The sequence below is a fragment of the Doryrhamphus excisus genome, linkage group LG5 (genome assembly GCF_037039965.1).
Source record: "Doryrhamphus excisus strain RoL-2023G ecotype Guam linkage group LG5, RoL_Dexc_Guam_v1.1, whole genome shotgun sequence".
In the NCBI taxonomy this organism is placed as follows: Eukaryota; Metazoa; Chordata; class Actinopteri; order Syngnathiformes; family Syngnathidae; genus Doryrhamphus; species Doryrhamphus excisus.
Genome location: NC_136361.1, coordinates 6971601 through 7115779, shown reverse-complemented (window position 1 = coordinate 7115779; position 144179 = coordinate 6971601). Strand labels below are relative to the sequence as shown.

General features: G+C 40.1%; 1 protein-coding gene across 1 annotated transcript; it reads right to left on the bottom strand.

Annotated features, from left to right (window-relative positions):
* Nucleotides 1-25090: 25090 nt before the first annotated feature.
* vstm2a (V-set and transmembrane domain containing 2A) lies at nucleotides 25091-100537 on the bottom strand. The gene is made up of 5 exons (XM_058060047.2): nucleotides 100215-100537; nucleotides 99320-99486; nucleotides 51344-51388; nucleotides 43472-43808; nucleotides 25091-25976 (listed from the first exon to the last, which is right to left on the bottom strand). Exons 1-5 carry the CDS (start codon nucleotides 100288-100290, stop codon nucleotides 25900-25902), a joined length of 702 nt encoding a protein of 233 aa, XP_057916030.2. The 5' UTR covers nucleotides 100291-100537; the 3' UTR covers nucleotides 25091-25899.
* Nucleotides 100538-144179: the final 43642 nt, after the last annotated feature.

The window sequence follows — 144179 nt, the reverse complement described above, 5'->3', positions numbered from 1 at the left end:
AATGCCGTGAGTTTGACTGTATTGTGGTTTATTTTGATATATTTGGATATTGTTTTTTGTGATTGATTGGGCTTGGGGCATTTGATAATGTAGCAGCCGCTTAAGATGTTGAGATGCACCTTTTCTGTTGCAGTTTTCACCACACACACATACATATCTGTGAAGGAAGACAATTAAACTTTGCAGTGGAACTCCAGGGTCTTCGTTTGTGGTTTAGCTTGGTGTCACCAACATCCCTGTTGAAAACACTACAGGCACGTATTTCTCAGACGTTTTAACATGTTGTACAATGTAAAATTGTTGTTTACAGCCACCTTGACAAGCTAATTGCCGATGCTCTATCCACATATCCACAGGAGATGTTATGTTATGTTACACATATCGGGATTGGAAACTGAGAGTTGGACAATATTGGCATATTGGTTACCGGCAAAAAAAAGCCAATATCAAACATTGTATGTTTCATTCTTCTCGCTGTCATTTTGCCCTACAGATGAAGGTTGTATGACTAAGATGGGTCAGACCAGAGGTAGGGAACCTATGGCTTGGGAGCCAGGTAGGGCTCTTTTGATGACTGTATCTGGCTCTCAAGCATTTCTTACCACAATAAAAATGTATTTTTGCTAACATTTTAAAGTAAACATCACAGAAATAATATTAAATTAAATAATATTAAAAATCAACAACTTTTTTATGCATTTTAATTCGTCCATCTATTTTCTACTGCAATATGGCCGACCATATCCATCTTTCTTGAAGATACAGTGCATCCGGAAAGTATTCACAGCGCTTCACTTTTTCTACATTTTGTCATGTTACAGCCTCATTCCAAACTCATTTCCGGATGCACTGTATTTTCCAGGTCAAACACCAAAACTTGATTATTACTGGGTAATGCGGTAGTCTACCTCGGTCATTGAGATGTCAACATGTAAATGTAGACTTTCCTCCTTTAGTCAAATAGCTAAAGCTGCAGAACCAAGCCTTCTGACGAAGATGGCCAAAAGAATGAAATACGTCTACGGAGTATGGTGCAAAACTATGCAGCAGCAGAAGTTGTATTAATGGCAACAAGTATTTGATTTATTATTAGACAGTGTGCTGTGTGTGCTGGCCACACCCCATTGGCGTGCGGTAGTGTGCCTGGTCTACACAATTAGAGCCCATTATATCTAAAACTGTTGGTCTTACATAAAAATGCACACATTTTATTGCATTCAATGTTTAAAAAAATGTATATGGCTCTCACAGATACACATTTTAAAATATCTGGCCTTCATGGCTCCCGTAGCCAAAAAGGTTCCCGACCCCTGGGTCAGACCCATTAAAAAGGCAGCAGGAGTACAACTGAAGATTTTCATCTGCAATGTTGGTCATGAAAGTCAAAGGAGGAGGAGAGTGGAAATGGTCTGATTTGGTGTCATAGTGTGTTTCCTGGAGGACGCCGCCATCAGCAATGAAAAGAATTTAGTTGCAATCAATGCAAGATTGGCACCATCTCCGATAGCTCAGGGGAAGCACTTAGTATTATTATCATAGCCTAGGGTGATGTCAGCTTTTCATAATGTGATCTCTACACTTTTTTACCGGAGGGAGCAGGGGGTTATTCTGCCTGTGTTGCAGCTCCTTTCCAGACATTCTTCACATCCATGCTGCAAGCACAGTTAGAGGCCTTGTCTTGCTTTGGGAGGCTGCCACTGCACTGTGCAGCAGCCTGAGCAGGATTTTATTCTCACTTGGCATGAGTGAAAGACACTTTTCATCCAGCTGCAGTTCATCTTCTGCTGGCAAGTTTCACCATATCTTATCTTTAAATCTGGCAAAGACCTCATACTGAGTCATCTTTGTCATAAGGTGAAGTCAGTAAGGCAACACAAATATAAAACTGCTTAGATTTTGTGTAAACAGCTTTATTATTTTTTGTAGGGCCATGACTGTAACATCTAATCATATAACTCATTAATAATTAATTCTGTTTTTAGAATATGCAGAGGAGCCATAACATGCTAGGAAACACACTGAATAGGTAAGGCATTTTCCAGTCTTGTATATAGTTCTAAACGCCCCTCATGAATGCTAATCAAACCTTTGATTTAAATGGGAACAGGAGATGGTGTACTCAAACAGCTAGTGACTGAGCAGTCTACCAACATAGGATGTAAATCCAACAGCATAGCAGGAGTCTAATCTAGAGGGATTTAGCAGCATAGTTCTCTGTTATTTTCAGACATAGCAGAACTCCTCCTTAAAGGAACTCAATAATGAGAGAAAGGATGCGTATCTAAACCAAGAGTTGATGAGGTGGTCTTGACAGCGATTGCTACCACCTATTGACATACCTATACTGCATGTACTCTTTTTTTAAGATCTCTTTAACGACTTTTTTATAGGTCTGCCATCGGTTACAGTTTGAGTTGATTCCAAGCTCCATTTTGGCATGGCCACATAGAGGATGTAAACTTGCCCCAACGGGAATTCAAACCCCCAATCTCCTGACTGTGATGACGCCAACATGATAACCACGAGCACACCTTGCAGCCCAGCTTCAGCATAGCAGAATACAATTTCATATGCTAAATCAGGGGTCACTAACCCAACCAGTCGATTGGTGGGACTTTCCCAGCCGATCCCGGAAAGTAAACATTTTTTAGTAAAAATAAATTCATTGTCACATCAGTGCTCACCCCTCACATAGAGTGGCCAACATACATGCTAACATGCATTCATTCTGACCCTTCTATGCCACCCCGCAAGCAACAAGTGTTGTGTGATGTACTACACCTCCAAAATACCTCGAGCTGTGGCAACATGGAAATTAAGCCGGACAGTTGTGGTTTCCTCTCAGAGCTGATTCCATGCTCCAAACCCCAACACAGCCACAAAAGTCAGGGTGGCTAAGCGGGTAAGGGACCCAGAATGTACATAAATATGAATGATAAATAAAACACGATAAATATTTTGGAAGCAATTGGTGGACCTGATTCAAATGTTTGGTTGGCCGGATGTGGTCCCTGGGCCATAGTTTACCCATCTGTTTATCACTTCTTGATGGTGAGTACCTATACATTTCATAATTTTAAAATGCATGTTGCGGTATATTGAAGAGAGTACGGAAGGGTTATTGCTTATTGCAAATGTTGATCCAAAATCTGACAAGAATGTCAGCATCAAGCTACAAGAGGGTTTGGAGGGAGAGAATAGACATTATAATGGGCGTCAGAGCTATTTCCAAATAAGGAATGCATTTACTTTGAGAGGAAAGGCTTCTTATTTCTGGGATGTTTGTTTAACAGAAGCACAAGTGATTTTGTGCCAACAGTTTTGACGGGAAAGCCAACTGTTTCCTCCGTTTGCCAGAACATTCCTGGTGATAACGTGACTCACTACAGTTATTTTACCTATCCATAGCGAGGGTTTACATTTGAATTAGCACATAGCATTATTCAGTCTGAACGCCATGTCTGGAACAGATGCACTCTAAAGGGCTACCTGCAAAAATGTCACTCTCCAGCGAGTAATAAGAACAACCACAGGTGACAAATGTGAACAGTTCTCAATTTCACAGATAATTTTTCAACTGAGACCTTGTTGCATCTTGTTTGTTTTTTGGAATATAGTAGCTCAATCACTGCTGCTTTAGAACTACTTCCTGAAAAACCAGAAACCTAATTTGCGCCCTGTTTGTGTTCTGTTTACATGTAAGACATACAATTTCTGAATGAAACTGGTGTGCATTGCCTCAAAATGCCACGCCCCAACACAACTTACACCGAAGTCAAGTACAGTTGTCCCTCATATAATTGGTTCAAGACCTGACTGGGATAAGAGAATTTCCACAAAGTAGGATTCAAAGTAAATAAACTGAATCCTTACATAGTTATTTGCATAGAAAACCTGTTCATTACTTTGTAAATATGATTTTTACCATTATTAGGCTACTGTAGACATTAAATAACACCCCTATAGTCACCTATGGGTGCTGCAAGTATCGGTAGGAGGGTCCTCGACAATAAAAATGCACTGCCAATTGATGGATTAAATCTGAGGATACAATGACCTAGATCAGGGGTCAGCAACCTACGGCTCCAGAGCCGCATGTGGCTCTTCAGCCTCTTTGTTGTGGCTCTCTTTGCAATGCTCAAATATTTGTTTTAACAGCCAAATGAGGAAAATATGCATCTTTTGAACAAAATCTGACTTTCTGTGAGGCCGTATACTAGCAAGAGTACTTGATCAACTCCGCTTTTTCTCTACTTTGATATCCCAAAATTCCCTCAATCAAAATCTTGGGAGACTAGCAAATTGCTCTGGATGTGAGCATGTTGCTACACATTTCTTAAGGCGTGCATGGGGAGAACATGCAAACTCCACACAGAGATAGCCGAGGGTGGGATTGAACTCAGGTCTCCTAGCTGTGAGGTCTGCGCGCTACCCACTCGACCGCTATGCAGCCCCTATATTCTGCTGTTAAATTATGTTTCGCGGCTCCATTCTATTTTTCTTCAGTGAGTGAGGGGGTAAAATGGCTCTTTTGATAGTAAAGGTTGCCGACCCCTGACCTAGATGAATGAGACTAGTCACAGGCATAATAGATAGATATGTACTTTATCTATGTGATAATAGCTTCAAGATACAGCTGTAAGTGATGATGATGGTGGCTGGGTTTGCTTGAGAGATCAGACATTTTGATGACCTTGTTGGGTATTGTGGAGACAGGGATCTGACAAATTCTGAACCTGAGCCTGATGTCATAATATTCAAATTAGATGAGTGAATTTACTCATATGACCAACTTTGAGACATACTGATGATTTTAATTTTTCTCATCTACAGTATGCCCTTATCTCTAACAATTTTGGAGGTACAACCTTTTGAAATAGTAACATCATTGTCAAAAGAGTTAAAGTTGGGAAAACTTACCACTTCCACACAGAATGAGATCTCCTGCATCCGTAAAGCAGCCATGGTATTATTTGGCCCCGCCTTCTCTCATGTGACGCCACACTATAGCAGCCATCCTCTATTTGCAAGGTACCTACAAATATTGAACTCCAGAGAAGAAGCTCTTATTGCACAAATACAATGAGAAAATTAAAACTGCAAGCAGTGATGAGCGGGCTCGAGCACCCCGACGCGCTCGGGGGTACGCGTGGGTCGGGGGTACGCGCGGGTCGGGGGCGCGCGGACGCGCCGTACGAAAAACCGCGGCGAGCAGATAAGCGGTAAGGGAGTCACGGCACTTGCAATTTTCCGCCAGGAGGGGGCGACAGCGGCGGCGAGGCGGGTGCGCGGTCACGTCCCGTCCGACACCGCGAACCGCCATAAAAAAATTCACGACGATCGGACCACGCGGTAGGTCCTTGCGGCGGATATACGTTTCCGCCTGTGGGTGGCGCTATAGAGTGGTTGGCCCACACGGTAACGGACCGGAGGGTACCCCGAACCAACAGAAAAAATTAGGGGCCGATCCGACCGTGCGTAAGGAAGTTACGGCAGATATACATTTCCACCAGTTGGTGGCGCTATAGCGTATGTACACACACAGTCATAGACCAGAGGGTACCCCAGACCACCAGAAAAAATTTGGGCCTGATCCGACCATGTGGAAGGAAGTTACGGCTATATACATTTCCACCAGTTGGTGGCGCTATACAGTCGATGTACACACACAGTCATAGACCAGAGGGTACCCCAGACCACCAGAAAAAATTTGGGCCTGATCCGACCATGTGGAAGGAAGTTACGGCTATATACATTTCCACCAGTTGGTGGCGCTATACAGTCTATGTACACACACAGTCATAGACCAGAGGGTACCCCAAACCACCAGAAAAAATTTGGGCTTGATCCGACCATGTGGATGGAAGTTACGGCTATATACATTTCCACCAGTTGGTGGCGCTATACAGTGTATGTACACACACAGTCATAGACCAGAGGGTACCCCAGACCACCAGAAAAAATTTGGGCCTGATCCGACCATGTGGAAGGAAGTTACGGCTATATACATTTCCACCAGTTGGTGGCGCTATACAGTCTATGTACACACACAGTCATAGACCAGAGGGTACCCCAAACCACCAGAAAAAATTTGGGCTTGATCCGACCATGTGGAAGGAAGTTACGGCTATATACATTTCCACCAGTTGGTGGCGCTATAGAGTCTATGTACACACAGTATAACAGACCAGAGATTGACCCAACACACCAAAAAAAATTTCAAGACAATCTGACCATGAATCAGGAAGTTACGGCAGATATACATTTCCACCAGTTGGTGGCGCTGTGTTTAGAACATGGCTTCTGGAGCATTAGGTGCGTCCTGTCATGATAGACGTCTCCACCGAAAATCATAGTGATACGTGTAACGGGTGGCGAGGGATAATGAATTGAAACTTCTAGGTGGCGCTAGTGTGTCAATTTAGATTGGTGTCACATGGGAGCACCACCAGGGCGCTCAGGCCTGGATTAAGGCCTCACGTTTAAGATTTCAGCAGCCTGTGACCTTCTGCAGGCAAATGATGACCTTTTGATGGTCAATGGCGAAGGCTGACCATTCGCCGTGGCCACGCCCCCCACATGTGCTTTACACACATCATAGTCCATCAACTGACATCATCAGTCTGTCAGTCAAACTGTGTATTGACTTTGATGTACATTGCTTCAAGGCAAGGCCAGACACCAGGCAGGGCCAGATATGAAATGGTCAAAGTTTGGTGGCGTGCCACGCCCACATCCTATGGAGCGGCCCAAAATCCTTCGCAATTTAACGTGGGCCATCCGTCTAGTGTCCGTTGATGCAACAACGGACTCATTCGGTCAAACCCCCTAGGAGGAGTTCATCAAGATACGACCCATACATCCGCCCCCAAATGGCCGCCGCCACCTAAAATGGCCGACTTCCTGTTGGTTTTAGAACATGGGTTATTGAGACTTTTTTGTGCGTCCTGTCACGAGTGATGTCTCCTCCGAAAATCATGCCGATACGTGCAACGGGAGGCGAGGGATAATTATTTTAAAACTTCTAGGTGGCGCTAGTGAGTCAATTTGGCTTGGTTTCATATGGGGGCCACACCAGGCCGCTCAGGCCTGGATTCTGACCCCCCCTATGAGTTTTCAAGCCCATGCGACCTTTTGCGGGCGAATGATGACCTTTTCTATGTAAATGGCGAGGCCTGAGCATTCGCCGCCAGGCCACGCCCACCATGTGCGCTTTTCCTGCATCATGGTCCATCAACAGGCTTCACCAGGCTGTCAGGCAGTGACATTGTGACCCTGATGTTCATCTGATGAATCTTCTGGCAGAAAAGGCCTCATGTAGATGACACACCTTTAGCCTGTCGCCAATAGGTGGCGCTGCGACGAAATCAGGAAGTGACCTACGGGGACCTTCGGGGCGGGGCCATGATCACATGTACCAAGTATGATGAAGATCTGACCACGTGGAGCCAAGTTATTCACGTCTACAGTTACGCTCAGCGTGCAAGGCCCGGACATATGAAAATGGGCAAAATTTGGGGGCGTGCCACGCCCACATCGTATGGAATATCCCAAAATCCTTCGCAATTTAACGTGGGCCATCCGTCTAGTGTCCGTTGATGCAACAACGGACTCATTTGGTCAAACCCCCTAGGAGGAGTTCGTCGAGATACGACCCCAACTTCTGGCACGAAAAAGGCCGCCGCCATCCAAAATGGCCGACTTCCTGTTCGTTTTCCAATATGGGTTCTTGAGACTTTTTGGTCCGTCCTGTCACGATAGACGTCTCCACCAAGTTTCGTGACGATAGGTGAAACTGGTGGCGGGGGCCAATTTTTTCAAAAATTAAAGGTGGCGCTAGAGAGTCAATTTTGGAACATTGTTTTCGGGACCCCCACCAGATCGAAATTTTCGCCAGACCTGACGCGCTTGCAAAATTTGGTGAGTTTTCGGGCATGTTAAGGCCCTCAAAATGGCCGTCCTTTCGTCAGAATAAAAAACGGAACGATTACAATAGGGCTTTCGCACTGGTCAGTGCTCGAGCCCTAATTATGAATGCCAGAACATATTTCAAAAATGTCTTTTGCACAGTGGCATGCAGCCCTGCACAGTTTACCCATGCTTCATACCTGTTTAGGACAAATTTACTCATTGACTCACAAAATTGCATACTACTGACGGAACCAAAATTCAAGGCGTCGGGGTGGCTTTACGGGCTGACACCATCTGGTAAAATGGATAACATAGCTTTTAACAGCTCTAACGTGTGGTCTGTAATGTTTAATGTGTGTTTAAATGTCATCTGCTTTGACTCTAGTGGTTAGAGTGCTCCACAGAGACATGGAAAAAAATGTGTGTGTATTTTGCTTAAACTAAGAAGTAAAGGGTACTCTCTTAGAGTCCATTAAATATATTGGGATGACTTTCTTTGAAAACACGTCTCACTACACTGGCAATTCTTTTTAATGGCATTGTCTAAAATGCCTGATATTGTACTGTATAGTATACAGGCTATATAGAGAGAGTGTTCATGCAGGCATATAGACCTTGTTAATAATCCATAGTCCAGATCCCAAAAGACAGTGGCAGATATACCACTAGGGATGTGTCCTGTAATTCACTTCCGTTATGTTACATAACAGAAGGGCCAAAAAGCTTTCAGATCCACCGAGACTGCTCTTGTTTTAGAACATGGAATGGAGAGTCAAACAGCTTAAACCACAGGGTATTCTCCAGGTAGAACAGACAGGGCTGACTAAAAGGTGGAAATTGTCTTCATCTTTGAATTGGTACTCTCTTGCCTAATTTTCTGGAGTTTATACAAGCACATTCACAGTGTACTATATTTGTTTCAGCCTAAATATATAATATAAAGCTGTATTATATTGTTTTCATGCTGTTATAATGCGAGTGTTTTTTATGCTACATTTTTAATTGAATGACATAGTAGTGTATAACTAGGTCGGGAGGTGCATCTTTTAGCTTACTTTGCTTGCCTAAAGGGGGGGGGGCAATCACAGTAACACTCAGATTATGCAAAAACAACTATTTCCCAATAATATTTTTTTAGCACATTGATTAAATTTGAATGTGTTATGTTTCAGCCACAATGGAAGTCCATCCATCCGTCCATCCTTTTTCTAGGCCGCTTATCCTCACTAAAGCCTATCCAAATGGAAGTCAATAATATTAGTATTCAGTCAGCTAATTCAATGTTCACCATCCAAAGGTTTGTGTTATTGTGGTGGACTTGTTGTTGTTACTTGTTGTTTTTCATTTCAAGATTTTGTGTTCCCATTTGTATTGTAGGTCACTAGACTGTCCTCAATTTAAACTAAAGACAAAACACACAAAAAATCAATTACTCAACGATTCACTAGGATAGCTAGGACAGAGTAATAAAGCACTGCAGAGGACAGGTAAGTAACAATAACCTATGAGGGCTCATGGATCTTGACAAAGTGACCCATAATCCCAACCAATCCCAACCCCAACCGCTAATCCCTAACCCTGACGCTAACTTTAATCCTACCCCCCTAAACCCAACCATAACCCTCTCTTTTGAACCTTAACCTCTACCCGCTGCAGTAGCCTTTGCTTCAGAGATCGCCTCGCACTATCGATGCAATCAGCAACACAAAAAGCATCTGCCTCCTCTCCTCCTCCACTTTATTTTCTTTTCTTTTCTTTTATTTTATCTTGAATTTTTACTTTTGGGGTACCTTTTTTAGGTTTGCACATGAAACAAAACATTTTAAAGACCTGGTCTAATACTCCTCTGTAATAGGTAATTTATACTACTTTTCTCCCAATTCAATATTGGAGTAAGATTCAAAGTAAAAGTTAAAATGTATATTTCTATCCTACATAATTGAGGGGGAGGATGTCCAGGTTGGAGCTCTCCCTGGTGCTGAACTGGATCAATGATAGAATATAACAATTTTTACAGTAACTTTTCTTTGTAATATAGTTTAGAACAGTGGCTCCCAAAGTGGGGTACATCAATTGTCTTATGGGTTAAAATGAAAAACAATTGAAGGGGTACGTGACTGTAAAGTTAAGGAACCATGTCTACAAATGACTCTGATCTGAAATCACACACTGCTCCTTCTATACACCAGAATTCGTGTACAGGAGGGTGACAAGTTGACAATAAGCTGACATTTGACACAGGCCAGTGTCCAAAACACCGGGGGGCTTCACACAACTGACCAATCCAATGCACCCATCTGCCTGTCGATCTTGCGTCCATCCTTCCCTTACTCGTAAACAAGACCCTGAGGTACTCCTCCACTTGGGGGCAAGATCACATCCCTGACCCAGTGATGGTAACCCATCCCTTTCTGGGTGAGAATGCCATCCTATAGAGCTCTGATCAACCTGGGCTAGATGCAGGATGTATGAATGATGCTAGTTTCCATTTGCATCCACCTACCTTGTCGCTCCTACCCAGTCACCAGATCCAGTTGCCTCCAGATCCAGAGGAGAAGAACGAAAACAACAAATAAAAAAACTACCAATTTAAGATTTTGTTAGGATGCAACTGCAACAACTTTTCTCTCACAGGGAGCTAACTACCTGTGCTTCAGTTTGATGGATAGCCATTTTATAAATATTTTATTGAGACTTGTTTTACCTTTCACATTTATGTGCAGCTTTGCAGATTTTATTGGCAGAAAAAGTGTGTGTACTCAGCAAAAACATTTAGAAAGGGAAAAGAATAGCTTTCACCCCTTGCACTCGGAATCACTGCCCTCTGGAAACGGCTTCAGACAAGCACTGGTCAAAACAAACAAATGCCACTTCCTATCTACTAGGCATTATTTTAACCATTTTGGGTGAAGGTTTGCTTTGTGTATTGTTGTTGTTATTGATTGATGTTTTATTGCTAATGCAGCAATGCGGTGATTGTTCAATTTACTTCCTGGGATTAAAATAATATAATGAAAAAGATAACTAAATAAATAGTGAAAGTGAAAACACAGAACATCTAAATTAATCCGGCTTGACATTTTGTTAACTCTCAGACACCTTGCTGCTGCACATTGTGTTCCTAATGCTGGGGAAACACACAACTCTGTATTCACGCATTGGCATATCATGCACGGCCCCATGACAGTCAACTGTATTTTTGGCTGATGAGCCAATACAGTTTTCTTCCAATGCATTTGGGGTTCCTAAATCCCCAAGCACTGAGGGATACTTAGCATTGATGTGTCCACACAAACACAATCCCTTTCCTTTGGGCCTTCTGTGGAACAAAACAATCAAGCCGGGCGAGAAAGTCACCAAGTACATTACAGTGATGGATTCTGGAAAGGCCAATAAAGACCCTTTTATCAATGCCAGTTCCAATTGATTACTTTTAATGAGTGCAAATGAATAATGCAGCATGTGCAGGCACACACACACACACACAAATACACACTTAACTCCATTCCAATTTAGACTTTGGTGTATGTTGCAAACTCCTTTGAGGTTAAAGCCTAAAAGATGAACATATTGTTCATATTGAGTAACTGCGTATTGGATTTTCATGTTTCATGAATGGGAATATTCTTGTCTTTTGTGTTTCAAACTCCCTTTTGAGATGAACGCCTTGGAAGATTCCCTTCTGTTTTTGTTTTGTTTTTTCCTTAACTCATTAAGACCCTATGTGACGTTTCGCAAAACGTTTTGGAGTGGTGTGAATGTCCCAGTCTATGGAACACATGGAGGGGCTCTCTAATTTCCATCCATTCATTTTCTATGCTTGCACGGCGTATGAGTGGTTAGCGCGCAGACCTCACAGCTAGGAGACCAGGGTTCAATTCCACCCTCGGCCATCTCTGTGCGGAGTTTGCATGTTCTCCCCGTGCATGCGTGGGTTTTCTCCGGGTACTCCGGTTTCCTCCCACATTCCAAAAACATGCTAGGTTAATTGGTGACTCCAAATTGTTCATACGTATGAATGTGAGTGTGAATGGTTGTTTGTCTATATGTGCCCTGTGATTGGCTGGCCACCAGTCCAGGGTGTACCCCACCTCTCACGCCAAGACAGCTGGCATAGGCTCCAGCACCCCCGCGACCCTGGTGAGGAATAATTTTCTATGCCACTTATCCTCATTAGCGTTGCGGGGGGTATGCTGGAGTCTATCCCAGCTGACTTCGGGTGAGAGGTGGGGTACACCCTGGACTGGTCGCCAGCTTAGGCAAACAAATTACATAAAGTTTGCTTAGGTATGCATGTTTTTTGACAAAGTGGCTGCTTGCAACCATAAAACAATGATCGATTAATTAATACATTTTCAAAAGCTGCAAAATCTGTGTGCAGCGGCGAGGTATTCCTGTATCACAAACTCACCTAAATGTCATAAATACTACTGAAGGTCCCAGAATGTTTTTACCTTGATAATACCAAGGCCCATTAACTTCTCATTTGTGATCATGATTGATTGCAGCTGATTTCTCTTTGTCAGCATAATATACAGTCATTGGTTCAACAGCACTCATTGGACCCACCCATATGCAGAAATCCTAAGGAACTCTGAAGTCTTTTGCAGCCTCTCAGTTGTAAAGTTTTTTGGATGTGTCAGAACTTGTCCTGTGTCCTGTCCTGGTCGTCCTTTTTTTGAAAAGTGATGAAAATGTCCTGCTTTTCATTGTTTTTCACTGGGCCATTAAATTGAGCGGCACTCTGTTGCATGTGATGTAATCCTTGAAAGGCTGCCGTGTGGGCGGCTTTGTGAACGATTGGTGCCAAAAAGCTGAAGGAAAATCAAAACATATGCTCAGAGTTAATCTTCTGATGCTTGCTGAGTTGAATTAGATTGATTGATTACACTCCAAAAGTAACAAAGTGTTTTTGGAATCATTTCCATGCCGGTTTTTGAACATTCTTCCTTTGGAATTTGGGTTTAGTTATAGGAGGTAATACAATGAAAGCTTGTATTTTGTCATTAATTCATTCTTAAAGGTCCGACGACCAAAATATATTAAATGTTTTTTCCCTTAAGAAATTATGTAAATCCAATTCCAGACACCAACAAAACATTTTATAGAGAATAAATATAGTTTTATGACCAGTCCAGGGTGTACCCCTCTTCTCGCCCAAAGACAGCTGGGATAGGCTCCAGCATGGAAGTTATTGTTGATGCAGACTTCCTGTAGATGCAGGTTCAAAATAAGTACAACGTTAATGTTGTTATTGGTTCATGTAGTTCCTTTTTGCACCTTTTTTTTGGACATCTTTTGTTTCTGTCTATCCTCAGATTCTCCAGCTGGCTTCCAGCGACTGTTGATGCTATTCTTAATGATATTGTCTGTCTATTTCCCTTGTGTGTCTCCTCTCAAACGATATACTGTCCGGTGGTATTACGAATAAATCCAATAAAATACAACACAATAACAACAGAACAGGGTCCCAGACACACGTTATGTACAGTAAATTAGTTCTGCTGCAACAAGACAGAAAGATCACTTGTACTTCATATCAAGGACGGGTTACAACAAATACAAATAACAAATTATTATTACAATATGCTGTGATACTCGATATAATGTAGAAAGACTCAAAGCAATTCATGTAAGCACAATAATTTAATGATCTCATATGATTTTTATCGTGAAAAAAATGTCACCAAGCGGCTGTCAATTCCAGATTCACTGTTTTAAATTTATTTTACAGTGTGATTGAAGTGTGAAAGCTATTTCTTTTCTTTCACTTTTCCTCCTGGTGCTTGGGATGACACTGCTACCTGAGTGGCAGTCATGGATCACACAATTTGTAAGGTTTTCATATTATATTAACTCATTCAATCCCAGCCATTTTTCAGCACACATCCCCTCACAGTTCTGGCCATTTTGGGCGATTTTGACTGATGTTGCAAAGCACACAGAATACTGTGTTCTCAGGCTACATAGACATGGAACCAAAGAAAGATCAGAAAGGTCACCATGACCACAACCACATAACTGCAGGCTCCTCCACCTGAGGGCAGGACCTCATTTCCAACCCAGAAGTACCACTCCACCCTTTTCTGACTGAGAATCATGGCCTCTGATTTGGAGCTGCTGAGTCTCATCCGAGAAGCTTCAAAATCAGATGCAAACTGTCACAGCCTGAAGAGGGCATCAAGACCACATGGTCCCCAAATAGCAGAGATGAGATCCTGAGGCCCCCAAACTGGACTCCCTCCACGCCTTGACTGCACCTAGAAACACCGATCCCGTACTCCCAGAGCACCCACTAAAGGATGCCAAAAAATAAATAAATAAATATAAAAAAGAAATGAAAGGAATGGACTAGTAGTACATATTGTACTGAGCAGCCAGGACAGTGGCATTTGTACCGCTTTCCAACGTCGTAATCAGTTCAACTGTCAAACATGGTGGTAGCATCAAGGTCTGGGTCTGCACGAGTGCTCCCAACCCTGGAAAGCTGTGGCTCATTGAGAAACATTTACTGTGTAGAACATGAAAAAAAAAAATAAATAAATAAAAAGGATGCCACGAGGGACCCGGTTGAATTCCTTTTCCAACTTCACAAAGCACATGTAAAGCACCCTGGAATATACTTTCCCAGGGAGGCTGAGTGGTGTAACCCCCCTATACTTGGAACTCACCCTCCAGTCACCCTCTTAAAATGGGGACCACGATCTGCTAATCCAAAGGTACTGTTCCTGACTTCCAAGAGACGTGTCAGCCAAGACAGTCCCTCAACATCCAGAGCCTTGAGGAATTCAGGGCGAACTAGTCCACCCCCAGAGCTTTGCTGAGGAGCATTTTGACCACTCCAAGATGCCTCAACCACGGTGATAGAACAGTCCGCATATGTAACCTCTTTCCTGCCTCCCAGGGCAGATGTAGAATAAGTCCTGCCCTTCTCAGAGCAAGAAGGAGGGTCCTTTGAGGCCCATTGGCAGGGGATTTCCACTTTACCTCTTAACCTCCAGATGTGATGCTGTACTGTGTGTCATACATGATCTTACCATTTACAAATGTATCCTATGGTATAATTCAAGTTAAAGAGTGCTTAACAAAAATATGCATCAACATATTACGCACGGTCGAGTAGTTAGCGCGCAGACCTCACAGCTAGGAGACCAGGGTTCAATTCCACCCTCAGCCAGCTCTGTGTGGCGTTTGCATGTTCTCCCCGTGCATTCGTGGGTTTTCTCCGGGTACTCCGGTTTCCTCCCACATTCCAAAAACATGCTAGGTTAATTGGCGACTCCAAATTGTCCATAGGTATGAATGTGAGTGTGAATGGTTGTTTGTCTATATGTGCCCTGTGATTGGCTGGCGACCAGTCCAGGGTGTACCCCGCCTCTCGCCCAAAGACAGCTGGGATAGGCTCCAGCACCCCCACGGCCCTCATGATGAAAAAGCAGTAGAAAAAGAATGAATAAATGAATGAATGAATATTCATTTTACCAAGTGGGTAAAAATGTGTGCTAGGAAGTTATTGGTGAACAGATTTTACCTGTGGAAATGGTTTATTGAAATATTTCAGATCTCATTATGAACAAAATGTTGCAAAATCCCAGAACAGATGTCTTACACAACACCAAATTAAAGAGAATAATTAGAACTTTAACTTCAGACAAGACCACACAGATGGTAGAACACATTAGAAGAAACAACACATCTACTGTTGATAAGCAGTGTGGCCTTTTAAACAGTTACAAGTCTTTATCTGTTATTGCCTACTCCTCCCATCTTTGGTAATGAAGACCCTGCTGCTTGAGGTCATCAAAACCCATATCTGTCTTTTTGTCGCACTAACATTCATATTTCCTTATTTACATCCATAGGTTACAAAAAAAAACCTCCACAAAAGTTATTATAGATCAGTAAACAATGCAATCTTATATTTGCAATACATTTTAGCCCGATTTGAACCCACTTTTAATTTTTAACACATGGAGGTCCATGACACAATCGTTTCAAGTACACAAAACCAGTGGTAGCTGTTTTTTCAAACGGAAAATAACATGTAAAAACATACTAATAATTTCATTTCAAGCTGTACAGATGTTATTCTTCAAATCCCAATCAAATCTGAAACATGTTTTCCCAAACCTCAAATTGCGCTGTACCGGGTATCGGTTGCATCAATGCCAGGGGTTGTATCAGTATCTGAACAGCGTGAAGAAATCAATATTTTATTTTGTGTTGTGTTGATAGAGTTACGCAGTAGACTTTTTGCAAGGATTAAGTTCCAAGTCTCGAGAAGCGGCTAAAATCCGTGAGTGGGATATGCCCATAAGATTAACTATTTTAACACATGCTCAATGCCTACCGATTGATGTTCTCCTCAGATTTACATTGGCAAAAAAAGATGACTGTTGTAATTAACCAACTCTCTTCAATTGCCATTGTTCAACAAGCTAAATGCATCACACACAGTCTTAAAAATTTTGATATGATATGATTGATATGATTTTGATTTTTTTGGAGTTTTGTGGTTGAATTTCATCTATTAGCGCCAAAAAATTCATATTTAAGCAAACTGTACGTATTCATGGCCAAAATTAAGCCTTTTCATTTTTAAGAAGCATGGGAAGTGATGTGTGTGACATCAGTTAGTAGAGTTGACTGTTAGCTGAGTGCTAGGAGCAGGTTAGCATTGTAGGGAATGGCTGACAGCAGCTCCTGTGTGAATGTTCACTGCATGAGTTCTCTGCTTGTTGATGAAGCGATTGAAGTGCAAAGTCTCTCCTCAACCATAAAGAGTGACAGTAGAGTAGTATTCTATACTGGTCTCAATCAATTCAATTAATTACATTAATTATTAATTAATTAATTATGGTTAATTTAGTGTAATTAACGCATGATGCGCATGCGCTCAGTGGTGACCACGGTTAATGCGGTATTTTTGACAGCCTTAAATAAAATTGAATAATGGTATTTTGTTTATACTGTTACAGTGTCTAAATTGATGTATTCATACAGTATATTCTCAAATTGTCCATTAAATTTTTGATTAAAAAAAAAGTCGAGCCATGTTTTTTTTTCGGATTATTAATAGAACCAACAAATACAGTATAAAAAAGCCAAAATCAGTTGAAGAAAAAATCAGTTGAGGTTGAAAAATTTCATGTAAAAAGTAGTCAGTATTCGTACTAGCAACACTTGCCCTGTATTTCCTTTGGTACCAGGTTGTTGCCAATATTTGTTTACCAACATTTACCCCTAATATTTTACCATGTTTGCAATTTTTTCACAGCGTCATATACTGTAGTTGGTCCTGGACTTACAATATTCTGTGATTAGAACCTATAAATTAATGAAAAAAGTAATTTCGGTCCCTAGACATGATTTAGTTTAATAAGTAGTTACAGTGTACTTGCCGGAAGAATACACACCGCATGCAGCAAGAATACAGTGTGTGCCTGCTCAGCGACAACATTGCATCATCAGTTGACACTTCTTTATGCATCCCGAGCTGCAGTGCTCCAAACAAAAGGACATTCCTCACCATGGAATAAAAATTAACATCATAAAAAGCTCAGCAATAGAAGGCACGCCCATGAATAATGGCCCAAATTGTTCTGTGTACTGTGAGTGACTTAGGAGTTGATATGGATATAAGTTCTCTTGTGTTCTACCACCTGTGCAATAATGCTAAAAGTCACAAATAAGGTTTACAATTTCATATTAAAAGGAGGAGACATAACATTTATAATGCCTTCACTGGAGAGAACAGTCAGCCCCCAGCCAAGGTCTCTAAAGTGAAACTGATTTATATTGACAAGTCTGTGTGTGTGTGTTTGAGAGAGAGAGACGAAATAGAAATATCAGTTTTTTGTTCCAAGTGAAAGCTCTTGTGAGTGTGTTATGTCTCGTGTTGGGCACGTTACTTACAGTTACTAGTTACTTCTCAAAAAAGTAACTGTGTTACTCCACTACAAAAGTAACTAGTTACCAGTAAAAGTAACTGTTGCCCCCCTCCCCAGCAAAGACGGGTACCATTACAGAGGTTTGCATTTATTGCAGTCGACAGGTGTTTCTGTGGGTTTGAGTTGCTCACACAAGACGTGGACAAAGTTTTTTTTTTCGGGGACTGTGAGGGAGCTGCCAATCCTCCCTCACTGATCAGGTGTATGCCCACCTACACTGACATGTTTCTATTTGTGTATATAGTTGGCTTTTGTTATTTACATGTATTCTGGTTGGTACTTTGATTATATTTGGTTGCCATTTAAGTTGTTTAATTGCCACTTTAGTTAGTTAGTTTTTCATTTAGAAGTCATTGGTTTTGTTCCTAATTTCTCATCAGTTTCTCCTTTTTTTGAGGTGATTGGTCGGGGCACAAACATGGAGGCGCGCCCATGTGAGTGCAGGCCAGAGGCTGATCGCCTTGATTGGACTCTCCCAAGTGTCACCTGAGGGAGGGGGGGGGGGGGGGATTAACTGGGTGGTAGTTCGGTAATCTAAGTTATGTGTAATTGAGTGCTTAAATGTATACAGGAAGTGAAACCGCAGTGTGTGACTATTGAAATACTATTTTAACCTAAAAGAAGGGTGTTATAAATGTAAATAGGGTACCTTTTAGACATCTTGCCTCACCCTCTCATTGGGAACTATGGTTGGCCCTTCACAGGTAAAACTTGGGGGAAATGCTGTTGCACGGTCTGGCGAAATAAACTTGAAAAGCTCTCAAGCCCATGGTCTGGTGTGCATTTCAGCTGCTATGGCTATCCCGGCCATTTTCTTCCAACTTAAAATCTTACAGGGACATAATATATATTTTACCTTTGACCTCAACAAGGTTAAAGTAGTGTCTGTACGTACTTCCATTTGGCAAACACTATCTTCTCACTAGAGTCCTCCTCACTAGCCATCTCTTGCTACGCTGTATCACACTTTGGACATGCTCTAAACACCCGCCCACCCAAGTTCTCTGATTGGCCGAAGACGCAATTTTACTAAACCTTAGCCAATCCTCATTGCTTATGTGCTCTAAATACCTGCCCACTCAAGTTCTCTAATTGGCCGAAGACACAATTTTACTAAAACCTGAGCTAATCCTCATGGCTTATGTGGTTATCTCACCCCCTTCCTTGTCACTCTGCAACACTCTCACTGCGCTGCAAATTAGTTTTGATTTTAGTTTTTATATTTTTAGGAGGCTTCAGTAACGTGCAGTAACGGGGTGTCGAAAATGGCAACGGCGTTATGCTGACAGTGTAATTAGTTAGATTACCCGTTACTGAAAAAAGTAACAGCGTTTGTAACGCCGTTATTTTAAACGCCGTTATTCCATCACTGGTTATGTGTCTTTTGTAGATAAGCACATACGTCTTACGGTACTCGATCTCAATTTACAAAAAGGTACACAAAAATACAGTAGTTACTGAGGAACTCATGAAAAACAAATGAGGAACTCACATATAGGGGTTAGGTTCGTTCCTCATTAACTACCGTAAATTTCTGTACCTTATTATAAAGTGTTACGTAGTACTCATACAAAATGTTGTAGAAAATATTCCATTCCTAACAGTAACAGGGACTATGTTCATAACCCAAGGACCACCTGTGTATTTCGACAGTAACTGTACAAATACTCCCTGAAGCTGTTTGGAATTTGAGGAATGAAACGTGTTTGCCCTTCAGTCCCCACACATTATGCTCCCAGGCTTTCCGGGGATCTCGGTGAAAAGTCATGTCTGATGTTATCTTCAAGCATGACACACTGCCAGCCTTTGAACCACAGTGCTGAAACAAGTTCATGTCCCGCTCCTCTTCTCCAAGAGTGCAATTCAAACGTTTGCTTTGTGAGTCCAAGTGGAGAAAAACTCAGTGAAGTGTTTTCAGTCAATATCAGTTCTCGTATGCTGAGTGTGGATGTTAACCACACTCCGAAAGAGGAGTTGAGCACCCATATGGGCTTATCTGACAATGTTGTGTACATCTAAATAAGGTGTTGGTTTCAGAAATGAATAACAAAATAATTGAATTCATAACACATTTTTAGACATCTATAACCAGGCCACATCTGCCTCTTTCTGGGCAAAAGTAATTTGAATTGAACAAAACAACATTCTGTACATTCCTTAAAAAATAACCAAAATAACCTGCTGTGACAAATACAGTATATCACGTAGCAATTTTCATGAATTATTGTTATTAATTCAGGGAATATAATTTAAACAGTTAAATTATAATATTTAACACTCTTTTAAAGCATTAAGGTTTTTAAATGGGTTTAAAATTACTTTAAAAAGGCAAAAAAAAAAGCATTTGGAAACTAGCTAGTGTTTACCTGACAGGCAGCCATTTTGGGATAGCCATATCCTGGGATAGTCACATGACTGTAGCATGACAAGCGTTCCAAAATGTTTCTTTTATGTCACTCAGGGACTTAATGAGTTCAAGCTGTATCGGAAACATTTTAGGACATTTCGAGTGTTGGTCACTCGTCATTTTCACCATGTTGCCAGTTTCTCAGGTCTTGATAGCGAGCGTTGTACTCATTTGTTTCCTAAACAAATGTGAAATGTGGTGAAATATAACTCTCCCAACTGAGATATCCAATAAATACAATTTGCTCGAAACTCAATGCCGCAGTACAATTGAGAGCTAGCAGAATGCTAACAAAGAGTTGGTTTGCTAACCAGGCTCAGTTTGTGTACAGTCATCCTGTACTGTGATTCCTGATACGTGATACCCTGACATAGTGAAGTAACAATCCTATAAATATAACAGTAGTAAGTAGTAAGTCAGTTAATGTGACAAAAAGGTGCAGACATGTGGTAATGGAGCTCCATGACAACAGCTTTGGTAGCATTAGCACTCAGGATCACAATAATAGTGGTTTATTTACCATCTATTGTCAGATTTTTTTTGGTTGTTGCACATAGCCGAGCTTTCAGACTCTCAGAAAGCAAGTTTTCCAGCTCTTGTTTGCTCTCGTCAATCTGACAAGCTTTGTTCGAATCAGTGATGCCAGATGGCTCCATTGTAAGAAGTAGGCTCAACTCATTCTGCCATATTTATTTAGGAGAAAGAAATGAACAACACACTTGCCAAAGACTTGCCTGACAAACTGATGTAGTTATGCACGCCTTCATGCTTATTTAGGACGGATAAGGAAAATTCTAGTGACTACATATCCCTATTGTGTTATTTTGCTTCCAGGTCATAATGCGCTTCACACAAACAATGTGTCCAGACAGATGACTGTACTTGTATGTTTCTGCTTAGTGCACTATGATGCATGAATGGATTTATTGTCCAGAGTGGTGGTGTATGGTGTCAGGTTGCATGTATGGCAAATCCATACGGCCACCAGTGGTCAAACAAAATATAGGTCACCACAATAAACCTCAAAACAAACCAGATAAACAAAATCCAAATCAAGCATCTTCTTTCTCTTTCGGTTTTTCCCTTCAGGGGTCGCCACAGCAAATCAACCGCCTCCATCCAACCCTGTATCTGTCTCTCTCACACCAATTACCCTCATGTCCTCTTTCATCTTCCTCTACAGCTCCTACCTGGCAACTCTGAACGCAGCATCCTTCACCAATATATTCACTATTTCTCCTCTGGACATGTCCAAACCATCTCAGTCTGGCCTTTTTGACTTTAACTTTGAGGTCTCTAACATCTAATGTCTCTCTGATGGACCCGTTCTTGATCCTATCCATCCTGGTCACTCTCAATGAGAATCTCAGCATCCTCATTTCTGCTCCTTCTAGTTCTAGGCCAAACAACATGGCTGGTCTCACCACTATTTTGTATACCTAACTATTATACATGTATTTTCTGTTTAACCCCTATCGTTTTTAACATTTTCTTTAATACAAATAGATCAATTTAAACAATTTAAATCAATTTAAGGCTGCAGAGATCATCTCTTGGCTTAGTGTGCAAGCCCTAGCTACCGTCTGAGTTGGATCATGGCGTGTGCCAGTTTGTGTTTGTCAACTTGCCACCAATAATGTGATGTTTCAGAAACTTATTATTATTGTACTTGACTTTGTATGTACAACCCGTGTAATGTCTTCAACGTAAACGGAACACAATTTTTATTGCTGATCAGACAATATAAGAAATGGCATACGGAAGACGCTGCAGTACTTGCCTCATCCTTGTCACTTGTCACTGCTGTCCTTCCATAGAGAGGAAAAACCCAGCATTTTGTTTATTTTTTTGACCGCAGAATCGCCAGCTGGAGAGCAGCAAGTTAGTTGACAACAAATACGACCTCCAGTTAACACAAAAATGCTTGTGTTTGAAAACAGTTTTTTGTTATTCTTTTAACAAGTAATCTCAATTATTAAAAATAAACTCCATCACAGTCTTTGTCTCACTAGCCATAAACCTCACCCGCATGTCATTGGAGAATGTGGAGGGTTCTGGTCACATTTATTGAAAATGTTGATCCAAAATCATTGGAGCACGAGCACGCGTGCAAGACGTTTTGGAGGTAGATGAGCCATGTGTCAAAAATATAAATTTTTATAGGCTTCTCAATTACTCGCGGCTCCTTGGTGATGATCCCAGATCATAACCCCGTGGAAAGCCAGCATCTATTGTACACATAGTGGAAGTAAACATATCTAAGCCCTAAGACTTTGTCAAGAGACAGAGCAAAAGTGGAGTGCAAAGGGTCTACACTCGGGATGCACCAATTGATCGGCCACCGATCAGTGTTGGACATTGTCCGTAAAGATCATGAGATTCATAAACGCCTTTCAAACCCGACCTCAAAAAGGGCAAATCACAAATGTCTGTTGGGTTGCCAACAGAGCTTGACACAGGTTCCATGAATCGATGCCAGCATGTTTGATCACTACCTTAACAAACTATTGCAGTTAGACTATTCTTGCATTTTTGTTTACACATTTTTGTCTGTCACTGGCTGTACTTTGCCTATTCACCTAGCTTCTGGTCTTCAGAGTCCAAATGGGACTTTTACCACAGTGCCATTTTGTTTTTTAAACAAAGAAGCAATGTGGTTAGTTCGAGGCTTGCTTTTTTTTTTTTTTGGTTTTTGGGATGCCACATTCATGGCGTATGTACAGTATACTAGTTTTATCTTTACTATCTTGTTGTCATTATGCTAATTATGTCTTGTCCTCCCAACTATTTGTGTGTATTTTTTTAATGAACATAAACACATAGTGTGTCCATCCTTATGATGGCAGTACTAGGACAAAGGTCTCCTATCTCATCAGCTGATTCTGTGTAGCTCAAATTGTCAATATGGTCATAAACAAAATACAAATCGTTGACAGCTCAAATATTGATGAAGGTCGGAGACCCCTGCAACCTGGACACTGAATTTATATAACAAGTTTGCATTATTTCATTATGTTTATTTTATTGTCTTGAGCTAAAAAATAATTTTGGAACAGTTCCCATGTATTTGTATTACTCTAAAACATGCATCAAATGAAATCCAGGTTTGTGACCTGACCAATACCAGTTTTCATAAATAAATTGCAAAATGTCACATCATTATGACAAGCAACATTTTAGCAAGCCATTTCTGCAAATATGGTGTCATATGTAGTTAATACTTAACACGATGAGATGGCAAACATACAGTACTCACAAAAAGTTAGGGATATTCAGCTTTTCGGTGAAATTTCAGGACGAGCCTAAAATGCATTCAAACCTTTACAGGTGAACTTAATATGACTTTTTCTAAGCTTGTGAATGTCCAACTGTTAAATGTTTCAGGTTACTGTTCTCTAACAGAGACTAGTTGGAGACTAGTGTACCAGGATCCTATTGAAAACTTGTAGGATCAGCTTGAGTCGCCGTGTAAAGGCTCGAAATCCTGCACCCCAGAACCTCAAAGACCTGAGCGCTGCCCTTCAAGAAGAGTGGGATGCCATGCCTCAGCAGACAATACTTTGCCTTGTGAACAGCATGAGACGTTGTTGTCAACCTGTAATTGATGCTCAAGGTCACATGACAAGATATGGAGACCTTGGAATTTATTGTTGCAGTCTAACTACCATTGTTGTTACCTTTTGTTTCAATAAATTTTTTGAGATGAGGAAATCACTAGTGCATCCTTCTACTTAAATGTCTTGCTTTCATGATATGGTATCACTGTAGCATGATTATTACCATAAATCTCACCTGAAAGCCAAATATCCCTAACTTTTTGTGAGTAGTGTATATAACTCTAATCTGAGCAACGTCCTGCAAAGTGTTGGCGTTTATAAACTTTCAACCACTGTTTACAAGCGACAACGAGTCCGCCCGTGACAGTCCACAAGCAGCATATACTTTTGCTGATGTTTTGCTTAACCATGTTTGGAGTGGCAGGAAGGGACATGGTGGGTGGATGAAACAGCCGATTGTGAGCGGGGTAGGTCATGTAAAAAAAAACAAAAAACCCGCGGGAATAGCAGCATTCAGTAGTACCAATGGGAGAGTCCTCTGCTATAATGCCAGTATGTCATATCAGTTGAGGCAACAGTGGTGTTCAAGATTCCACTGTAACTAATGATGATGATGGCTGGGTTTGCTTGACAGATGAGGACGAGTATCACAAGTTGATCAGACATTTTGATGAGCTGGTACCGTGGAGATGACAGGAATCTGACAAATTTTGAGCCTGGTGATATCACAATATCCACGTTAGACGATGATTATTAGATTATTTCTAACCATGTTCGAGCTACAACCTTTTGAAAGTGAAACATAAAAAATGAAAAAAACTCCAGCACCTAAAGGGTTAATCCAGGTGATCGGTATCAGCTGATCTCACTGATGGATGATTGGTATCGAAAACCTGATCAAATCCCTGATCAGAGCATCCTTTGTCAAGGATCTTACTACATCATGAATTTTTTGTCTTAATTATTTCTTACAGATTGTCAAAGTCTTTTCCAGTTTGTGAATGCTATTTGTAGAACCATGTCTCGTCGGAAAATAAAGTTCAGTCTAATAGTATGAGATGGCCAATTAAAAAGTTGCTTCCCAAAATGAAAATGTCGACATTATGCAATATGTGTGTCAGCATAATATAAATATAGCAGCTCTTTTATTCCTTCTGGTTAAATAACCAAATGATTCTTAATGAGAGAAGACAAAACAGCAAAGGCATACAAACAGAATGATTAAATGGATTCTCCAGTTGTCACATATTGGAATTATTCATGAATTGTGACATCCATTTTATTCATTAAGAGGGTGCAATACAAATTAAAATGACACGGACATTTTTTTTTTTCTCCACATCAAAACTAGCACATTGAAAATAAAGCTAAATCGGAAATACTGAAAACACTGAACTCCAAGTGGTGACTCGTGTTGTTCAAATATCGTAGTACACTCCGCTCCTTTAAGCCTTGATCATTAAGCATGCACATTTGTATCACAAACGAGATGTAAAAGTATGCACACTGGATCATTTGAACAGCTTCAAGACAAATGAAAACAAAAAGAAGTCTCATGTTAACAGTCAAAAATGAAATGATCTCTTTTTAGTCTTGACCTATTCACAATAAAATGGTGTTAGCTATGTATACAGCACATACATTAAATCTAGGTGTTTAAAATAAAACAGATAATTTAATATATATTTATATATTTATAACACAAATATAGATTCTTCTTTTTTCTTGTCCATTTTGACAAATGAACACGTGACCTTGAACAGCAAAACTATAAGAAAGTGATTCCTCCATGTGAGTTATCTAACAACAGAGTCCATTTTCACATCGGAGCATTGCACCTTGGACTTTTTTTATTTATTTTTTTACAAAAGCTGTTTCCATCTGATTTTAAGGTGACTTTGCTAATGTGCTGGGTGCAAGAGCGGTAGTATTGGCAGGGGAATGAAGCTTATACTGTGCAGTCTGCATGGTCGTGGTTGGGGAGGGGGGACATAAAACAAGCAAATCTCGTGTTCACTTTAAGAGCAAACAGAGACAAACCAAGTCAGTTCTTCAGCCGTATCCCCTCTGCTTATTATAACAAGGCCTCCCTCACCAGACCACAAGCCAGCAGGACGATAGCGAATCGATAGCAGGTTGATATTCTTGTACCTGGAAAGAAGAAAGGGGAAAGTAAGTTACATTGCCCACACTTTCACACATTCTGAATGTTTTCAGGTTAAGACAGAGTAGCTCAAGTAGTATTTGGAGAAGCCCCAGTCCATTAAACCCTTCTAATTCCAGGATTTTTGAGGGGCTACAATGCCTAAAAAAGTCATACACGTAGTAAATGTCATTTAACCATTTTCTCCTGAGGCATGAATTTATGCCCTTTTGAAAGCTGACAAGCCGTATTTTGTCCCCAACAACTAGAGCCAGTTTAAGTGATACTGACACCGACAATAGGAGTTTGAATACACAAGAAGTTTGTGTTATTATTTTTTATATTAGACAAATGTTCCCCCCACAAACATTCATTCATTCATTTTCTACCACTTATCCTCACGGTGGTCGCGGGGGTGCTGGAGCCTATCCCAGCTGTCCTCGAACGAGAATCAAGGTACACCCTGGACTGGTCGTCAGCCAATCACAGGGCACATATAGACAAACAACCATTCACACTCACATTCATACCTATGGACAATTTGGAGTCGCCAATTAACCTAGCATGTTTTTGGAATGTGGGAGGAAACCGGAGTACCCGGAGAAAACCCACGCATGCACGAGGAGAATATGCAAACTCCACACAGAGATGGCCGAGGGTGGAATCAAACTCGGGTCTCCTAGCTGTGCGGCCTGGGCGCTAACCACTCTTGAATACATTTATGTTACTCAATTTATTTGTAAAAATGTCGGCACTTGAAATTATTTTTGGCTCCATTTTGGGTTATGGAGGTGAGAAACACTATTGAATTCAGTAAATAACACATCAAGCAAAACATCAAGGTTGTGTCCATGTTGATCTCACTGCCAACAACACGTCTTCAGTAAAGGTGAAAGTAACCTTAAATATTAATTCATCCTTTTCATTCAAATCTTATGTATTTAAACGCATTTAGATTTTTTTCCCTGCAAAACCATAATTGTAAAAGTATAAAAACACATTTTGTCTTTCTGAAACAGATGAATTTGAATCCGAACAGATGGATTTTCATTATTTTGTATTGAAAAAATGTTTTTGGTTAGAGTCAAATCTTTTTTGGAAGGGATTAAGAACGCTAACCAAGGTTCCACTTTAGCCTGGAGGCATAAACTGAAAAAAAAAGATTAAAATTGATATACACAGGTTTTTATAAAGTTAACATCAAGCATGCCAGTTGGACCAAGGTTCCATTTTAAGGTGGAGGCATAAACTGTAAAAAAGATTAAAATTGATAACACAGGTTTTTATAAAATTAACAGGCATGCCATTTGGAAACCTTGGTCACACAAGGTCAGGGTCTTCACTAACTAGTTTTGTGGACATGTCTTGGAATACAGTTGCTCCATTAAGCAGGAGTTCCTTGCTTATATGATAAGGCCACCCATCAACCAGCATTCTGCCAATCAGTATTAGAAGTGGATGTCAATTGGGCTACGACCTATATTTATGTTATTAGTTGGTTAGTACTTTTTTACTCACAGAATATCAGTCAAAACTTGGTGTTACTTGGGTTACCTGACATTTAAGCTTAATAATTTCAAGGTATGACTGAAATCAGACACTGGGTAATCACGTAACAGGTTTCTGATGTTATCAGTTGACACACTGATAATCTACACTAAAATGTCTAAAATGTGTCTGTGGAGCTACTTTAAAAAATGGCCCTTGACATATTCTACAGTACAGATCAAATTAAACCTGGCCTATATCAGACCAGTACACTAAATAGTGTAAAATTAGTTTTAAAATTGTCGACCTAAACAAGCCATCACCATGATGGCCAGATTAGAAGGCGCATGTGTAACCTGAACTGGTTCAGCCAGCTTGACGAATCAAGGTCCACAGAATGTGGAGCTAAAAGCCAGCACATAGAAATGTGACAATAGATAGACTAATTACTCAGGACTGCAGCTGTTTTAGTGTATGTAAACCTACACACATGTACACACACACACACACACACACACTACTTTTCGATTTGCTTCAGGTGATCTGTGAACCAGGAGTGCCACTGAGGAGCTACAAACAGACACAAAAAAAACATCCTTCCCACGGAGAATAATTAATTTGCCTTCAGCAAGGAGGCAGAGTCTAACACAGATGTAATGAGACGTCAAACATTGGCTGCAAAACTGTACTCTAATTCAATTCTTTTTACAAGAATTAAAGCACAGTTCATCCATCCATTTTCTTTCTGGAAAATAAGTCTATAGGATCAGCAGTATGGATTTAAATCAGGGCTTATTGAAGACCACTTCAGTAGTTCAATGTACGCTCCTCGTCATTCTTGAGTGTTTTTGGCTGTGGGTTTGGGGTCAGTGTCCTGTTGGAGGACCCTTGGCTTGGGCCTGAAACCAAGCTTTCAGACACATTTTGCTCCAGACTGCCTTGATAGTCTTGAGACTAGTGGTGTGTGATACCAAGTACCCTCCGAGTTAGGAGATCGGGAAGACCTGGGTTCGAATTTCTGTTGAGCATCTCTGCTTTTAGTTCTCCCCAAGCATGTTAGGTTAATTGGCGGGAGCCCTCTCTGTGCTGTATTTTGTGCATTGGTATTGATCAACATTGATATGAACGTTGGAATCAATGATATCGATATTTGGCTCAATCTGCCCACAACTACTTGAGACTTGATTGCACTCTGCACAGATTAAAGACTACCTTGTCTCGGTTGCAGCCTTCAAACATTTTCAAGTGTGACATTTTCAACTGGTAGACAGCCACCCCACGTATTTTAATAATTGTGGTTTTGCACCACAAAGACTGAAACTGTTCTTTGTTTGGGTGTTCCTCTACCATACTTTGGATGCTGCACCATACCCCTCAGACCAGACTTCTCCTATCTAGTTTTTTGGCATAAACGAATTAAGCCCTCTCAGACAACCTGAAGAGTCCAGTTGTGATCGTTTCAATGCCCTGAGAATACAAAGAGTGAGAATATTCACAAGCAGCCTTGGAACATAATCAAGTCTCCTCCATGTTTTTTTGCAGCAGTGTCCGTTTCTCTGTATGTTTCATTTTTGCTTCTGTAAACAGTAAGCTGATGTTACTTGCCAAAAAGCTTGTCTCCCAGAAGCTTTCTATCTTGTCAATAGGAATTTGGACAAATTATGTTTTTTACCTTTGTCAATATGGAGGTCTTTCAGTAAGTGGTTGAAAAAGGCCATCAGAACCACTGATGTAAGGCCAAAAAAGAGTTGAACAAGCATTTCTTTATCTTCATTTTCTATCGCTTATCCTGTTCAGGGTCACGGGTGAGCTGGAGCCCAGCCCAGCAGACAGCAGATTACTGTACAAAGTCGGCAGTCAATCACAGGACACATATGCTGTAGGCGGCCATTAACTCACTACCATTCACACCCCTGACCAATTTAGAGTGGAACATTAACCTAACATGAATGTTTTGGACACTGAGAGAAAAAAAAAAGTGTGGCGATAACATGCAAACTCCATACAGAACGTTCCAAGGCCAGTTTGAGCCCACAACGTCCTTGCTGTTACCTGGCTACCTCTTGAAGCCCTACCTACATACATGGGCAAGATTCTTACCCTTTACACTAATTTCAGTAATGGTGAGCCATCAAGTCAAGTTGACAGCCACCTACTTGTACTTGTACTTGTTAACAGGTTGTTTCGGAAGATGTGTCACCTCACCACATGGTGTTCTGTGTGCCCTGAAACAGTATTTTGTGCTTCTTCTAATAAAGCCACTTTGTGGTTGTCATATAGACAAGAAAACCACTACTTTCTACAAATTATGATGTCACCTCACCATCACCGTCACTTGGGCAGAAGTGACCAGTTGTATACTGCTGCCAAAAAGCCAACATAACATCTGAATATTTCCACTTTCTTGACTTCCAGTCGACATTCTCCTGATATCCTCCAAAGTAATTGCACATCCAGACAAGGACAAGTACTTCTACTTCTGCAAGATCTTGTGCCTGTGTATTCTTTCTTCTGTGTTTGTATTACATAGTTTTCGCCCAGTGATCCGTTCCAGTGTGGACGTGTTCTGTGGGTGTGTTCTACGTACATCTCGACAACCACAGGTTACTGCATTTGTGTTACTGGTAACTAGTATGTGACACTTGTATCAATATACATATGCTATACTTCGTAAGAACGTCCAGTCAAAGCTCAGCCAAACCAATTTTAGAAATTAAATCCCATAAAACCAACACTTAAATGGCCAAAACTTCCAATGTCCTGTATAATTTCACAAAATATAATCGTAATGTGACAACAGAGCACTATTTGAAAGCTAACAAAGCTACAATGGTAGTGGTATCACCCCGCTACCGCTTACTTAGTCTTAGTCTTTTCCAGTAGCAAACATATGTGATTTTACAAAAAACAAATCTGCTCCTTGACCAGGTCAACATGATCTGAAAAGCATTCATCAGCATTCTCAGGGGATTGGATGACAAAGGTATGGCGAGGGCTTCTATCCAGAAGAACAACCTGGCAAATCCTGCAAAATTCAACGTACTGCAACAGGACCAACAGTTTGTTCCGCCTTCTCAGCAAGGCCATTAAAGCTGCAGTCATTAGTGATAACACCACACTGTTGTTATTCTTGTCAAAGTTTGGACAAACGAGCAACGAGGCCCTGGACTTGGCAGCGTTGCTGAACATGGACCACATTGTCTCCTGCTCTGTGCACACGGCCTGCACACTTGTGCCGACACAGAGCAATTTGGAGGTGACATGGTCCAGACAAGGACTTGAAAATATAATTAGGGCCAGGGGGTCCCTCGACACTGCCCTAAGTGTAGGCGAGTCTGCAAATTTCCAGACCAATCTTGATGGACAACCACTGGATGTAAGAGGGCAATTGCTTGATGTGCTGTTCAAGGGTGAGGAGGACCATGGGACACTAAACTTTCTTCAGTTCTACACCGACTCACCCCACACATATTTCAGCTTGGCACATCCAGTGAGCGGGGTTATGACAACCTGTGGCCTTCTCCATCATGAACCTAAAAAGACCATGCATGCCAGGGCTCTGGAATACATCAACCATATGGTCGATTTGGAAGTTAAAGTCTTGAAACCCCTGCACTGCCACCTGGAACAAGTGAGGTTGTTCTGTAATTATGACTGCCCATCCGTGCTCGACCCACAGGAGTTTTTAGTTACGAGTGCCTCAAGGACCTTCTGAAAAAGGAGCCCATGCTCGTTCCATTTGTTGCCACCGAAGACGGCATGACTCTTCGGACCGTGATCCAAGAGGTGCAGTTCTTTCCGATGAGCCATGTACTTATACCTTGTTGATGCAGATGATACTTCTTACTCTTTTGGCTTTTCCCTTCAGGGGTCGCCACAGCAAATCAATCTCCTCCATCCAACCCTGTCTTCTGCATCTGTCTCTCTCACACCAACTACCCTCATGTCCTCCTTCACTACATCCATAAACCTCCTCTTTGGCCTTCCATTACTCCTCCTACCTGGCAGCTCTAAACATGACATCCTTCTACCAACGTAGTCACTATCTCTCCTCTGGACATGTCTGAACTAAATCAGTCTGGCCTCTCTGACTTTATTTCCAAGGCCTCTAACATGTAATGTCCCTCTGATGTACTTGTTCCTGATCCTATCCATCCTGGTCACTCCTAATGAGAACCTCAGCATCCTCATCTCTGCTACCTCCAGTTCTGCTTCCTGTCTTTTCCTCAGTGGCACTGTCTCTAGACCAAACAAAATGGCTGGTCTCACTACAGTTTTGTATACCTTTCCTTTCATTTTAGCTGAAACTCTTCCATCACACATCACACCTGACACTTTCTCCACCTGTTCCATCCAGCCTGCACATGCTTCTTCACCTCCTTTTCATAATCCCCATTGGTCTGGACTGTTGACCACAGGTAATTAAAATCCTCCACCTTCTGTATCTCTTCTCCCTGAAACTTCACTCTTCCACTTAGGTTCCTCTCATTCATTCACACACATATACTCTGTCTTGCTGCGGCTAATCTTCCTTCCTCTCCTTGTTGCAGATGACATTTGTATTTATTTTAGATATGTCTGTCTCAAGCAAGTCTCTTACGTCCTCTTAAGAGAAGCAACGGTAAAAGTTTTATGAACTAAAATCGAACCTTTGCAGGAAAGGATTTGGGTTTAGATGTGGGCAAATGGTGGGAATCATGCCAAGCCTGATTATCTAAACCACTTGTTCCTAACCTTTTCACATTATTTAATTTGATTTATTTTAGAGGCCAATGAAGTTCAGCTCTCCTGCATCCAGGGGCTAACATTTTCTCCTCTTCATTCTGACCTGCTTATCAACCGACATAACCGTCTAATTTTTATAATGATAGAATTAATTGGTGAAGCACTTTTGCTGTCCATTAGCATGCATCTGGTGTTTTAAAGTACAGTGCTACTGGCAGGGAAACTGCAACCAAGCCATCCATCCTTTTATACATTTTCTTCCACTTATCCAGGTTGCAGAGGCATCACTCTCAGTAGGGAAGCCCAGACTTCCTAGTCTCCGGCCACCACCTCTAGAGACGCTCCCAGGCCAGCTGCTGGAAATATACAACCGCATTACTGCAGACACTGCACTGATTCGCCTGTTGATCTCATGTCCCAGGCTTCTCTCACTCCCCAGCCCAGAACAAGACCCCACGATTGTTGTCAATGAAATAAGCCTCCTGGGCACCGCCCTGAAAAACATGTTGTCTGGTTTGTTTGACGTCTGTCTCGTTGGCTGGGTCATTTCATCATTTTGTGCTGCTTAGAAAAAGTTGAAGGTAAACTGCACAAACCCATTTCATGTCTGAGGAAATTGGTGTGTCTACTGAGACTGAGGCAAGTGCATGTTTTGTAAGATAATTAGGCCAGTTGCCTCAATGAAATCGTTCCATTTTGTTGTTGTAATATAATTAGACAGAACTGGTTTATTACTTTGGACAGGAGATAGGCACGGGCACTTGTAGATGGTTATGATTTGACAATGTTATGCATTTCCCACTGAAAAAAAATAAGCAATGTCACAATCAGACATTTCACTGATTACGTGTTTGGAATCAGATTTTTAGCACAGATCTTTTCGATATAGATGTCTACCGATTTCCCACACAGAACACATTGTGTGAAAAAAAGGAAGCGTGCAGGTCACGGTACCCACTGAAAAGCTAGAAGTCAAGATGCTGTCAGAAAGAACAACGTAGTGACGACACTGAAGCATAATTCAGGCTTTACAGTTTCAGTTGTCCGCATTGTTACACTTTCTCAAAAAGAAACGTTGTAAACCAGGGGCATTTTTGGCCTGTAGCTAACATTGTAATACATTTTCACTCCATTATGTAATAACGCCACATTTTATCACAATGCACCTTGCTATGGATGTCATTGGTGTATAAGGAGGAAGTGTTGTTGCTGTAAGTGTGGAATGCTCATATATTGTTTTTAAGTTGGCAAGTCTGCAAGCATAATTAAGGCTAAAAATGTCTGCACTAGATCAAGCATGGGCAAGCTATTGCCATATATTGACAAGTTTTGGGCTGCACGGCGGTGGAGTGGTTAGCGTGCAGGCTACACAGCTAGGCGACCCGAGTTCAATTCCACCCTCAACCATCTCTGTGTGGAGTTTGTGTCCCCATGCATGTGTGCTTTTTCTCCGGGGGGACTCCGGTTTCCTCCCACATTCCAAAAACATGCTAGGGTAATTGGCGACTCCAAATTGTCCATCGGTATGAATGTGAGTGTGAATGGTTGTTTGTCTATATGTGCCCTGTGATTGGCTGGCGACCAGTCCACGGTGTACCCCGCCTCTCGACCGAAGACAGCTGGGATAGGCACCAGCACCCCCCGTGAGGATAAGCGGTAGAAAATGAATGAATGAAAAGTTTTGATCCATTGTGCCCGATCTTTCCAAATAATTTTATTAAAACCCTTTGATATCAAAACTGTCACCAACAACAGGAGTGGGGGTTTGTTTACAATGCAGAGCGATGGAGAAGCATAATTCTGCAAAAGAATAGTATTTTATCTTTACTTGAAAGAGGATAGGTGCTCTTTCTCTAGACATGCTGTTAAAAACCAGTCTTTATTTTTCAAAATAATTTTCCCCATTACACTTTGTTCTTGTTACATTTTTTCAGATTGAATGTATGCAAAACCTTTTTTCATTTCTTGTTGAAACATAGCTGTCACCATGAATTGTTATTTGTCTCATTATCTCCAACACTGCAGTTTTGGGATTGATTGAGATTTTTTTCCTCTCCTCATTCCGTAATAGTACCTGTCCGTGTTTTGCTTCGGGTACAGGTGATCCAAGCCCAGAGCAGGACTGACATAATGTTTGAACTGTCTGACCGCTATGAAAATGATTGGCATTTATAGGTGGGCCAGCGAAATTATGATTGAAATTACTTTGGAAGGGAGATGAAGGAAAAATACTGACGTAATGACAATTTAATCACCTGCGGGTAAAATGCAGACTATTATGGTACACTCTACGGGTACAAGCTGAACAAGACATTTCTACGGCAAGCATGATAAGTCAAAAGTCAATTATATCATTAAAATTTGGAAATAACTGCAATTAATAGCTACAATATGGTCGTAGGTTTGTGTTTCCACCACCATTGCCGCATATACTGTCCAAACAAAATAGTAGGACAGTGTAAAACTTGCCAATCAATTACACAAACTATATAATCCACACTAATCGAAATGCCATTTTTACATGATTTTTTTCCGATTTACACTGACATGTTCAGGTGTTGATCAGAGTGACGGCCTGGGAAGAAACTGCCCTCTGTGCCCGGAAGTTTTGGCATTCAGTGCTCTGTTGTGCCCACAAGGAGTTTGAACAATTTTTGTCTGAGATGTCAGGGGCCTGCACTGATGTTACCTGCCCACTTCCTGGTCCTGGACCGATACAGGTCACATATGCAGGGATGGTCAGCTCCATTTTTCTTTTCTGATGGTCCTTGGGGTGTGTTTGCAGTGATTGCAGTGTAGAACTGGATCAGCAGTTCCTGGGGCAGATTGAACTTCCCGAGTTGTCATAAGAAGTACAACCTCTGCCGGGCCTTTTTACGTACAATAACTATTTGGGAGGATCACTTCAGGTCCTGAGAAATTGCGGTTTCCTCAACCTGACGGTGTCCACATTAGTCACTGTGCTGTTGAAGATTATTGGGTGGGGGGTGGGGGTGGGGTGGTGATTGTTGTGTCGTCTGCAAACTTCAGGAGGGTCCCCTGAGGTGCAGTCAGAACACCCCTTTGGGGGAACGCCAGTGCTGGTGGTCCAGGTGCTGAATGTGATGCCCCAGAGCCTCATTCATCTGCTGGCTCTTGTCAAGTGACGGGTTGGAGACTGGCACAGTAATCTAGTGAGCTTCTGGTGGAGGATCTCAAGGATGGTGGTATCAAATGGCAAGCTGAAGTCCACAAACAGGATCCTTGCATAGCTCCCGGGGGGAGTCGAGGTGTTGCAGGATGTAGTGCAGTCAATTGACGATTGCATCATCCATCAACCTGTTTGCAGTGTAGGCAAACTGCAGGAGGTCCAACAGGGGGGCCTGTGATGTCCTTCAGGCGGTTCAACAGCGGTCGCTCAAAGGATTTCATGAGCACAGATGTCAGGGTCACAGGTCTTTCTCTGGGATTCACAGTTCTAGTGAATGGTTGAAGATCTGGGTGAAGATGGGGGTCAGTTGGCCAGCGCAGACTCTCAGGCAGGAGGGGCACACACAATCGATAAAAAATACCTCTACCAAAATGTGATATTTTCCTGCAAGCTTTACATCATAAACTGCAACAGAACAAGTAATACAAAATAACTGAAATCTTTGCTTGCCATGTCACACTTTTGGTACCCCTTTCAGGAAAATGGCCCGTACACAAAAGAATTCAACATCTTTTCAATTCTCGTATACCATCACAAGTTTCTCACTTACAACAGATTGCCTTTGCTCTCAACTCTCAATTCAGAGCTCTCTCCTTTAGCATATCACATTGATGCAAATAGATTTTACGTAAGTGTGAATTAAAAGCTCACCACATCTCATTCAGACACACAAGGGCACCTTTTTCATTGGTGTTTGAAGGCTGGGGGTGAGGCTTTTCACGCCCCCAACGACTACAGTGAAAAAAAGAAGAAATTTCTTTAAAGTAACAAGGGCAGCACAGTCGATGAGTGGTTGGCTTTTGTGCTTCACAGCTTTCAGAAAGTTTCTGGGCTTGAACTGATGTGAATCTAATGACATTTAAAGACGTTCAATTTGTGGTAAACATTGGTGGGAACACATATAAAATATATACACTGGTGTGAAAAAGGATTAGGTGTGGATGTTCACTGAATACTGTATGTGTTCTCTTGTTAATAAAGTGAGTAAAGTGCATAGTGAGTCTCTCCTTAACGACAAACGGCCATTATAGTAGTAGTCCAAACTGGTTACTTGCTATCGTTACATTGATCAGTGCTGTCAATGGCGTCTAGTACACTCTGGTTTGTGTACTATATTGGGTAATATGCGTGTGTAGGTGATTACAGTGGTAGCTATGGATGATGTGTGATGCGCGTGCCCACTGCAATGACTTCCAACTCCGTGAGCACAGTTGTGTTGGGTGTACATCAGATTCAGCACTTGCCCAGTTCGGCTGTCCAATGGCCGAGTACAGCTCACATTGACTGTGACAAGTGAGCGTTTGCGCCACACTTGGAACATGTGATTTCAGAAGTGGTGCCAAGCTGACGGTCGAGTGCCGTCTCCTCTCCGGGATGCAGAGGGCACAAAACAGGGAGTCAGACAAGGGTAAAAAATCAGGCAAGGCAATAAAAAGGAATGCTAGAACGAGACATGGGAGTACAACGAACTTGCAGCTAGCAGGAGGAACCAGAAAATCAGGAAATCAGGTGATGAAGAACACCTGAGCGCAATCAGGCAGGAGGCGGGAGCTCCAAGGTGAAGGCAGGGTAGAAAGTGACAGGCATGACAGAACCCCCCAATGGCCGGCTCCAGACAGCCCAGGAATCTCAGGGTGATCTAAGTGAAAGTCTTTGATGAGGGAAGGATCCAGGGAGGGCGTTCTTCAGGTCTATACCCCTCCCAGTCGACTAGATACTGCCAACCTCGGCCCCAGCATCGAGCAGCCAACAATTTCCTGACCGTGTAAACAGGACCCCCATCAAGGATTTGGCCGGGTGGCGGGTGCCTGGCTGGTGGGACCAGGGTGCTGGTTTTTGTAGGCTTGATCTGACTTACATGAAAAGATGTATAGGCTTGCATGGACTTAGGTAATTTCAGACGAATTGAGACAGGATTAATAACTTTGGAAATATGAAATAGGCCCACGAACCTGGGGGCAAGCTTCTTAGAGTCCACTCTCTGAGGAATGTTCTTGGAGGATAACCAAACTCTCTCGCCCATCTTATAGGCAGGAGCAGGAATTCTTTTACGGCCTGCTGCCACCTTGTAGATATCCGACTGCCATTGAAGAGTCTTACGAGTCTCGCAAACTCTCTTAATATGCCCCACCAAGGCCAAGGTGGAGGGAACCGCGGAATCCTTGACTAGTGAAGGGAACAAGGAGGGTTGGTGACCAAATACCACGTGATGCGGAGACATACCCGTAGGTGCACTTGGCAAGGTATTGTGGGCTAACTCCACCCACAAAAGCTGTTTAACCCAAGAAGATGGGTTTTGATAGGCACCGTAACTTTGTCTCTAGCACTTGGTTGATCCTCTCTGCTTGTCCATTAGACTGGGGGTGAAATCCAGACGAGAGACTGACGGTGGATCCCAGCAAGTGGATTCCACAAAATTACTTCCAAAACAAGGAGACAAATTGAGGACCACGATCGGACACTATGTCCTGAGGGAAACAAAAAATGCAAAATACATTCTTGAGCGTTGCCTCGGACGTTTCTTTGGCAGAGGGAATTTTAATGAAGGAATGAACCTTGACCTCTTTGAAAATCTGTCCACTCTGAGTACGACCCCTTCTCCAACGGGGGGAGTCCACAAACAAAATCCAATGAGATAAGGGACCAGGGCCGGTGGCAATTAGACATGATTCTCCCACGGGTCTCTGTGAGGAACATTTGTTAGCAGCACAAACAGGAAAGGCAGCAACATATTCAGAATCATCCTTAGTCATGTTGGGCCACCAAAAGTGTTGCAGGGTCTTTTTCACCCCAGGGTGACATGAGGTCTTATTCGTGCGAACCCAATGAATGACCGGACCCCTCATGGCTTCCACAACAAACAACTTAACTGGAGGGCAGTTAGGGGGTCGAGGCACCTAAAGTCCTGCCTCTCTGTCAGGTCCACGACTGCGCTATTGACCTGTTACCAGGAACTACACCCCCACGGGGAAAACTCTTTTCCTTATCCCCCCCGAATGTCGTGCAATGAATGAGTACATCCAGGAGTCGCTCACAGCAGGGATTCAGGCCTTCCTCATCTCCTGTTGGAGCTGGTTTCTTTTTTGCAAAGAAAAAGGGCAAGTTCGTTCTGTTGTGGCTGGACGTGGAAAGGAGGACCCAAAGACAGAATTGGCGGGCACCACACAAGGTAAGGTTCAACACAAAATTTAGGGTCGGTACACGAGAAGTCAGTCTAATAAGGCAAAAGTATCCAAGAACGGCAGGCAAAAGAAGGGGTCGAAAAACAGACGAGGATCAAAAACCAGGCGAGGCAATCACGAGGAATGCTAGAACGAGACATGGGAGTACAACGAACTTGCAGCTAGCAGAAGGAACCAGACGGAATAAATAGGGAGCAAGAAATCAGGTGATGAAGAACACCTGAGGGCAATCAGGCAGGGGGCGGGAGCTTCAAGGTAAAGGCAAGGTAGAAGGTGACAGGCATGACCCTATTAGACATATTTATAGGTGTAATAATATCTAACTTTTTGTACTCTTGTGTTTTTGTCGCGTTCCAAAACCTAGTTGGCCATCATAGTATAAACCATTGCATAAAATGTTTGGGCTTTTACATGAGCAAAGTATAAATATTCAAGGATTATTGTGTAAATTTATTTAATGCATCTTTATTCTACCATAGAAAGAAAATAAATATGTTGTATTTTTAATAAGAATAAGAAATAATAAACGGATGTCAACCCCATGATTAAGCTCCAATGCAGCCATTTGTATTCCTTAGGAACTATACAGTCAAAGAAAAGAACAACCAGATTTTTCTTTCACTTTGTCCTGTTTTTTTTTTTTTTTAGCAGTTCAATATTTTTCCCAGTTTGATCCATCCAGTTCTCTAAGTTTGCTTTGTTTTTTCAATGACAGCAGACAGACGGTAATACAAGTCCTCTTTCTGTGTTTTTCCTTTCAGAGACTCCAGGAGTCAAAAAGTCCTCTGTTCTCTCAAAACTGCTGTTGATCCCCCTGACAAAAAAAAATAAGAGCGGAGCAGTTTCTTTTATGTTGTCTAGTGAACAAAACTGAAAGGACTTCCCTTGGCTATATCTTCATCAATCAGCTCCACTGTTCTGTATGACAAACGCAACTAAGCTTACATGCATTCTTTCAAAAACTGGCCTTCGGTGAAAGGCTTGCTAACCTTTTTGCTAATTTAAATGCCAGCATAAAACCCGCCTGCTGACTATGTGACTTGATGAAAACTATTTTGCTGAATCTGAATGTTACCGTTTCTTGTGTTGGTTCTTTCTGTTGCCGGAATCCTGAATAAGAAACGCTAACGTTTTCATATCAGACTGTTGCTCTCTAATTGTGAGAAAGCTTATCTTGCCCCAAGTCTACACAGGTTGTTTGCCCGTTTTCAACCTCCTCTTCACAGTTTACATGAGTCACACCATTTAAAAGCTGCAATATAATATAATCTACAGCATACAGAAAAGAAGATATAGAATATTAAATAATTATAATGTATATAAATAATTAAAGAATAAAGTCTCAAGGATCACTTACACACATACACGGTACACATACGTATAGATGAATAATAAACAATACACATAGCAACTACTGATCAATCCAAATCAATTGCAGACTTAAAATAGCTTTAAGCCCCGCCCATGTCTGGTTAAACCACACCCATTTCCGTGTATGCACCGCCCAGTCCGAGTATGGATACAGATAATTTAGATGGGCAGATACAGATACAGATACAGATAGTGGTGTACTCGCTCATCCCTCGTTTCTAATCTTTTGGGTCTTTGTGAATCGGCAGTAGAACATATGGTGGTTTCAGCACCTGATTTGACCATAAAAACCATAGAAAATTAGCTTTTTCTGCAGAGAAGCAAACACAAGCAGAACGGTGACTGACGTCCATAATTTTTGTTTTAGTGACAGATCATACATGTGAACAGTTGTTTACTTCTATGAAAAAACAAAAATGACTCAGGAAAAAAACATATTTTGATGGCAAAATAACTCCATTAATCACTGATTTAGAGCATACCACAAAATTTAACACAGAGTAATCGTCTATTTAGTAGTGGTGTGTGGATCGATCCAAATATCAATAATAGCAATCCCAATGTTGGTATCAATTCCAAAATCAAAGGTTCAATACTTGGGCTTCAGTTGATTTCCTGTCTGACTGCAAGATGCAACGTGGCAGTGTGTCTCTGCTGTCTGTCACAACATCGAGAAAGCTCCCTTTGCTCCCCACTTCCCCTTTTGTGTTTGATTTACCGTCAAGTGACTCTGTAGCGACAGGCCCGGTTGGCAGGCAGGGAAGCCCAGACATACCACGGAGAGAGCAGGAAGATGGCAGAAAGGAAAGAGGAGCAATACCAAATCCAGCGGTATCACACACCACAACTATTTACAGATGTTTGCATGTGTTTGAACTATTTACTATTTATGTGTGTGTGTGCCAACTATAGACAGACAACAACAACGGCATCACGAACGTAACCCCTATCCTTCGCTATCGCGACGGATCCCCAGCCAGACAAATTCTAGCCACCATTTCCCTCTGTCAGCACCAAATTCACCAACTTTTCTATTTTCTTCATGTCCTAGCTGCCGACCAGAGGAAAATATAACTGTTGCCCCCTACTGGGACAGAATTACATTGCCTTGTCTGAAATTCACACACAATATGCATAATACTTTGATTTGTAGCTCTCTTGGGAAAAAACAAAAGATGTCGCTTGACATCTTTGGTGTTTTGTCAACATTACTTTTTGAAAATAAGTCTTTCGACGTATTTGGCAGTGAAAAAGTTAAAAGCAAAGGTAAAAGCAAAGGCAAAGCTATTAACAGTCATTTTAAATATATATTAGCATTACTTTTTGTTTTTATGTTTTATTTTTTATATTCAATTCATATTTTTGTTTTTGTTTTAGATGTTTTTTCTATGCATGCACATCAGCAAATGAGGCAGGTGTAGCTGCACCAGATCGATTGAATTTAATTTTAGAACTGTACTCTTGAGTTGAAATTAATGTTTGTAATTTTAATAAAATACAAGTTTAAAAAAGACATGAACATTTCATTTTGGTATTGAAAAAAATATTGAATCGGATCTTGAATTTTCTGTATTGTTGCACTGCTAGTTCTTGTTTGTTTACAATGCACCGATCAGAATCAGTTTTATTGCCATTGCCAAGAATTGATTCTTGTGTCTTTACCCTAAACAAAGATGGCCCAAAGTGGAGAATCTCTGGGTGGTTTTATTGGTGTTTCAGTTCATTTTTATTCTTGTACTGTATATACACAACAATATTGTGCAATACTCTTGAGTTTATTTGAAACACTGAAGTGTGAAATCTCTCAGCAGTTACACATTATCATTTTGCAAATGTATCCATCCCCACACACTCAAGCGTGAGACCTGCATTAATCAGATCACACAGAGCTGCCCTTGTTCGTATTTTCAGCACCTACGTATGCAAACTATCCCTTCAGCCCGATGAAGAATCTCAGTGTCGCTTTGAGGTCGTACCGCCAGATCCCCGCCCCACTTTTTTTCCCACCGAGCGCATCAAATTTAAGGATGTGGGTGCCACTTTTATATAGTTTGTACATTAACGATTCTCAACCCAATCCACTGTCTATCTAAACATACACATTTTAGCTTTGTGTTATCAGCGACAGAGCAAATGTATGTAATAATACAATATGTCCAATGCCAATGAAAAACCAGCTGCAGACACATCTGAAGTAGAAGTAGTATTCTTTCAAACAGACAGCACTACATAATCGGCCTCACAGGCACTGCTTTACAGGAAAGCTACACTTTTTTGGAATTTTGGTCATCATCTACAATGAGACAAAAACACATGTTGTTCTCCTTTCTGTGGGTTCTAAACATATGACAATAGCTAAAAAGAGGCAGGTAATAAATTCATGTAAAGGGACACACTTATTCCAACTACAAAGCGATTATATATGTATATATATATATATATATATATATAATCCCTGTAATATTTTGCCCTATTTTGCATTACCAGAAAAAATGTCTACACTGCCCAACCCCACAAGTCGGTGTGGTGTTGCGAGGTGTCACTATGCCAGTAACGTAGTTCTTTGGCATAACAATGTTAATAGCAACAATAATAACAAAGTGGTTAATATGCAGGTCACAAAATACAGTCTAAATGTAGCGTTGCTGGTGGTTTTTGGAATGTTCTTTATAGACGAAATAGGTGTGTCCCATTACGTGAATTCTTAGTTGCCTCTTTTTATCTGTTTTTGTGCCTTTTGAATGCACAGAGAAGAGGACGATGTGTGTTCTTGTCTCACTAGGAGAAAATATAAAAAAAAAAAAATTGCAGCTTTCCTTTAAGTGGTTTCAATCTTATCTTACCAACCAGGTTGATAATGTTATTTTACCCTGCGTGGAATCCCCATCAAGCGATTGCGGTGTTCCGCAAGGTTTTGTTTTAGGTCCAGCACTTTTTAATGTGTAATGTATATGCTGCCACTTGGGCAAGGCCATCAGCAAACATTTCATACATTTTCACTGTTATGCTGATAATACTCTACTCCTGGTGGAAAAAAAGGGCAATTCATATTTTTAATTGTAGTTTAGACAATTTTTTAAGCATATTTCACAGCTCAACTCAGTCCTGATTTTTACTTGATCAGCCCTGAACCTCAGAGAGATACACTTACCAAAATTAGAAGCCTTACAGTTCCAGCCAATATCCTACAAGTGGCGGTCATGACACTTTGACCCTGTGCACATTTATTTGAGTGGCCTTTTATTGTGGCCAGCCTATGGCAAACCTGTGCAATAATGGTGGATTATCTCAGCACAGGAGAAGTACTCCCTAAGACAGATTTAGAACGATTTGTGAACAATATTTGATTGTTCCGGTTGTCTGTGTTCAGTTAATGAAAGATGGGATTGTCGGTAATAATGGGACAAAAAAAATACTGTAATAAAAATACTTCAAGCCTTAGTTTACCTTTATGTATGAATTATCTTTCATGTTAAGTACATTCATATTCAGATGTCTACAATGTGTACAATAACTAATCATGAATGGTTGTATTTATATACAGTACCTGAGCTGGTGTTGTGTTTGGCTGTATTTGATGATGTGTGAGAAGTAGACGAAGAATCCACCCTTTGGTCTGAACTCATGTTGTCTTGGCCCAAAGACGAGGTGGACTTTCTTGGCTTCTTGTCCGTCAGGTGTAATGGAGAACTCTTCTTGGGAGGCTGCAGTGGACGTCGTGCTCTAGCGGTGGCGTTAACCCTCAACCAAGCTTGGGCTTTGTAATCCACAATCTCCCCGTAGTTAGCTTGTGTCACGCGGCACTCGTACAAACCCTCATCACTCTTGCTGACTCTGGAGATTTGTAGCTTGTGGGAGATGTCGTTGCCCTGGACTTTAACTGTCTGTAAGAAGAATAACAAGAGACCACAGTGTCATAAAATTGCCATCACAAGGTCCAGGTCAGGAATCTTATTTTTGTCCTGTACAACCATTGGGGCGGATAGTGTTATTGTTCTAAATGCCCTTACATGCTAAATAGACGGGAAAAACTGGAAGCTACACCTTCCCTGTTACAGTATGTAGATTATTATTTGACTTTATTTTACGTTTGGGCGACCAGACCGGAGCAAGAGGGGATAGAAAAGAAGAAAAAAGAAAACGTTCTAATGCTTAGATTTTTTTTTAAATCAGATTTGACCCATACTTAGAATTTTATCTTCGATAACCGATGCTTAGAGTTCCACAAACAATGTCAATATACAATCATTACACAGTATACAGTTGAAGTGGCATGTAGTCTGGATGTCCGGAAATGTCTCACCAGGGTGGCACTTTAAAAAGCTTTAGATTGGTGCTTCTGATCAGAACATCCCTACATTTTTGTATTTTGGTTCACTCCTTAACTGCACGATGGGCGAGTAACTATAACTACTGTATTTTTGTGTATCTTACTGTAACTGAGACCTGGTCTGGTATATTTTATCACCAACAGCAGCTGGATGGCTTAAGTGTGCCATTGGTCCCAAGAAGAAACCGTAGCTGCCCTGCATAAAAAAGTCCGCCCTGAACAGTGCTTCCACTAAATATAATATATAATTAGGACAATTACAACAGTGATTGACCAAACAATTGAAAAAATTGACTGGTTGATTGCGATTGACGGGTTGGTGACAACTGATATTCATCTACAGTACTGTACATCTGTACCTATACACGGAATACCGTATCTCCTGCACATGCTGTAGACATTTGACTATATTTAGCCTCCAATATGTCCATTCTTCGGAGGACTGTGTGACACAGTCGTCTTTACTAGAAAAAAGGTTGTTAGTTAGTAAGAAACGGATGAACGAATGGAGGCCCTTTGATGCAAATAATACCCTGCCTCTGTATTGCTGATTAGCTTCTCAGGAGGAAGGCATCAAGAAATCAGCTGCTATTGTGTCTTCGCGGCATGCATGAAAGACATCTTGCGGTACTTATACTCCTACATACTCCTATAGTATTTCCTGCACAGATGCATAGAACACCGAATCCGTTGAATGAATGTTGGCGAGAAGAACGGTTAATAGGTTAGCTATTTCACTAAATCTCATTGAAATTCAAAACCATGTGGATTTCCATTGTGTATTTTCCATTCTGTTCACTATTAAAGATGGTTGGATTACATTACAGCTTACATTTTTTTTTTTTACTTTCTTGTTTGAAGGATGGAGATGGACTGTCAGATTTAAAAGAAAAAAAAATGACGGCGCTCTCATGGCCGTCTCACTTCCCCTGGTGATTAAGGACCACATACCGTGCTTTTCTTGAATGCTTTCAGGATTGTGAAAGACCATGGTCAAAGTGACAATTCCCCAGGGAAATGGGAAATCATTTTGAGGCAGCAAAGGTAAATTACAACCTCCAATAGGGCATTGAGGACAAGATTAAAATCCTCTGTTCAAGGGTAAGAACCAAATATAACTATAACTACAACAACAGCCTTGGGTTTCTGTGATTCTCACACCAATGAAAAGTACCACACAAATTCCCAGTTTATTTTAGATAAACCGTTATGATGGTTATTATTCAAGGTTATTATTTTAAAGTACACGTACATTTTCACTGCACTATTCGTACAACAAATGTTATTCTGTTAGTTTTCTTGAATATACTCCCTTCACCTGTCATTACGTGTCATCTCATTTGTGTTAATAAAAGCTGAAGATGCCCATTTCCTGTCTTTTCTCCTTTCCTTCGCCTCGGCATCAGACTGCCATGAGGGATTGTCCTCATCGCATCATTACACCGCCCGGTCCCCACACGCTCCGGCTGTGCATGAAAGTAACTCCTGCAGTTAATTCTCCACAAGACGGAAATGTTTGTCTACTGTATATACACACCATAGATTCACCATCCAATGGCGTCCCGGCACTAACGTACTGTAAATACTTTATTTTGATTTGTCTTCACTTCCGTCATCATTTCTGTTTTCCGGTTGTGCCATGTTGATCCCACCTCCTGAGTATTTCATTGGTTTGACATGACTATGATTCCTTCCTGTCTTGTGTTGGTATCGGTATTTCAACCACACTTCTGGTTCCCAAACACCACACACCAAATTCTTGGCATCAGTAAACCACGTTTTAGATTGAGACAGACTTTATTTGTCAGTCAAATTTGCATCTGCAATAGAACACAATTATATTACTTGGGCTCAAAAAAGCAGCAAATGAATAGATAAAATAACAGAATAGTGCAAAACAAAATATTTGTATTAATTGAATATATTAAATGAGCACTCTGCTTTCATATTTGTTCATTTACTCAGGTGAAGTGTTCAAAATCAGGTGCACCGCACCTCGACTTTGGGGCCAGGAAACAGGGGGCCTGGTACATGGAAATGTAAATCTTTTTCTTCCTTCTCTTTCGGCTTCGCCACAGCATATCAGTCTCCTCCATCCAACCCTGTCTTCTGCATCTGTCTCTCTCAAACCAACTACCCTCATGTCCTCCTTCAATACCACACCATTCCATAAACCTTCTCTTTGGTCTTCCCCCTTTGGCCTTCCACCGCCTACCTGGCAGCTCTAAATGCAGCATCCTTCTACCAATATATTCACTATCTCTCCTCTGGACATGTCCCAACCATCTTTGTCTGACCTCTCTGACTTCATCTCCAAGGCCTCTAACATGTAATGTCCCTCTGATGGACTCGCTCCTGATCCTATCCATCCTGGTCACTCCCAATGTGAACCTCAGCATCCTCATCTCTGCTATCTCCAGTTCTGCTTCCTGTCTTTTCCAGCAATTTTTCAAGTTGTTTATTGACATTCAAGTCAACTCAAGTTCAATGAATTTGCTTGAAATGGCACAAAGGTAAAGTCGTAAAGTGCCAGATGTTGAAAAAAGTAAGGTTACCCAAGAGTGAAAAATAATGTGTATTTCTGAATTACACAAGGCCTGTTTCAGGGACCAAAAAATCAGTCAACAATTTTAAGCTGTTCTGTTGATCAAACCTTGGCAGTTGGTGATACTAATTCCTACAGGTGTTCCAATTTCTGAAGTACTTACTACTTCCTCTGTCTGCAAAAAAATAGTGTTCAGAACCCATTGTGGTACGATACCCTTATGAACATCAGTTGAACAGCATAATTCATTCATTCATTTTTTACCGCTTATCCTCACGAGGGTTGCAGGCGGGGTACACCCTAGACTGCTGGCACATATAGACAAACAACCATTCACACTCACATTCATACCTATGGACAATCTGGAGTTGCCAATGAACCCAACATGCATGTTTTTGGAATGTGGGAGGAAGCCGGACTCCCCACACATGCACGAGGAGAACATACAAACTCCACACAGAGATATCAGAGGATGGAATCCAACTCGGGTCTCCTAGCTGTGTGGCCTGCGCGCTAACCACTCGTCCGCCGTGCAGTCCTGAACAGCATTATATTGAAGAAATTAATTTGTTGCTACAAAAACGGCAAGAAAAAAGGGAATTAACAATAGAAGAGAGACAAAGGTAGGTTTTTCCTCCAGGGAAATTGGAACTATCCCCCTCTGCTTTAATTTGACTTCTGCGTTCCTCTTCCTGTCAGTGAAACGCTGTTTTGCCTCCTATTATCTCTTGAGATCGCAAGTTGCAAGTTGTTTTTTTTTTTGTTGTTTTTTTTTTTACTTCTAACATTCATCTTGAGTCTTCTTGCCCGCCGTGATTCATCCTGTGGTGATTGGGACTTAGCCTCAGGCATTTTGGTTTGTTTGCCTTGCTGATTGCCTTTTTGTGTAATGGACCCTGAGTTAAAGGATTAAACAAACTGGCTTTCTTAACCTGCAAGAAAGTTTCAGGTTTACCATTAGCAGTTTGGTGACCAGCTGCAGCAAATGTCTCTGCATTCTTTTTGAAATTTTGCCCATCATCCACAATCGTTATGTGAGACATAACCACATATGTATTTATCTTTTCTGTGAGTTCTAAAGATATACAAACAGATAAAAAGCCTTCTAAAAAACAACTCAAAAAAGCAGCAAGAACCCTCCATTTGCATGTAATGCTGTCACAAAAGCAGACAATGTATGTCGAAGTGAAAGTTATACTTGAAATGTATATTTTTACAAAAGGCTGTTTTTCTCCTATTTTTTTTTAAGATGAAAACAAATATTTTCCTGAAACTTACCTATTTTCTACTGAATAATGGCTCGGACTAAATGAGCTAAAATTACCAAATATGATAAAATACTGCATAAAATACTGTACTGTATGTAACAAGTTTTACTTGTTATCATGAATGTACCTGTGCATACTGTATATATTAGGCCTGTCCAATTACGTGCAGTAATGAGCTGTGTCTTTGTTTATTGTTTATTGTTTTTTTTACATCTTTAAAACACACAGAAAAGAGAAAGACGTGTGTTCATGTCCCACACGAGGACTGTGGATGTTGGGTAAAATAAAAAAGTGCAGCTTTCTTAAAAAGTGCCATGCCATTGTCGAGTGTGGGGTGCAGTGTTGTGGTGGCATTGAATAATGGATTTTTGTGTTAGGGAAGGCACCATATCAGTGCAATTCATGATTCAAATTCTTCATGTATATTTTGTCAAAATATAGCACTAACTGGTGAATCTAAACTTCCACGGCCTCCCCACCTTCTGCTGAGGCACTAATGCAAGTAGGTTATGCCTGCTTAACTCCAGAACATTGACACATGCAAGACGGGGACTCTATGTGCTCTGACCATTTGAGATATATTATGGCTCATTGCCTAGCAAGGAATTAGTGTAGGGATAAGATTCTGGTAAGCCTTACAAATTCATCCTTGCACATCACACATCCATTGACTGATATTCTGTACAGTAAGTTTATGTAATAGGACTCTCTTTGCACATAGATGTTGGTGGACTCTGGAGTTGATGCATGCTGGGTCGTGTGGTAAATAATGTTGAGGCTTAATCTTTTTTTAGCGGGAAGACATCTCAGAGGGCTGTTCTGATCAAGATCAAAATGGTAATGGGTGATGGTGCAGGCATGGAAAGTTCTGTAAAATAAAACAAACTTGAATGTGCTGGATTGTGGCTTCAAACTACCGCCAAGTCTTTAGATGGGGAAAATTGGTCAGGTAAAATTAGATTTATGATCAACAATGTTCACCATGATGTCATCATTGTCAAGCGCTTTCGGCACAAAGCTTTCAAAGCAAAAGTAAACAAGCAAAGCGAAAGTGACAAAGGTTGTCATCAGTCAATCAAAGCATGAACCGAAGTTCGGTTCCAAAGGTCAGCTGACACACAGATACACATCATGACTTTGAAAGGTCTGGCTTTTCCCTATAGTTTGGGGGTTTGGGTTGATAATGTACACTCTGCACAGTCATGAGATAAAGGGGTAAGCACAAAAGTATGTAAAACGCTAAAATTTATCCTGGACTCCAAAGGGTTATCAAAATGATATGTTATTAAAGGGGACCTATTATGTGCATTTTTCAACTCTTTGTATGGAGTTGTGGACTCCTATAGAGCAGCTACACACAATGACCCACACAGAAAACATTTTAGATCTTCCAGAATCTGCACCTATTCCAGCCGCATTTCCTACAATCTGTGCTTCCCGCCAAAATGGTCTGTTTTAATTTCTTCCACACACACCCGCCTCCAGCCATGACCACTCCACTGGTGGTCACACACCCAAAGTGCTTCCTAACTCCAAACAATCCTTAATTTCTAATATAGTGGGTATAAGAGTTGATAATAAATAAATAAAGTCTTTGGAGAGCTAATTGAAGTGTTTAGGAGCTACTGTCTGGAGCCTCCTGGCACCGCTGGTGCTCTTCCAACCTTGCCTGCCTGAGGAGGGGCACTCATTGTCACACACATTTTGTCTGAACCACCACTGGTGTCGTGGAGCTCAGGAGAACCGGGATGGGATGTCACTGCGTCCACTTCGCCTGCTCGAGGAGGAGCACACATTGTCGCACACACTTTGTCAGAGGCACTGCTGGTTCCACGTAAGCCTCGTAAACCTGAGCTTGCCTTGCAAACAGAGTGTGTGTGGGGGGAGGCAGAGAGTGTATGTGGTCAACAGCGATGTCCATAAGGAAGCTTGCTTCTCTGTGACATCAGAAAAGAATGGTTTTGCAACGCCCTCGGAAACCGAGCATTTTGAGCCTTGCCAAAATACTTTCAGGGCTCACTTCCACATGTGAAAACCTCATTATCTGCACCTTTGCCATCGTTTAACACAAAAATAAAACTTTCTATCTATATTTACAGGTCAGAAAAGTGGAAAAAGGACAATAGGTTCCAAGTTTATTAAACCGTATAACAAGTCAGTGAATTTTAATAGTCCCCATTCAGGGCGGTGCCTCGAGGTGATTTACTGAATATTAAATTTGTTTTTTTTTCATAACAAGAAGAATTATTTTCAATATATATTATATTACATTTGGTTGACTATTTCTATCCACTTTGATTCTCTACCATTCTACCTCATTGGGTCTATGCTCTTGGTAAATTGGGCGCTTCACCTCAGGACTGGAGTCATTGGAACGCCGTCACACAAGCTGCTTCCCAGGTTTATTGGTCTCAGCAAAGTTGTGCCATTAACGCAATTGCTGCATGTTTTACAGTTCCCCGATGGTGGAGTCATCCCATTCATCCATGCCAAATGTTAACTGAAATGTCAGTACATTCAAGTACATGGAACCTGCTGGTATGGTATTTGTTTCCGATTAGGGAACATCATGTGGTTCAAATTTGCACAAATAACACAGCGTTGTTTACTACTTTGTCTAATATTGTTGAGCCTTTTCATTAAATGAAAAAAATATATAGTTATTATAAAAATCATTAATAATTGGCAGCACGGTGGCCTCGTGGTTAGCATGTTGGCCACACCAAAATACACCAAATACTACCAATTATTGGTACTGTCTGTTGCAGTACAAACTATAGTGGTGCAGGAAGCAGGCATCAATCCGTTGTTTGGTCACCAGAGAACTGTTAATTCTCAGCAACAATGCCAATGGCAGAACACAATGTGCCTTTCCCGAAACAACATTCTGCTTCTAATAACTACATGCCAGCAACAAAACACTGCCTTTAGTTAACTGCGTTGCATTCCTCTGTGCTCTATTAATTGGCACTTTACACTGTTGTGCTGGTATCATGTCATGGCGTTCTGTTAGCTGACATGTAACCATCCTGCCTACGCAACCTCAGCTTACCACAGTAGCGTCAAGTCATGCCACAACACCACTAAATGAACTGCACTGCTTCTTGAAAAAGCAGTTATCCCATCTTAGCCATAAAAACAAATACATTTATGGCTAGTAAAATGGTGATAAAAATTTCACAACCATTTAACGCCAAGTGTTTCTAAATTACTCTCCAACTTTCTGTCAATTGCCACTCTGAAAGAAATTATAATCTTGACATGAAATGGACTTACACTTATTTTTGTCCCCTCATCATCGGGCTCTGGCGTTATCTCCATCTGGAAAAACAGAAAGACAAATTATCAGTTATTGTCGTGCTGTGCATGACGGCCATGCTGTGTGTCTGCCTCCTTTTCCTGTTTATGCTTTGTTTTGCAGACAGTGTTGTCTGGGGGCGGAGCAATGAGGCTGGTGGACGCAATTGGCAATTAGCCTGATGCATGAGCCCATGTCCACAAATTATACCTCATGGTTTGACTGCGTTGACCATCTACTTCCGTGTTGTCATGTTGCTTGTTTTTGTGTGTTTATTTGTTCACTTGAAAGCACTTCAATGTTGAAAGTATATTTCGTCTACAACTAAAACCAGCTTCAACTAGCAACTAGCAGCTTCATTTGCTCTTTTCCGGTTGCAAAGACGGGATGCTCCGCTAGTTCGGCCACTAACCAGATTTTTTGGGCCCCCTAGCAGTCCAGGGACCTTGGAATTATCCTGAATTTTCCCCTTTGTTTATAATGAGTGCTTTTAGTCAGGAAAGTTATTTATTCTTAATAAAATTTGTAATTCACATTTTCAGTCCTGGATAATTCAATTCAATAATGCAATTCCTGTATCAGAATTGACCGCATCCTTAGCATTTTGATATCACAATAATCTTTTTTGTTGCAGTTAAAATTTGATGTTTTTTATTGTCAAACGCCATTTAAAATGAATCATAAACAACTGTATGGCACCTTGACTTCTAGTTTCAATGTAGGTTTGTTGTAAACAATACAAACAAAATAAAAATTCTAATAATCAAATGTGTAATCTTTTCCGGTTGCAAGGACACTGTATTTTTTTCGGGATGCTCCGCTAGTTCGGCCACTAACCAGATTTTTTGGGCCCCCTGGCAGTCCAGGGACCTTGGAATTGTCCTGAATTTTCCTCTTTGTTTATAATGAGTGCTTTTGGTCAGGGTACCGTATAAAGAGGAAAAGAACATCTGTAATTCTTAATAAAATTAGTAATTCATTACAATCAATTGATAAATGGATAATTACGCTATGTGAATAGTATCTGTAACTGACATTTTCAGTCCTGGATGATCGGTATCAGAATTGACCGCATCCGTAGCATTTTGATATCACAATAATCTTTTTGGTTGCAGTTGAAATTTCATATTTTTTATAGTCAAACTCAATTTAAAATGATTCACAAACAACTGTATGACACCTTGACTTCCAGTTTCAATGTAAGTTTGTTGGTAAAACAATACAAAAAAAAATAGAAATTCTAATAATCAAATGTGTAATGTCATGAGTTGATACATTCATATGGTTTCCAGGTTCCAGGGGCAACCATAAGTGTGATACAGCCCACAAAGAAAAGGAGTTTGACGACCCTGATACAGACCTTTCTATATGGAAATATGTCGTTTCAGTCAAATTATTCCAACAGATTTAAGACAAGCGTAATATAAACACTGCAGAAACGTCAAAAGGAAGAGCTGCTTCAAAGCAGGATCTTAGCCCATAAGAAACTTCTAGACAAAAAAAACAAAAAAACACCCCTTCTACCATTATAGATTATGACATAGTAAAATAGAAGGAAGGTGGAAAACACCACATACAAAAGCATAAATATGGCACCTTAAAGCCATAGGCCCATATCATTGACTCAGCATTGATTTTAGAAGCTACAATTTCCTATTTGTGTGACACTGGATACCAAATGGATGTCTTCCGAGCTATGAAAAAGCAAACAAGGAGGCAGAACAAACTTGGGAGGAGGACATGAGGACAAGCTAATGGCTTCCATAACTGAGATAAAAAGAGAAGGGCAATAGAAGGATAAGATGGCTACTTATGAGCATTTCCTGCAGAGAGCACTCCTTCAAGAGATCTAATTAACATGGAGAAACCAGTGCTTTTCTCTGGAGGATACTCTGCAGACAGGTGATTAATGAGCAGAATTACTGCTGGACCCGTTGCTGTCTCTGTCCACATGTATGCGTGACTCTTACATCTTGATCTTGCAGATGGACCTGACATACTCTATTGTGCTGAAGAGCCGTCTGCAATGATAAGGCAGAATTAACTGCTGGTTTCATGTCATTAATTTCGGGATCCCCTTTTACAAACTTCACAGCAGTTTTATTGGCTCGCTCTGCAGCATATATTTGTCACCTGATGAAGGCTAATATGAGAGATTTTCACTGGTTCTACTTTCCAAAACATGAGGATGCTGCATGACTGGAAATCTTTCATAACACCATTTCTAAGTGAAGTGCTGTACATTCTGCTACTTAAAAAAACAAAAAACAAAAACCAAAAACATTTTTCACCCTCTGTATTATACAGCAGTGTGACTGATTTATGGCTAAATTCTAATCTTGCGATCTCCTTTAGTTCAGAACTACTACTAATTATTTAAATACTGTGCTGCTTGCAAGTCAGTGAGGAAATGATAGTTCTTTCTTTGGCAGGAGCCAATTACGAGCTATCAGTGCACTCAGAACGGGCTCGTCAACCTATTGCAAACCACAGGTAATTGTATGTTACAACAAAACAGACTGACTCACTGTCTCATCTTTCAAAAAACACTACATAAAACACACAGCAGCTGAACACTTCTAAGGTATAGCTCATAAATATATAAACTTGTCCCAGTGTGTTTTTACTTTAAAAGAAAACATTTTTTTTTAAAGTTTTCCCATAAGGCATTGTGTCTGAACAATGCAATCATTGGGATGCTGCGGTGACGTCAGCTTCCCTCTGGGCTCCCTCTGGTGGACTGAGACACCTTCCACCAATTTCTATGCTGTCTATGGTCCTCTGATGAAATGTTTTTTTCCAAACAAAATGAATTATAGGAAAACATTATAATTTGTTAAATTCATATTGGTACGTTGTGAGTGGTTAGCGCACAGGCCACACAGCTAGGAGACCCGATTTCGATTCCACCCTTGGATATTTCTGTGTGGAGTTTGCATGTTCTCCCTGTGCATGTGTGGGTCTTCTCCGGGTACTCCGGTTTCCTCCCACATTCCAAAAACATGCTAGGTTAATTGGCGACTCCAAATTGTCCATAGGTCTATATGTGCCCTGTGATTGGCTGGCGACCAGTCCAGGTTGTACCCCGCCTCTCGCCCGAAGGCAGCTGGGATAGGCTCCAGCACCCCTGCAACCCTCATGAGGAAAAGCGGTAGAAAATTCATTAATGAATATTGGTACTTTTTATGTTTCTGAGGTTATAGCTTTTGAGTGTTAAGTTGCTGTGTAATGAGTTTAATGTTGCTTGTGACATGACCACAAGTGCCTTATACAGAACCAGACTGAAAAACTCAGTGGCAATCCGTGCCTAATTTCGGTGTTAAATGAATGCAGATTCAGCCACCTGCAACAAGAGTTTGAAGGTTTTTTTTCTTTGTTTCTTCTTGCTTTTTTCCTTAAGGAGTCGTTTTGATCTGCAAACTGATTTTTGGCTTGAGCCGTTTATATTCCGGATTCCCTTCCTGACGAATACCGATGGTGCTTACTAGTGGAGATTTGAACCTGAGGTGTCCAGTCCAAAATCCAGAAAGCTAACCACTACATCGCAGCGGGCCCCAACAAGTGCTTGAAGGTGATATTGTGCAATTAAAGACTTGTAAGTAATGCAACGTGAAGACAAAGGACCATGTCTGATGCTTTTTAAAAACTTATTTGCCGACCATAACATGCCAACGGCAGTGCTCAAGTCCAACACGTCAACTTGCACGCATTTTTTTGCATTTCATTCATTCATTCATACGTTTCATTATCCATCAATCACACTGGTCGTGAGCGAGGCGCATTCACAAACACTAGAGTTCTGAACATCCAACACAAGTAAGTGACCGGGATGGTGTATCATTTATCAATGTCTTCTTCATTTGGTAAAACGGGTTGTTTTTTTTTAATACATTTTGCACTTTGTGTGTCCAGCTTGACGAAAAGCTCTGTCCGCAATGTAATGTCTCATTTCACAAACTGTACATATTTTAAGTGTGAGACAGTTGGCCTAAAAAAGGTACAAAAGACGAGGAATTTGGTGACAATATTGGTATAATATATATATATAATATATATATAGTATATATATACTATATATAGTATATATATATAGGCAACAACAACAGCTTGCTCTTGCCGTCTCTGTCAGCGATGCATGAGAACTATTTCCACCTCGTAGAATATCCTCAGCTATGTGGCCCCGATGTTGAGGTGCGGTGCTCCTGTTTTTTGAACACTTAACCTCCGTAAACCAACAAAGATGAATGCTTAGTGTGAAAGCAGTGTGCTGTACACAGCAAGTGCAGTCATGGAAAACATTATTAGACCACTTTGTTTCTACAGTTTCTTGTTCATTTTAATGCCTGGTGCAACTAAAGTTACATTTGTTTGGACAAAGATAATAATGACAAAAATGGCTCATGAAAGTTTGGAAGTGATATCTAACCATTCCTGTGGCAATCTTTACAATAACCAAATCAATTAACTTAATCAATTGACTTTTGGACCGATGTTTTTGTTGTTATAATTAGATTTCATGAAATATAGTTGTATCATTACTGATTATAATTTGAGATTTCTCTGTATTTCTTGGAAATTTGTCAGATTGCAATTTCATTTTCCATGCTTCATAACTAAATAAAAGGCAGAAAGGAAGAAAATGTTGCTCTCTTTAATAAATAAAAATAGGCTAGCGGACCTGGATCAAAACCGTAGCCCAAACGGTACGTGACAAAAATAATAATAATAAAAAAAAAAAGAACTTAAACTATATTGGGAAAGCAGAAAGTGAACAAATGTAACAGTTACTGATAGTAAAAGTACCAGATGGAGGGGTAGGATTTAATAAGCTTTGCTTCTTCCTACTCCTTTTGGACATGTGGAACTGTGAACTGATTATGTGATGCATTCAATTGAAATCTGATGCATGTTCAAATGAAATTAAACCATTACCATTACCAAACCATGGGTCACCTGTACCACTGTACACCTAATGAATCCGAACGCAACATTGGTACAAGATTATCACGTCATTGTTTGATGTGTGGGGAATGAACGTGACACCAAATGCAAACATTAGCACTCAGACACACTAAGTCATCAAAACTCACTTTTATGCGTTCACACACAGCATCAGAATTTGGGAACACTGAAGAGGTAACAAGAACTGGAAAATACGTCTATTTGTGGCAGCATTGGAGCAACTTTCACTTTGTCTTGGAGAACACAATTATGGTGCATTTATGGACGGCTGTGAACAAAGTAAGAACAAACCCTCTGTGAAATAAAAGTAATGTAAAAACTATGGTCTTTTCAAAAAGTAGTAAATAAAGGGCGGTTTTCTATTCCGCTGCCGTGTCAGCAAATATACTTTTTCCTAACTTGTAATGCAGGCACACAAAAAAAACACAGCCCTTTTCATAACAATGGGCGTTTGAGTAAGTGTGATGTTCTAACGAACATAAATCACAGTTGTAGTGAACTGTAAAGACATTCCTAATTACAGTGCTCGCTGACTTTTGCGTGAAGATGTTTTGGGGTCTAAACTACAGTTGTTAACCCTAATTACATCCCACAGATGACATGGGTTCCTTTCACACGCAAACACTAATCCCCTTCACAGCCCATTGGGTTATGACAAGGGCTATGTTAATTACATGTAAAGCCTTCAATTGTGCATGTAAAACATGAAAGAGCTCCATTGCTTTATCCAGTGAAGAGAAAATGTTCCCCTGACAAGTAAAATGTTAGGGGAAGACTAAATCAAGGCTTGGAATGAACTGCATGATGGTTCAAAGTCTCGTAGGACGTGACTACACATATTGACACTTAAATATTACTTTCTAAGTCAAATGTGTAATCATGCATAATCCTGGCAATTCTGCATTTGGACCAGCAGTATAAAGCAGATCACGCCCAGAGCATTCCATCCTGCCTACTATACAATACCATTACATAATTCAAGATGGAGTCCTGCAATGGGTTAGGCGCCTGCAGACACCTGATGGATTTTCAAAAATTGTATTCTGCAGGATTCTGCAGAGTCTGTTAATTCATTCAATACCACAGACATATCTATACGTTTTTATAAACACGAATGCCCGATCCCAAAGACTTATCTATAAGCCTCTTACAAGACAAAAAGAGCTGATGGCGCAACTTAGATCAGTTTTAAAACGTCCTGACTCTGATTGAATGAGTTGAAAGCAAAAATATATTTCATTATTTGGGAGACAGAATGAAGTTCATTTCATTTTACGATAGTATCAAGCACACGTAGTGTCTGACGAGAAAACTTCTGGACCTTGGTCAAAAATGTTGAGTGGTTCATTGTGGCTTGCAAATTGAGTGGAGCACTTCATATCTCAACATTTTCTTCCAGATATGGATGCTATTGTCTTTTTTCCATCTTTTACCTTTCTTTTCCTTCGATTTGTACATTTTTTTTTCAACCGCGACTGCTTGCTCCCAAGGATGTATTGACACGTTTTTGTTCGTGAGAGGTACAAAAAAAGGGATGCTGCGACTCCACAATGGAAGAGAGCATGTTCGATGCAGTTTTAAGCCAGAAAACACATCTCGCAGTGTTGTGCAAAGGAGGTCACACATTGAAGGGAAATTGTCAGGGCCGGGCGTGAGAGGCTTTCATTTCAATGCAGACCTGCCAACATGTACAAATTTATAGTACTCAACATGCAGTTTGACTCTTGAATATACTGGTTTGCCCTCCATTTTGTTACATCTTCTTGGTTCAGTCTGTACAGTACAGATAAATGAATAAATATTATCAGTTTCTTTTATATTTCAAATCGTTGGGAAGCATTGAGAAGCTGAGAAGAACATAGCCTGAGATCATAATACTCCATGTGCCTTGAAAAATCTGTCAAAATCTTGCAAAATGTCTGGTACCAAGAGGAATGGCTGAAAAAAAGCTGGGATTGAGTGAATTAATAATAATATAATAATTCATGCCATTTCGCAGTTGAGCCTATTATTAGTCCAAAAACATGCATATTGAAGTAAATGTTACATATTTGTTACCTAAATTAAGCATTTTCAAGCACAACGATGGCATAAGAGTGAACTACAATAAAAAAACAAACACAAAAAATTCAAATAGTGAATCTAGTATTTTGCATTGGTCAGTAGGTTTCAGTAATTGTTCGGTGAGAAAGGAATCAAACTTGATCACCGGAACAACACACTTTTATTGCAATGTTTGAATGAACAGTCACAATAACTGCATTACTATAATCATCAGAATAATTGCTTATACTTTCGGATTGGGTAGGACCGATTTGGCCTGTGTATACTACATTTAGAGGTGAAAACATGAAAATCAGATGGCTGATTCACATTCACAATCACATTTGAATCTGAGAGAAGATGGGAATCAATCAGTCACAGCATTGGCCATCACCAGTTCAACCAGTTGGAATGTCCTGAAGACCAAATGAACACTGGAGTAGAATCCCTGGTTTATCGTGGTTAATTGGTTCTAGATTGAATGAAGAGTGACTTTCCACAAAGTAGGAGTCCTTATTCATGAATGGAATATTGTAAAAAATTACATAAAATAACACCTGATAGTGAACTTTATACTCATATTCCCCAACATAGTACACATATACTGTAGTGTACAATATTACAATATATCTGACATTCTTGATTGCGTCATCTGAATGCCTTGTATTTGTATTTTGGTTTATTTATCCAATTTTTGCGTAATTACGGCCAACATTCACTTAAATGTGCATGTTTTTGCCAAATAATACACTTTAGACCGATTTGTTAACTATATTTGAGCGTGATTGGCTTTTTGTGTACATCGAAGTAGTAAAGTGTAGAGTGGAGTAGATACCTAGCTTTCAATTTCGCTATGAAGACTCAAAAAGATGCTTGTTTGCGGTCAGCGGTTTTGCCTGAAAACTGGACCACACGTCTCATGCTTGAGTGCTTAATTAAGTGTTACATTTTATCATCAATGTACTTGTTCTTGCATGATCACAGCATGTATATAAAATGATAAAACACTGTTATAGTTTGTTTTTAGAGGGCTCTGTAGTCAAAATAGGTGTGTCCCAATTATGTGAATTGTTAGCTAGCTTATACCTACTAATTTTCTGGCGTTATTCACAGAAAAGGGAAATAAATACATGTTCATGTTTCACATAAGGACTGTAAATGATGGGAAAAATCCCCCAACAAATTGTTGATATCTTATCTTATCTTATATCCTCTCTTTAAGAGCACTTGCTTTTTTGTACTTCACTCCTGCTGGCAGCTTTATTATCGTACGAGACGAAAGACAATATAACTTGTAATTATCTGTCCAAGGCGAGCAAGGCCAGAACATCACATCAGTAAATATGGCCATGTTTGAAGGAGAGGATAAGAGTTCTGTAAGACCCCATTACAGCAATTACATTTTCAGTGTCTGTTTTTTTTTTTTAAAGCAAACCATTTTAGCTCACCATTTAAATCTGAGGTGACTGAAATTATCCTGTGCCAGTTTTTAAGCCCTGTCTGAATTCCAAACGGATATGAATGTATGTCACAAAAAGGTTTTTATAGCCTGCATAAAAGGTTTTGGTCATTTATTTCATTATTATTTGTATTTACAAGCACCATATCTACTCTGCTCTCTTATTGTCTCCATCTGCAACATGTTGCACAAAGAACAGCAAAAGCCAATAATCAAAAGGATGGAAAGTGGCGAGCTTGGGAAAAGGGCATGATGAACAAGCATGAAATGACCCTGAACCAATGAAAAGCAATAAAGATTGGTCACCTTAATTTGTGTCCTGGCTAGCTAATCAATTTCCAGGAGTACAAAAAGGTGAAAAGGCATGGCGGGAAATGAGGGTGGGGGGGAGGTTAAAGCAGTTTCAGAAGAATACTGATTGAAATGAGAGACATTGAGTGTGAAATGTCAATTCAAGTCATCGACTCTGTGAATATTTAGACCTTAAAAATGGAATGCCTAATAAGGACAAAGAGGTGGAATTTTAACAGAATACAAAAGTGTGAACTATATAGTTGGAGGCTGCAACTGATTGAAAAATACAAAGTAAAATTGTGTTTTTATTCCCTGACACAGAGGTCGCAGTTCAGCCAAGATTAGTCAACAACTTCATGATCTCGAGGTGACCTAAGCAACAGTGCTCTCTTACTTAGTCGAATATGGACTAACCGTTGCTTGGTAGAAAATGTATTTGCAGGAGGGTTAATTAAAGTATTTTATCAGAGGCAACTAAGAGAATAGCTTTTAAATTGGACAATTGGGTAAAACTACAACACTCTAATTAAAGAGAGGCTCTTTCCTTTTCCTGCTTTGTATCATGATTCATGTAATCTACACTTACGTCAATATTTGGACCATTACACCAATGTCTTACTTCAAATTAACTCGTTATTTATGTCTGTTTGCCTCACATCGCTTGCTCACATGGGGGAACTACGGCCCGCGGGCCATATACGGCCCATTACGTTATTCAATCCGGCCTGTCAGACATTTAAAGTACCTTAAGTCTGTGCACGGTGGTATGACTCAAGACGTAGGGTGGTCGTCTGTCAACCTGTTTGCTGGTTCAATCCTCATTCAGTGAATAGATACATATTTCTTGGATAATCGTACAATTCAGTTCAGCTTTGCATTTTCACTTGCATTTCCGCTGAAATTGCTTTTTCCAGTTATTTTCATTTTATAAAACATATGTGGAGAGTGGTGACATCAAAGTGACCCATCTTACCCACGCTTGGGACACTAAAAAGTTCAAATTGGCAGACATTCCTTCCATCTATCCAACCAAGCATACATCACCTATTCACACATGGGTGCATACTGTGGTGAGCTGAATGTTATCCTATGTGACACTTTGCAAAAGAGGGGGTAGACTCTGGTTATATCAAGGGTTGCGACAGACTGACACATGCGGCTTAATATTCATCCCTGGAGGCAATCCAGGAACTCCAATTAACCTGAAGTGATGTTTTTGATCTCATGGAATGAGTTGGAGAACCTGCAGAAAATTCATACTGAAACACACAGTGGAAGTTTGTGTCTCATGAAACTCATTCTCATGAGTTTAGATTTCATGGAATAAAATAAAATAATAAATAAAATAAATAAAAAATAAAATAAATAAAATATCATCGTTCTACATAATTTCGTCATATAACGCTTGTCTCCCCACCCATCGTCTTCATACAAGAACCCCCACTCTGTTTTGTATTGGCTTCACATTATGCTGCGTCCCAGTCAATTGGTTGACTGAAAGTATTTCAGCTGGTTATTTAGAAAGGTTCAAGATCATGGTAAAATGAATGAAAACTGAACTAGTGTGATAAGTATCCGTCTAAATACTACCAATTTATACACGTGACTTAACTGGTAGATGTGTAGTAACAACACTCAAAAAATCAGAACACTGTTGCCCTTCCAAATTATAATCAACAATGTTGTTTATTTGATTTGTGAGTTGTTGTACATATTGCACATTTGTTTTGCTCGGTAAACTTAATTGAATATTTGATGTCATGCATTTTTAATTTTGCACCTGCCGCTGCAGTCTGCACTCACATTGTTATTATTATTATTTTTTTTTATATCCCTGATAATGTTATATGGTTGTGTCGCAGGCATCGCAACACAGGTATTTCATTAATCACAAACCCGTTGTCAGGGTTCAATGATAATGAAAAAGTAAACACACACACAAAAAAGGTAAAACTAATTGGTGTCGTAGAGGAGTGGATTAGATGTTGTAAAAAATATGCTCACCCCCAAAAGCCAAATGTAAAAGCATTGTGTTGTATGTAAATGTAAATTAATTGTGTTGTCACTAACTCGTTCAATACTAAAGATGTATTTATACGTTTTTTATAATCTGGCATGGCCGACGTATTTGTTATTCATTCATTCATTCATTCAACATCTACCTATCCCAGCTGTCTTCGGGTGAGAGGCGGGGTACACCCTGGGCTGGTCGCCAGCCAATCACAGGGCACATATAGACAAACAACCATTCACACTCACATTCATACCTATGGACAATTTGGAGTCACCAATTAACCTAGCATGTTTTTGGAATGTGGGAGGAAACCGGAGTACCCGGAGAAAACCCAGGCATGTTATTTAGATTTAATTTTAATGCACGCACACACACAATTCAGTTCTAAATATGAAAATTACAAACTGTTCATAAACAGAAAATGGTTATATTTGTAAATAATGTTTTTTCAATATTCTGTGTGTCTTGAAAAGTCAGTCAAAATTGTCTAAAATGGCTGTAATTAAATGAGTTAATATATATATATGAGTTGGTGGCATCATCATCGTTCAAGCATGACAAAATTGAAGACATTTTTTAATATTTTCTGTATGATTCCAAAAATATTTGACACATTCTTCAGGAAAAATTACTCGATTGCAAATATCCTGATCAAATACAGAGCAGAAACCTAAAATGAGACTTCTGCGAGCATCTCTAAGTTACAGATTGTAGCCCCATTCCACACAATGCTTTTGTCGTATCCACTTTGTCTTTTGATGTTTTTCACAAAGAAGGCCCCAGTGTTCCCAAACAGGAGACTTTCATGATGGAACTGGTGTAACAGTTGTGATAGATGTTTGTAAATAAAGGTGAGAAAAAAAAAAACATAATATATCAATGAAGGAGATGAGCAATTTCCTCACTGTCTAGATGCGGGACTATTTTACACATTACTCCCAGCCCAAATTCAGTTCATAACAGCAGGAGGTTATCCCAGCAAGGATCACAGCGAGCATAATCTAAGATCCTGGATGTAAAAATATTGCTGCTTTTGAAGCTCAATGCGGAAATCTGAACAAAGGTTTTGCCAACAGTTGTACAAGCATACGGCGTCGTGTTCTACCCGCTTGAAAATCATCAATGACTTTTTTCATTGACGCTCCAGACTTTGGTGCAGGTGGTGTGCATTCACTTCCCACTCAGAATCAATGACAGACCCCCTTTTAGGTATTTCAGAAATCAGTCTAATAAGCGCATGCAGGACTGATAGGAAAGAAGAAATCAGATCGCCATATTGAATCAGAACAACGAAGGCAGCTGAATGTAGTGAGATGCATGGGGGGCGGTCCCAATTGATCTAATGTCGGTGGGCACATATCAGTGTATGATCAGTTTTATAACCGTTGGAGTGCAACAATACATTACATTTAATATCTTTAGACTGCTGTCCAGCCAGCGGGCCTGAAAGCAATTAACAGCAGAATCAATACCCCGACTCAAAACACTGTGACAGCTCCATTATCCCTGGATGTAGGAGGCCTTGTGGGCCCCCATTTTTCTGTGTCGCTACACACACACACACACACACACCCTTCCTGCATATCTCATAATGTCACTTGTAGCATTAGGTGCAGCTGTCATATACTTCAAATAAAATTAAAGGCCTTCAATTTTCAGATGTCGACGGATGCACAGTTGGGATTCAGCATTCAGAGCACCAGACATTTGTAGAGTTTTGGTAAAAAAAAAAAAACATGTCATTCACCATATGTTGGTACTAATTTAATATAATAATAATTGATATAATAATAATTGATTGAATTAATAATATAAAATAATAAATTATAATAAATAATAAATTAATATAAAATAAGTGATAATACAAGTGAAATGTATGTTATGTTATGTTTCTCTCTGGGTGTCTTCTATGTCCTCCTCGTACTGATGGACAATCTTGTCTTGCTAGAGAATATACTAATATATATATGTAACTCATTTTTTCCCCCGGGGATTTACTGTAGTTCCTCATCCCAGATACTACTCAAACCAAGGATGTCAGGAAACGGATCTCCGATTTGAAAAATTGCTTTTGGTTTTCAACATTTTGGAACAAATTACCTTTATACATGATTGCTGTTTCCTGACTTTGGCCAGTTCTAGTAATACAAATATTGAAAGACAAGTCATATGTAGTATTCTGGTCACCATGCCACGATCGGGCTTCACCCCCCCGTGACAGCTCTCTTAGTTTTCCTCTTTTTCCTCGTCCATGCCCTTATTTTGTATTTACTTCCTGTGTTGCTCTGTTCTGTTTTCAGTTGATTTCCATTATCTCCTGCACCTGTTTCTCATTATTTGTGATGCCTATTTAGTTCAGGTGCGTGCTCCTTTCTTTGTCGGGTCATTGTTGTTCTTTTTGTTGGACATGCTAGTGCGTTGGTCTGCTGCATAGTATCAACAATAAATACCTTTTTACCTGCTATTGGGTCCTCATCTCTGCATCCTGGGGTCGAACCATAAAGCTCTCAAGCTGGAGCGTGACACACCAGGTATCAGAAATATTACATCAGATGCGTCAAACTTTTAAATGTTATCCAATATTATGCATAGTATGAAATTCACAACCATTTCTGATAAGGGTGCCAGATTCAGAGTAAAAGTCAACTTTAATTACTCTAATTACTACTGTATTTTCCGGACTATAAGTCACATTTTTTTTCGTAGGTTGGCTGTTCCTGCAACTTATACTCCAGAGCGACTTATAAATTTATAAAAACTTATAAAAAATTATTTATGTTACATAAACACTGCACACCTTTTCTGTTCATTTCTTACATCTATTCAGCCTGATCTCTATTCTTTTATTGTTAGAACTTGCCTTCCAAGAGGAAGTAATGTCTGTTTTGGTTAAACAGTTTGTAAAATAAATTACCTGCAAAAAATGTGACTTTACTCCAGTGCGACTTATCTATGTTTTTTTTCCATCTAATTATGCATTTTTTGCCTTGTGCGACTTATACTCCGGAGCGACTTATACTCCAGAAAATACGGTACTTAAGTGTGTTAGTACTTTAACTATTGCACCCTACAAAATAGCACCTTTAAAGAGTCATTATTTTAACTTCAGCAAAGCATGGTGGGAAATACATTCATTCATTCATTTTCTACCGCTTTTTCCTCACGAGGGTCGCGGGGGTGCTGGAGCCTATCCCAGCTGTCTTCGGGCGAGAGGCGGGATACACCCTGGACTGGTCGCCAGCCAATTACAGGGCACATATAGACAAACAACCATTCACACTCACATTCATACCTATGGACAATTTGGAGTGGCCAATTAACCTAGCATGTTTTTGGAATGTGGGAGGAAACCGGAGTACCCGGAGAAAACCCACGGGGAGAACATGCAAATTCCACACAGAGATGGCCGAGGGTGGGAATTGAATTGACTGGTCTCCTAGCTGTGAGGTCTGCACGCTAACCACTAGACCGCCGTGCCGCGGTGGGAAATACATTATCTGCCAATTCCACTGCTCAGGGATCGTGGTGTTTTTGTGTTGATAAAAAAAAAAATAAATACTGTAGTTTTTGCCCAGACATTGAGAGAATGACAAAGAGGTGGTTCATCAAAAATCATTTTACCGAAGTGAACAACCACCGCCAAATGTCCAGTTCAGCCCACAACCTAAAGTAGGCTTTGAGTTTTGGTAACACACCCGTGTGTTACGTTGATGAGACATTACATAAGACCTGGATGAATGACAATATTATGTGTTTATGTTACCTACACATGCAACTAGTGTTTTGAGGACAAGATATAATTATTGTGTGCCTTGCGATTGGCTGATGCTCACAGTAATACAAAGTGTGTCCCTTTTCAGCTCAATATTGGACAATTGTTTCTAAACATAGGACCATTCCGTTTTTTAAGGGACAAGTGTTTCCTACTGATTTCAATTTTATCAAGACGCACTTCAGTGCCACCAACACAGGCTCACAATTCTTCTTCTCACTTTCACCGGCTTTAACTAGCAGGCACACATCACTGCCCCCTATAGCCCAACTGCGAAATCGCAGCACATAACAATACGTAACACCCCCTCTGCCACAATATTGTATGAAGGACTCATTCATTCATTCATTTTCTGCTGCTTTTCCTCATGAGGGTCGCGGGGGTGCTGGAGCCTATCCCAGCTGTCTTCGGGCCAGAGGCGGGGTACACCCTGGACTGGTGGCCAGCCAATCACAGGGCACATATAGACAAACAACCATTCACACTCACATTCATACCTATGGACAATTTGGAGTTGCCAATTAACCTAGCATGTTTTTGGAATGTGGGAGGAAACCGGAGTACCCGGAGAAAACCCACGCGTGCACGGGGAGAACATGCAAACTCTACACAGAGATGGCCAAGGGTGGAATTGAACCCTGGTCTCCTAGCTGTGAGGTCTGCGCGCTAACCACTAGACCGCTGTGCCGTGTATGAAGGACTAATATAGGAAAATTATAAATTATCAATAAGCTGCCCTCACAAGTAAATGTGCAAACAATGATCTGTTTCGATTTCGATTTCGCCGATGTCGACAGTTGCCTATGTTGATGTTGATTGACATTGATTCCTGTAAGAACATTTTTTCTGAAATAATGACAAATTAGAGGCTGACGAGTGTCTTTGAACTGAGATGTCCCCACATTATGAAGTATTATCAATTTTTGAGTAATGGCAGCAGACTAAATATAACTCTGAGCCATCACTGGGACATTTTCCTTCCTTCGTCAACAATCTTACTATTTCCTTCATTACTTCCCTCTCCCTGTCTGTCAGCATCAGTCTTTTGCTGTTGAAGCCCAGCCCATCAATGTCAGGCGCACATCAGCCTTGACAGCGCTTTCATCTAATCGCACTCTTTAATGTGCTGCAGCTCATCTCGTCCTCCAAGGAACCACAGGTGAAAATCCGGTTTTGCCTGCATTTGTTCATTCTGACACATAATCCTTTGCTTCATTGACCTCGTGAAGCTACACAGGGCGCTAAATGAAAAGAAATAAACCTCTCTATATGATGTCTGGCTCACATTTTGGGAGTTAAATTTACCGTGACGTTCTTAATAAGCCAACCAAAACTTCAGCGAACACAGGCGAACAGAGAGTCATTTTTAGTGACCCATTTACCAAATTAGTGTATTGGACCATGAACGAATATATTAATCATATATGAACATGTTACCATTTCATAAGCTTGATTAAATGACTTTACAGTCATTTCTTGTTTATCGCTGTTCATTGATTCTAGAGCTGACCGTGATAAGTGAACTTCAGTGAAGTAGGACTCAAGGAAAACATATTTACGACCTTATAAATGTGTTTTTTTAACATTATTAGAGCCCTCTTGACATGAAATAACACCCCTATAGTCCTCTTTACACTTGCATTACCCAAAATCATAAGAAGAATTAACCCATTTAAGACATAAATAAGACTCGCGTTCATTTGTTCCGGTGCTAGGGAAGCTGACTGGTGCAAACAGGAAATGACGTGGGGAGTTCAGAGTTGAGTCATAGCTGCAAAAGTAGCTTATAGGGATTATTCTGCTTGTGATGAGATAATTTAAACCTGCAATAAAAAACTTTTTTTCGGGTGATCAAGTCTGGTGCTTGTGTGTCTCAATGAAACATTACAGTAACAGTATTCCTTATGATGTATATACATTTATTTGGACAGTTTCTAAAAACCTAGCCGGCCTGTATGGGAAATTAGGAAAAGTTTCCATTAAACCTTTCCTCCACCACATTCCTGCTGCATCCCGGCTTGGAAAGAGATTACTGATTGATGGGGATACTTTCCATGCATAAAGTCTACATGACTGTTGTTGTTTTTTTGTTCCCTGTCAAGTATTTACATTCCTTGCGCTCTGTTAGCCAGGAATATTAAACTGTGTGTGACATTTATGTCATCGCACACCACGAAATGAATCCTGAAAATGCAAAGTTGATGCATCCTCTTATGACTCGTTTGTTTTAAATCATTTTGATGTCACCCGCTTGGGGAGGATTAGATACAGTTCCATTAAGTCCTGCAAACTTCCAAGCCATCTCATGGGTTATTGTGACAGGCTATGTATCATTCTGTTTGAGATCGTATAAAACATGCTCATTCAGAGCAAGCTTCTGTTGAGAAGAGTTTTAGAATAAAAAAAAAAAAACTGTCTTTTTCTACCAACTTAGATTCTTCAGACTGTTCAGTATTACTGTCCTGTCGCCGGTTCCGTTATTCATATGTCCATTTTATTTTCCAGTTATCTTGTTCAGGATCGCAGGCCAATCCCAGCTCACTTTGGGCTGAATAGCAAACAGCCTGGACAGGTCACCAGTCAATCACAGGGCACACATAGACTGACAGCCATTCATACTCAAATCCATACTATCATTGGGTGAGGGCACATAAGTCAGGCCAAACTGAGATTCACTAGAAAAAAGCGGTTATCTCAGGATGTGCAGCTTCCATGCAATTTAATTGAACTGCTGCTAAACACTGACAAGTACAGACCAGGAAGATTGTAATGTTTGATGACCTCAATACAACTTATAGAAGGGAGGGAGAGTTGTAATTCACGGTGGAAAACTGAAACCACAACATTCATTCATTCATTCATTTTCTACCGCTTTTCCTCACGAGGGTCGCGGGGGGTGCTGGAGCCTATCCCAGCTGTCTTCGGGCGTAAGGCGGGGTACACCCTAGACTGGTGGCCAGCCAATCACAGGGCACATATAGACAAACAACCATTCACACTCACATTCATACCTATGGACAATTTGGAGTGGCCAATTAACCTAGCATGTTTTTGGAATGTGGGAGGAAACCGGAGTGAAACCACAACAGTGTTATTTAAATAAAAACAATTAACTCAGGTATCATAAATCAAACATGTCCAATTCCAAAGTGAAGTCCATGTAACCTCCTCTTTATCGCTCAAATGACATGAATGAGCACGTAGGCAGCACACAGAACAATCTTTGTTTGAATGGATGGGATGTAACGACTCGCCACAGTAAGGGAACAAAATGCATTACCAAAAACTGCTTATATTTTATACAATATATACAGTAGTGCAAAAAGTGTTGACCCATTTCCTGATTTATTTTTTTGCATTTTTGTCACACTTTAAATAAACAAATATTTGAAATCATCAAACTAGTTTAAATATTAGTCAATGACAACACCACCTAAACCTAATAACTGGTTGGGCCACCCTTAGCACCAACAATTGCAATCAAGCATTTGCGATAACTTGCAATGAGTCTCAGTGTTGTGAGGAATTTTGTCCCTCTCATCTTTGCACAATTTTTGTAATTCAGCCACATTGGAGTGTTGAAACAGCCCCAAACCACCACACTACCACCACTACCACATTTTACTGTTGTTTTGATCATTCACTGAGAAAACTGTGTTACTTTTACGCCACACCTTCCAAAAGTTCACCTTTTTCCCAAATGTCTTGGGACCATCAAGATGTTTTCTGGCAAAATTGAGATGAGCCTTAGTGGTCATTTTATTCAGAAGTGGTTTTGGTCTTGGAACTCTGCCATGCAGGCAGTTTTTGCATAGTGTCTTTCTTATGGTAGAGTCATGAGCAATGACCTGAACTGAGGCAAGTGAGGCATGCAGTTCTTTGGATGCTGTGGGGTCTTTTGTGACCTCTTGGATGCAGTGCTCTTGGGGTAATATCGGTTGGTTATCGCCATGTGTGGATAATGGCTCTCACTGTGGTTTGCTGGAGTCCCACAGCTTTAGAAAGCTTTTCCAGACTGATATATCTCAATTAATGTCAGTTAAGTTATGTTTTAACAGAGGGATAACCACACAGGGCCATGTCAGTCATAAAACATTTTAATTAAAAATGCATTTGGTGTTCAGTTGTGTTGTCATTGACGGATATTTAAATATGTTTGATGATCTGAAACATTTAAGAAATTAGAAATCATACCAACACTTTTATTCACACCTCTGTATAAATTCAAGGATTTTGATCTGATTCCTCAGATTTTGTCCATATTCAATTAATAGTAAACCTTTTTTTTTAGTTTGTTTGTTTGTTGTAGAGTAGTGCTAATGGCATCCCAATAAATTAACAGACCTCATTTGTGATTTTTTTTTCCTCCTCAAAGAAACAGTCTAAAACACTCAAACACTCGTGGTTGGTGTGCAACAACATTGGCGGTAATAGTAATTCAGTAATTAGTGACACAGAAAGCAAGACAAACAACAACAAAACAAAGTTGCCGTCAGCACGCATCAGACTGGTACATATAGAAAATGAAAAAAACGACAACTTGCCAAATCTCTCAGTTACCAGCCTCATTGCTTGCATTAAAATTCACTGTTGGGATATGAAATCAAGTTGGCTTAACTTTTCTTTAGACCAAGACTGCAAAATAACCCAAATGGAGTCAAACAAAGTTGAGAGTGTCAGCATTTGATGAAGCAGGTGAGAAACACGACTGAATTCAAGAAATAACTCATAACTCAACACTAAGGTTGTGTTTGTCTTGATCTTGCTTCTGCATCCTGCCTTTGTCAAAAATCATGTCTTCAGTGAAGGTTTATTTATTCATTTATCTTTTCATTTATTATGCAGTTAGACTTGTTTTTTCCATGTAAAGTTTGAGTTTAAAAAGAGTTTTGAGACTTGGAGCATATCTGTGTCAGTTAGTTCCAGTTTCTGTTTGTAGTGACTAGCTAATATGATGCTAACAAGAACAATTTTGATCATGTGGAACGAAGGATCACACATGACAGGAAGGAGGAAGTGCGAGAGCGTGGAGGAGTGTAGCGTGCAGAAGGTTACGCATTGTTGGCAGACGCACGTGTACACAATTCCAAATGTGAAAATTGTAAATACTTCATGGTGTTATATTGGTAAATTGTTATTTTGATGTAAAACTACATATATTTTTGTTGTTTGTGTTGTCAGAGTGGTTTTGAGCTGTCACAAAAGCAGAAAAATATTTGCGTCCAAAAAAATTGAAATTTATTTTTTCACAAAAAGCTGTTTTTTTCCCTTTTCTAGTCAGTAACAGATATTTTCATGAAACTTATATATGTTCCACTGCTTATTACTAAAGAACGGGAAAAGGTAGAAACAAACTTTTTCTTCTGATGAAGGACGAGAGTCTAATCTTTCTTTAGGTAGGTTCCATGTTTATATAACCATAGAACACAATATTCTGTGTGCTTTGAAAGATCAGTGAAAATTGTCTAAAATGGCCATTACTGAAGTGGTTGTCTTTTGAAAAATGGCTGGGATTGAATGAGTTGAGTATTTTTCGAAAAAACGCAAATGTGTTCCACTTGGTGTGGTACATCCCCCATCATTTTACTACAATGCATACATACTTATAATGAGGATTAGTTGGTATCAGACACAGTTAGTTGAAAGTGTCAAAAGTATGTTGTGACTTTGGGGACGAGCACAAGGAGAAAGATGTTTCAGGCTGATCAGTCACGTCAGCTCTGTCCTCAGCTTCCCTCAAAATCACTCAGCAGAGGCTGCAGATCTAGTCTATTGTTAATCTCGTGTCTTTTTTGTCAAACCCAATTTTGCTCGTTGCTTTTAAAATTGAGCTGAAATTACTGCAGCAAATTGCTTACATTTTCTTGAAAAAAATTTAATCCAGCCAACTTACTTCCTTGGATATCTATTCAGCATAGTCAATTTTGCTGCAATTACATGAATGTTGTATTCTTCAGAAGGTTCTGAAAATTCGAAATATAATTATTTGCATAGAAGAATACAATAAAATCCATACTTTATATCAAACAGTGGTGATTTAATTATATGCAAAAATGAATAAGAAGACTGCAGATCATTAGAGAAATGAATCTGGATTGCCAATGAAAACCCTCTACATTAGAGCTAGCCTCCAAGCATTATTATGGGCCGTGACTCTTGGAAGTGCCAACAAATCATCCTCTGCACTTCCTCAGGCAAGGGACAGCTTGCAATAAAGAATCTAAGGGCAATTACCTTTCTCCTTCTTACATTGAGAAACCATCTTGACTTCCAACTTGTACTTATTTTTCTGGTTGATAATACAAATACAAATACACTCCTGATTACAATTTTAAGACCAGTTGACAAATTCCCAGCATTTACAATATGAATTGTTGGATCTAGAGGAAAATGCAAATGTGAAAAGGAGAAATGGGAGTGAGACAAGATGCTGGAGTCTATCACAGCTGTTTTCAAGTGAGAGGCGAGGTACACCTTGGACTGGCCCCCAGCCAATCACACTCACATTCATGTAACGGCAATTTGGAGTTCAATGTGATTTTCTTTCAAATATTCACACTGTGGTGATCTCTTGATGGCAAAGGCAAAAAAGCCTTCTCTCTTTGAATGCGCACGGTTTGTTGAGTTGCATAAAGCGGGAGTGCAACGGCTCCCTTATACACTTTTCTAAAACAGACATTAACATTTTCTGACATTTCTCTCTTTTTTAAACACTCTCAAAATGTTAACCTTTGTCAGAATTTTAATGATCAACCTATGAGGTTGGACACAAGAAATTAAGTGACGTAGATTACCCTCCTCTGACCAGGCCTTTTTTGTCTGTAGCATTTTTGTATCCTTGTTAAACATATCGCTAAAATTCATTTATTCCGTAATGGCGCCCTACAACTTCTACATTTCAACATGTTCAGAAGCCCAATCTTTTCTGAAATGGTTAGCATCCATCAAATGTCTTTTAGGTGCAAAACATTTCATCGACATTGTGGGTTTTGTCGAGGGAGAAACTTACAACATACAAAGACTGCAAGCTAGAAAGCAAGCCAGCGATGACACAAGAGACATGGCAGGGCGGCACAAAGGCGATTGATTGACAAGGAAGAGAGATATACTCAAATTCCCGCAATGCAATTATTTTTGACGTTACAACTTTCATACACTTTTTAAAAAAGCACAACAAACTTTGGGAACTTTGTAGTTACATATTTTCGGTTGAACCGTGACTTAGGTAGGCATTTGGGTTGCTGACTTCCTGTTAGTTTATGTGTGATAGAGATGTGTCATACCACTGATTTAGTTTCCGATTCCATTCAGGCTGGTATCGGTGATACTGATGCGTTACCAACACTGTGCAAATTTGTGTCTGTTAAATTGTAATTTAATTTCATATCAAAGCATAAATAATACACTTGACTTCAAATCATGTATTAATTACACAAATTATTAATTTTAATGATTTATTAAGTAAGAAAGAAATATTGAAAATAATAAAACCACTATAAAAATGAAAACTTTATTTACAATCCACACATGGCTCCATATATTCCTTTCGACAGAGAGACATTACCTCAAATGATTGAAGTATCAGAAGTAAATATTTTGCATTGAAAATCAATTTTACAGCATAAAGAGCTGTATCAATAGTTCAGTATCGATCCACACATCAGTAATGTGTGCGTAAGAATGTAAATATCAAACTGATTCACTGCATATAAAGAATTATGTTTTCATCACAAATATGCAGAATCACAAATCTGCGAAGATCCACTGTATATTAAAATCACATAATATTGTGTTAAAAACACTTTTGGCAGGTCTGATGATTGACTCATTAACACATAATAACGGCTCACTTTATCCTTTTAATATGAGTTTAGAGCTAAAAACCAACAGTGCATGCTCATAATTAGTCATCAGTTTCAGAGTGGAATGACATGTCATGTGGACTGACATGGAATTTAATGAAAGACAAAATTAAGTAGAAAAGCCAAATAATGTGGGCAGTTTGGAGGAAGACTGATGGGGGGCCGAAGGAGCCTGGGGTGACTATTACCTCTGTAAACATTTTCATTCTGCCTTGGCAAAGCTTAACACGTTTTGCCTTTCACTTTCAGTTCAAAAAGCCAAATGCATGAACCCAACAAACGACTATTTAACCAATTGTCTACCAACATGCCACAATTAAAAGCAGTGAGATCTTGATTCAGGTGGAGGAGTTCCAGTACCTCAGCATGGAGGCAAGGCTGGAGTGTGAGACCAAATCTGGAGTCATGTGGTCTCAGTACTGGACCATTGTGGTGAAGCAAGAGCTGAGCCAGAAGGCAAAGCTCTGGAGTTACAGATGGAGCTATTTTCCCACATCTCAAACCTCAATGGTGAAGTGTTCTAGGCATGCCCAGCCAGGAGGAGACCCGTGGTAGACCTACTATACTGCTGGATGGATTATGTTTCATAGCTAACCAGGGAACGCTTTGGTGCCCGGGGAAGGCAGTGAAGCCTGGACTTCTCTACTGACATTGCTATAAGTCGACATAGAGTACCATGGACAGGTTAATAAGTTGGAACGATGAGGGATAAAATGAAGAACAGGTTACATCATAGTATTGATGTCTGATGGCTGGCAGCAGGTTTCAATGAATCTGCGAAGCTCTTGTGGAAATAGAGCCATTCTTCATGGCTCTATTTTAATCTGTACCATGGTGTGCATTGTATTATAACGATGGGAAGGCTTTATCCATAAAACCATTCAAGGGTTTTTACTGCACTGTGGGAAAATTGAGCGTCTGCTGGAGAATGTCAAAACAGGGAACCGAGCTTTTAGATTTCATCATTACAAACAAGTCAGACTCCGACAACTTTAGGACAAGATCAAGGGTGGGCAAACCTTTTTTTTTTACATGAGGGTCACAATGTTTAAAATGGAAACCAGACATCTTTATCAAGGATTGATTAAATGAAGGATCTTGTTGTGTATTTGTGACTGGTGACTCAAGTGAATGAAGTACACGATTCACTTGAGTCAGTATACTTTACTAACTCCTTATTTCTAAAATCACAAATACGTAAACTTGCTGATACAGTTCATCTTCAAACAGCTTCGTCTTTGGGCGAGAGGCGGGGTACACCCTGGACTGGTGGCCAGCCAATCACAGGGCACATATAGACAAACAACCATTCGCACTCACATTCATACCTATGGACAATTTGGAGTCGCCAATTAACCTAGCATGTTTTTGGAATGTGGGAGGAAACCGGAGTACCCGGAGAAAACCCACGCATGCACAGGGAGAACATGCAAACTCCACACAGAGATGGCCGAGGATGGAATTGAACCCTGGTCTCTAAAAATAACCAATTAGCTAAAAATCACTATATTGACAGTTGCTATGGTACACATAATATCATTGTATGGTCATATCACCTTGTACTTCGGTACATTATAAAAAAATAAATACATTAAAAAAAACTGTATTATGGAAAGCAGGAAGTGAACAAATGTAACAGTTACTGATTGTAAAAGTACCAGATGGAGGGGTAGGATTTAATAAGCTTTGCTTCTTCCTACTCCTTTTGGACATGTGGAACTGTGAACTGATTATGAGATGCATTCAATTGTAATCTGATGCATGTTCAAATGAAAAAGAAAACATTACCATTACCATAAAAGGAAGCAAGTTTTCCAAGACTACCGACACACAGACATTTTGGGGTAGCCATATCCTGGGATAGTCACATGACAACTACTCCAAAAGGTTTTATAATCTAGGCTGACCATATTTTGGTTTCCAAAAACCAGGACACTCACTCACAAGAACTCAAATAATACTTCTAGTTTACTCAAAGAAGATACAAATTCCAAAGAAATAACTTTTAAACATAAATGGCTCCAAAAGCAGAAGAAAAATCATGTTAAGTTTAGGAATGTGCAGCGTGAAGTCACAAGAAAGTGGGAATTTCTTGAATAGTCCCCAATTTCACAAGACTTCAACTCTGCAAGCACCAGAGATGTATCTGCATATGTTTTGCTTTTTCTTTAGGTTTCAAAGTACAAAAAGCTGCTCTCATGGCAGCCTTTCAAGGAATACGTCACATGCAGCAGAGTGCCCAAATGGCCCAAAAACAGGACATTTACATTAATTAAAAAAAGGCCGGCTGCACGGCGGAGAGTGGTTTGCACACAGGCCCCACAGCTAGTAGACCCGAGTTCAATTCCACCCTCGGCCATCTCTGTGTGGAGTTTGCATGTTGTTTTCTCCGGGTACTCCGGTTTCCTCCCACATTCCAAAAACAAGCTAGGTTAATTGCCGACTCCAAATTGTCCATAGGTATGAATGTGAGTGTGAATGGTTGTTTGTCTATATGTGCCCTGTGATTGGCTGACTGGCGACCAGTCCAGGGTGTACATAAAGACAGCTGGGATAGGCTCCAGCACCCCTTGTGAGGATAAGCAGTAGAACATTACTGAATGAATAAAAAAAGGCCATGTAAGGACATGGAAACAGGTCACCCTACGTATTACTTAGGGACCTAATGAGTTCAAGTGTAGCATAAAGCTATATATGGCCCATTTTACTACATTTAAAGTAATGGTGTGTTAGATGCACACCCTCATGGCTTCTTATGGGTTAAATGCAATGTTGCCACAGAGCAACTGAGGATAAAATGAACTTTTGTACTCCACTCTCCACTTAGGTGTATATTTTCTGCTCCATTTTCATTATTAACACATTACATGCTCAATAGAGGCTTGAATTAGTGTTAAGCATGGGCTTGGGGCACAGCTGAAAGTATTCCAATCTCCTAATGCACAGTGAATGTACATGCTTATTTAGAGATTTAAACAGAAAGTGTCTTTATTAAAAAGCCAGACACGTCACTGAACATGATTATGCTGTGAAGACCCTTTGGGACACATATCATATACTTTTTTTAGCTGATTGTGCGCACAACTGAAGAGACTAATCAAATGCTATTATTGCCTTTGTTGCAATGGGACCTTGTTTTCATCCATTCCAACATGGTTGTGGTGTTTGCCATGCAGCGTGCCAACTAGCTTATCAGGGCCTATTAGTGGCTCTGTGTCTTATTCACAGACTCTGGAGGAAAGGAAGGTTGAACCGATAACCTTCCATGTTCTGTAGACGCCCTAACCGCTTAATCACACTGGCCGTATACACCGAGGACGTAATTAGTCAATAATTAATGCCACCGTCATATTCTTTCACAAACTTAGGTAACTGTACATACCAGGAAGACTCCAAGACACTCCTTCATTTTCTACCGCTTTTCGTCACGAGGGTCGCGGGGGTGCTGGAGCCTATCCCAGCTGTCTTTGGGCGAGAGGCAGGGTACGCCCTGGACTGGTCGCACATATAGACAAACAACCATTCACACTCACATTCATACCTATGGACAATTTGGAGACACCAATTAACCTAGCATGTTTTTGGAATGTGGGAGGAAACCGGAGTACCCGGAGAAAACCCACACATGCACGGGGAGAACATGCAAACTCCACACAGAGATGGCCGAGGGTGGAATTGAACCCTGGTCTCCTAGCAGTGAGGTCTGCGTGCTAACCACTCGTCCACCATGCCACCCGACTCCAGGACAGTAACTCAAAATTGGAATGGTCAGTGGAAAAAAATCTGGCAAGACCTCATAAGAGTAGAGTCCCATTATCATCAAAGGATGAACTCTGCTTGTGATTTAGTTTTTTTTTTTTTTTTGGTAAAGCCCAAACAAGAAACACTAGAACAAGAACCTGCCTGAGACAAGACTGCGACCGTAGTGATTTGACACCAGAATTGGACTTGCATGAAAACACTTGAATTTCTCGATGTGATTGCACTTATAGACTTACAAACGCCAGCACGGTAGGAGCGATATCAACAGACGTTCAGTCGTTTGCTCCTTGGCTCACGTGAAGATAATTCTGTAATTATGAGCCCCAGGCTAATCGACATTTTAAGACCGAATAACTGACTGAAAAATACATATCTGGAATATATCCAATTTTTCCTCTGCATCTACAAGGTCTACATGGATCATCTCCTTATCAAAATAAAGCACAGATGTTAATGCTTACTGCATACCTGTGAATATTCTCATGCAATTGAATCAATTGTAAAAACACTGTTGCTGCTGTCTTAAAAGATGTTTTATCCGGGCAGGCTTCATTAGTTCATGCTCAACGACTAGTCTGAGTACTCAGTACTAAAACTGAGTATGCCTCATATTAACACACTAGCAAGATCTGATAGTGTACTGTATCTGCATACTGTAGTTGTATATAACTGTTGATTTGTTAATACTTGGGTTGTTTATATTGTTTATTTTTTTATATTGTGTATTTTTGTACTGCTTAATTGATTCTGTACTCTTGCTGCTGTGCAATGCAAATTTCCCCACTGAGGGACGAATAAAGGCATATCTTATCTTAAGATCCTAAGATCTGAGGACTACGATCCTCAGACGAGACGAGTGCCCTACCGTGTGAGAATTTGTCTGACCCAGTCGTCATCCTGCTCGGATGAGAAGCAAAACTTCTTCTAAGGCAACCTGAACAATTCAGTTCAGTTCAGTCGATTTAGTGCCCTGAGAATACCTATTGCAGATATAAATATTTGTATTGAGTTTAAGTGGTAGGGGAATGATACAGTTGGAAAGTGTTAGCTTTCATGGATGGCCAAGATTTTCTATTAGTCGACTGTTTATGCAGGAAAGTTACACACAGAATGCACTATTCAGACTGAAATCAACAAACATGCCTTGACATATATGAAAAAAGTCCTACACATGTAGATGTTTATTACTGCTACAAATAGTTGGCTCTTATTCAAATTGACATCCACCTGTCCTAAGGAAAGCATATACTGTAAGTGCTGTGTTGCAAGTCTGAATCTTTGTCATGCATTGGTCCGAGCTTGATATAAAGCTCATGGACATGTGTTTATTGATATTGAGCAATAGTACTTAAAGTACGTGTATCCTGCGGTTTTTAAAAGGTGAAATATGAGAAAAAAAATACTCAGTTGTGAGTAAAACAGCGCCACCCATTGGATCTTATTGGCCAATTACCCTAATGCAGAATCAACACTGATTTATTTACTTTATCGGCGCCTCAACAAAGATGTTTTTCAAATCAGATGCACTCCCCGTGTCTCCTCCATCAAAGTTCATGCTTCCAGTCCAATGTGTTCAATTCATCTGTCCGATTCATCTGTGTTGTGTTCACATACATAAATTCACGCACGCATGAATCTCCTCCACATACTGTATTACCCTCGGGGCTTCATGTATCCCTATTGCACCACACCTCCCATATGTTTTTTCCATCTGCCCAGACCTTCATCCCTCAACTCTACCGCCTTATTCCTCCACAAGCAGATGAACATAATCAACATGGGTCAAGCGTACTCTGCTCAGTGAGAATGGTATTTAAAGTTCTCAATGAGGGTTTTGTTTGGATGGTAGAATTAGAGTCAAATTTTAATAGGTTAATACATGCATGCATGCATATGCAACAATCAAACTTCATTGTTCAAAGAGTCATCTTATTGCTAAGCCCTACACTGATGTCCGAGCGTAGTTGACACCACCAGTTTTCTCTCAACTCATCAAAAAGTGATGCTTGGTAACCGGCTCTTAATGTGACATGATGATGCTAATAGAGCTTTGATCCCACTGGGTCAAGCCGTGACACACTGCGGCTCGGGCATGGTGCCAATCATGCTAACACAAGAAAATCATTGTGACTTCACCAGGAGTGCTGCAGTGCATTGCAGATGAAGCAGCAGATATCCACTCTGCTGCTCTGCAAAGGGGCCGTGGCTATTATTCCATGGAGGCCACATCAATCTGCACGCAGTGGATCAAGCAGGGAAGGAAGCGAGACGACAAAATGGCACTGGGTTGAATATGTACAGTATATTTTCATGTTGCTTCTCATTTTCCGATTAAGTGATTGAGTAACCAGGGACAAACATTGGACATGAAACAAGAGTTCAAGAATTTGCAGTCAAAAACAAAGGAATATATATAAAAGGGCTGTCCAAAATAACACATTAAAATAACAGTGGCAACGACATTATTTAATGACAAACCTCTTACAAGGGCAGATGGAGGCGGATTATGCTGTTCCTTCCTAACTCTATTCTGACCTGAACACATCAACTGCAGTGTAACGCCAACTAAACATGACTCTGATTTCCTTAATGTGGGGGCGATTGGCAATTGCACCATCATCCAGCATAACTTCTCCACCGGTCTTATCTGTCAATGCAAAGGTCTGAAAGTCAGCCTCCATCCCCTTTGCTCTGCCACAGTACAGCTAGCAATCAAGCTAAGTGTAAGGTACATAAAAGATAAGGTAACATGGTTTAAAATACATAAATATGTTTAGAGCATTTAAGAGTAGTAATAGTTCATGTCATACATATAAAATTCAGTTGTAAAAGAAAAAAAGACATATGTTTGTTTCTAAAATAACCAAACCTCCATTGTTGGCGTTTGGGTGTAATACCGCAAGGTCCACTAGGGGGTGCAAGCAGCGATGGTGGTATAGAGTAGGTGACAAAACGACAGAGGAAGAATAAATCCTGAAATCCTGAATACGTCAAGTCATCTTGGATTGTCTTCCTTATTCTGTACCACAGGTTAGTACAAAGTAGAGATAATTTATATTTTAACGGCTGTAAAGAGTTTATAAAGTTGCTAGAGTAAACAGCTGACTGCTAAATGTTTGTTACACAATGTGTTGTAGAGCCTTTGAACATAAGCAAAATGGCTAATGCTAGCAAGCCTTAATGTACAGTTGATGGCATGAAGCAGGCTAATTGAAATATGTGAAATGTGTCTGGAAAAAAATGGGTAATTGTTGATGTAATCATCTTATGATATCTGAAGTGTTGTTATTTTTGAGAGGAAGAATAAATTCTGAAGGTGAATATACGTCAAGTCATCTTGGATTGTCTTCCTTATTCTGTACCACAGGATTTTCAATGCAGACCCCTCTCCAGGTTGTGGAGGGGCAATATAAGGTTAAAGCGAGCAGGACCAAAGAGCCAGGCAGCTACTACAGTAAAAATGATGGGGTTCATGGCATTGTATGACATGACATTTTTGGTTACTGTACCTTTTATTTTTGGTATCATCCCAGGCCGAATGTCCACGAGGATTTGTCAATGTTTCAATCTTGCAAGAACACCCCTACTATTTTATAAATGAAAAACTTGGTACTCCAGAAAATCATTCATTCATTCAAAATCATAATCAGCATTTTTTAAAGATCGTCGATCGGCCACAAAATTGTAATGGGTGTACCCCTCTTTCCAAAACCATATATGCATCTCCAACTCACAAGCATGTCTCTCGTCCGTTCGCCCTGGGAACAACGCTTCCACATTCTTGAGGTGCATCCATGGACACTCCGAACACAAACAATATAGAAAACGGATTAATGGATGGTTAGCTTGATTGAAAAATGATGTTCATCCGAAGCTGTACACGTGGTATTATGTCATTTATTTTATATTTTACAGGCTATAAGTCACATTAGTCAATAACGCCAAAAACATACTGTATGTCACATTTATTGTGGACAAAGAACAGACATATAATCTGAAAAGACAAGCTATTCAACTACACAACAACAGACTGAATACATGACTGGTATGTTAACATGACACATTTAGTTATTCATCTCCATAACTGAATACAGATCATACCTGGGAGGCTAAAAAGGTTAGACAACAACTACTACACCATTGACAAAACTCTTGGCAGCATGTTGTCCAAGCACCCAACATTGGACTCCTTCCTCCAGCTGTGGCTATCTTGCTTTTAGCCCTCAATTATTTTCTTCATAGCTGTAAGAATAGCCTATGCTTTTGATCCGCCAGGATGTTTTCAGCTTCCAGGAATTGTCTACAGATCGTTGCAACACCGGGCCATGCATTTTCAATCTGCAACATCAGGTGATGAATGATGAATGGCATAACAATGGGCCTCAGGACCTCATCACAGCACCTCTGTGCCATCATTAGACCTGTGTTTGTTGTCTATAAAACATGCCTGTCCATAGCATAGCCCTACCACCACCATCCGGAAGTTTGGCCACAATAAAAGGCCACTCCAGAATATGCAGTTCAACAGTATTTCTCTATTTCTCTCAAATATTGTTCAGAAATCTGTGTTAGTGAGCACTTCTCCTTTGCCGAGATAATCCATCCACCTCACAGGCATGGCTTATCAAGAAGCTGATTAGACAATAAAAGACCACTCTGAAATGTGCAGTTTTATCACACGGTACAATACCACAGAAGTGCTGCAGGAACGTGCAATTGTCATGCTGACTGCCAAAATGTCCACCAGAGGTGTTGTTGGGAAATTGGATATTTGTCAACCATACCCTCCAAAGGCGTTTCAGAGAATTAGTCAGGATATCCAATCAGCCAATCACAACCATATGTAACCAAACTAGCCCAGGAACCCCACATCCAGCATCTTCAGCTGAAAGATCATTTGAGACAAGCAACCTTGGCAGCTACTGCAACAATTGGTTTGCATAACCAAATCATTTCTGTAGAAAATGTATAACACATCATTTGGAGTTGTTTGGTTCTTTAAGAAACAGTGAAACAATAAAGTTGTTATTGCTGTAGTAACCTTTTTAATGAGCAGAAATGCCAGATCCAAAGGACAAGGTCGAGCCGCAACTTGGAAGAAGTGTAGTTACTGCTGAAAACCGAAACCAAGTGACAAGAGACACACAGTTGAACAAACATTTACACTCTCATGTAAAGTTGCCATTTGACCAAACATGGTTTTGGGATGTGGGAGAAAGCCGGACTTGTAGTAGAGTCCTAGTTGTTGTTCAGCAACAACTGCAATCAAGTGTTTATGATAACTTGCAATGAGCCTCTTACAGCGCAGTGGATGAATTTTGGCCCACTCATCTTTGCAGAATTGTTGCAATTCAGCCACATTGGAAGTTTTTCCAGCATGAAGTGCCTTTTTAAGGTCAATAGGATTCAGGTCAGGACTTTGACTAGGCCACTCCAAAGTCTTAATTTGGTGGGCTTGCTGGTGTGTTTTGGATTGTTGTCCTACTGCAGAACCCAAGTTGGTTTCAGCTTGAGGTCACCAACAAATAGCTGGATATTCTACTTCAGGATTGTGGGGTATTTTACTGTTGGTATGATGCTGTTTTTCTGAACCATGATGCTAGATGCAATGATATACACACCCTTCGGCCTGTCCTACCACAAAGGTCTTAGGGGTCATCAAGAAGTTTTTTGGAAGAATTCAGATGAACCTTAATGTTCTTTTTGTTCAGCAGTGGTTTTTTGCCCAATGTCTTTCTCATGGTGAAGTCATGAACACTGACCTTAACTGAAGCAAATTGGGCATGGAGCCCTTTGGCTGTTGTTGTGGGGTCTTTTGTGACCTCTTGGATGACTCGTTGCAGTGCTTGTACTTTTTGATTTTCCGGCCACCCCTTGGAAGGTTCACCACCATGTTTTTACCATTTGTGGGTAATGGCTCTCACTGTGGTTCACTGGAGTCCCAAAACTTTAGAAATAGCTTCATAACAGTTTCTACACTGATAGGTTGATAGTTTTGGGGGGGTTGTGTTGATGAGCTGAAACTCAGGAAGGGGGTAAACCTTTTTCACACTACAGTATGTACTTGTAAATTATAAATACATATTGTGAATTTCCCCTGGAGATGAATAAAGTACCTATCTTACACACAACCACTAACCTGTGAAAATACCGCAATGTTTTCGATTAAGAAGTTACTTAGATACACACTTTGTATGTCTTTGACTGCCTGATATTTTTATTTGAGTTCATTTTCTTCTTGAAAGGGCTTAAATTAATCCAAAAATATGTAAACTTTGCTTAAATATTCACGGCTAATAGTAGTCAACCCAAAAGAGCGGTAATGATTTATTAATATATTTTTGAAAAGCCATTATGAGTGAAGCTGTGAAAGAAGAAGCCAAGAAGTTGATGGGATGCCGAAATTTCCATCCCTTGTCCTCCTAAAGCACATTAGCGACACAATGTGGTGACAGAGCAGCTGCCATTGATTGTAAAAGAACAATTGCTTCCATGACTGATGGCTAAGCCAGACTCCGACAATGAATTTCAAGCCGTCCAATAGTCAAAAATGAGAACAGCAGGCACCTGTGTGTGTGTGTGTGTGTGTGCAGTAACACAAACTGCAGCTATCCTGTGGCGAGCTCATGTTCACTGCAAACCATTTGGAAACCATTACAATCATTACCTGTGTGGGCTATGAGGCTGATAGCAGTAGTTACCAGAATGATGCATAGTACATCATGACTCCAGGTGGCGTTATCTCAGTTAGCGCGGCGAGGCAGACAGTAAGGTTACTCAGAGAGCACAGCATTCAGTGGATTCAATTATTCCTTATTGTTACACCCGTTGGATTTACTAACTCCCTCGCATAAAATGCACAGCAGCTAGTGGATCTTTTCGGTAATACTTCTATTATAGGTATATCTGACCACAGGGCCCAGTTGATTTTTACCTGTCTTGAATCTCATTGCAGTTTAACATAGCCCACATCGGGTAAACACAACTGAAGTCCTGTTTTGTCAATGTAAAAATGCTGAAAAGTAAAAATCCGATGAATACTATATGTTTAAATTTTTAATATACTCAATATGGATAATAATTCAATACAAATTTTACATGAAAAATGTGCATATTTGCATCTTGTTGTTTTTTTTTAATACACACCCTACCTAAGACCTACTGCTCTATTGTATACTTGCCTTCATTCTACTTCTGCCAATATTTTGTTTTTTTTTCCCCACACGCATGAAGCTTTATATTGATTTTTTTTCCCTTCATTGTGTACTTATTGTCAAGCTTGGAAATGAATCTAAATATATCTTTCCACGCTCTACAAGTACTGTTTGACAGGATCAGGATTGCTACCTACCTACATAACTCGGCTTTTCTCCTTTTTTTTGCCTTACATCCAAGCATAATCCTAACTCAAATAGAATTAGCTGTAGACGGGGGCTGGAAAGGTTTACTCAGTGTATCGACTTCATGGCAAACAGCAGGGGCAGATTAGCTGCATGAAGAAGGGTGATCAACTTTGGCGGCGAGTGAATCCACACCATTGGAATACGACACAGACCATTGAAAATCAAAAGGTCGTATATTTGTCTTATTACCAAGACTATTAAGGCTAAAATGAAATGAAAAATTAAAGCAAATTAACAGGTAATAAAGTCACAATGTTACATGGCTTTTTTTTTTATTTATTGTGCCTTATACTCTTTTTGGGGGGGATTTCCTCTATAACTCTATAGAAAAACAGCAAAAACGTTTTTTTTGGTGTGTGTCCCGTCCAGCCATTGGGGCAGATAGTATTGTTGATCTAAATGCCCTTACATGCTAAACAGATGTGTTAGGAAAGGTGTAAGCCACAACTTCCCTGTACTATGAAATTTTATTTGCCGTTATTTGATGTTTTTGTTATGCGCATTTGGAGCAAAAATGTTCTTTAGTAAACAGCAGTAGAACATCGGTAAGTTTCAGCAAAATATCATTTGCCAACAGTTTAGCCCAAATATCTAAAAAACTACACCACAATGGCTGTTTTACATCAAAATAACAATTTATTTGCAAATAAAATACCAGGAACTAATTGAAATGTTCACATTTGGAACTGAACTTTATGTGTGCACGCATATGCGCATGTGTGTACGTTAAAATTTCCTTTTCCACTTCCTGCTTGCTGTGGCGGGCATGATCTCTTCTATTGCACACTTGCATCATCAACTCTCATCATCAACTCTCGTGCAAAAAAAAAACATGGACATATAAATACATCTTTGGGATCGAGTGTTTGGGTTGAACAAAACGTATGACTACGTTTTTTAGTACCGAATAAGTTACATTTCCTCCCTCAGCAGTTGCGGTTGCAGACAACGGCAGACTCATCATCTTCAGGTATCCATAATCCTCTGTTCAACGGCTAGAACTTCCAGTACTGCATTCCTCCCTCGTCCTTCCCCAGGAGCTGCTATCACAGTCTTGTGATGGCACCTTTTGAAAGCCGCTATCACAGCCTCGTATGTTTTTGTAGTCATTGTCTCATGCATAGCTTCTCTTTTTATACTCATCTTCGCACAATTCTCGTTGCTCCACACCTGCTGCCCTTTTGTCAAAGCTTTCTTTTTTTGTTGTGGATTTAAGCTGTCCCTTTTTTTCCCCCTCGCTCCAGGTTTTCTGCAGTTTACCTGTTTGTATGGTTGCCTCTGAACTTTCGTGCTCTTTGAGATAAAAAAAAAAAACATCTCTGTCTACCTATTACCAAAACCCTACAAAAACATAGTTAGGAGTGAATGTCAAAATTCTTTCACAAACCCGACAGTGATAAGTGAATTAAGTTGAAATAGGATTATAAATGGAATATGTTTGTGGTTAGAGCATAAAAAAACCTGTCTAACACCTTCTAAATGCCGTTTTTAACATTATTAGAGCTGTCTAGGCATGAAATAACACCCCTATAGTTACCTTTACACGTATATTACCCAATAAAGTAGACATAGTATGAGAACAATATGCCATGTAAGACATAATAAATAACATTTGTGCTTCTGTGTGTTTCTGTAAATATGTTCCAGTGCTAGACTGGGAGGCCGAACAGGAAGTGACGTTGGGAGTTCATAGATTACTTTTAGCTTGACATGGGTTACAGCCACCAGGGCCATTTCTCAAACTCATGAGCTCCTTCTTACCCGGTAGCCATTTCTTTGCTACCTTGTGAGTGTTAAGTGACTGTGTGATGATTTTAGCCTTCTATTTAAGATGAGGGTGCACGGCAGCCTCACAGCTAGGAGACTCAAGTTTGATTCCACCCTCGGCCATCTCTGTGTGGAGTTTGCATGTTCTCCCCGTGCATGCGTGGGTTTTGTCTGGGTACTCCGGTTTCCTCCCACATTCCAAAAACATGCTAGGTTAATTGGTGACTCCAAATTGTCCATAGCTATGAATGTGAGTGTGAATGGTTTATCTTCTGGTTTATTCCTCTCTAAATTTAGTCTGTGGGGATTAAATGTTCGCTTGTCACACAGTGAGCCACTATGCGCCAATCTTTGGCCCGAACTGACACCGGCCCAGTGGACTCCTCGCATCAAACACAGGTGCATCTTTTATACCGGAAATGAATGTAGTGAAGCCGAAGAACGGGAGTCTGAGGCGGAGTGTCGAATTTGGGAGAAAACTTTATTTTTCTTGCAAACATTAACTTGCAGTCTTTGCTACGTAAGACATGAAAGCCCCGTCTATCAACCACAACAGGAAGCGGAAAACCCCTGTCCCTTGCGCCCACCCCTCAGGGTAGCAACCCCTCCCCTATCGATCGTTCCGGGGTGAATTATGTCCCGTAACCTACCACTACAGTAGTCAAATTCAAATATGCCTTTTACATGCATACATCTTTTTCAGTATCCAATCCCCATGGTAACCACGCCTGACTAAGACTGGTGCTCTGTTTCTCCAAACATTACAGAAACATTAGAGATGACACCTAGTGACCAGTGTGGAATACTCATTTATTCATTCATTCATTCATTTTCTACCGCTTATCCTCACAAGGGTCGTGGGTATGCTGGAACCTATCCCAGCTGTCCTCGAGCGAGAGGCGGGGTACACCCTGGACTGATCGCCAGCCAATCACAGGGCACATATAGACAAACAACCATTCACACTCACATTCATACCTATGGACAATTTGGAGTCGCCAATTAACCTAGCATGTTTTTGGAATGTGGGAGGAAACCGGAGTACGCGGAGAAAACCCACGCATGCACGGATAGAACATGCAAACTCCACACAGAGATGGCCGAGGGTGGAATTGAAAGCTCATTTGAATCCTTGAAAAATATTGAAATATTGAATTTAGTCCAAAAAATGAATCACATTTACTGAATTAAATATGAATACTTTTGATTAATAATAGGCTATATTCAACCACCAAACCGCATGATTTAATAATTAATATGTTTTTGAAAAACCTGATAGAGTGAAGCCACGAAAATGAAAGCGCCACATGGTGAGGATGACTGTATTTGTTAAAACACTTGTTGATCATCCAAGAAGCCCATTATGAATATCCCAATAAGTTTCCCCCTCCCTTCCTCTGCAAATCCCTTCACTTTCGGTGCGAGGCGGAGCAACGAAACACACCTTCATTTGCAGCCGCTCGTCAATTCATGTTCTTCAAAAGCACAGCAGCAACGTTAGCAAGACGCTGGATTGTTCATCTTCCATGCTTAACATTACCATGCCAAGCACTGTCGGCTTTGTATCTCTTTCTCATCCTCCCCCAGATTCTGCTATAATGGTCCAGTATTTGTGTTTGCTAAGCTTAATTATCACACTGATTACTCGTCTTTCTGTCATCCGTGTTGCTCTGTTTTTTGTTGCCTGCCAATTTTGGAGCTTTTGGTTAGTTCTTTTGCAGTATGCACCATAACTCTACTCCGAGAAGCAGAATTTTCCGTGTTATTCCTCTTTTAAAAATACATATATATTGCTGAATACCTTACCAGGTCATATGTTTCATGGTGTTGAAAGCAGAGTGAAAAAACATGCTATATGCTACATGCATATATAATGATAGAGCATATCAATTATTTATACATATGCAATGTTAACAGATTGCACCTACAGGGTCCACTGATTAAATCTGTTCTTCACATTACAAGACAAATAAGTGGCAAGCATCAGTGTTTATATTGATTAAAATGAAATGACTCCTGACTCTTCTCATCCATGCACTTTACTATCATCAAGGGCATTTTCTTATGCACCCTCCATTTAACTGTCGCATTGCTGAGACATTAAATATAGGAAGCGGCCAGAATGGAGTACATTATACGTATATTCTTTTTAATGGCCCTTCGGCCTTTCTATCAATATGCATGCTGTTAAAATAAAAGGGGGATAAGGAGTATATACTCGTGAGTAGACTGATTTAGTGTAGGCTTGAAAAATAGCCGCCGTTGTCATTCCATAAGTGATGAAGCAGCGTGTGTTCTGTAACACTTACACACCTCTCCCGTTCCCTTCCTCTTTGTATCTTTCACTTGATTCTACGACATCACAGTTAGAGAAAATCTCTTCAGCAGGGTGGCTGCTTTGCATTCTTGAGAGGATTTATTTTTTATATCTAATATGGTGACATGGAAAATAATGACAATTTGGTAATCCGTAAAAAAACGATACTTCAATTACAATTTTCACATTTGGAACCGAAGTAAAATTTCCCTTTGATGCCTAACGTTTTGCACGCCACACAGCTCCATGCTTTTTGACTTTCTACTTGCTGTGAAGCTGTATTACATGAGAAAGACTTATTAAAGACTTAGTGCTTATTAAAAAGCATGTCTACTACCTTTTGGCCTTTTTATGGGTCCCTTCTGCAGTTGTGTTGTCATCTCTTTTTGCCTCTTGCATAAAAAACATAAAAGTATGTCTTGGGAATGGGTTGTTCAGGTTGCAAAACACATATAAATACGTATTTGATGGCGGACGAGAAATCACTGTATGGTTAATTAACGTATTCCAGTACTCAAAAATTCAGCAAAATATCAGTTCCCAACATAAAAAGCAGACAAACAGCTTTTTGTAAAAAGATATAGTACATTTCAAGCACAACTTCCACTTTGACACAAATTTAGCCATTTATATTTAACCCAAATATCGAAACAACTCGCCACATAAACAACAATGTTTGTTTTACATCGAAATAATATTTATAGTAATATAGTTTTTAAATTCATTATATGACTACGTTTTTAGTAGCCATACATTAAACGAAATTTTGCCGGTCTCAACATACCACCATGTACGTGCGTGGGTTTTTGTGTGTTAAATAAGTAGATAAAAGCAAAAGCATCAAAGTTTGTGTCACTGTTTGTGTGTCACATTTTTAACACACAAGTATTACTTTGGAGAATTTACAAAACATACAAAGCTGCAAATAAACAATATGTCATGGCTGATTGTGGCTGGACCTGCATCAAGTAAATGGCTTAATCTAAAGGCTGAAAAGGAACAGTCCCGGACAGTCGAGGACAATATGTTCATTTTTCGAGAGGTAATTATATATTATTTTATTTATCATGTGTCCCCGTCCTTTCCAATACCCCTTAGGTTAGCAACCGCTCTTCTGATGTGTTATCGTTCCCAAACAGGCCCAAAATGGTGTACATTCAGTAAGGCTGTGCCAAATGAGTTGTCTCCTCATACAGAAATGACCGTCTCACTGTTTTACTCTACAGGGGGTCCCTAAGGTCTTTTTTCAAGACCGCTTGTCCTCATCAAGGTCACATGAGAGCTAGAGCCTATCCCAGCTGATGGCTTCAAGAGGCGGGGCACACACTGAATTCCTAGACAGTCAATCGCAGGGCACGTAGCATTGCATTAAAAAACACATCTAATGGACTAAGACATTTAAGGAGAAAAAGCACATGCCACTCCTTCCTAAAAAGGGTCAGGCCCACATTGCTCAGCAAAAATGTCAACATGGCTCAGCAAAAATGTCACCAAGATTTAATCGCAGAGTAGGAATTTTGTTTAAACAGCACGAGGGCATCAGCTATTGACAGGCTGACGTGCAGCCACACTTAAACCATCTATTTATTACAGTAATCCCTTTTTTATCGTAGTTAATTGGCTCCAGACCCAACTGTGATCAGTGATTTTTTGCAAAGTAGGATTCCTTATTTATTTAATTTTTTTTTTCCCTTTATTTGGGCAAATATATGAATCATAACAGTGCATTTCTTACATCAATCAAAATCAAAATATAACTTTCCATTATTTACATTTGTATTCAACTATCTGATAGCAAGCCCAAAAGGAGTAGGCTGAAGCAAAAGCTTATAAATGCCTACCCCTTTTTTGCAAGATATAATCATGTTCATGCCACTGTCTTGTTTCCCCTGTTATTATTATCATTGTAATATTATTATTATTATCATTATCATTATTGTTATAATCTTTATCATTATTACCATCATTATAATCATCATTAATATTACCATTTTCATCATTGTAGTTGAAAATTTTGTGATTTTTTATTTTTAATTATTTAATTTTACAGACTTCATTGCTTCTTGTACAGTGTAGAAATTTCATCTGTTATTTTCAGAAATCTACAGTCTTTGTGTGTCAATTTATTAGCCCACTTTTTTGTAACATTTACTTATTTTCTGGATTGCATGTGTCTAATCTTATGCATTAAAAAATAGGAACTTGAGACTGTGTCTGGACAGGTGACCAACCCAAACATCAGTTTCTTCTTGTTAAACCCTACCTGAGTTTTTTTAGACGTGTTTATTAGTTTGTGTGTGTCTAGCCTTGTACATTAGGAAGCAAGGTTTTAGGTCTGTGCTCAAACCAATTTTTGAAGCAATGATGTCTTGCTGTCCATTATTACTATTTATTGTAAAGTAATAATTAATAATAATTAATGATAATAATAATGATAATCACTACCTCTATATTTATGCATGTTAGCCTAGGTACCTCTAACAATTTATAGTTACAAAGGTATTAAGGTAATATTCTTACATTTCTCATATCAGTCAATCAGAGATTCCAGCAGAGATGACAAGACAGTAGAATGATCACTATTAAAATTCTATTCCCACTTATATTTATAAACAGACACTTAGCTTAATTTAGAAATTAAATATGTTCATAATTAGAGCTTAGGCCTGTTTATGACCTTCTTAATATTTTTTTGACATTATTAGAGGCCTCTCAACATGAAATAACACCCCTATATTCACCATTCCACTCGTATTACCCAATACAGTCGACATAATAAGATAAAATGTTAGACATCAATAAGACATAATACAGATTGGGTGTGTTCCTTGTTCTTTTTTGGAATGTCCAGTTTCTGTGCAGTACTTTCTGCGGTGGCTGTTGATTAATCAATGTAAGATTAATGACACCCGGCGACCAGTGTGAAAAACTGTATATCATCACAAATTTGAATGCGTCTTTTGTAGAGCTGCAATGAACTGATGATTAATCAGTTAACCAATTAATCAACAACTGTTGTGCTAATCGATTAATCATTTCATTTAAAAATGGACTATAATTGATTGTCCTGATTTGCAGCCTTTTTAATTTCCGTAGTCATCCATGAAAGCAGACATTGTCTTTGTGTTCCAGTCAAAACAAGATAATCACATACATCAGCTTTGGCTTTGGAGAAGAGCAATCACATTTATGCCTCTTTCTGATATTTTGTAAAGCAAACCACTGCAGAGATGTGTGCGTACACACAAGTTTATTTGTTATTCCTTATCCATTTATTAGTGATACACATGTAGCAGTCTATACTAAGTGTGTGGAGTGTGATGTTCGTCAGTTTATACTTCTCTACTTCAAATTTGGTGTTGAAGAAATTCCTCTTCCTTGCACTCTTTTTTGGATTTTGGAGGAGGAAAAAGTCCATTCATGCATCCTTAAATGGATTGCTAAAAGGCGGAAATTAATGTGTGTGTTAATCAAAAAAAAAAATAAACGGCTTATCCGCATGAGGTTCGCGGGGGTGCTGGAGCCTATCCCAGATGTCTTCGGGCGAGAGGCGGGGTACACCCTGGACAGGTCGCCAGCCAATCACAGGGCACATATAGACAAACAACCATTCACACTCACATTCATACCTATGGACAATTTGGAGTCGCCAATTAACCTAGCATGTTTTTGGAATGTGGGAGGAAACCAGAGTACCCGGGAAAACCCACGCATGCACGGGGAGATGGCCGAGGGTGGGATTGAACTCGGGTCTCCTAGCTGTGAGGTCGGCGTGCTAACCACTCGAGCGCCGTGCCACCCACGGATTGATTAATTATTATTAAAATAATCATTAGTTGCAGTTCTAGTCTTCTGAATGTTTTCAATTTGTATTTTAGTTTATTTAACTATTTTTATGCTATAATGCCTAATTGAAGCAAATAATACAAACAATTAGTTTAAATGTGCACTTTTTTTTACTAAAATGCCATATTGAAACCACAAAATACTGATGATTTATAAAATGAATATACAGTATTTTTCGAAAAATGTATCAGGGTGTAGCGTAAGCGCAAAGTGCAGAGGGATGACTATTATTCTTATTCTGTCGCATTTTTCAATGCTCAACTACTTCCACATTTCCCAACCATTAAAATAATTTTAAGTGTCCAGGTCATTTGCAACATGATGCCGATCTATCGACACATTCTAAAATAAAATCGCCAATGCTTCAACATTTCCATTGATAATGAATGGACAAAGATTCATAACATTCCGACATTAAAACGTTCAGCTCATTCTATTTTCCACATCCACTTAAACCCTAACCCATAATCTTAACCAAAATGTTTGCTTTTCTGGCCTCATTGAAATTAATGGCAATTTTCCACATCCCCGTACATTTTCTGTACAGCATTTCGGTTCAGTATTCACACGCAGACACGTGAACGTTTTCTCATAAGCAGTGACAGACTATTTGACAAGTAATGTAATTAAATGTCATAATTTTATCAATCTGGGCTGAATGGCGGTCGAGTGGTTAGCGCGCAGACCTCACAGCTGGGAGACCCGAGTTCAGTTCCACTATCGGCCATCTCTTTGTGGACTTTGCATGTTCTCCCCGTGCATGCGTAGGTTTTCTCCGTGTACTCCGGTTTCCTTCCACATTCCAAAAACATGCTAGGTTAATTGGCCACTCCAAATTGTCCATAGGTATGAATGTGAGTGTGAATGGTTGTTTGTCTATATGTGCCCTGTGATTGGCTGGCGACCAGTCCAGGGTGTACCCCGCCTCTCGCCCGAAGACAGCTGGGATAGGCTCCAGCACCCCCACGTCCCTCGTGAGGATAAGCGGTAGAAAATGAATGAATGAATTTTATCAATCTGTTATGATTTAAAGAGACAGAGTGAAAGCTGCCTCAAGATAAACAATTTTTCAACCAAAACAAAAATACCACCAGTGGCTAGCATATGTTACCAATGGTGGTTCAAAAGAACAGATTGTACACAACATTGGAGCGAGAATCTAAATGCTAACCCTCCGGTTCTTGGACGACCTGCTACATACATACTGCGCCACTGTTGCCGCTGCCATTTTATGCATGGCACAACACAACAACAAGACGGGCTAACTCTTCAGGTCAAGACTCTCCGGTCATTCTATACCTCAAAGGGAGAGAGGACTCTTTTGATGACAAAAATGTACACATTCTGGACAGAGAAGAATGATGGTTTGAAAGAGGAGTGAGGGAAACTATCTACATTAAGGTTGAAAAGCCGAACAGAGGGGGAGGTCTACGACACCACCTTTCTCCCACATACAATGCCATCCTTTCATCTCTTCCTAAAAGACTCAGTAATTTAGCCTCTAACAAATAAACAAGACACAGCCACCTTGGTTTCATGTGGGTCCATGACCATCATTACATTGGAATGGGATGCTAACGAAGGTGATACCACCCAAACGACCATCGCTGGCGTAAGAATCGGCATTTGACACCACTAAAGAGCTAACCGTTCCTGTCTGGAACTGCCTCCTCCTTAGATAGATTGAATCTTGCACCAAGTCTGACTGGTGTGTGTCCCGCCAAGTCTTTGAGAACCAATTGATGAGGCCCGCTTAGATGGGAGGCAAAACGTCTTAAGACACCTGAACGGTTCTGATCGATTGAATCCCTTGACAATCTTCAATGCCCTGACAATAGCCACGTTTACATGGACCCAAATATTCCAATTCCATTCAGGTTATTTGCTCAAACGGAAAGAATGTAACCTTTGTATACACCTCATTCCGAAAGAAAAGTGCCAATCCGAATGAATACATAATCGGATTCACAGGGGTGGAATATTCCTTTCCCCAATCCGATTGAGGTATCTTGTACCCACTCAATCGGAAAGTTGTCAGACTGCGTTCTTCTTCGTGGTGTTTTTCTTCTTCTGTTGTTTATTGGCGGTTGGCAAGCAGCTTTCGTGTGCATTAGCGCCATCTGTGGAACAGAATCTAAACCCTTCTATACGCCATTCACAAGTCCAGTTTTATTAAAAAAGAAAATACATATCTATATAAAACATGTGCCGAGCTTAATTATAAAATATTAGCAAGATTGAACTTTATCTTTTCCTGTTCCCGGGTGCGTTCTTTCAGCGAATGCTGAGATATGACGTAACACAAAGCTCCAGACGTTCTTCGATTTAAAAAATGGAGACGAGCAATCGGCACTGGACTGCTAAGGAAAGTTTGTTTTTGATTCAAACTAAATTTCAAGACTGGACGAAGGAAAAACTGGCAATACGGAGTTATTCCAACAAGTGAAAGAAAAACTGGAGGAAGTCGGTATCACGTGATGTTGGTGTTTACGCCCCATTGACTATTCTGGTTGATTATAGCGGCGCATGTAGATGGAATATTCCTTTCCATGTATACCATTGCTTTCGGAAAGGTCATTCGGGAAGACTCCATTCGGAGAAAAAAAAAACTCCTCATGTAAACGTGGCTAATGACATAGATGAACGAGAATATTCACTTGGGGGGTAGGGGGTAGCTTGATAGTTACACTCTTACTCTCAAAATATTCTCAAAATAATACTAACCCAAATAGCCCAAATGCTGGGTAACCTCCCAGCATGCTTTGCTATTGGGGTAATCTGACATGCCACCCTCACAAATAGCGAGGATCTACTGCATTATGGCAGAATTATGTTTCCATATTTCATGTGCATTGCGAGAGAATCATTGCAGGAGGTTTGCATACGCGTGTGTAGTGACACACACGTTGCTGTTAAATAGTCAAATAGCATGCTAAAGATTTGAACTTTTCATAAATAAATAATGTATTAGTCCACAAATGATTAATGGTTACTCTAAGCAGTAGACATGGGTCAGTATGAGAGTCTGATGGTAGGATAAAAATATCACTGTTTCACAGTCTCATAATTACAGCTATAAAACGTGTTATTTTGAAATATCATCATTGGAAAGAAAATAAATAAATTCAGTGTTTTATTAATGGAATATTTTCAATAAGAGCATAGAAAACCTCTTTAAATCTGATTTTTAACATTATTAGCGACCTGTAGACATGAATTAGTAGCCTATATTCAACTTTATACTCCTATTATTAATTGTTCACAACACATAGCAACTTGTATGCTGCACGAACTAGCAAGCTCAAATATATTTTTTCTAATCTTAATAAGCCAAAAACTTACCACTTCCACAGAGAGAACTTTTTTCACTCTATCATTTTGCACATGCCATGTCTGACTTCATGACTTCATGCAGTATTAAGGTAATGTAATGTAAGGTAATGTCTCAGTGCCGCTTAGTGACATGAATACTACACTTGTATTCCCAAAGGTTTTGACTAATAATAGACAATAGTCTACCACAACAGTGATCATTTATGAATTAATTGCTGACGAGCCACTGTATAGCGAGGGAGCAATAATTGAATTACAATATTTCAAGGGACGACAGGATAGCTTTTTTCCCTAATCTTCAAAAAATTTAAACTTTTTTTTAGTTCTCATAATATTACAACTTGAAAAGGCAACTTTTTTCTTTAATATTCCAACTCTTTATTTTTCTTCATATTACTTAAATTATTATTGTAAAATTATGTTGGATGTTAGCATACTATTGTTTGCTATTTTCGTGGGTAAACACATATTTAAAGACTTCTAACACTATCATGCCAGATGTTAGCATGCTAACATTAGTATGTTAGCATTGCTAAAATAGCATGCCCACATTAGCATAGTAGAATTTTATTGATATTCATAGGTAGACACTATTATACTTTTTGTTAGCCCATTAGCATTGCTAGCATGCTAACAATGGCATACTATAATTTTTTTAGATCTTCATAAATATGAACTTAAGCAAATATTTTTCGATATCATGCAAGGTGTTAGCACACTAACATTAGCATGCTAACATAATTATACTAAAATCTTCAGCATTTTAAGAGGTGGGCACGTCTACAAACACTCAGCAGTATTATGTTAGGTGTTTCCATGGTAATGTTAGCATTTTAGCATTCTTTAAGTCATTCAAACCCTTCTATGGTATGTTTTCATGGTCAGGAAATCTAAATATATATATATACAATCAATGTAGGACTAATATTTATGGTGCAAATCACAATATCTGCGCTCTCAGAGTTATTTTGTAGTTAGATATAAGATGTAAAAACAAAAACAAAAAGCAATCAAATGTATGTCCTTGGATTTCACGTGTCTTGCAGCAATGTTAAACAAATCGCCTATTTTTCAATGGTGAAGTGTGTCCTCAAAAAACATTATCGAACTTCATTACTGAGGGCTAAATAAGAGTTTTGGCCCTCAGTAATGTAGAGTCAATTAACCATTCCGACTGTCTATGTCTAGCGGACTATCAAAATAACCTTTCGATGCAGTAATTGCCCAGAATGTCCAACCACACATTTGCTTCCAGGTTGTTTTTTTCCCCCTCCATGTCTCTCACACGGCAGCCTTCCAAGTAATAAACGTGGGTAACAATGTAATGTCTGCGTCAATAGGCCTCTTCAGCCTAACACCCAAGAGTCATATAGGATCAAACCCACATGAAAGCCCGGCCAATGATACTATAAGAACTGAGCAACAATAGAACAATAATTAAAGCCTTGTGGATTTCCACCACAGTCACACACACACACACACACACACACACACTGTATATCACTCCCTCTAGTCATGGAGATTGAAAGAGCTCAGCTTGATGTTTGTCACGACAATACGCCAACTGCTCTAAATCTTGACACGCAAGCTACCTGCCATACAATATGTAAGCCGCCATCTCAGTCCATTTGCAGTTAACATATTTAAAACACTCTCATCCGCTCAGCAGCAGCTTGTTGGCTCAAGATCAACCAGCAGCAAACACAAAACAGGGAAATGGTTTCAAAATGCACAATTTAACAAGGCAAACGTGAGAATATGCCTCATGCTGGACTGACTTTGGCACTTCATCCATCCTCTTTAGTTATCATGTAATTAATGTCTAGAATGATCTTTTTCTTCTTTTCTTTTGCCACTTCAGTCCTTGATGAATTATTTCCCTGTATATTTCCTTCATGGCTTTAATCATGCCCAGTGTGGAGAAGGATTATCATCAGTTTGAGAGACAATTCATGCCAATTCATTCAGTATAAGAGTTGAATATCCAATGCCAATGAGGCTACTGATCTGATCATATGTGTTAAAAAGATCTAGCTGATTTTTGATTCAAGAAAAATGTGTATACAGTGATCCCTCTGTTGTTGCTGTTCATTGGTTTCCGATCCGACCATGATGAGTGAATTTATGCCAATATTTCTGTAGTTATAGCATTGAAAACTTGTTTTACACCTCGGAATATGTTTGTAACATTATGAGAGCCCTCTAGTCATGACATAACACCCCTATAGTCATCTTTATGTGCATATTACTCAATGTAATCGATAAAGTAAGCAAGAATAAGCCATTTAAGACATAAAATAATGTGTGTGTTGCTGTAAATGTGTTCCGGTGCTTGGGGAGCTGAGTGTGGGGGCGGACACGGAGTGACATCGGGGGTTCAGAGTTCGTTACGACCGCAACAGTAGCCCGTGTTAGGGATTATTATTGTGTCTGCTGTGAGATAACACAGCAAACCCACATTGAACATTAAAGTAACATTACTGACACCTAGTGGCCAGTGTAGTATTTGAATGTGTTTTCTGAATGCCTTGTTTATATTTTAGTTAATTTTTAGATGTGAAAATACTTAATTTGGCCAAGAAATATGTAAAATGTGCTGAACTATACATATTTTTGACTGTATTCAACCACGAAACATCATGATTGATTGATGAATATTTTGGAACTGTGAAAATTTTAAGCACTTCGCATTGAACCAAAACTAAAATATGAATTCAAAAGTGACATTCATTGAGTGGCTCGTTAACATTTTTGATATTTTCAAGCTTCCCATAGCAATATTAAGGCTAAAAGCCATAATTTTCTTGCCTATCTTGTTTTATATTAATTTATTGAAGAAGTTTAGTAATAACAATTGGACTGTAACATGTTTTTTAATGGCATTAATGGCAAAAATATATGTAATAATATTGGGGAAGGGATGGTCACATGACAACCACTCATAACCACGCACTTAGGGGCTTCAAAAAAGTGTTTTGGACACATTGAAAGCGTTGGATTCTTTTGGGTTAACGATTGCTGTGATTTATTCATCACAACAAAAACTTTCTTTTTTCCCCTTATTTTCCTCATCAGTCTTACATGACAGTCTGCTTCATCAAAACATCCTGTTTTCTTTACCTCTTCGGCATCGACATCCTCTGCCGTCTCGGTGGGTTCCGGCGCTTTCACGAACCACCATTGGATTTCCAAATAAACTGATGTGGTTCCGCTCTGGAAGGCGCACGCCATTTCTATGTTTTGTCCCTCTTTAACCGTCATGTTGGAGGGCAGATCGGTGAAGCGACCTGCAGGGAAGATGGAGGGGAGATGAGCGGGGAGTGTGGGAGTTGCGGAGATAACGAGTGAAGGGGAGGGTAAAAAAAATAAAGCATTTTGTGGGTATAGTTTGTGGATGTCTGCATGCAAATACACACAAGAATAAAGTGATTGTATTCATTAAAAAATGTAATAGAGAAATACAATTAAAAACATTAATAAATATGTTAAAAAAATTAAAAAGTGCTCATATTCATTCAAACACATCACACACTGTTAATTTAATCCATGCATACTGCAGCATGCAATAAATAATTGCAGCACCTATAGTCGCTACAGCAGCCTATATGACAAATAAAATGATTTCACACACACAAACAGTCTGAGTAGAAAGTCTGCATGTTGATGCATTCCAGAACCTCGGACAGTGACATCAGTGGTGCTGAACGCTCCTCTTTTGAAACACAAGGCGCAATTGTTTTGTGAGCAACAAATTCAGAATGACCACATCATCTTATAAAGCTGAAGACTGCGTGGTGCGTTCACATGCACGACTTCAAGTGATCACCAGTTGCATTTTTCGTACTATTCCATAAAAAACCGTTTTTCATCCTAATGGCGTTGTATTATTCGTGTTAATGTGATTATTATATTACCTCACTTGTGAGATTTAAAGCTTTCCTCGCCCGTTTTGTATTAAAAAAAAGCCAAAAAACACTGCGCACTTTTTCCTTTCACTTTCTCACGGAATTCTTACCTTCAAAGGAGAATCCAAAATGCACAAAAAACCCAGCCAAGACGATAAATCCAGCGGTATCATGAGACGTCCACATGGTTGCAATGTTGAAGGTTTCTTTACATGCAAATGGCTTTGGGGGGGAGGGGGAGGGAGCAAAAATCAAACGGTTTCTGCGTCGGTGCGTTTAGACGGCGGCTGCCGCAGGTTGAACATGCCGCAAAAGCAGTCGTTGCTGAAGTTCCTTTCCTTCTCTTGTGCGTCTTTTCTGTGCGTCCGCTGCAGCGGAGACTGTCGACTGCTTTGGCTCGACTCAAGTCTGCAAAATAAGAAGCGGGCTGGGGGGACTTGAGTGTGTGCAGCGCCGGAGAGACGTCAGTCAGTCTGGTGAATCACTGTGCGGCGTTCACGCACCTTTTACTGATGCTTCTACTCTATCCGCTGTGTTTTTAATCAGAATAGGTAACATTCAAAGATCTGCATACCTATGCAATCATATGTAATATTTTACAAATATATATATTTGCCTCCTTGCACAATAATGTAACGACCTGGTTATGCACATTTAAATTGTTCGTAATTCCGGTGTTCATGAATGCACCTTGGCATGGGTGTGATTGGTGGAGAACCAGGAAGTGTAGAAGCGCTCGAAACTACGAGAAAGTTGCTAATAGATGCAAAGGTTGTCAGTAAAGCTTAAAAACTGCGTAGGTATCTGCAGTGACGCAAAAATATGCATACCTGGAGAATAATGTCATAAAAGTGAAATATTGGTGAACTCGAACATGTTAAATGTGTTAAAATGTGACTCGTAGCTAGCGAACTTCCAAAAGGTAAGCTTGTGTTGCTCTTTTAGCAAACAATAATTCCTCACCCTTTTGTTGGAGGGGGCTAACTTTGAGTTTACCGTGGGTGGGTGGGGGGATGCGGGGAAGGGGGGGTTGGTTAAAATTGTTGCATATTTATTTATTTATTGACTCATTGACTTCTCTGAGTAATTTTGTTGCAGTAGTGTCCTTTACTATTTACGTCACAATGACACACCAGTTCATTCATGTTGTGTTAGCTTGCAAGACTGTGTGTTTGTGTCAACTAGTTCAAATGAACAAAAGCATAAAAATACATCAGTAAAGAACATATTCATTTATGTCATGTATGTCATATTAGACAACAACTTACTACACCAGGGGTAGGCAAACCAATGCCTGGGGGCCACATCTTGCCCGACAAGTGTTTGAATGCGGCCCACCCGTTCTTTCCAAAGTATTTCATTTAAACTCAAACCTGGTGTGGCTTGAAAAAATGTTGGCTACATTTTGATGGTTTAAGTAGCTGTTTTATCAATTTCATTATTTGATGTCTGATGTTGACCAAGGGCTCGTGAAAACAGGGACGCAAGCGATATAGCAGATTGCATGACACTTTTATGTATATATATATATATATATATATATATATATATATATATATATATACATATACAGTAAACCTCGGATATATCGGATTCAATTGTTCCCACTGGTTTTGTCCGATATAAGCGAAATTCGTTATATGCGTATACCGGAAAATGTCCGTTTTACGCATATATCGGATTTATATCCGGTATATGCGTAAATCGTATTTTATCCGTTATAAAAAGGCACTTCCTTGACTATGTTTCCAATGTACCTGGATGCGCAGGCAACGCTGCAAATGACGTCGTATAGCGGCCTGTCACGATTCGGCGAATTGGAGCGCCACGATGCGGCCATCCGATATGTGCGAGGGAAATTTAATGGAAATGCATTGGAACAAGACTGGAGATTTTGTCCGAAATGGGTGAAATGCGTTATAAAAAATCCGATGTATGCAATTAATTTTTATTGGAAATGCATTACAGAAAAATTGGTTCTTTTTTATCTGTCCGTTGTGAGCGAATTTCCGATATATCCGAGTCCGATATATCCGAGGTTTACTGTATATATATATATATATATATATATATATATGTATGTATATATATATATATATATATATATATATATATATATATATATACACATATATATATGTAAAATATACAGTCTGGCCCCCCGTCAATTATGTTAAAGCAATGCGGCCCGTGAGTCAAAAAGTTTGCCCACCACTACTACACTGTGCTAAAAGCCCTAAAGTGACGTCAGAGCAGAATTAAAGGAAAACAGCCATGTTAGCATCAGTAATATGCAGTCTACCTACCGTAAAATGTAGTTAAATTCCTAATGGCATAAAAATTATATAGACCAGGGGACGGCAACCCATAATGTTGAAAGAGCCATATTGGATCAAAAAACAAATATGTCTGGAGCCGCAAAAAATTAAAAGCCTTTTTTAAGCTTTGTAATGAAAGCAACACATGCTGTATGTATATATATTAGCTATATTAGCCTACTATCAAAATGACTAAGTTGGCTACAAATACATAATGAGCATTCATGATTAAATGTTTATGTTCCCTGTGTCACATTCCGGCTTAGGAGCTTTACGGTTCGACCCCAGGATGCAGGAGGAGGACCCAATTGCAGGTAAAAATGTCTTTATTGAGTCTATGCAGCAGAACAATGCACTAGCATGACCAACTCAAACATGGCAATGACCCGACAAAGAAAGGAGCGCGCACCTGAACTAAATAGGCATCACAAATAATGGGAAACAGGTGCAGGAGATAATGGAAATCAACTGAAAACAGAACAGAGCAACACAGGAAGTTAATACAAAATAAGGGTATGAACTAGGAACAGAGGCAAAGAAGGAACTAAAAGAGGTGTCACGAGGGCGTAACACCCACATCGTGACAACCATGTGACTACTCTGTTGTACGATGCCGCCTCAAGTTTAACTTCATTACAATATTAATAAATTATGTTTTATTGCTTTGATGAATTTGAAGAAATCCGATTTTTGATGTCGTTTTTATTTTCATGGTTCAAAAAAACAGCAAAATGGAACGTGCATAATGTGCCCCTTATCAGGGCAACAACCAGAGTGCAATAAAACACAGCCTGCATTTATAAAATAAAACAGCAGCCTTTCGAAAAGGTAAAGTATACAAAATCAAATTGATACAGTTTAAGTTTGATTTCTGTGCAAATGCCAAGCAAGTCAGTGCAAGGGTATAACGCAGCAGCTGTCCTTTTCTCTTTTGACACGCAACCAACGTAGCTATCCTCCTGTTAACTTGTTAGTGTTATTCAGCTCCGAACCGTAGTAAGGGTGACCTGACTTCAGCAGAGAAGGAAAATGTTACTTGTTGCTTCCAACCAACTTTATTGTAACATTCCAGCCCCGAGGCATTTCACACCAGACAAACTTCCTGGTTCAAAGGTCAGGCAAGTTCACCCTACATAGCTGTCCAAGGCAAATGCCTGTAACACTCGAACCTGAGCAACAAAACACAATAATATCCCTAAGTGCCATTCCAAATATACTATTCTGACAAAAAATCAGAAATCACTTGATAAAAACAGCCGCTTACTAAATATGTGCCTATGACAGGATTGTGCTCTTACCCGTTTAATGTGACTTCTGTTTTCTGACATGACTGGTCAGCTTCTCAATATCGGGCATGTAAGATGAATGCAATGAATGCAAATGATTCGGTCCAAAAAACGTTGAATCCTCTGTTCCCCTCAGTTAGTTCTCTTTTTTTTTCCTTTGCCCATGGCCCATCACACAGCCGCCAGTTTGTTTGCAACAGCCACCTACCTGGCATCCTGCCCACAGAACTACATTACGTAGAAAACTCATGAGCTGTACATTTTTGTTGCCGCAAGTCTGTAACAGCAGCCTTTGTTCGTTTGCGACTTTCAACATTTTTACTGATGGTTTCTGAAATTCTGGACACGATAAGGCATTAAAATGCCCTACTGTGCGGCTGTAAACTCCCTATAGATGCCTATACTGCGCATGCTGAGCTGCCAAGTTGTGCTGCACAAGATGACGGCATGTCAACTGAAGCACTGCGCGGCGGCGACACCACACTCACTGTGTGTTGTGTCCGGGTGTGAGCTTATGTTGTCTTTCTATTTCTGTCCTCCCGCCCTGCTAATAGAAACGTGTGTCGCAGGCTATGACGCAAATCTTCATTGACAGAAATGTTGACATTTAATATTTACTCTACACATTTTTACAGCATTGGAAAATGTTAAGAATGTTTGTCCTGCTACAGAAACCATATTAAAACAAAAAATATATTTCTCTCCCCCATCTTTTTCCATTTTCAAACATTTTTCTAAAAGCTCCAGGGAGCCATTAGGGCAGCGCTAAAGAGCCACATGCGTCTATAGAGCCATGGGTTGCCGACCCCCGATATAGAAAAAGCAAATCAAGATATTAATGTAAGAATGTAATGCATATTTTCATTAAATCGGAATGATGTGATTATATTGGCTGGACCAGATTTTTTGGGAGGTGTCATGACCCTTGACCAAGGTTTTCCTTTTCATAGCTGACTAATGGGAATGCCCGTCACAAACTTTTATTCTGGTAACATTACGACTTTATTTCGGAAATCTCAGATTATTCTAATAGCTCATAGCTGTATGAAATGGGGGACTTATGCTTTGGGCTAACTTTGGGAAAACTATTAAAATGGGAGGGCAAAATGCGGTAGTTTTCCAGTAAGGGTTGACACAATTGAAAAAAATGGCAGCAATCCACTCAATAACTCACTGTTCAGTTATTGTGTACATTTGTTTCTATGTGTGTTCACTGTGGTTAAATTCAATAGTTTTCATGAAAGCACAACTCGGTCTGGGTTCTTAATGGTTCAGGATACTTGAACTGTACAAGTCTTTCTGAAAAGCCAGCCCTGTTGCATTAACTGGGGATGGGGTCTCGACCAGCGGGGGCAAGTGCAGCAAGCAAGTCATGAGTCATTAGGATAGAAAGGATCCTGCTGGAATGTTATTAGTCTCACGGGCAGACGGAGAACGCGGCGTCCTTTTGCATTATGCACACACTGTACCGCTACTTCGATTTGTGGAAATCTATTCAGAGTACAATCTGGGAGCATCCATCTGGATAAATCACCTTTATTCCTTTAGTAACAAAACTGACTGTAAGATGTGGTCATGTGAAGTCCATAGGCGCAGATTCCAAGGTGTTTTTTTTTGTTTTTTTTTACAGCTTACGTTTTTATGGAGGGCCTTAGGAGCACACACTTTCATAGATTTATTTCGATGGACAAAAAGTTGTAATATTGTGCAGTATTGGACCTTAGCATGCAGAGACAGTGGGAGAATTGGGAAAAGTACAATCTTTAATGAACAGAGTGCAGGAGTCCACGGAAAAAAAATCAGGTAGATAGGAATAGAAAAATGATGGTTCCAGGAAATAACCAAAAGTGAGACACTTCAATGGTTCCTGTGGCAGTCATCTCGGTTAATGGACGGGTAACATAAAAAGGGACGGATACAACTAATAACCAATTAAAATGATTATTTACTTTACATAGAGGTTGATTCAAAAATATGGAGACTGAGCCCACCAACAAAAAAGGTGGACGAGGGTTAACAAAGCCTATACCCTATAGAGAGGAGCCACTCACGATAAGCTGGGGCTTCAATAGGCTGAACGCACAAGTACCCAGGCTCTGAAGTGAGAGAGAGTGCTGCGTATAGAAACAATAAAGAGCTGATGAGCACAGGGTAAACCCTGAGTCGGGGCAGACGTGCACAGCTGGTGCATGGCAGACACTGTGAAAGAACTAACAATTGCTTGGTAAAAAGCTGCATCAGAAGTGGAGCAACACGAATGGCAGGAAGATGCGAATCTCTGAGAGAAAAAGGTAAAAAAAAAATTGGCATAAAGATACAAAATCATAATAGAAGAAACTTGAGGAGAACAGAGGAGCTCACAATTTATTCTCAAAAAGTGCGGAAAAACAACAATCCAGTGTCTTCCTTCCACAGCACCACCAATTGGGAAGTGGTTTCTGGTGTGTCTTGTTATCCTGTGGTTGAAGTGGAAAAGGAAATGAACCAGTAGTGGGAAACAATACAAAATAAAAGGCAGGACACAAAAGCAGAATGTGGAAAAAGTTTTCAAATGAGATTTAGCAATTTAGTAAGGCAGGCTACAGGGTGGTCATGTGGTTAGTGCACAGGCCTCACAGCTAGGAGACCCGAGTTAAATTCCACTCTCGGTTATCTCTGTGTAGAGTTTGCATGTTCTTCCCTTGCATGCGTGGGTTTTCTCCGGGTACCCTGGTTTCCTCCCACATTCCAAAAACATGCTAGGTTAATTGGTGACTCCAAATTGTCCATAGGTATGAATGTGAGTGTGTACCCCACCTCTCGCCCGAAGGATTAGCGCTAGAGAATGAATGAATGAATAGTAAGGCAGCAGAAAATTGTGACAGTGGTCTCAAATATTCATACTTAAGGCTCGGGGTGTCACAAGATTAAAATCTGAAGTTCAGAATTGTTCAGAAAAGAAAATAAATAATAATGCATAATCCATAATTTTGCCATCCTCCATATATCGCCATGTGCATGTACGTCTTTGTTCGGCATCTTCAAAAGGATGCAGGAAGAGCATTCACTCTGCACAATGTTTGAGCAGTAAGACGCATCATAGAACAACAGCCATCCACAGTACAATGGAATTACACCGCTTGTCCGTCCTACAATCGCTTTGTCTCTGTGTGGGGAGATGGGATAGCTAGCATACACACAAACCGGTGCAGCAATTCCAAAGTAATGTAGAAATTAGGTGAAAAAAAGATCCAAAATCGGTTAAATACAAATGTACGCATGTGTGTCCAGTCATATTTTTTCATCCTTTACAGGTTCAAATGCAAATTTTAAACCTATTGATGTTATAGTCAACTGGTACTGACCAAAAAAGTTGTTTTTAAAATTAATTGATTTGCTACCGTATTAAACAAGTAAAAGCATTGCAGTTATGCAGTACATCCATCTGTACCCGTACCCGACAGATCACTCTTCCTCCATCAGTAGCTACATCTAAACAACACATTAGGATACTTTTTTTCCCCAAATGGGACACCTGAACGTTACACCTTCATGAAGTGAAAATGGAACACGCATGCTGTTAGGAAAACTTTTGCCGCAATTTTGGAACTGGTCCGTGTTGTTGTTTTTCCATTCATCCAGTTTGTGCTGCTTGTGTGACAGTCAAGCTAGGTTTTGGAGCCAGACGCAGACAGTGTTGTACGACCCAATTTATTTGAATGATAAACACAGGTACCAACATCTGCGGCAATGTGAACAATACAGAACACAAAAGTGCAAACAAAAGCGGAAGGCTGAGCTACAGAGAAAATTGGTGTCCAAAACGGCAGATACTTCGGCATAAGGCCAGGAAACAACACGCACAAAGAAACTGACTGACTGAGTAATGAGGTAATCCAGGAAGATGCTGGAGAAACAATAGTAGATAAGGGCAACCAAATCCTCCCCGTAACGGAAGGCGGAAAAAGCTCTGAACATACAAATATTTTGGAGATCATTTCAGTTGGCAATTAGTATGCCATTTTCCAGTAGGTTGAGTCCAATAATACATTCATTCATTCATTCATTCATCCATTCATTCATTCATTCATTTTCTACCGCTTTTTCCTCACAAGGGTCGCGGGATTGCTGGAGCCTATCCCAGCCGTCTTCGGGCAAGAGGCGGGGTACACCCTGGACTGGTCGCCAGCCAATCACAGGGCACATATAGACAAACAACCATTCACACTCACATTCATACCTATGGACAATTTGGAGTGGCCAATTAACCTAGCATGTTTTTGGAATGTGGGAGGAAACTGGAGTACCCGGAGAAAACTCACGCATGCACGGGGAGAACATGCAAACCCCACACAGAGATGGCCAAGGGTAGAATTGAACCCTGGTTTCCTAGCTGTGAGGTCTGCGCGCTAACCACATGACCACCGTGCAGCCGTTCAATAATACAATAGACACAAAATTTCCTTACAAATGAAATGGTATGTTTTGCATTGTGTTCTGCATGTTAAATTAGACGAGAATTATTATTATTATTATAAATAACATGTATTTTTGTTAATAGTTTTGGGTGTAGGAATTAATGGCTTTACGTTATCGTTTCAATCTGGTTCCAGCCAGTCTTGGTAGGGTAGCTGAGCACTCTCCAGACAGGCAAGTGTCTTATCTAGAAAATATGTGTATATGTGTATGAGATAGCTATGAGGGGTGTATTGTTAGTCGGGCTCTAATCTCCTGTGACATAAAGTATAAATGGGATTATGGATAGATTATCACATAGGCAACTCGTGTTGTCACTCACTATATATCAAATAATTGAATTACTGTTGTTCATGTTCATTATTTCAGTAGTTATCCCCTCCGTAAGACATTCATCACCTTGACACGCCAAGTGTCTCCTCAATGACTCTTCATCCAAATCCTTGTACAAAGTAGAATATATTTAAAAGTCTAACTCACACATGCCCTTGACGACATCAGCCATGTCCTGCCAAACCTCCACTTGCTTCCAACTGATCTATTTCCATCAGAATATACTGTAATTTGACCTTGGCTCAGCCCTTATTATTATCATAACATTCAAGTATGGACAGTTTCAAGTGTCCAAGTAACAACATTGTACGTTTTTATAGTTCTTACATTAATTATGTATGGATAAGGAAAAAAACTAACAAAAAAAAAACAAGCACTACACTGTTTGTAACGATTTGTATTAAAAAGGTCATTAACAGGTTTTATGCTCTAACTACTACTAACCGCAATAAATGACTTAATGACTGAATGAGTGATGCTCCTGGACTACCAATTTCAAGAATAGAAAATCGAAATTTATTCATTCATCACAATATATCAGTTATGTCGCAATACTCTATCATGTTGTGACTCAGGTATTGTGATATGAATTGTATTGTGAAGCGCTTCCTAATACCTAACCCAAGTTTAAAATCCACGCTGAAGTCGATATAACAGGACAGCAACACTCTGATGCACAACATTCGTCTTCCTCTTTTTCAGGATATTTCAATTTAAGACATAAAAATGAGGGTGATAGTGAGTCACCATTGATGTGATGCCGCAGATCTTAGCTCAAAATGAAGACCATCTGGCCTGCCAGTACAATGGCCATTAGGCAGAGAAACCACAGTTTAGCTGGTTCCCTGCCAGCATCCATTTTGTAAGCCTGAGCACACACTATGATGCTCGCCGGGTGCAACAGAGTGCAACAAAAAATAATTAAACACTTTTTACAGGGTGATGATGCAAGCAATAATTAATTGCCATGCAATTCAGCAATGTTCATTAATGTGACTGCCACAATAATATTGCTTTCCGCCAAACTCTCGTCTTGTGCCTACCAAAGTTTTGTGGTTGTGATTAGTGCTGTCAGGGGGAGCAATTAATTATTATCCATAATTAATTGATCTAATTAATCTTTTTTAATCTCCCCTAAATATGTTCCTGGGCGAGATGTTCATCGCTGTCCACTTGTCAAGAACATTTGGGTGCAGATTTGCTCATATGTCTTGCCTGCTGACATTAGCTGTGGTTGCACTCAGGACTTTGAGGGCTAAACTTGAGCTGCTAACACATTCTTACAAAAAAGACATATCACTTTATCTTTATCAATCACTGGGGAGTTTTTAAAATGTAAATTTCCCATTCTTTGGACAACTTCAGCTACTCCTCCCAGCTACTCACCTTGCCCTCCCAACAACAATGGGAATCCGCTGATCCTAATCCAACTCAAATGTCCACTTCAATCAATCAATCAATCAATCAATGTCCAGTAAAGGTTGTAACTGACCATCATTTTCCACCCCAAAAACTCACGCACAAGAAGCCCAAGGTATAAAAAATGATTTTCTACAACAGCAACTCGATTACAGAAACAGTAAAGTTATATAGATTAACAATTAAATTAACTTTTTTTAAACACAGCAGATATTACTGTAAATCACACAATTAATCTTTTAATTTGACAATCTTAGTTGTGTTGTCTTCTTGTGGATCACTGAGACAGACAAGCAAAGTAACAAGGGAAGTCTAGTTTTCTGTGTTTTAGTCAGCATTCTTACCTTTTTTTTAAACTTTGTTTCCGTTCCTCAAATCGAAAAACTCCCAAACTACCCTTGATACCAAAGCTGCTTGATGCATAATAACATCAAAGTTTATTTGAAAAAAATGCCAGACGTCTTCTTGCAATTAGAAGGAATGTGGTTTAGTTTTGGTTTATTCACTTCTATTGGTCAATCAACACTGTCGGCAAACTCAACTGTCTTCTCTGCACGCAGCCACACACACAGTCTGGACCCATGGCGCATTCACAGCTTTTCGGAAACCACACAACTCTTTGAAGGGGACCTATTATGCAAATTTTTCAGCCCTTTGTATTGAGTTGTGGACTCCTATAGGGCAGCTGCACACGATAACCAGCACTCAATGCTTTATAGTTCTTCCAGAATCTGCACCTATTCACCTGTATTTCTTTGGATTTTGTAGTTTTGTAAACAAATGTGTCTTTCCCTTGTGAGGCATTGCTAGCAAGTAAACAGTGGAAGCAGAGCTTGGTGGAGGGCAGAGAGTTTACATATAAGGAAGTCCACCCCTCTGTGACATCACAAAGGAGCAGTTTTACCACACCTTTTGAAATCGAGCGTTTTGAGCCATCGCAAACTTCTTCGGGGCTCACTTCCAAACGCGCAAACCTCATTACCTGAAACTTTGGCATTGTTTAACACGAGAATACAACATTCTAACTACATTTATCAGTCAGAAAAATGGAAAAAGCACAATAGGTCCCCTTTATCACTACACATAACTTCCGGGCAACTGATCCAAGGAAAGTGGAAGCGCAATTCATACACTATTCACAATTCATACACAAGGTGTGCAAAATGCTTTACGGAAAAAAGGGTAAAATCATTACATTAAAACATAAAATCATTCTAAATTCATTACATCAAACTCCATAAACCATTCCATCAAACACAAAAATGAAAAGTGCAGATAAAATAATTCCAAAGTTTAGTATTGTCACACATCCTCTGGAAGACTCTGGATGTGCTGCAGCTGTTTTACAGCTTGGTTAAGGACCACGGTGAGAAGGCCCTTACATTAGTCCATCCTAGCATGGATTAGTCTCTCTAAATCTGGCTTGGACATTATTTCCTTGGTTTTGGCAAATTTTTTTAGGTGGTAAAAAGCTGATGATGTTATTGATTTAATGTGGATGTCTGAGTCATTACTGCCCCAAGATTTCTAACCTGATGATTAGGTCTTGGAGAAAGAGTCTCATGGTGACTGATGACAGTTTCTTTGTTTCTGTGGGCCAAAGAAATTATTTCAGATTTGTCTGAATTTAGTTGGAGAAAGTTGTTTTGCATCCACAAACTGATCTGTCTGATGCAGTGTTGCAACATAACATAACAGGAATGACTTGTGTAGTGGTCTTACTATTGATGTGAAACCATATCTAGTGCTTGGCTTTTATTTTTTTTTTACTATTGTTTGATTTTGTATTTTGTTACTTTGTTTGTAGATCCGACTTGCATCAAAAACTCGACAACGAAACTCGTACATAAGCCAATGACTACCTCTAAATTGAAAAGTAGCCCATACATTTTAGGTAGTACATCTTACAAGCATTGGACCATAAAAAGTTTGTTTATTCAAGATAAGAATCAGACAGACATGATAGAAATGGATGAGGTCAAGCTGCAAATTGAAAGAGGTCAAGCTGCCACCGGGAGCCGAGACCAGGGGAAAGATCAAAGGATAACTCTAACCTGTTGGAGCATAGCCCAGCTATATCTGGGAGTTAGAATGTGAGGGAGTCTTTTCACCGAGATTGTCTGCCTCCTCGAGATTGTATTTATACCTTTTGCTCAACCACATTGTTAGATAAGTCTACAACAGTGAATTGGACATTGACAACACCTGAACTGATGGGTATCTTGTGCTCAAGAAGCAGAGATACAATCAACAATCGATATATACAATCGTTCCTCACTATATCACAATTTCAATATTGTTCCCTCACCACATCACATTAAAAAAAAATAATAATTGGTGGTTGTCTATGGTCTATTATTAGTCCCCCTCTCGCCCGAAGATGGCTGGATAGGGTCCAGCATACACCTGTGACCCTAGTGAGGATAGGCAGCATTTAAAAAGATGAATGGGCTACTAGAATAATATTACAGCCTTATTCTTCGGATTTTTTTGGGCTGAATTTTTTAAACTTTTTTTATTTTTTTTCATTTGTGTAGTTTAGTGCGTGTCTATAGTGAATGTGTCGTTTTTTATTATGTATTGTGTTAAAGCGTGCATATTATGCTTTTTCCACTTTTCTGACCTATATATGTTGTGCATTCTAGGACCATCTAAGAAAGTAAAACTATGGGACTGAAAGTAAAACTGTATATTATTATTCTTAATAATGATCTAATAAGGATATATTATTTCCTTATTATTATTCCTTATTATTAGATCTAATAAGGATCTAATAATGATCCATATTTCCCAAGTGTATATGAATTTCCATAATGTCAATGTACTTATTTTCAGTATTTTTTTGTGTTTTGTGCACCTAAAAGCTGTACAGTTTGGTCCCGCTCGCGGACTGGTACAGGCCCGGGTGTTGCGGACCCCTTCATTGAAGTACTGTATTTAATGGGCTATGGTTTCCCAGTAGTTTTGGTTTATTACAGGTGATTGCACTCCATTTTGGTGTGGTTTTTTTGGTAGATATGCTGGTGATTCAGTCATTGATTGCCGATTTAAGAAGCCCTGAGGTTGATATTGATGGGGTGAATTTCTCTCCGTTTACAGTTCAGTCACTTTGCAGATATCCTTCAGGTCTCGGACGCAAATCTAAAAGGCAGCCATTTCATTTCAGCCGTTGTTTTGATGCCCTATGATATTTGGCAAATGATCAAACAATAAACCCAAAATGCTGAGTCACTTGGTCTGGAATTATTTCCAAGCTTTTCTGTTGGATTAAAAATATGCAATGAAAGCATGGGTCATGCGAAGGTGGTGTAAGGCATCTTCCTTTAATAATTTTTTTTTTTCATTAATGCGGCCATCATGAGTAACGTGCTTAATGAGCCCTGTTTGTAATTTTCATTGTATGAGTTTGAGTTTGGATGCACGGCGGTCCAGTGGTTAGCGCGCAGACCTCACAGCTATGAGACCAGGGTTCAATTCCACCCTCTGCCATCTGTGTGTGGAGTCTGCATGTTCTCCCCGTGCATGTGTGGGTTTTCTTCGGGTACTCCTCCCACATTCCAAAAACATGCTTGGTTACTCCAAATTGTCCATAGATGAGAGTGTGAATGGTTGTTTGTCAATATGTGCCCTGTGATTGGCTGGCCACCAGTCCAGGGTGTACCCTGCCTCTCGCCCGAAGACGCCTGGGATAGGCTCCAGCACTCTCGCGACCCTCGTGAGGAAAAGCGGTAGAAAATGAATGAATGAATGAGTTTCATACTTTGCACTCAGCGGACTCGTGCGTGTCACAAGCAATAATTTTACAACATGGACACATGTTGTTTATACACTGGTGCAGCTTATAATTTACGATACATCACAGCAGGCTTTCCATATAAATTTTAAGGCTGATTCCAAATGTTTTGCACCACAAAAGTCAACCCCAAAGTTGTAGCAGGCACATTTTACCACATTTGAAGTAATCTGACTTAACTTCAAAGTAAGTGGAAGTAGTGGGTTAGGAATCTCCTGAACAAACTATTGGAAGTGACCACCAATATCATGGAATCCAGACATAAAAATGTTTTCATGTATTAAATTCAAGAGTGAATATTTTGCCCCATGTTTCACATTGGAAACCCTTGACAAATGACATACTTGTTTTCCTCAGTGTGATGTACGACATTCGCTGTGACCGGTCCTTGATCTTATCAACAATGACTGAAGCAAACACAATCAGCGGTGAGAGGAATCTGTAAGCCTCTCTCAGGCTATAATGCAAAGCCAGTCACACATCAATGAAGATGTCTAATCAAATATTTAAACTATCAACTCCCCAGTCAATCAATTTAAGTGTCAAACCTCAGGTATAATTACAACCCGTGATGATAAACAGCATCTTCAGCAAAAGTTGGAGGGATACGTTGGCAGTGTGTGACTTGAGGAGGAAAATGATAGCAGCATGACAATCTGAACACAGTTTCTTTGTTAATGATAATTACCTGCCGCACCATGGAGTATTTCCATAAGTCCTTTATATTTATGTCATCTTTCTGCTGCAAACCAAACTCCATTCGTGTCTCAACGGCGGCAGCAGGAAAATACATTGGAGCCTGTTTCATTCAAGAATATCTTTTTAGGCAAGTTACTTTCAAAATGTCTTTACTGTCACTTTCAGTCTGAATGATCTGCATACCGAACAAACTTCTAATTTGATCACTTCCTGCTGTCTGTTTCTGGCGTTTTGCTGGAGTTGGTCCGGGGACTGGGGCTTGGACAATCAGCAATTAATTAACGTCATTGATAAGGCCTACATACATCTATACCAGGAAGGTGAGATAACTGTCATCCGGACTGCTCCCTGGAGAGGTTTTCAGCTCATGTCCGACCTCAGAGAAGACAGGACACGCTGGGGAAACTATGTCCCTCAACTGGCCTTGGATCTGCCGGGAGGAGCTGGACAATGTCTGAGTTGCTTAGGCTGCTGCCCCTGCGACCTGACTTGGGATAAGCAATAGAAGATGGATGGATGGTTTCCTGAGCTCTGTTGTTTGCCACAGCTTTCATGTTCTCTTGTTTGCTGTGTGCTTGTCCCTTGTCTCACAGGATGGATTGTTTCTAGGTTTTTGCATGTTCGATATTAGGGATGATATGAGGGTTATAAACGAGTATCCGTTACAGATAATGCATTTTTGACGGATATTAGTATGAAACATGAATATTACATCATTATCCGTATTTGTGTTTCAAGAAAATGCTCATCATTTATTCACTCTTCATGCTCTGTGATTGGACAGTCACACACAGCAACCGCCTCCCCGAGATGGAGCTGAGCGGTGCCTCATTCGCATACACGGCGCAATTGGCAAGTTAAAAACGGCTTGTGTTGCGTTGGTCACACTGCCTCCACTTTATTAGGTTTTCGGTATTTCTGGCAGAACAAATCTGTTCAGCATGTAGTGTATTTAGATCAATAATACTATCTGTCCCAATGGCTGGACTTGACAAAAAAAAAAGAAAAAAAATCTGTCTTATGGGCGCTCGTCCTGAGACCGGATAACCGGATAATTTTGCCGGCCTCCATATATTGTCATGTGCATGTGTGTGTGTTCTTCTTGTGTCCCACATCCAAAAAAGCAGGAAGAGAGTTCACTCTGTGCATTGGATTCAGTACTTTAATTTGTTCCATACAACGGGACAAACAGAGTGAGCAGGACAGTAGTAATAAAACATTCATTCATTCATTTTCTACTGCTTTTCCTCATGAGGGTCACGGGAGGTGAGGAACCTATCCCAGCGTTCTTCGGGCGAGAGGCGGGGTACGCCCTGGACTGGTCACCAGCCTATCACAGGGCACATATAGACAAACAACCATTCACACTCACATTCATACCTATGGACAATTTGGAGTCACAAATTAACCTAGCATGTTTTTGGAATGTGGGAGGAAACTGGAGTACCCGGAGAAAACCCATCCATGCATGGGGAGAACATGCAAACTCCATACAGAGATGGCCAAGGGTGGAATTGAACCCTGCTCTCCTAGCTGTGAGGTCTGCGTGCTAACCACTCGACCAACGTGCAGCCCAGTAATAAAACATTTGGTGTAAATTACAAACCAATGTCTCTTTTAAAACACAGTCATTAAAATACATAGATATTCATAATTATTAGAGTAAACATTACTTGATCACAACACTAACTATTAGTTAGAAATCCCCCAGTTTTTTAATGTTCAATGTGAGTGGCAATTTGTCCTACTTTGTTGACGGTCCTTGAAAGCAACATCTACAGTTCTACAATGCTGTGATACTGGGAATGCATAAAGGTAAGACTAGATGATTTTTCGAGTGCTAACGTGCATATTTATGGTACACAGCCTGAAAAACAAAGTCCACCAAAAGAGACGGTGGCTCTGTTCCTGCTATATTTTTACACAATACATAATAAATAAGATCAATCTGATAGCTATAATGTATGTATGTTTTACTGAGGTGTTGAAAATCTTCTCCTAGCTAGTTTGATGCTAAATGGCTAATGCTAGCACTCGACCTCAGCCACGGTCATCACATTGACAGCCTGTAAATAGCAGCTATAACTCAAATTTAAATACACTTTTAATTTAAACTTTAATTAAAATACATAAAATATTTTCTTGTAGACTTAATCTCGAGTATCATCTCATCTTGTGAACTGAGAGTCTCATGACATTCTTCTATTTCAAGCCAGGGGTGCGGTCAGGAATTCTGGGCCCCATGAAAAACATAACCTTGGGTCCATCACCTTGTAATGTCACTTTACTTTATTTTATGGGCACTATCAGCATAGTTTCAATCTTCTCTTTATGTTTTAAATGTATTTCATTTATTAGTTTTTACTGTAGTAATTTGTACTTTTACTTCTTGTACATTGTTTTACGAGTATGTGCAGTATGTGCAGCACTTTGGAAGTGTTTATAAAATGTGCTATATAAATAAAATGGATTGGATGGAATTGGATTGCAACACGCTGCAGCTACAAGCTACAAGGTAGTAGTGGACCAAACCATTTCATGTAGCTACAATGGGGGTGACCAGTCAAAATGGCAGTTTACTTTTGGTCAATGTGGATATTTTACTGTTCCAACCAAATACAGGAGATTGTCCATCCATCCATTTTTTATGCCGCTTATCGTCATTCGGGTTGCGGGGGTACGCTGGAGTAGTCTCCATCATACCGGGCTAACCATGCAAATCACTTGTCCACCGTGTGGCCCTATGTATGAGAAAATAATAACCACAACCAAATAGCTAAATTAATACTAAATGTATTCATGTATTAAATGTATACTAAATGTATTTACTTGGGCCCCTGTCAGTCACGGGCACTTAGTACTGTCCAAACTCCACCCCCTTCACGGCGCCCCTGATTCAGGCTGCTGAGGAAGTCTCACCATTAGCACCTCACATTCCTGGAACACATAGAATTATACAACATTTGGAATAGTACAATACATGTCAAATCATGCAGTCTCATGAAAGAATCATATAGTATCCTATAAAATATTACAAAAATCATCAGCCTGCAATATTTTCCATTATATTGTTGTGACTTGCATTGTCATTAGGATCCAACCTTGTTGAATAAATTACTGTTACATCAAAAACAGTGACAATGTCTGCTCTCATGGGGCACAAATACGTTTGTTCCAGTCCTCAGGTCAAACATCTCGTTGAGTTTTCGTAGCCAAATTGAGAGTTAATATCCATTGAGTGACGCTGAGACTAGCGGCGAGTGATGAATAAAAAAATTAGTGTTGCATATTTCCTTAGACTTTTGGAGTTTTGTATCTTTCAAATAAATTGTCCAAAACGTATAGGGCATCATCGTCCTCCTCAATATAAATGGTACTTTTTTAGTTGGGCGCTACTATGAACAAACTCATGTCTCGTGGTGATCATTATTGCTGCGTTTAATCATTAACATACACTCGGTCAGTTTCCAATCAGTGGTGCTGCTATATTGATCGAACAATAACTGAAAAGTTGCCACATGTTTGTCGGATTAGGTTTTGGACCCATGGAGTCAAAGATATAAATACATATTTTTTTTTTTTTTAAAGCCTACAAAAGTCTACAACAATATAAAAAAAATGCAGAAAGCAAAAACAGACAGCAGCACAATAATAAATAACTCTGAATAAGAGAAAGGGAAAGTAAGGGAAAAGCACTTCCTAGGAACAGAGTAACAAGGCAATTCAGGAAGATTCCGTGGAAACAACAGCCAGTATAACATCCCAAGCCTCTCCGAGGAAACATGATGAATAATCTGGCAACATTCTGCTGTGGAAAAAAGGTTTATGATTGCCGATTGTGTCCACCTGTCTTGTTGCATGAGACAAAAAAGCACAAAAAAGAAAAACGAGCGGAAACAAGAATGAAAGTCCAATTAACCAAAAATGTTGGATTTAGGGGGTGTACTGCAGTGATAGCAGTACGCCGCTGTTTCACTGTGTAACTGATTCAGGGATGGTGTCACCATTTATTGGGAACGCGGTGGACCTGGGAGCAAGACTAATCCAGGTAGCCCTGCAATGGGAGCGGCTACTTCAAGATCACTGAGCGTTCTGTGATTACTCTGCATAAGAGGTATTGGTTTTCAGCCAAAGGAATACGTGGGATTTGGTCACTTTTTGAGCTGAGCATCAGGAATAAAATGCAGTGTGAAATATTAATTCTGCCAGAGTAACAGAATTATATGTCATAGCAGTTTCTGTGTGACTACTACTTCTTATATTACAATATTTGCTGGAGGAACAGGCACTCTGAGTAGTCACTATTCAGCACAATATAAAATATGAAAACAATGTAAAATAAATAAATATAAAATAAATATAATAAATGTAAATATAAAATATAAAAAAAATATAAAATAGACATATTTAAAGGATGAAAAAGATGTTGCTCCAGCTTATTTTTTTTAATGTGTAAATTTTAATACATTGGGCTGGAAATTCGTGGCACAGAGCGTCGAAGCATGGTGCAGCCCACGCAGTGGTAATTTGGTCCAGTGCACCACTGTGCGCAGCCAATTTGGTAGACTGGACTGCGCGGAGATGGGCGTGGCGGCGCACCAGGAGAGGAGTCCACATTTTCAGCTTGGCGGAGTGACGATTTCATGACAAAACAGCGCGCCAACGGTGCAGAGAAAGCTTGCCAGCTCTGACCTGGTCTATTGGGGGCGCAGGCGAAGCGCAGCCTGTACAATGGTAAATTGTAAAAAAGTAAGACAGCAACCACTATTTAATGTAAGCATCTGAACCAACATGTGATTGGATTAATTGTCCCATCACGTCTGAGACGCAACGCATTATAAGAACTTAGCCTGATGGCAACTGAAAGTATTATGCTAACCGGTGCCAACTGTACACTGTGTTTAGTTTAATTGGGGGAAATTTAATTTGGTAGACTGGACTGCGCCGAGATGGGCGTGGCGGCGCACCAGGGGAGGAGTCCACATTTTCAGTTTGGCGGAGTGACGATTTCGTGACAAAACAGCGCGCCAACGGTGCAGAGAAAGCTTGCCAGCTCCGACCTGGTCTATTGGGGGCGCAGGCGAAGCGCAGCCTGTACAATGGTAAATTGTAAAAAACTATGACAGCAACCACTATTTAATGTAAGCATCTGAACCAACATGTAATTGGATTAATTGTCCCATCACGTCTGAAAAGCAAAGCATTATAAGAACTTAGCTTGATGGCAACTGAAAGTATTATGCTAACCGGTGCCGACTGTACACTGTGTTTAGTTTAATTGGGGGAAATTTAATTTGGTAGATTGGACTGCGCCGAGATGGGCGTGGCGGCGCACCAGGGGAGGAGTCCACATTTTCAGCTTGGCGGAGTGACGATTTCATGACAAAACAGTGCGGCAACGGTGCAGAGAAAGCTTGCCAACTCCGACCTGGTCGGTAGGCGAAGCGCAGCCGAAGCGCAGCCTGCACAATGGTAAATTGCAAAAAAACTGACAGCAACCACTATTTCATGTAAGCATCTGAAACAACATGTGATTGGATTAATTGTCCCATCACTTCTGAGACGCAACACATCATAAGAACTTGAGCCTGATGGCAACTGAAAGTATGATGCCAACTGGTGCCGACTGTACGCTGTGTTTAGTTTAATTGGGGGAAATTTAATTTGGTAGACTGGACTGCGAGATGGGCGTGGCGGCGCACCAGGGAAGGAGTCCAGATTTTCAGTTTGGCGGAATGCCGATTTCGTGACAAAACAGTGCGGCAACGGTGCAGAGAAAGCTTGCCAGCTCCGACCTGGTCTATTGGGTGGCGCAGGCGAAGCGCAGCCTATACAATGGTAAATTGGAAAAAAACTATGACCGCAACCACTATTTAATGTAAGCATCTGAACCAACATGTGATTGGATTAATTGTCCCATCACTTCTGAGACGCAACACATCATAAGAGATGAAAGTATGATGCCAACCGGCGCCGACTGTACACTGTGTTTAGTTTAATTGGGGGAAAGAGCTTAAATAAATGGCTTGTCCCCAGAAATAAACATTTTAGAAGTGAAAACTCAGCCAGAAAAAAATCAGCAAAAGATCTCTGTGGTTGTGCTGGATGAACGCCAGATTGCCCCTCCCCTTAATAACCATCCAATCAGAAATGAGCCAACTTTGTGAAAACAGAGAAAATGACCCATTAGACAACTAATAATTAACAACAACTAAGAACAAATATTAATATAAAGTTGGCTGTTCAAATCTGGCTGTATGATGTATTTTTTTACTGTTCATTTTTTCTCAAGGAGGATGAAAAGATACCGCAATTATACAATCAAAGGTTCTCCTATTTGGCAATGTAGAGCAGGAATGCTGGTGGAAAACAAGTAAGATGCTTGGATTAGCCTGATGCTGTGTTTAATGTAACTGTCAGGAAAAGATGATGTGCCCACAAGGTAGCGTATGTGGTGAATGACACGCATGGTGGTCTCTGATGCGTAGTCCAGGCCGGTGCATTTAAAGGCAATGAGAGACGTTCATTTGATTGGTTAGGATTACACTCGCCTGTGTTAAACCCTCTCACGCCTTCTTTCCTCCCTTTTTGCCACTTGCCGATGGGAGGGATAGAGGTGTGGGTGCGCAGTGCTGCACCAGACTGCACTGCTCGTGAAATTTGCGGAGTGCGCTGGCCACACCCCATTGGTGCGCCGTGGCACAAGGCAGGTGCGCCACGCCTAGTCTACGAAATTAGAGCCCAGTATTAGAGCCCACATTTATACTCTGTAAACGCAATATTCTGCAAGCGGTACTCCCTCGCTGATTTTTGGCAGTGATAATCTTTTTAAATGCGCTCCATAATAATTATTGGCTTATCTTGTTTGTTTTTTTTTTGTCTTTGTTTTTGTGCAAAAGTAATAGTATGACATCAAACACCGGCTTTTATGCTGAGAACTGGACTTGATAAAGTAAATGTCGTAGTTGAGTTGGGGAATTTAGGTTTTGTTGAGCTGCATAATTAGCACAAAGCCCGGCTTTGTTGAGCCTCTTTCACAGTATAGGCCGTTAAACTGCAATACAAGCCACAACAAAAAGAAAAATATCATGGCCATGACACGAACATGACTCCGTAATGCATGAGACTGAGATTGGAATGGTTTAATTTGATGGGAAAGCAATTTGTAATGCCTTCCGTCGCTGTGCTACATTTAAAAGTAATTCTACACTGAAATTGTTTTTTTGTGTGTGTTTTTTTCTCTCTCTATTTAAAGAAAATAATGAGCTTATCATAAAGCATCTATTTGCAGAAACAGTGAGCAAGCAAGAAAGACCCTGAAGCAGGACTCCATTCACAACTTTAACATCTCCGTCTAATTATCTTATAATGCACCCATAAATGTAGCATATGCCAAGAGCGGACCTTTTCAATGCGTCTGAACTTTTGAATGTATACATGCACAATAAGCTGGTGACCTTGGAAAAATGTGAAGAGGTGAGCATGGTTTCCATGTTTTCAACAAATGTGTTTCATTGCACTTTGAAAAAATACTGAGAATAAAAAAAAATGAAAGCTTTAACTTCAAGCTGAATTAATTCATTAAAACGTCTATGCTATCTTGGCTAATAGAGTCAACCCTTGTTCATTGCAGTTGAATTAGGATTCAATATTAATAAGTGGAATATTTTCCTATTTAGAGCATCAAAAACCTGTTTTAATTTTTTAAATATGCGTTTTAACATTGTAACAGCCCTGTAGACATAAAATAACACCCCACTAGTCACTTTTACATTTGTGTTATTCTTTGTTTGCATCACATTGTGCAATCTACGGAATCAATGCAGTGACATAATAGATGACCGCCCCTACCATAGCAAGGTACCGCACTAACGAGTTAGCCTCTCCAATTTATTTATTCTAAATGTTGTGTTTCAATTGGAGTAGGGATGAAGAACAAAGAAGCCAAAAACTTACCACTTCCACACAGGATGAGAGGAGAACTATTTTTTGTATTGTTATATTTTTTCCATTTTTTTCGGCTCGGCTATACTGGCTCATTAGCCAGTCGCGATGCAGTGTGAAAGGTAGTGTAACGTTACTGATGCCTCGTGACCAGAATACTACATATAACTTTTCATTATTCTTTTCATTAATTCATTTTCTATCATGGCGGGCGAGTGGTTACCGTGCAGGCCACACAGCAAGCAGAGTGAGGATAAGCGGTAGAAACCATTCACACCACACTCATATTCATACCTATGGACAATTTGGAGTCACCAATTAACCTAGCATGTTTTTGGAATGTGGGAGGAAGCCGGAGTACCCGGAGAAAACCCACGCATGCACGGGGAGAACATGCAAACTAAACACAGAGATGCCTGATAGTGGAATCAAAGTCGGATCTGTGTGGCCTGCGTGCTGACCACTCATCCGCTGTGCAGCCCTACATATAACTTGTCTTTCAATATTTGTTTTCCTAATAATAGGCCGTAGTCAACCACGAAACAGCAATCATTTATGAATTAATTGTGTTGTTTCGGTGTCATTAATTGTGACAGTTCTCCGCACTTTCAATGGAGATATAAGGTGGTGCTCCTCCCAAATGCAGCCGGGACAACTCTTGGACCATAGCTATACGAACATCTTAAAAAGCTGATTTTTCTATGCAGTCTTGCTTTTTGTTCAAACTGGCCACCACATCCTTAAAACTTACTTTTGAAAAACTTCTGAGAGGTCTTGTTAGTTGGCGGGAGATAGGACATTTGTTTTCATTTGGTTTCTTTTCGTTTGCCTGCAGCTACAAGTGATTTATCAGAATTATTGATACTGTCAATAGCCCTGGTGGTGTAATGGTACACACTGCTACATTTTGGGCAGTCAGCACATGTTCAATTTCCAGTTAGGACCCCAAAACCCAGGCATTAGAGTTATCCAGTGAAAGACAAAAAAAGTTTTTTTTTTTTTTGCAACTATTTTTACACTCTCTCGAAGTACTTTTGAATTAAACCTGAATTAAATATTGCCGCAATTTATATTTGTTTGTCTACCAGTCAACAACAGTGGTGGGTATATCACCGCTAAAAAATGTCACAATGAAGAATGCAACACTTAAAGACACTTCACTGACAATTATAGTCATTAAGACAATTTTACATGCCAATCCACCATCTTCATTGGTGTTATCTGTGTCCCAGCTGTAGCTTCATCAACAGCCTGGCTGCTGGCCCGCTCACCAGTCCGTTCCCCTGCAGCTGGGGGCGGCCTCTGCAGCGGGAACACAGTTGGCAGCTGAAAACAGGACACGTCCGTCAGAGACCAGACCTGCGCTTATTCCGCAGTGCACCCAGATTGAAATACAATTAGAGAAAAACAGCTTTGAGTCATTAGGCAGCACTGTGCTGGAACAAAAAGCCAATTGGTCCAAGGACTGTCTTAACTCATGCAGCTGAAATCCAGACTGGTGAGATTTCTGTTGTCAATACTTCATGTAAGATTATTGTTATTCTTGGAATAAAGTCAATATAACTGATTTTTTAATGAGAATTTTCTTTAAAAATAGAGGACCACACTCATCACGGACTCTGGAAGGAAGACAGGGATAATGAGGTGTTGTTTTCAGTTGCTGATGTCTATGATTATTATTCATCACCCTCCGTGCCCCTCTTTGTTCTTCCTTCCTGTACAACATGACCAGCATGTGGCTCTTGACCTCGACACAATTTAGTTTGCACTTGCAGGAGACCAATGGTTTCTTGTGTTATTCCTTGTGCTCTGAAACCCAAAAGTCAGCCATTTAACCAATAAACTCCACCCAATCCTATAGCTCTGAATGTGTTCATAATGGGTTATTATTAGCATTGGGAAAATTACAAAAATTTAAACCTAACATACATCTTAACCCTATCCTAACACCTAACCATAATTCTGAACCTAATGACCCTAGCCCTAATTTTAACCCTAGCCATATAAAGCAGCAATAACTCTGGGATTTTTCCACTGAACCACCATGGAAAACATACAGTACATGACCATTATAAGGCCCTTAGGAAGGACTGTCAAAACGTAATAGCCTGGCAAAATCAGAAGACATGTGAAGGGCCTGGGAAGTGGCCAAGAAAATGAGTCAAACGGGATTTACCAACTATCATGAGGGCTGAGGCAGTGATTTTATGTGCATTGGAAACAAAACACCAAATAGGCTCCCAGAGTTGAACAACCTCTGGGACATTTTCTTCCTTTTTGAATGATCCGGTTCCAACCCCAAATCCAAGGAACAAAGAGGAATAAATCTTCCACCGGAAAGTGTAATGCTGGTGACATGCTGACAACAGGACCAGGTTTTTTTTTGCCCTGGCCAAAAAACCTGAAAAGAGCTCTAAACCCTCCCTTCCAACCAGAAACAACCCTTAATGCAGATGGCACTGGTTTCGCACCATGAACACCATAGGCGAAAACTGAACAACTAGTCCTTGAGACCACAACGGCTCATAGTTATCATCAGGGATTCCAATATGGCCCCAACTATCACAAGGGCCCCGGCAGCAATTTTAGGTGCAATGGAAACAAACCCCCATTAGGCGCCCAGAGCTGGACAACCTCTGGGACGTTTTCTTCCTTTTTGAATGATCCGGTTCCAACCCCAAATCCAAGGGAACAAAGAGGAATAAATCTTCCACCGGAAAGTGTAATGCTGGTGACATGCTGACAACAGGACCAGGTTTTTTTTGCCCTGGCCAAAAGACCTGAAAAGAGCCCTAGACCCTCCCTCCCAACCAGGAACAACTCTTAATGCAGATGGCACTGTTTTCGCACCATGAACACCATAGGCAAAAACTGAACAACTAGTCCTTGAGACCACAACGGCCCATAGTTATCATCAGGGATTCCAATATCGCCCCAACTATCACAAGGGCCCCGGCAGCAAGTTTAGGTGCATTGGAAACAAACCCCCCATAAGAGCTGGACAACCTCTGGGACCTTTTCTTCCTACTAGAACGATCCAATTCCAGTCCCAACCCAGGTACTTGAAGGGTAAGAAAGACAAGGAAGGCTTACCTTCCGCCAGGAGGATCGATTGGACTGTCAAAACACCACCTCCCAGGCTAGAAGACCTGAAAAAGCCCCAAACTATCCCACCCAACCAGGAACAACTCTTAATGTAGACTGCACTGTTGTAGCATCATGAACACCATTGGCAAACTCTGAGCAATTGGTCCTTGATACCACAACAACCCATAATCAATCAATGCCCACACTTGGAAGAAAAGTCCTTGAGTCCCTAAATGTGGTTAGGGTTATCTTTAACTTTGGGCTGAATGACAGGAACCAGGGAAATTCCACTTATTTCCGAAGGCAAGTCCAGGAACTGTTAACAGCAACATCCCACAGGTTCCCTCAGGCTCCTGATAATCGACGCCAATTACGAGATCGCTTCAGGGCAAACATCAGACTTCTTAATTGCTTTATCTGTAAAACTGGGAAACACCTCCCAAGACCCCCCCCCCCCAATTGCTTCACCACCAACCCCGATGAGACACCAATTTTTTTAGTCTGAGTAGGGCCAAAGTGCATAACGCACAGCCAAGACATGAGGAGGGGATTAACCTCTAGATTTAGTCATGTTACCGTAATTGAGTAGCTGTTTGTTTAATTTTTTTATTTTTTTATTTTTTTACGTCGGTATGTTTTCTTAGTAAAGTATTGTACTTATCTATTACATCAGTTACCGAGTAAAAATCTCAATGCAAAAATAGTAAGGGGAAAATGACCTGAACCCATCACTTTCCGTGAATGATGGGTAGGAGAATGTGCCTGACATTAAAATGACATTAAAGATGAAGACAGAGATGTCAGACAGCAGCAGTGTTGACCCACCAAAATAGCAAACTTGGTGAATTGTGCAGAGGCTCGAATAGAAGGAATTGCTAACCCTAAGAGACTGGTTTTAGTGTGAATTTGAGATTGCCCAGACAGACCAAACAAGCAGCATACACAAATGTCACATGGAACCTGTTGAACAAGTAAAAATAAGTTTAATAATTCTTGGGTGGTTTCATGAAGTTTTCATAATTTAGAGAGTTTGCACTAACGAGGTGCATAGCGCTGTGAATGTTGATGAATGTGATGAATCATTGATCATGCTAACATCTGATACCTGACATGATGAAAAGGTAGCATCCCTACATCTAATTGCAGTACATACCAGAGTTAATTTACATACTTCACTACATCAGGGCAATAAAATAATGCTAAACAGAAAAGCACATTTGCAGTGTGTTTATGTACCGAATGTATGACAAGCAAAATACAATTCTATGGCTCAGCTCTGTGTCATATAAAATTAACTGCTCAATGAAAATTTGATTGGGAAATGAACATTACAATCGGTTTGAATATATCTAGGGATATGACTTCAAATACAATCATATCATAATGAGCACTGAATGTTAATACAAAAGTTAAGCTGTTTTGAGACAAGGTTGTATTATGATTATTTTTCTGATACTTTGTTGACAGAAGAAACACCTCAACACAGGTCTGCGTGTGAGAGACTGATGTACTTGAGTAGAACTTTTCAGTAGTCCTTCCATCTCTACAAAAAAACCCAGGACCCAACAAAAATCCTTACAATGAGCACCATAAAGTACCATACACTTGCAACAAAATTTGGGCACCCCAAAACTCTTGAGTGTGAGGGGACTCTCCCTCCATTTTGGAGGTTTGATGAGAAGTGGACAATCTCCCACCGCTTCCCAAACATCCGTTGGCTCGGTAGTCCCAGACTTTAGCTGTGAGAGCTATTAGGTCGTTGAATGTTTTTATCCATTCCCTGACCACCAAATCAACCAGTCACCCCGGTTATATTCAGGACACACAGACCGTTATTGGACACTTAAGACAGATAGACACTTGCGTAGATATACAAAAACCCCATTGGGTTTTGCCATAAAACCTCAAAAATCCATCCGAGGAATATCCAGACCACAATATCATGAAAAGCCTGGCACTGAATGATGGCAAGGTCTGGAGTCAAAATTGAGGGGAAAAGAAATCTACTTCTTGAACACTACAGTGTGTAAGGGACTTGATTTCCGAGCAAGGGCACCATGGGCATTGACCGACAAACCCACCGATACATGCCCTTCTGCCCAGGTTCAGCTTAAACCCTAACCATGGATTTTGAGGGATCTCAGGTTTTCTGCTAACTCGTGCATACATTTGGCTATCCAAAATTTGGCCACCCAAGCCCTATTTGGAGCCCTTTGCCAAATAGGCTATTCTAAATGGATTTTTGAACAGCTACAGCAAATCCCTAAGCCAACCCCCGAACACACCCTCCGACAACCCCCAATCATCACTTTTACGGCCTGGTCCACCCACTTTAATTACAAAATGAAGGAGAGTTTTAAATCTCCTTGCAATAAACCATAATTGCCCAAAAATAAAAAGAACGTCCCCTGATAGGGTCTCCCGGACCTCACTCGGAAAACTATTTCCCAAATACATCACGTCAACCTGACAAACTTAGTTTCTCTTCACGCAAGGGTGTGGCACATGATCCAAAATGGACACAAACCTATTTCCCATACGGATTGAACGGGAGAGGGATGACATCCAATCACTAATCCAGACAAAGTGGAGAAAAATGGATAAAACATAGGATAGAAAATAGTGATGTAAAATTAGGGCTGGGCAATATGGACCAAAACTCACACCCCGATATATTTAGGTAGAATATCGATATTATGATATATATCGATATGTTTTCCATAAACTTTATTTATGACAAAATTAGACAAAAGTCAAAGCCAAATATGTGTGCAAAGTTTTGTTAAAATATTGTTACAATATTTGGGAAAAATAGCCACTGATGTAAAACAGTATATTCTTTAAAAAAAAATACAGAAAAAGTTAAATATAATGTTCAATCTTCAGTGCAATCGTTCTGCACTCACGGTAGTCTCTGCAACCGGATTAGCGCTTCCATCTCACGTTCCACATGACGACGGATGGTAAAATATGGTTGATGCTGTCTTTGAGGAACTTTATACCATCTTTTTCGCTGTTCACACCTGCTATGGAGCCTCTCAAATCCATATTTCTACAGGGACATCCCAGGGAAGGGATGCTAACAGCTGCTAACAGTTGCTCCTGAGTGTCAACAATGGCGCAAGCGGCAAGCTGCAAACGTAACAAGATGAACATCCATAACTGCTCCGTTGCTTAAGAGGTCGGTATGGCACAAAAAATAAGGAAGTAATAAATAAAGCACAGGTAGCAGAGATAAGCAGAGGTATTTTTGTAGCCTAGTTAATATAGAGGTCAGTTATGTAAATGTAATGTATTTTTTGAGGATTTTTTAAAGACTTTATTGTCGTAATAGGTGCCTCCCAATGGCCTGCTGTTAGCTGGCTTATGCTTTCTCAATCTCTCTCATTAGATCACATGGAAAAGGGAAAAAACAATGTTGTCATGTTTCACATTGGGATTGTGGATGATGGGCAAAATTCACCCCAAAAGGTGCTGTTTTCCTTTAATAATACCAAAAAAATAATACCTAATACCAGAATTTTAATGTGGGAGGAAGCCGCAGTACCTGGCAGGGGCAGAACATACAAACTCCACACAGAGATGCCCAACGGAGATTCAAACCCAGATCTCCTGACTTTGTGGCCGGCATGCTAACCACATGAGCACTGTACTAAGCTTGTGTGCCTGGAAAGTGAGAGTTAAGCTGGTGTGACTGAGAAAAATTCATCTATTGTGTGTTTACCAATATTTTTCTATGATTCATATTTACGTGACTGCCATTGCCCTGAGTTATTAGACTTTAATATCTAACACTGATCTTTTTTCTGGTCTGCGTTGGTGATCATACCATATAACTCATCATACATTACATAAATGTCATAATTCAGCTGGATCACAGGGATCTTTGGCTCAAAAAGGTTGGTGGCGAGAGGCGGGGTACACCCTGGACTGGTCGCCAGCCAATCACAGGGCACATATAGACAAACAACCATTCACACTCACATTCATTCCTATGGAATACATACCTAGCATGTTTTTGGAATGTGGGATGAAACCGGAGTACCCGGAGAAAACCCACGCATGCACGGGGAGAACATGCAAACTCCACACAGAGATGGCCGAGGGGGAATCGGACTCAGGTTTCCTAGCTATGAGGCCTGTGTGCTAACCACTCAACCAAGATCAGGGTTTTCTAATTCTGTTTTCTACGTTTTGTAGCTAAAGGGTTGTATGTATGTTTGTTCATGCGGCACTCAGGTCAAAAATATAGAACAGCATTAGGTCTCCTTGACATAGATTCTACAAGTCTCTTGAGTTCTAATGAAGACATTAACCTCATTACTTCAACAAATATTCTGATTTTTCCCTCCTAAAATTATCCTTTGAGACATGCTTTCAAAAAGAAAGATTTTATTTAGAGAATTGAGCTCTCTTCATAATTACAAACTAGCTTTTACCTGGGGACAGTCTTAAGATTTTGGGACATCTAAATATGTTTATATTGGTACAAAACAATACTCACAGCAATAGATAATGTGCATATGGTGTCATCCCAGATAGTAGACCATGCACCTATACATTGGAAAGTCAGTCATTTTATTTTGATTAGCTGTAATGTTTGTCTGTAAGACCAAATGACTAATGGATTAGAAAAACAATTTCTTCAGATAGATAGAAAAAAACACCACAGGACGCTTGCAAGTCCAGAGGGTGACCCCCAGTCCCCCTGCATCATTAACCCAGTTTGTTGTGAGGCCCTGCCACATGGTGAGGTTGTGTTTTTGGCATGTTGCGTTATCAGTAGTGATGGGCCGACTGATTGCAGCTTCACAAGGGAGAGGACATTTCCACAGCCCATCTATCACAGGGTTAGATAAACAGATGGAAGACTGTCAGCGGTACAAGTGAGGCAGCCATGCTGGCCATTAGAGCGATGCTTTCAACAGATTTGGCACAATGTGAAAAAAAAAAATGCACTTAATGATTTATTACTTAATGACTCAATGCCTTTCTATTCACGTTTTAATATATTAACTACAAAGATTTTAAATTCACGTGCAGTTAAACCAGACCTTTCACCACATACATTATGTAAGCACTTTTTTCATCATATGGGAAGCAGTGCTGTTAGCCGTGTGGCGCTATATTTTGACAATGCGGTACAAAACTTGTCATGCACATAGCTTAAGTGGGACTTATATCCTGACATACATGTAACCACACACAAGAGCTCTGCAATTTTGAGGAAATTTATCGGCCATGGCCAGCACGTAGCAGAAGTAGTTTGGTCAAAGGAGTTGCAAGTGTGTCGTACTTATGAGGCGAGTGATTCGTGACACCTGTGCACCCTGATTGGTAGTTTTTAGAATCATACAAGGCTGGTGCAGCCCATTTAATTCAATTGCAAGATGGGTGGACAGACTTTTACAACAAAGTATCACAACTTGGAAAAGGACATATATACACTCCATACACCAATCGGACAAGACAAGACCACAAATTATAAATAAATGTGACAGACAACCTTCTAAATATGTTTTTTAACATTATTAGAGCCCTCTAGACATGAAATAACATAGTCACCTTTACACATGGAATAAGAGTAAGAGTAAAAAAGCCATTTAAGACATAAATTAGAGTCTTGCTTATGTACGGTGTGTTACGATAAATGTGTTCCCTCGGGGACCTGAAAGAAAGGAGGACAGGAAGTCAGGGGTTAGCAAATAGGCGCAAATGTAGCCCTTGTTTTTATTTTTATTAGCGATTATGATGGGATAATGGTGTGTATGGTTGTGGTGTACCACACCTCTCGGCCAAAGTCAGCTGGGATAGGTTCCAGCACCCCTGCGACCCTCGTGAGGATAAGCGGTAGAAACTGAATGAATTAATTATTATTATGAGATAATGGTGTGTCATTGCCGTGGTGTACCACACCTCTTGCCCAAAGTCAGCTGGGATAGGCTCCAGCACCCCGGCGACCCTCGTGAGGATAAGCGGTAGAAACTGAATTAATTAATTAATTAATTATTATGGGATAATGGTGTGTCATTGTCGTAGTGTACCACACCTCTCGCCCAAAGTCAGCTGGGATAGGCTCCAGCACCCCCGCGGCCCTCGTGAGGATAAGCGGTAGAAACTGAATGAATGAATTAATTAATTATTATGGGATAATGGTGTGTCATTGTCGTGGTGTACAAGACCTCTCGCCCAAAGTCAGCTGGGATAGGCTCCAGCCTTGTGAGGAAAAAGCGGTAGAAACTGAATGAATGAATGAATTATTATGGGATAATGGTGTGTATGGTTGTGGTGTACCACACCTCTTGGCAAAAGTCAGCTGGGATAGGTTCCAGCACCCCCACGACCCTCGTGAGGATAAGCGGTAGAAACTGAATGAATGAATGAATGAATGAATTATTATGGGCTAATGGTGTGTCATGATGGTGGTGTATCACACCTCTCGCCTCAAGTCAGCTGGGATAGGCTCCAGCACCCCTGCGACCCTCGTGAGGATAAGCGGTAGAAAATGAATGAATGAATTATTATGGGATAATGGTGTGTCATGATGGTGGTGTACCGCACCTCTCGCCTGAAGTCAGCTGCAACAGGCTCCAACATAGCCCAGTGATTCTAGTGAATGTATATATATTTTTGGTAACAGGCTGTATTCAACCAAGAAACACCATGATTTATGAATTAATATATGTTTTAAAAGCATGATAGCGTTACTCAGCAAAATCCACAACGCAAAGTATGACTGTAGATAAAAAAAATATTACTTTTACCAGAAGTGAATTATTCTCTTCTTTTTCTTATTATCCAGCTTTTTCTTGTCATGAGCAATTAATATTAAAAAACCCACGGGAGTCAGTACCTCCCAGCCGTGAACCTCCACACGTCACTGATGGTCAGTGTGTCTTTATGGATCTAAGGCTTGGTGTGATTTAACTATGGACCGGTACATTTACTGGAAACAAGGGCTTAACTTTGATTATGCAATTATTGCCTGTCACACTGTGACAGGCTCCTACAGCTACAATATGATGTGGCTTTCAGCCTGACAGCCTGCACAAAGTCATTGTAATTGTGCCAAAGTGTATTGGACACTGGGACTCAACTACTATATATTAACTATATATATATATATATATACACATATATGCGTCCACTCACGTACACTAGAGGACAGGCCATATGTTTCTGTGAGTTCCAAGTGGTAATGCTTCAATTTTATTTGAAAATGCACACAATATACAATGCACTACATCGCATAGTACAATTCACAGTTTTGCACCACAGGAGATATGCCATGTTAAATATTTGAGAGTGTTGGACAATATCGGCGTATCGGTTTTCGTCAAAAAAGCTAATATCGGACATTCCTAAATGAAACAGTTACAAGTTACAGATAGAAGGTGAATAGCTAGAAAGTAACAGCAATGCAACATTTTCCTCATCATAATAAACAGTAGTAGTAATTGTAATAGTAATAAATACATGTAAGTAATCATCATAAAATAATAGTATAAGTAGGGCTGTCAAAGTTGCGTGAATGGAAATTTCCTTTAACGGTGTTATTATCGATTATAGCTATTATATCCATTATAAACCTGGAATATCTATGTATTTTAATGCAAACGAGTTCAATACTGTTCTTTGTATTTTACAAACATCAACAGCTTGTATTGTTTCTTGGTACATTGTTGTAGTTCTTTAATTAATCTGTTCCGTAATTTGATTCCACATATAAAAATGTTGTGGGTTTTTAGCGATGTTCTCTATCATTTTTCCCTGAGATCATATTTATCCTCTCTTGTGGAAAAAAAATACTATGACGTTTTTAGGTAACAAGTTATAGCTTGCTTTATGCATGATTTTAGCTGTTTAAAATGCACTAAATCAGCAAATTGTTATATTTGGGATTTCAAAAGGAGGTTCCCGCAGACTGTATCACTCTCATTCATTAGTTTATTTCGGTAACGTTTCAGTCCGTTTGACCTTCATCAGACATATCGGATTTTTGAAATCGGGGATTAGTATGTTCTGTATATGCAGCATTATGGATTATTAGTTATTGTCCCATATCACCGCACAATCAGTGAGATATCGTACTACAAGAGAGCAATAAAGAGTATGGAGTGATTTTTTTTTTTGTCCAGGACAATGATCACCCAATTTATTTAAAATAATTTGCCAGTTCTCAGAGGAGAGCCGGTTGTATCCACTCTTTCGTCAGTCCCCTGCAGTGTTTTTTTTTTTTTTTTTTGAATGAGCGAGAAAGCACCTGGTAAGGGCAGAACATACACACAGAGATATCCAACGGAGATTCAAACCCAGATCTCCTGACTTTTTGGCCAGCATGCTAACCACTTGGTCACTGTACTAAGCTTGTGTGCCTGGAAAGTGAAAGTTAAGCTGGTGTGACTGAGAACAATTCATCTATTGTGTGTTTACCAATATTTTTACGAGTCATATTTATGTGACTGACATTGCCCTGAGTTATTAGACTTTAATATCTAACACTGATCTTTTTCTGGTCAATTTTGTCCAACCATTTGTTGGACAAATGACTGGCAGCAACATATCCCTGGACTAACCAGAAGCATTCTCTCCTGCAGACTTCTTTACACATGCACAACACGTGCCAGATGTATCTCTTGTTGACTAATTACTAAAGTGATTATGATAATTATGCCTTGCAAAATTGCAGACGGCCTCGGTCCTCGAATGTGACCTAACCAGTTGCCATAATAGAGATACATAGCGATGTCAAACAAGAAATCTGATGGCTGCATACTGTATGTGTGGAAGAAGAAGGATGAAGAGACGATTCAACACAGCCAGTGACTCACCTTAAGACAGTGGAGGACAAAGATGAAGAAATCCTACCGTGCTCTAAATTACATTACATATTCCATGCAACAATTATAGTGATGCTCTTTGTCAGGTTCACAGGAAAGTCATCTTGCCTATTCAGGAATAAATCTATGCCTGCGGATTAATTTTTTAAAATGGTATCCATTTGAATACCGAATTCAGCAAGGAAGAGGTTAAGTGCACCGCTTAGCATTCCAGACACCTCTAGCCTCAACCTGCAAGTCCAGCAGTCTGCATCATCCCTTCTCTGCGGGATGTGAGGACATCAATAAGCCATCTCCAGCTGCATTGAGTTAGGCTACTAAATTGATCATTGTTATCTTGATGACCATGCACCATCAACACTAAAAGCCAGCTTCCATGTAATGGAAGTGCTTTTCAGATTAGATAGGCATGAGATGTCTGTTCCGTGTACAGTTTCAGATATAGTTTCAGATACGATTACTGACCTTCAATGCTTATATCATAGTGTGCATTTGTTGGGATTGTGTCTTGAGGCAACTTAAAAAAAATTCCATTTGCATTTTTTGAAAAAAAAAAAAACTAATCTGCATCAATGATAATCTTCACATAGTGAGGAACAACAATTGTTTATAGTTATGGTGTTATTAGAAATGTATTATGGAAAGGCCCATATGTTGTTATTGTATTTTGGTCTTCTGGTTTATTTCATTTCTACTGCCGACGATGTTATGCACAGAAAGAATACAACATAGCATATGTTCAGGAGAGACAATCTTCCCACGGGTAAATAAATGTAAACCATGAGAAGGCCACAAGGAGGTAATACTGTCAAATACTGACAGGAGCTTGACTTTGAGCTGCTGCGGAGCTGGAACCGGAACTGACTACAGGGCTTTAAGTATTGATACCTGTCCCTTAAGCTACAGCAGACCTGGAACAGGAACTTGGAGGTTGCAGGGAGGTGAGCGCCACGAGGCTGCTGCCACCGGGATGCTGATTCCTCAGACAAGATGGCCGCTCCTGTGCTGTGGTCAGCATGGATTTGCTACTGAGCACTCGTAATGCTCGTTAACCCTACGGACATAGGCCGAACAACCAGTGTTAGTGAGTCCAACAGAAACCATAGTTGTGCCAATTGTACTATTGTGCATAGTCCTACCTGGTAGACGTCAACATAACATAACATAACATAACAAATTATATTACAAAAGACTGATTAAAGACTGAGCAACCAGTTTTGCCAGCTTTAATTCAACTGGTCAACTGGTACTTTGATATGTACTGTGCGAAACAATACATAGCAAAGGGGTATCCAAACTGGGTTGTCCAAAGTTTTCCCACTGAGGGCCCAATCCTTAAATATAGCAGTCTCAGTTGGGAAAGCCAGACTTCCCGGTCCCGGGCCACCCCCTCCAGCTTCACCGGGAGGACACCAAGGCGTCCGCATTTCAGATGTGAACATAATCCCTCCTAGGTTTGCCCTGGGCCTGGCTGGCATGCGTGGAACACTCCCAACACACCCAAACTACCCGGTTGGGTCTCCCAGGTCTGTCTAGCATCCTCCCCCGCTATCTATTCCAACTGATCACCAGGTGGTGATGATACAGGTCTGATGATACAACTACAAAGTCGATCATAGACCTGCGGCCTAGGGTGTCCTGGGGCCAAGTGCACTCATGGACATCCCTATGTTTTAACATGGTGTTAGTTATGGACAAACTGGTTCGCACAGAAGTCCAGTAACATCACACCGCACAGGTTCAGATCAGGAAGGCCGTTCCTCCCAATCACACACCTTCCAGGTCACACTGTCATTGCCCACATGGGCGTTGGAGTCTCCCAGTAGAACGAATCCCCCTGATGGACTCCAGGAAGGCCGGGTACTCTGAGCTACCGTTTGGCATGTACACACAAACGACAGTCAGGACCCTTTCCCCAGCCGGAAAGTGTAGGAAAATGACCCTCTCGTTCACCGGGGATGACTCCAACACAGAGGCACCAAGTCGGTGCGCGACATTCCATGTCCCAAGAACCAGATTTGGCCGCCGAAGACCAGGTCGCCCAGGCATCAGCCCTTGACCGCCACCCAACACACAATGCACCGGACCCTTATGCTTGCCCCAGGAGGTGGTGGGTCTACGAATCCCGTGTGGCTTCTTTGGGCTGCATTTTCCACATATAACTTTCTTCCAGAAAATTTTCTTCTTCTAATTATGACTTATTAACATAATATTTTCACTTTGGGGCGGCACGGTGGACGAGTGGTTAGCACGCAGACCTCACAGCTAGCAGACCAGCGTTCAATTCCACCCTTGGCCATCTCTGTGTGGAGTTTGCATGTTCTCCCCGTGCATGTGTGGGTTTTCTCCGGGTACTCCGGTTTCCTCCCACATTCCAAAAACATGCTAGGTTAATTGGCGACTCCAAATTGTCCATAGGTATGAATGTGAGTGTGAATGGTTGTTTGTCTATATGTGCCCTGTGATTGGCTGGCAACCAGTCCAGGGTGTACCCCACCTCTCGCCCGAAGACAGCTGGGATAGGCTCCAGCCCCCCCGCGACCCTCGTGAGGAAAAGCGGTAAAAAATGAATGAATGAATTTTCACTTTATTCCCATAATATTATGACTTTTCTCCAACATAACTTTTCATACATTAGAAATTGATTGTTTTGTTTTGTTTTTTATCCTAATATTACAAAATATGTTTGCAAATGTTTCTTTTAATCTTTATTCTTTTTAACTTTCTAAATTTTCTCCTTGTAATATTCTTGAAACACAACTTTTTCCGCAACCTAATTTTCCAAAATATACAACTTTTGTTTGTTTTGTTTCTCATAATGTTACGACCTAAAAAAAAAAAAAAACTTTTGTTTTGAAATTTCAAATTAATGCTACTAGTTTTCCTTCCTTTCTTTCCTTTCCTTTCCAGCATTTTTAGTTTCACTTTTTATGTCTTACTTCCAATATTCATGCCCTTATTTTGTGTTTACTTCCTGTTGTTGGGGTCAGTTTCCAGCTGCTTTTACTTCAGGGTTTTTTTCGGAGTATTGTGTTTGAATGGTTGCTGTACGTCGGTTGCTTACTTTGCATTTTTGTTATGCATACCTTCTGTGACTTTTTCTTTACTACTGGCTTTTTATAATGATGTCATATATAAAACAATTTGTTCGCCAAATCAAATTGTGTGATCCTAGTATGTAATTAAATTAGACTGTATGTGCTAATTATGAATGAGACTCTTAATAGCTTATTTTCTTTTGTTTAATTTATGTTGGAGTCCAGCTGCACAAAATGTACAAAAAAATGCAATTCCGATTTTGCAGGTGAGAAATATTTCCACATTGCCAAAGGGCCTCGAGTTTCCTGTGTGTTTGAGATGTGAAACAGAAAGAGAAAAGGAATGATTGTGTTGTGTGTGTATGTGCATGTGTGTGTGTGCGTAGAGCCGCTGCTCAAGCCCATTACACACCCGGGCAGAGGGCATTGATCAACTGTCTGGACAGTATTGATAGAAAAATCCCTTACAAGAGAACAAAAATGAGAGAGAAAAGAAACTGCAGTGGACAGTGTGAATTTACAATTTGTTGGCAAGAGCAGAGAAGAACTGGAGTAGTTTGTTGCTCCTAATACATACTAATATTGCACTGAGGTTGTTTCCTGTGTGCCAAGGACAACGACAAAGATCTCCACAGTGAGATGGTCCAAGTTTGTATCAAATAAGCCTCGCAAAATGCTCTGTTTGATGAGGCAAACCGTGACAATATTAGTTACATTCCACGTCCACCAGTGAATAGCAAAAATCAGTCAGTAATTGAATACGCCCCCTCCAGACCCTGCTTCTCTTCAATTGCCATTGCTCACAAGTGGCAGAATGTATCAAGCTGGTTCACCCTAAAACCAGACTGAAGAAGTTCAAAGAAATCGCTCTAGGCCATGTGATCAGCTGTTGCGCCACACTTTATTTCAAGGATTTTTTAAATAAATAAATGAGATTGGGCACCGAACTATAATTAGAAATACTCTCGGGGTTTAGGTTTGGTTTTTTGAGTCGAGGTTGAATCACCACAGTCTCGAAAGATGCAGGCACAGTACTGGAGGAAAGGGATAGATTCATAATATTTAAGATTGAAGGACCTAAAATTGGGAACAGCTCTTTAACAAGTTTCCCAAGAAGCGAGTCATGCATCTGTTTTGGTGTTTGTAAACCCGTCAAGGGATACTTCCTCAAATTAGGAAAAGCTAGTAAGACAAATAATAGAAGTAATTCCAACAGTAGTCTTGACCGCCAAAAAGTTTAACCAACATGGAAGCAGGGTGTCCTTAATTGTAATTTTATTTACATTATCACGTTCTCAACGATACCTATGGTAATGGTAATGGTTTAATTTCATTTGAACATGCATCAGATTACAATTGAATGCATCACATAATCAGTTCACAGTTCCACATGTCCAAAAGGAGTAGGAAGAAGCAAAGCTTATTAAATCCTACCCCTCCATCTGGTACTTTTACAATCAGTAACTGTTACATTTGTTCACTTCCTGTTCCTGCTTTCCGTAATACAGTATAAGGTTTTTTATTTGTTTTTTTTTTTTTTTAATTTTGTAATTTTTTGTCCCGTACCAAAGTACGAGGTGATATGACCATACAATGACATAATGGGCACCATAGTAACTGTCAATATAGTATAGTATATAGTATACTGTATACTAGTATACTGTCAATATAGTATATATATATATATATATATATATATATATATATATATATATATATATATATATATATATATATATATATATATATATATATAAAGCACATCATGACTGGTTGAAGACTCTTCATCCTTGTATTTAGCAAACATCAACTGCTTGTATTGTTTCTTGAATTGTCTCATCGTTGTGCATTGTTTGAGTTCCTTACTCAATCCATTCCATAGTTTGATTCCACATACTGAAATGCTATGGCTTTTTAACGTAGTCCTAGCATATAAGTGTTTCAAATTTAGTTCCTCCCTGAGATCATATTTCTCCTCCTCTCTATGGTTTGTAAGGCTCTAACGTGACATTCAAATACAATAAAACAGTCAGATTTTCAGAATAAAGTGGTTCAGACTCTCCATTTAACACTTATTTGTGATTTTCCAGTTTAACAGTGTTATCTCTAAAGCCTAGGTCAAAACCAAACAGGCTCCTACGGCCGGTTTACATGCAAAAAAAACAATAAAATGCACACAGGGCACACATGTGATGATTTTATTTTCTAGCCGTCTGACGTATGTTTTGCTGGTTTCAGGTTTGGGCAAAATGTAAATTATTTTCCTACATCGCATTTGCAAACTCCTGTGTGTGTTGTGCACCACATTTTGCATCCCACATACGTAATCAGTGCCTCCAATGGACGTTTCGTACATCCTTCCTGTGTGTAGAGATCTTATGCTAAGAGTCCACTGGGACGGCGCCAGTTGGTGCCAATGCAATTTGCTGTGCCGCCTAGTGTCGCCAATAAGGTGGGTAGTGGTGTGCAGTGGCTCAAACTGCCTCTCAAGTGGCTTGTGGTGGCCCGTAACGACAAGAAAATGTCAAAATGTTTAAAAATTTTGCTGCGCTGATGGCTTAATGCAAGTGGCCACCAAGTTGAACCAAATGTCGCTAACAATCCGCCAATTGGAATCCACTGGAATGTAATGGTGCGCACCAAGTTGCAGCAATGATGCTGGGAGATCCAAAGATTATGTGATTGACGCGGAGTGGCTGGCTGTGGTGCCGAATTATCAGCGACATGGCAACATGCCAATCAAACATTAATTCAGTGGAGTCCCAGCATTACTCAATCATGGTTACCACAGCTATAATTTCCCCAAAAAAAAAAACATACGTAAATCGTACGTCTGTTTGTGAACTAAGCTGAATGTAATTCCGAAACGCTAAGGGTGGGCTGCGTGGCGTTTTTTATTTGGCCGTTATATAAATAAATAAAATAGCTTTCTTTAGTTTTCAGGCGCAGTCTGTAGAATTGTTCTGGGCTTAAATGATCTGCTTTGGTTCTGGTGGCTTTTGTACAAAAATATAAAAAAAAAAAAATCTGGCAGCTCCTGTAACATCAGCAATGGGTTTGATACACTTCAAACCATCAATTAAATAGCACATTTTTTTGTGACAATATTCCTATAAATATGAACTGAACATTTTTACACAATTTCCGCATTTCTACCAACATAAAAACCTTCAGTTCATTCAGAGTGGACAAAAAATGTCCACATGTCCAATTCCCACTTTTCCAGAAATAATACTAATAATACTTTTTCCAAAACAAAAAGCCTCCTGATAAAATGTTCAGTTCAGTCAAAACATCCAAGCTGTCTATTTTCGACATCTCAGGTTCCTCGGTATTATATGTTTCCGGTCCCCCCTAAAAATTCCCATTGAAATGAATGATATTTTTCTCCAGTTTCCGGTAGGTTATAAATCCTATCCAGCTATCCTATCCTAACTTGATAATAAAATGTTGTTCATTAGCGTGTGACGAGGAATTGTGAATGCATTGGAAACGTTGTGATGTCATTGAGTACTTTGCAAGACTGCAGCCTCATATTAATGCTTCAACGGGTCTTTGCCAATGATCATGACAGTGTACATATGAGGAGCATAACAAGTGAGTTATGAGGATGTTGATGCAGCAACTGTGTGTGTGTGTGTGTGTTTGGATGTGTTAGTGAGCTCTGTGAATCTGTTTCACTCTGATGATCCCTAATGAGAACTAAATGAAGCACTTGGGATGTTGGACGATGGAGTGAGTACCTTGGACACAAAAATGAAACAATCACAGGAGATGCACAAGCAGGAAGATATTTAATTTCCATTTCACCTTCAGTGTGTATTTCCTTTGTTAGAAAGACACAACATGCACTTTAGGGCAACACTTGTACTTGACTTTAACTATGCTATTGGAATCTGATGCTGGATGTTATTCAAATGGCCTCAAGCTGCAAGTCATAATGATGTGTCGGGAACTCATTTGTGCAAATTACCATATACACATTTTCTTCAGGTCAACTTGTATTGATTTATTTTTTTTAACAATTTTTAACTAATTACCAGACTGAATATCTAATACTGGACTGTACATGGTGAAGATGAAGCTCAACTCTAAATTTCCTGTCAATTTACATTTCTACCCTCACCTATGAACTTTGGGTAGTGAACAGGAAGACAAGATGGAGTTTTCTCCAAAGGGTGGCCATGCTCTACCGTAGAGATATGGTCAAAAGGATGGTCATTTCGGAGAAACTCGAAGTAGAACTACTGCTCCTCCTCACTGAAAGGAGCCAGATAAAGAAAAGACCTAAGACGCTTTGGGTTCTGCCCGGAGAAGCTGGACGATGTAACTGGGGAGAGGGAAGTCTGGGCTTCCCTGCTTCGGCTGCTGCGCCCGCAACCCGACCTCGGATAAGCGGAGGAAGAAGATGAATGCATGGATGTCTAGGCAGTACGCCAGGCAGTGAACCATAAACGGGGTTTGTTTATTCTAGATTAGAGTTGTGCTGTCAGCCCGACATAGATTAGTTTTTACTAACAGGAAATACCAGATCCAAAGAACAAGGTCAGGCTGCCACCAGAAAGCTCAAGGAAAAAGCCCAACTGTCCAAGCGTGTCTAGTACTATATCTTCCAGCCAGATTACGAAAGAATCAGATCTTCTTGTGCTTTCCATCAGAGCTGTCTCCCTTCTTGAGATGGTATTTGTACCTTTTGCTTCAATCACTAGCATTGCTAAATAAATATGTGATGGTAAAATTGGCAAGTCCTGATTAAGACAAATTAGTATTTTGAGGCGGGAGACCCTGGTCGTTCCAGGATCACCCGTATAATTATCTCATTCAGGTTGCAGACTTTGCCGTCAATGATTGACTGATATCAGAATGTAGACATGAGAGAGGAATTTTTGTTACAAATCAATGCGATTCTTTTTCCACCATTTATTGGCTTTTGGCAAACATTTGCTAAATACAAGGATGAAGAGTCTTGAACCAGTCATGATGTGCTTTATATATATATATATATATATAGCACATCAAAACCTTGAAATGTATTATGGAAAGCAGGAAGTGAACAAATGTAACATTTACTGATTGTAAAAGTACCAGATGGAGGGGTAGGATTTAATAAGCTTTGCTTCTTCCTACTCTTTTTGGACATGTGGAACTGTGAACTGATTATGTGATGCATTCAATTGTAATCTGATGCATGTTCAAATGAAATTAAACCATTACCATTACCATTTGTTTCCGCATATTGCCACTAGCCTCAAAAATGGTGTGTGACTCACAATGATTATGGTTATAGATTCATTATACATTTGTGTTTTTTGCCCTTTGCCAAACCCTCTGAATTTAATTTAATTGCATTTATTGTCCCATCAACTCTATTCATTGAGTTGATAGTGGTGAAGACAGTGACCATATTCTGTGGTTTGCAAGAAGTCATCCCATAACACCATTCTTGATTTTTTGTTGCTTGTGGCTTGTGAAATACATTTTTGCCACCATTCCATTGCAGTTTTTTTTAGTTTACTTTTCACAATGCCGACTGTGCTCGTAATGGGCAGTGCATGAGCCGAAAGCAGGTATAATTTTCTCTGAAATGGGTGGGATATGAACCAGAAGTGGGTGCGATTAACTGGAAATGGGTGTGGCTTAAATATGTACATTATTTTGAGTCTGAAATTAACATGGATTGTTCCCGGTATTTGTTATTATTCAGCGATATGTGTACTGTGTATGTGTGTAAGTGGTTGGTAGACTAAATAGTTTTTAGTATCAATTCTTCTACAATGGCTGCACAACAGTCGAGTGGTTAGCATGCAGCTAGGAGACCCGAGTTCAATTCCACCCTCGGCCATTTCTGTGTGGAGTTTGCATGTTCTCCCTGTGCATGCGTGGGTTTTCTACGGGTACTCCGGTTTCCTTCCACATTCCAAAACATGCTAGATTAATTGGCGACTCCAAATTGTCCATAGGTATGAATGTGAGTGTGAATGGTTGTTTGTCTATATGTGCCCTGTGATTGGCTGGCGACCAGTCCAGGGTGTACCCTGCCTCTCGCCCAAAGACAGCTGGGATTAGGCTCCAGCACCCCCGCGACCCTTCTTCTACAAATTTGAGTTTTTTCTTACTTCATCTACAATGTCCCGTTCACAGGCCCATAAATAATGAGTTCCACAAATACCTACCACTTACCGGTGGGACAGCACTTACATAAAACGAGCCCCGCCCCCCTCCAACAATTTCATTGTACTCTATTCCTGAGTGTAGAACCTTCACAGTCAAATGGCCAAAGATCATACCATTTGGAATTCAACCACAATATGTCTCTTGGACAGACAGTTGCTGGTGCTACTGTCATTGTGCAAGATGTCAGCATTCTGTATCTTCCTGACTTCAACATTTCACATTTCATCCCTTGCTAATTTGAAAGTACACTATTTTCACAACCAAGTTGGGATTTTAATGATGCCCCAATTCACGTGCCAAGAAGTGTGTTATATGTCAACATTTTGTTGACGTTTGACAGATATACACCATTCCAGGATGAACTTAGAACTGAAACCTCATTAAACACTAATGTTACACCAGTTTGCTCAATGTCTTATATCCATAAAAAGAGACTGACCACCGCTATTGGTCAGTGCTGCTGTTTTTTGTGTTTTTCTATTAGGTTTTTTTTCCATTTTGTCCTTGTGTGACTGGCCGTCCTGTTATCGGTTTTGGTTCTGTTTCAGGATTAGTTGTGTTTTTTTAGGGTAGTGGTGGTGTGGCAGGACCAAGCCCTGTACAGGGTTGACTAGTTCACATCACCGTCCTTTTGTTTGTTTGGGCCGGCGCATCAAGACTTTTTCCTTGGGCCCGGGAGGGTTTTTTTC

What these genes read in the sequence shown, in the direction of transcription:
- vstm2a (XM_058060047.2), bottom strand. Translation starts at nt 100,290, where the DNA reads ATGTGGACGTCTCATGATACCGCTGGATTTATCGTCTTGGCTGGGTTT. An exon ending in AGGATGTCGATGCCGAAGAG is followed by an intron (nt 51,389 to 99,319) that starts GTAAAGAAAACA and finishes CTGTTTTTCCAG; the next exon opens with ATGGAGATAACGCCAGAGCC. An exon ending in CAAACACAACACCAGCTCAG is followed by an intron (nt 25,977 to 43,471) that starts GTACTGTATATA and finishes TCTTCTTTCCAG; the next exon opens with GTACAAGAATATCAACCTGC.